At 43.3% G+C, this 144,179-nt stretch overlaps 2 protein-coding genes and 3 long non-coding RNA genes across 11 annotated transcripts; 1 reads left to right on the forward strand and 4 right to left on the reverse strand.

The window, feature by feature from the left end:
* Positions 1 to 541: 541 nt before the first annotated feature.
* LOC148388166 (uncharacterized) lies at positions 542 to 3,277 on the reverse strand. Its single transcript, XR_015862305.1, has 3 exons — positions 2,963 to 3,277; positions 1,837 to 1,941; positions 542 to 1,303 (listed from the first exon to the last, which is right to left on the reverse strand). It is a non-coding gene; the product is annotated as an uncharacterized LOC148388166 (long non-coding RNA).
* Positions 3,278 to 16,448: 13,171 nt separating this feature from the next.
* On the reverse strand, positions 16,449 to 37,056 carry LOC148388167 (BMP/retinoic acid-inducible neural-specific protein 3-like). The gene is made up of 8 exons (XM_088394689.1): positions 36,509 to 37,056; positions 35,801 to 36,111; positions 30,000 to 30,190; positions 28,290 to 28,474; positions 23,245 to 23,350; positions 22,690 to 22,926; positions 21,930 to 22,152; positions 16,449 to 18,249 (listed from the first exon to the last, which is right to left on the reverse strand). The coding sequence occupies exons 2-8, from the start codon at positions 36,055 to 36,057 to the stop codon at positions 17,133 to 17,135; spliced, it is 2,316 nt and encodes a 771-aa protein (XP_088250815.1). The 5' UTR covers positions 36,058 to 36,111; positions 36,509 to 37,056; the 3' UTR covers positions 16,449 to 17,132.
* Positions 37,057 to 60,514: 23,458 nt separating this feature from the next.
* Positions 60,515 to 66,811, reverse strand: LOC148388168 (uncharacterized). 3 transcript variants are annotated; one of them, XR_015862263.1, is made up of 3 exons: positions 66,668 to 66,811; positions 66,405 to 66,510; positions 60,515 to 60,898 (listed from the first exon to the last, which is right to left on the reverse strand). It is a non-coding gene; the product is annotated as an uncharacterized LOC148388168 (long non-coding RNA). The 3 variants fall into 3 exon arrangements; XR_015862264.1 differs by lacking the exon at positions 60,515 to 60,898 and adding an exon at positions 64,887 to 65,073; XR_015862265.1 differs by lacking the exon at positions 60,515 to 60,898 and adding an exon at positions 65,836 to 66,235.
* A 7,005-nt stretch (positions 66,812 to 73,816) lies between these two features.
* LOC148388169 (uncharacterized) lies at positions 73,817 to 75,781 on the reverse strand. The gene is made up of 3 exons (XR_015862225.1): positions 75,459 to 75,781; positions 74,706 to 74,764; positions 73,817 to 74,599 (listed from the first exon to the last, which is right to left on the reverse strand). It is a non-coding gene; the product is annotated as an uncharacterized LOC148388169 (long non-coding RNA).
* Positions 75,782 to 95,968: 20,187 nt separating this feature from the next.
* On the forward strand, positions 95,969 to 118,749 carry LOC148388170 (BMP/retinoic acid-inducible neural-specific protein 3-like). Of its 5 annotated transcripts, XM_088394288.1 has the most exons (10): positions 95,969 to 96,358; positions 96,631 to 97,585; positions 103,785 to 104,168; positions 108,408 to 108,598; positions 110,171 to 110,361; positions 112,817 to 112,922; positions 113,121 to 113,357; positions 115,630 to 115,852; positions 116,814 to 117,156; positions 117,527 to 118,749. In XM_088394288.1, exons 3-10 carry the CDS (start codon positions 103,954 to 103,956, stop codon positions 118,295 to 118,297), a joined length of 2,277 nt encoding a protein of 758 aa, XP_088250414.1. In that variant the 5' UTR covers positions 95,969 to 96,358; positions 96,631 to 97,585; positions 103,785 to 103,953; the 3' UTR covers positions 118,298 to 118,749. The 5 variants fall into 5 exon arrangements, with proteins under 5 accessions (XP_088250414.1, XP_088250418.1, XP_088250417.1 ...); XM_088394292.1 differs by lacking the exons at positions 95,969 to 96,358; positions 96,631 to 97,585 and adding an exon at positions 101,904 to 101,923; XM_088394291.1 differs by lacking the exons at positions 95,969 to 96,358; positions 96,631 to 97,585 and adding an exon at positions 102,215 to 102,404.
* Positions 118,750 to 144,179: the final 25,430 nt, after the last annotated feature.

The following is a 144,179-nucleotide window of genomic DNA, read 5'->3' on the forward strand; positions in this document are numbered from 1 at the left end:
AGATAAGAGTGAGAATGCAAATTCAATAAGACTGTTGTGAAAGCAGACTGCTGGAGGGACAAGTGTTCTTTCAAACAATGACAAATTGTAAATAAAAGAGATCTCTAAGTGAAAAGTTTTTTATTCAGAATAATTATGATAAATGCTGGTGACTTTTATCAAAGAGGCATCTTCCTAATAACAGATTACCCATTTATTGTTTTCTTTTCAGACTATGAGGCAGTCTAAAAATCTTTTATTTCGCTCGAAAGTATCATTAGTGTGCTTTATAATCAGGTGTGCCTCATGATGTTCAACTGAAGTTGAATAAATTTGGACTCATTTGCTATACTAGTTTGTGTCCCTTAATATGCAGTACAAAAACCTATAGATGGAAATTTCCAGTGTGCCTTTGTTGGCAGAGTAGCCATACAGCAGCAGCAGCAGGTACTTGCGTGAAACCCTTGCAATTGCACCAAACTGTTCTCAAACCATTCTGTTCATAACTTTTATGGACAGAATTTCTAGACGCAGACGAGGCGTCGAGGGTGTCCATTTTGGTGATCTCAGCACTGCATCTCTGCGTTTTGCAGAAGATGTGCTGCTGTTAGCTTCTTCAAGCCGTGATCTCCAGCTCTCACTGGAGCGGTTCGCAGCCAAGTGTGAAGCAGTCGGGGTCAGCACCTCCAAATCTGAGCTCATGGTCCTCAGTCAGAAAAGGGTGAAATGCCCTCTCCAGGTCGGGGATGAGATCCTGCCCCAAGTGGAGGAGTTCAAGTATCTTGAGGTGTTGTTCACGGGCGAGGGCAGGATGGAGCGTGAGATCGACAGGTGGATCGGTGCAGCGTCTGCTGTGACGTGGACTCTGTACCAACCCCTCGTGGTGAAGAGGGAGCTTCGCCTTCCGGCTCAGCTCTCGATTTACCGGTCGATCTACGCTCCTACCCTCGCCTATGGTCATGAGCTATCGGTCGCGACCGAAAGAACAAGATCCCAGTTCCAAGCAGCTGAAATGAGTTTCCTCCGCAGGGTTTCCGGGCTCTCCCTTAGAGATAGGGTTAGAAGCTCGGTCATCTGTGAGGGACTCGGAGTCTAGCCGCTGCTCCTCCATGTTGAGAGGAGCCAGATGAGGTGGCTCGGGGATCGCATTAGGATGCCTCCTGGATGCCTTCTCGGGGAGGTGTTCCGGGCACGTCCCACCGGCAGGAGACCCAGGACACGCTGGAGAGACTTTGTCTCTCAGCTGTCCTGGGAACACCTTGGGATCCCTGGGATGAGCTGGGGAGAAGCGTCCCTCTAAAGCTGCTGCCCCCATCACCCAACCCTGAATAAGCGGCAAAACATGGAGGGATGGAACGATGAAGAAAAACGATGTTTTTCTGATGCTGTTCAAATAAACTATTTATCATTTTAAAAGATAAATTTTGTGTTACTAAAATCTTAAATAATTTACATAAGTAGCTTCAGGTGGCCTTAATGGCACACATTGTCCCCAAAGTGGAATTTCACTAGGATTGCAAACTTGAGTTCTGGCAAACTTACAAATTATCTTGCTGAGTTTTTTTTATCTTAGAGAAGAAGAGTAAAAATGAATTTTCTCACCATGTGGCCCACTGACGTAACTCGTCTGCTATTTTCAACCTTTTCTTATGTAAAAATCCATGTTCATCCATATGCATACATAACAAATCCACAAACGCCAGCTTGTCTCTTGCCATCAACAGACGGTGCCATCATACGTCCAGCACAACAATCAATATGTTGCATACAAGTGTGCTACATTTTTGCTCAGCCTAATTTCCACTCCCAGGGTGACATTGCAGCACAAGACACAACAACCAATTCTTGTATTCACACCTTGTCATGATGTGCAATGTTGCTCTCCCTCCCTTTGGTTTCGGAGCAATTCAAGAATCCGCCTTGCTCTCCGCCCACTCAACTCTGGTGTAAAAGCTTCATTTTCTGATAAGGAAAGATACAAATTGCCAGTAGATAGTATTCACGTACAAATTCATACGAAACACATCGGGACCATCGCCACGTGTGTGTGTGTAGTGTGTGTGTGTGTGCGTGTGTGTGCGTGTGCGTGCGTGCGTGTGTACTTTTAACAGAATGTGTCAGCAGACCTTCATCTGCATAAAATTACGACTGATAAAGACCTCTCATTATGCACAAAGTAAGCCTTGATAGCACGGTGCAGTCACATGAAAGCATACATGTATGCGTCGAGGTGCCATCGTGGCATCGCACCTGCTCTCCCAGGGTGCGTCTTTTAACTACTGCCATTTGCACGGGTGAATATTAATACTGTGTTACATATAAGTCCATTAAATGTGGGTGAATATTAATACTGTATTACATATAAGTCCATTAAATGCTGGTATTAGTTCGCTATTAGGCATTCTCATGTAGAGCGTTGTCTAAGATGGAAGGACTCCATCGAACATTGTTCTCATTAGCTGAGCTGAAGCCTATCCAAGCTACTTTTACCTTTTAATTACCTATTTGGAAACATTTTATGTGAATAAAATAATTCTCATGTCATTAATAACCGCTGACAACTTTCCGTTAATAATATCCGCCCATAGGCTTACAAATAAATAAACAATAATCAAATAAATAAAGTAATTAATTATCTCTGCCCAAAATAATGCCTAAAAAAATCTGACTCACTGTTGTAAAGTTAAACCAAAATAATTTGAATGTGTGATGTCAATTTTGAGTTTTCAAAGTACCATCTGGGTTTCAACTCAGCAAAGCAGACCAGCAAAGAAACGTGACACAAACTCAAAATCTTCATACCCATGTTGCACCACATCAAGATGGCAATACCCTTTTTTGCTAAAATATATTTTTTTAACCATTGTCCACCACCGAGTCATTCTTTCACTTGCTATTTATAGTGTTGTTGTATATATGGCATGTGTCAATCAAAGCTCTTCCTGGCAGTGCAACAAATATGTGAAAAGAAAGATGAACACACCTTGTGTCGGTAGAAGCCGTGGTGGCCAGGGAACGGGCGAGTCGGTGGTAGCAAAGAGAGGAGGAAAGGTCAGCCAGTGTTCAAATTGCTCTTTCTTGCTCGACAGCAGAAGGTAATCAACATGCCGCCGCCGCTGCAATATTTCATTGAAGCCAAAGAACCCGTCGCGCCCGGGATTTTTTTTTTCAGGGGCTCAGGACTGATCTAGCATCGATGTCTTTAGTTAGGGAGCCTTTTGCGACGGAACGGAGCTGGATAGAGAGTGCGGCCCCGTGACACTGCATTCCCCGCCGAGAGAAAAGTTCAAATTGCAACTTAAAATACTGGACAAGTATAGAATTGAAAGGTTATATAACAAATGACCTACAGAGGCGCCAAGGGCCAATGCAGGACATTTAAGTTTCTTTTACAAAGACTGCAAATGGCACAGCAAAGTCTGTCTCGGTTGACTGCGTCATGATTCAAATGTAAACATGCAGTTTGAAGGCGGCAAGAAAGGCCACTGAAGCAGTGAAGAGTGTCAAAAGAGCTTTACATCGGGTGACGGAGCTGAAACTTGAAATTGAGGGTATTAGATTTAACGAAATTAGCGGTTCTGCCCCTCAAACGGGATGTGAGTAGGAGAGAGAGAGAGCGAGAGAGAGAGAGAGAGAGAGAGAGAGAGAGAGAGAGAGAGAGAGAGAGAGAGAGAGAGAGAGAGAGAGAGAGAGAGAGAGAGAGAGAGAGAGAGAGAGAGAGAGAGAGAGAGAGACAGAGAGAGACAGAGAGAGACAGAGAGAGACAGAGGGAGAGCGAGACGGTGGCGCATTGTCGAGGTGGTGTGGCTTTTAATCAATGACGGGAAGAGTCAGTCTAAAGTCTAAAATGGAACATTTATGAGATCGGCGGTATAAATCGATCGTTCCAAGCACTCAGTAGTTTGCAACGAGGCACGACTTCATAGATCAAACAGGAATCGGTTTCATGCTTGAAGACAAAATTGGAAACGCAAAACTTGACCTTATCATGCATTCTTTCACGTAGCTGACCTTATGACGACACTGCTCTTACCTCACACACACACGCACGCACGCAGGCACGCACGCAGGCACGCACGCACGCACGCACGCACGCACGCATGCACGCACGCACGCACGCACGCACACACACACACACACGCACGCACACGCACACACACACACACATGGATACACTCTAGATCTAGATTAGTCCAGGTCCCGAAGACAAACGAGACGCCAAAAAGTCTGTCGTATTCTTTCTAAGCATGGAAGAAGAAAACGTAGCAGTTGGAGCAGGAACAATTTTAACGTTTGAGACTCCCCACCTTAGTGACATTGATTTTTTTTAAGCTTTGGATTGCTACAGTTGGCCTGTTTTTAAAGCGTGACCATGTCAGTGGCAGTTTGCCTTTGTTGACGGAGCAGTTAAGGGACAAAATGAGAGTCGCTTCCAACATGGGCGGCCTCCGGCGGTCAGAGACAGATTTGAGCAGACAGTGTGTTGACACTGAAGTTGGTAATGGCTCGCAGGAGAGCACTGCCACCTAATTCACAGTCATGACCTGAGCAAACACGGAGCTTTGGGGACGTGCGACTGTCATAGCCGCCCAAGCGCACCGTATTTCCACGTAATGAGCACCGGTGGCTTGCTTGTCTGCTATAGACTGGACAAGATTTCTGGCTTGGCCCCAAAATGTAGTTAGAGTGGTGACAGAGCTTCGGGCCATTGAAGGAATGCCTGAGCAGCTGTCTTGACCCTGTATTTGACTGTTATTATTTTGTACAGGCAGAATATTAAGCATGTAAGATCTTATCACTCACCACTGAAAGGCATTTTAAAGGCCAAACCATTACAAAATTGACAAAACTTGCTGGGTGGGGTTGTTGCTGACAATGCTCCTAAACTCACATGACAAAATTGTTGATCAATAAAGACCTTTTTTTTGACTAAAGGCTATTGTGCATAAAGGGTATATAATGTGCAGAGCAAAGGAAGTGGGTGGTTGTGGAAAAATGCAGTTTATGAAGCGCTGTGAGCTTAATGTCATGAAACATTTATTGGTGCATTAATGTTTAATTTAGGATTCCTTCCTGTAATAAGCCATTAGGTGCTATGCTATTATTCAGAATTTGGTGCGATAGCGTCATTCAGATGTCCTTGAATTTCGCACAAACAATATGCCTGCCTGCCTGAGTGTGGATTAAAAAGGACAGTGCGTAAAATATTTTCATTATTTAATGTTCATTCATTACAAAAAAATAATATCAAGAATATGACAAAATATATATGTTCTGTCATACAAGGTACATCTTTTTTATACATAAATACTACCGACGTATGAGCAAAGCAAGGGAATGCAGACCAGGCTTGTGTGAAAAAATGTGTCTCATAAAATTGCCTAATTGTATGCAGCGTTATACCAGACAGATGAAATAAACAACCTCGCCACCAGATTCATTAGCTTGAAGAAATGTGTTTGTGCTTTTGAGGATTGGAGTCATCCAGTGATGAAAAGGAATGAAAAATATGCAAAGGTGTTGCAAATCCCAAAGCTTCCGTGGCTGGCCATCGAGGCGGTGTTTAACTGAGGCGGACAAGTCAATGCTAATGAGATAAATAACGCGCTTGCTTGGCTCATTGTACGCTGATGTATGATTCATTACGACCTCAAGTGACTCGGAACCTCGATCTTGTGTGACAGTTAAGAAGGCGGTTGCGGCATGACCCGAGGAAAGATGACCACACCGATGACTTCAATGCAGATTGGCAGCGCAGGCTCGCCAAGGTCGACGGCAGCAACAGCAAAGGTTATTTCTCCGCCGCCGCCACGCTGCTTCTCTCGTAAGCTCTGGGCTGCTTTCACCCAGCTCATCCCGTTAAATTCTTTTGCGTTCTTTTCGCAAACAGTCTGACACTCGGGGCTGTAATACAATTTCAGTTTTCATGACCACAGGTGTCTGATGCAGATTAGAAAGATCAGAAGGTGAGAAAAGCGAAAAGCCGAGCAAGGCCAAGGTGTTCGAACGCACTTCACATCAATTCAAACAGTTTTGCATTCACTTGGCAGGTCTTAAAACTTATTAAGCTCACAAAGCCATGATGACTCGGGCGCCAGACGGCAAAAACACCTCGCGAGGATAAATGCCAGTGTTCTATTATTGGTCAAAGCAGTCATGGAGATAGTGAGAATGAGATTCCCTGACCTTGTGAAGGCGTTTATAAGCCAAGAGGTGATAAAATTGTTGTGCTTGCCACTGTAATCGAATGATGAACTGACTCTGCAGTTTGCGCAACGCACACACCCGCCCCCACTAAATTTGCAGTTCTTATCCTTCAGGTGGGAGCACTGTCGTCACAGAGAAGGAGAACAGAACAAGATTAGAAGCTTTAAAAGTGCACATTGTACATGTATAATAAAATGGCAGACTTTTGCAACGTTAAACCTGACACCAATAAAATCTTTTCCGTCATGAATGTAACCGACAACACTCAGTCGGGGGAAGGGAGGGCGAGAGGGAGTCAGCACACAAGGTGCCTCCGATGAATCCCAAATAAAGTTCAGGCATTCTAGGAGGCTTTTGCTGCCATATTTGTAGTCACATCTTAACGATGGACACGTTTCAACGGGCTCATCCTATCTACATGATCTGCCTTCGGAGTTTCAATATGTCGTTGCGGTGCATCGTGGGAAGGCCTGGCCAAGGCCACTGATATAAGCCCTGCAAGTAACAGCTTTTGAATTTATTGCTTGTGATAAAGTGCAAAGACATATTTTATTGGCTTGAATCATGCGCCTGCCACTTTTTTATGCTCAAAAAAGAATGGCATGAAATATTGAGCCCCAACAACTGACTTGATGGTGGTTCATGGTAACAAGAAGACAGCAGTGCCTAACGGGCGGGTTGCAATGTTTGTGAACATGAGCGTGAGATGCTCCATCATCAGGAGCAGCGCAGAGTCGAGTCGCTACTCTGTCGCATTATGAGGACCAAGTTGAGCCGGCTCGGGCATCTGGTCAAAGCGCCTCCTGGTGAGAGCTGACGACTGCAAGGTGTGTTGTAAAGAACGTCTCCCTGACCACACTTGTATTTCATTTACTTATTTATCTCCATATAAAATAACCGCATTCATAAGCAGGCCTCCACTTTCAAATGGCTCTGCGAGCACGTCTGGTTCTGCTTGAGCTGCTGCCTGTTGTCTCGCTCACGGATCCGTGGGGGCGAGCCAATGTGTCATTTTCCTGCCCACTCCCGAGGTTGGTTTAAAGGTCACCTACTCAGGGTCACATTTACCGCCACCACTGAGGCTTATTGCTCCATGACTCTGCCCTCCTCTGTGTCAGCTGTCATTGCTTCAAGCTCCAAACAGGAGCTCCTCAAGCGTTTCCTTCGCTTCGCTTTCCACGAACATATCGACTTGTGAAGGTAGATCAATAGCGCTCGTATAAACATTTTTGAAATGCCGGAAACAAAAACATGTCTATTCAGCGATGCAATTGTGAAGCTTCTAATTTGTAAATGATTTCAAGTGGCAGACTTGGAGCAGGTCACAAGAAGGAGTCGTGCATTTTTCACAAAGACTTTTAATTCCACTTTATTTTGCACTTGCGGTGCCGTCATCGCTCCAAATGGCCAAACGCTCTTTGTATGAAGGCAGTCTCGAGCACTTTTACACGCGTGGCGACATTGGATGCAATCTGTTCATGTGAATACATGTGATTTGGGCTCTTAAACTAAAACAAGGCAAGCCACATTATGATAACGAACACTCACGCAGCAGCACTACAATTACTTGACTGCTCTGCTCTTTAATGTATTTTCTGAAAATAATAGTCGGTGGCAGTCTTATTTATTGCACTGCATGGCGGGGTTATTTCGGGAAGTCACCTGAAACACAAATGCACTTCAGAGAATCTTTGAGCAAGTATACATCAAGGCCATGTCGCATTGACGCATTGCAAAAAAATAAAAAATCCAGTGGGGTCTATTTATGTTGCTGTTCCGACGGCCATTGGTTGGAAATAAAATATTATATTCTGCGAGTTGAATGCAAAGCAAATCAAAAACTGCAATAACCCACAATAAGAAGAAGTTGTGCGAGCAACCGTATCGTAGCGCTTTGATGCATTGGGTGGCTTTGAAAATTAAAAACAAGCAAAGTTATGATGGGAGGCAAAAATCATCCCTCGGTAGTCCTTTTCCATTCAGGAAACATGTGAAAGGCTGATGTTTGAGTGAGAATGGGCCAAAACCAACATGGCCTGAGACAATTAGGGCCCTGATAAACGAGCAGCCAGTGGCAACGTGTCAACACGAGCCGGGATATGAGCTACGGGGGACGTATTGAGGATAGCGCGGCCACGGCCGTGTTTTGGAAGCAGACTAATGGGACGCCATTTAGGCTTTGCCCAAGATATAATTACAGTGCCCACCTCTCCCGCTCAATGAGGCCAGGGGCCTCACGGGAAAAGGCTATTTCAGTCAGGTAATGGAGAGCCCCTGCCTGGGAGTGTGGGATCAAATTGTCTGCGCCATTCCCCCCCCCCCTCCTGATTATCCCCAAAGACATAAAGAGCTGAGCCAAGTATTTTTACCTCTCTATTAGAGACGGTCCCCTTGGCAAAATAATGTATCGCTTGTGTAGCTTTGTGGAGCTACGCTTGTTTTGCAAGCTGTGAAAATGGTCGCCAAACATCATTATAATGTATGTGTTGTGGTGGAGCGGAATGCATGAATGCATGAAGACGCGCTTGAAAATGTGCCGAGCAAGATGACGAACACATACATATGCAACGCCATGTGGACAATGATAGATTTGGGGTAGAGAGGCATGTCAGAACCATCACATTTCAAAAAGTCAATTTGACCAATTTGTACATGGGAAAACATAGTCATGAACTATAAATGTGTAGACTGCTCAATGTCCCTCGCTTGGGGTGCGCTTTGAGCCGATGGCAGCCCAATGGGACTGAGTGATAGCTTACACCCATAACTGATGACAAGTCAATCACACGAGTGACGAACGACCATTCACACCTATGGGACTTTGACAGTCGTCAGTTCGCTCAACATCCACGCAGTTGGATTGCAGGGTCCCCAGAGGGTCTTGGCATCTGTCATCTCTTCCGTCCTGCTGGGTGTGGCTGCCGCCGTACTGCATGATTGCCGCCAACGTGTGCTGAAAGCCTGCTCATTTCGTTCTTTCAATTGGCAATGTGCGGCTGGCACATTTCAGCAACTTCACGGATGCTCACGTGCTCTGTCACTATTCTGCTCAAAATACACCCAGTGGAAAGCATTTGTTGATTTCCGTTTGAAATTGCAAATCGAAATTTACGTTCATTGCACATGTGGCAAGTACACAGCACCAAAATTCATTTAACAGTTCCCAGTTGTCTGTCACAGGCAAATAAATGACTGTCATCACCCGACCTCCCCTAGAAGGGCTTGTGTTACCATGGCAACCGGGGGCAACTCTGGAAGGGTAAACTCTGTTTTCAGCCCGGAGTCTGAGGACAACGGCGACGCAGGAGCAGAATAGAAGAAGACGGACATTTGCATGTGTGGAGGCAGCACGTCATCCCTTAACTGCCAAATTATTACACAATTCCTTTGTGGATCTGAATACATGACAGACAATGCAAATGCAAATAGGCGACTTTGATGCTACTGAGGTGCAAACTACTGAGCGCAAACATCAGACAGAAAGAGGGATCAGAATAATGGGGACTTTGTTTTTCTTCAGGGCAATTTTTTTGCTCTTCCGGGCAACATTTCAACCTCCACAACAGATAATCCAGAAACCGTGTAAACAATGTTTAATATTTTGCTTGCCCACATTGTAAGATTGATCGCACACAACTAAGATTTTGTAAGATGATTGCAATTGAGTATTTGGGCTGGGTCCGAACCACCCACAAACGTCAGACGGGGGGGGATTAGCGTAGCCTCGACATGTCGATGTTGTCAACTTGTTGTTTATGTTGTCGCTGAGTGTTTATCAATATGTGACAGCGTAATCTTCCTTCCTCCGCTACCCTCCATTCGCCGTTCCTTTCTCCTCCGTCTGGCCTCACACATTTGAGTGATTGATTCCTGGCACGGTGCGAGATTGTCTTCAATCCCCACGGAAATTAATCTCACGTTTGCTTCTTTCATTTGCTTTACTGGCCTTTTAATGACCCAATAAATGAAATGCAATCTCACATCAATTGTTAATGCCGTTACATGGGGTCATCCTTGCAATCTTTTATTTTGGCATTGTGCTGGTGGAAGTGGGCCATCTGAGACATGAAATAACGACTCATTTGAGCCACCATTGGAGAACAACGAGGAGGTGTTGGAGTTGTAACCGGCGTACTCGTAAAACCGCCGCTGGCAGTGTCGGACAAATGAATTCCGATGCACCAAAATAATATTTTATTTGCTATTAAGTCACAGGGACATGCGGCTACTGTTCATGATGGGCATCTCAGTTTGGGAAACGAGCTGCAGGTAGTGATGCAGTCAAAATGTCTTGGGAAACTCTCATATGGAGCTTTCGAACCCGAAGTAAAAATTTTGTCTGGTCTATTACCTCGCTGGCATATCCCAAGATGGTTTAAATATGCCGAGTGATGTAAATATAAGGACTCTAGCTTATGACCTCTATATATCCTTCCTATATATTTTAGTGGCTGCCATATTGGAAACGGAGTGCCCCACTAAAAGCATTTCATCATAATCATAAAGCCTGTCCCTCGGGAAAAGGCCTCACTTCTTCATTTGGCTCTGACACCCGAGGTTAGTGAGAGGTGAATGTCTCTTTATCTTCCATGTTGAGAAGAATAGAGCCTCTTGTTTCCTTTCTGGCCCTTAAGCGTTCTCCATTTCGGGCATCTATAGTGTGAAAATGCTCATCCTCTTTTATTCATCATCACCCTTATAATGTCTGCAAGAAATATGCTGCTCTCCGTGTCATCATTCACGGGTGTCACAGCAGGATTCGCACACCTTCTGTAGGCCCGGTGGGGGGCATGAAATTTTTTCCTCCATGTACAAACACATTCTGGTCACAAATGTCCAGGTATACAATTGACCTGCATGGCCCACTCCAAAAATGGTAGAAAGAGGAGTGCAATAACTGAAGACGTTAGATTTGACAAGAGCAACATTTCAGTTTTGCGTAGCATTTGGATCATTTGCCTTTGTTTACCAAGGTGATGGAATGGTCCAGTTTGGATCAAGAGAGGCTTCTCCTCGGACATGTTTGTTCACCTTACTCGAAATGATGGCAGTAGCAAAATGAGTCTACAGATATTTTGTTTTCCACGGAACTAATTATTCAGCGCGCGGTGCCAAACTGTCAAAACAACAAAGCATGTCATTGGGGTCCCTGAAATAGAAGGTTTCACACCACACAAAGCCTAAAAGAAACAAACCTCCCTGTTACTTTTGAATATTTAATACAAATTCTAGATTTTACAAAACATATGTCATAGTAAATGAAGAGTCCTTCCCAGTGGTTTGGAAAACAAAAATGTGCATTTCCGAACAGCGCGAGTGTTTTCTAACAGTCTCGGATTTACAGCCGCAACGAAGTGGATGACGTTGATCAAATATGAAGGATCAACAACAAAAATGAAGGACTTCATTTTCTACCAGGTCTTCGAGAGAAGCTCCAGACATGGCAAACGAGGAAACTATCACACGTTTCATTTTTCTATCATTTCTGAGCTCTGGCGAAACGTCAGCAATTAATGATTTGTTGGTCATTTTTATGAGGACTCTGCCAAATGCATATCACCGAGGGATTTGGAGATTGCTTCGTGTGTCTTGCCCTATTACCACTTATATGATACAATAAAAAGAAATATGACCGTGACAGCGAGGCTAAGATTATATGTCACATATAATTTACATTTTGCTTTCGGCTCAGCATATTATACTGCAGTAATATGAGGATCCACCCGCCCGGTGGGAAGAAGCTGCAAACACTTTCAAACACTACTACAATGCCGCCAGTAGTCGCTTTCATTCAAATGAACATCCGTTGTGTGTGGTCCTAATAAGATCAAGATGTGTGTATACGCATATGTTAGTATACGTATTCATACGTATGTATACGCATGTCAATGTGTATACTATGTATGTGTATATATATATATATATATATATATATATATATATATATATATATATATATATATATATATATATATATATATATATACATATTCTTCGGCATCACAGTCTCCAAAAACCATAGATTTCTTGTGTCTGGAGGTTAGGTCTTCTTCACACAGCGTCTCCTGTGGCTGGTGAGTATATGTATGCTAATGTACGTCTTTGTATGCGTATTTATATGTATACGTATGTTAATGTACATTATATATATATATATATATATATATATATATATATATATATATATATATATATATATATATATATATATATATATACATATATATATATATACATACACACACACGTATGTATATGTATGCGCTCACTTCATGTTGCAATTTTCTTCTGCTTAGAATTCACCATCAACCGTTTCTTTACCGCCACTGATGTCTTTGTTTCCACCTTATAGCGCACGTCGTCTTTGCCCTTTTGCTCTTTCTCAGCATTTCATCTCTTAGTTTCCAACCAAATTTACGTCCCGTGCATTGTGTGTATTTTTTCTCATCTCTATCATGTCCACTTGTGGATCCCTCCCATCTCTCACCAACTAAGCCCTGTTTTGTCCTCCATCTGTGCCTGACTAAACAGAGCCGCGACTTTAGTTCCCTGCCTCTATCAGGGCTAGCGAGACTGTCAGCCCCAAACTCTTTTTAATCACTCAGCCAAGCTGACAGTCCAGCAGCTGGCCGTCAAGTTCCTTAGCACAAAAAGCAAGCGCAATAGGCGAAGGGAGTAAAGAGAAACGAATCCAGCTCCATAAGGAAACGCGATATTCTGTGTCTTTTCAAGACATTAAATATCATCTTAATCATGGGCAATGTAATATTTTCTTAACAGGATCAAATGACTATTCTACAGCATATTAAATCACATGACATTCCCTTGACCAAAGGTGTTCATTTAGTACCTGCAGCATATATATTTGCTGTAGTGAAATAAACCAAGCCATCTGTTGGTCCTGAGGCTGTGGACTGTCTATGTTGACATGCTTGCAATTTGGCAGGTGCGCTGGCTGGCCGTCTCCGGTGTTTACAAGAGAGCATCATTAGCCCGGCCGTCTCGCAGCCTTGAAATTTCATAAATCCGCAGTAATGAAGTGAATCCCCAAACTTGCCTGCCTGCTGCAGCGCCTACATTAATCCAAACATTCCAACTCTGCGACCAGAGTCCCTCTACTCATTAGCCGTGGCACAAATCAAGATCGGAATAATGAAGCGCCCGCAAGTCAGGACAGAGATTCAAGTCCAAGGAACAGGAGAGATGGCAGGAGAGAGCCAGTTACCTGGAATCAGATTACTGCAATGTACATATATTTTTGGTTAGAGAAGGTGAAAGACACTTTTGCTCCTCGGAACATAAATCTTTGGATTTATGTTATGTGCTGCATAACTTTGGCGTGTCTAGAGGGGAAAAAAACACTTGTATGCAAAGAAGCTGCTTAAAAAGCTTTTCCCAGGTGTGACTTGTTTAGATTTTATTTCCAGGTAAATAATCTGCATCCGATTCACAGTTTTGCAGCTTTGCAGGAGTATTTGCAACCAACCGCGAGAAGTTTATTTATTTGAACACAAGGAATATTGTATCCTGCATTGTGAGAACTAACTTGATGAATATGATTTCTCACTTTGCATGACCCACCCCAGTAGAAGTTGGTAGTGTTGATTGAGGAACACATTTGCATTTAGCTGGCCAAATCACTATTTTTATAGCGCTTCCTTGCGAGTACACATTGCCCCACGTTAATGGAACTTGCAGATGAAATTAGTTCTTTATGTGCGCTGATGCTTGTAGGCCATTAATTTCCTTTTTATGGCTGCTGAATTAGATCCACTTGGGTTGAGGGACAATGTGTGCTTTTGTTGTCAAAATATTCTGCTTCAGTACGACGGGAAGGCCAAGGGTCACCCGCACCCTTCGCTGGCCAGATGTTGCTGCATTTGAATATTGGCCAGCGAACATTTCAGGATGTACCCAAAAGATAGCCAGGAGAGGCTCTAATACAGGGGTCACCAACCTTTCTTAAACTGAGAGCTACTTCCTGGGTACTGATTAAGGCAAATGGCTACCAGTTTTACACACACTTCTGAAATAGCCAATTTGCTCGAGTTAGCTTTCGCTATGTGTTATTGTCATTTCCAGTTCACATGTAAGTGTGACTTTAACAAGAATAGCAAAAATACAGTCAAACCTCGGTTTTCGACCACAATCCGTTCCAGAAGGCGGTTCGAGAAGCGAATCGGTCGAATTCCGAATCTATTTTTCCCATTATAAATAATGGATTTTTTTTAAAATCCGTTTCAAGACAAAAACCCCGCCTTTTTAAAGCATGTTTTCATCTGCGCATATTTTCTTATCTATTTTTCCCATCACAAATAATGTAAAAAAAATTAGTCCGTTCCAAGACTAAAAAGAAAAAACGCCTTTTGTTTTTTGTTTTTTATTAGCATTTTTTTTCATTTGCGCTTTATTGTCCGGTCGCTCAATTGCAGCGCACCGCCGAACGCGCAACCGTAGCGCGTCGCCCACCGCGCAACTGCACCGCGCTGGTCGCATTATTGTGACAGAGCCGTCGCTGAAATTTAGAAAATATTTTTAAAGTCCTGATGTACTTTCCAAAATTTAAGTGGACCTAAGTGCGTAGGGAGCTTAATTTTGTCCGATCGCGCAACTGCAGCGCACCGCCGAACGCGCAACAGTAGCGCGTCGCCGACCGCGCAACTGCACCGCACTGGTCGCATTATTGTGACAGAGCCGTCGCTGAAATTTAGAAAATATTTTTAAAGTTCTGATGTACTTTTCAAAATTTAAGTGGACCTCAGTGTGCAGGGAGCTTAATTTCGTCCGATCGCGCAACCGCAGCGCGCCGGGCGCTCACTGTCGCATTGCTTTAAGAGCGTCTTTGTGTTTTAGGATGGTTTTACTGCTCCCACTTGCTTTCTTAGGAGGCATGATTAGGGGGTTAATACAATCCTCAAAGTAACGAAAATACAATGACAACGGAGTCAGTCGGCATCCGGGCCGCGCGGTCGGGTTTTCTCGGGTCCTCCCGGCTCATCTCGCGAGGTTCGACCTCCGAATTTTGTTCGACAACCGAAGCAAAAAACTCTCGATTTTTTTGTTCGAATTCCGATTTGTTCGAGAACCGGGACGTTTGAAAACCGAGGTTTGACCGTAAAATAAATAGATGCAGCTCACTGACAAGTGCTGCTATTTGAGATAATTTTAGAACAGTCCTGCGGGTGACTCATGCGGTCGTCACGGGCGACCTGGTGCCCGCGGGCACCGTGTTGGTGACCCCTGCTCTAATACGTTGAGGCACAGGTGTCAAACTCAAGGCCTGGGGGCTAGATACGGCCCGCCACATGATTTTATGTGGCCCGCGAAGACAAATTGTGCATCAAATTCGTGTGTCATTACTAGAATTGCAAATTGTCTTCACTTTTAATAATATAGTATATTTTTTAAAATATTTGACCAGTTTTTACTCGTCTGATTTGAAAACGAGTTATTCTTCAGTTTGTTTTGTCGCTTTTACTGTATATAATATGAGGTGCTCATACATTTATTTGGGTTGACAGTCATAATGGCCCTCCGAAAGAAACTATGACTACAATGTGGCCCGCGAAAAAAATGAGTGTGACATCCCTGCTCTAATACATTAAGGGAATGATTTGATTTATATGAGTGTGATAGATGTGTGGGAATTTTGTTGCTTTGGCTACAGCACAAGTTGTCAAGATGCAACTGTGTCATTCTTTAAAATCATGTGCAAAATCTGTCCTTTCCCTGCAGGAAAAAAAGCATCTGGCAGACAAGACTCTAAAGCCAATCATCCCCCTCACGTATTTTCTGATGTTCAATGTTATCTTTTGATGATGTGACATGTATAGTATGTGGGAGACCGCCGCTTAAAAGTAATCGTCTCCCTGAAAGCAAAATGCCGCATTTGGCCACTTTCAATGCCGTGGAAGCGTCTTGTGATGTGAGACAATCATCGCCGTGCATGATTAATTGCATTTCATTTTGCCACACATTCAAGACCATGAATGCCAGCCTCAAACATAGTAAATATGTAGTCAAGCACATTTCACATGTATGCCACACCGTCAGTGGAACAAAAATGACTGCAATTACGAATTTTGGCATTCCTAGGTCTATTTTTGTAAATATGAAATGCAAATTCCAAAGGGTGAGCTAGACTTTACAGTCCCCACTCAGTTCATGAGGAAAACTGAATTTCTCAAAACTCAATGTGTCATACGATATTGGGGAAATGCACTTTGTGTCCCCCCACAAGACACGTATGCTAGCTACAGATCACACGTAAAAAGCTTTTTATTTGGTGTATTAACAAAATTTCTATAATACAATTTTATACTCAACATTTTTTTCCCACAAAGCACAATAATATAAAAATAAACACACATGTAACATATTGTGATCATGGTGTATTTTGAACAATTCTTGTGGAGTACATGTTATTTCTTGGATATAGTCGCTTCATACAAATACGTGTAAGACTTGATCTTTCAAAAACTGTTATCGTCACAGGAAACTCTGAAAACAGGAGCTGCCACTCAAGTCACGAGTTCAAATCAAAGGTCGGGATATATCAGCAAAAAATCGTGTTTGTCTTGACCGCAAAATACAGGCTGCCAACAAAAAGAGAAAATACGGCGGTGGAAAAATATATGCATCACATTGTCTGAACCGTAACAAAGGCTTTTCTTTGCTCTTGAAATTTGTGCCCTGGTGGTGTCAACTTAATAGCGATCGTAAAATTTGACTCTAGCGTACGTATTTCCGTTTTATATAAAAAAAAAAGGAAAAGTGAGCGAGCCTAATGTTGTACATTTACGTGGAGGCTGAAAGTGCCCTCTTGAGATTGATGACGACCTTGAGAGCGTCCCTCACACATCCTTTCCAGAAATGCTCTTAACCGTCATCGGGAGTATGCATGACGACAGTTTGGCCATCTGTGCGGCTGGCCGCCTGCCCACTTATTAGCTACATAATTTGGTTGTTTCATATTCCATCGAGTTGGGCTGCTTCGTGCTGAAGGTCTGCAGCGCAGCCTGGATCCGGGCCACGTCTGTGGTGGACAGTTTGAGCCGATGCCGCAGCAAGCACGAGAAGAGATCCAAAGGCTGAGGCCCGGGCGGAGAAAGACGATTAACCCGGTCCCGGATCTCTAGCAGTTGCAGCAGGGCCGAGTCTTGCGATCCCTGAGTGTACGGGTAGTCCAGCTGTAAAATCAAGTCTTGGATTGCGTCCGGGTCAAAGTGCATGCTGTACCCGTACACTTGGATGTGGTTTATTTTCATATAGCCAAAATTTTGCCCTGGTTCCAGGTACTCCAGCGGTTCGTAATAGACACTTGCGTTCCCGTTGCTCGACGGGCCCCGGATCCGACTCCGTAAGTAAAAGTGAACTGTCTCAAAAAAGGTTTTCCACTTGTTGCCTAAAGTCAGTGTCCAGTTATAGCAGTCATGGGAAAGCTCTAATTTGGTCCTCTCCCAGTCAGGGTAGTTGTTTTGCTCAGTGGGCATGATCCAACTCTCCGAATGACTCCCCCCAAAGGGATTGATGTAGACAGAAAGCATCGGATCCACCGTGATGTTCTTGCTAAGGCAAATCTGAAGAGAAATCCCCCAAAGCATGTGGACGTGGTTTGACTTGTATTTGTTGCTTTTTAGCGTCAGCAGCATTCGCTTGCGCCACGACGGGTCAAACCAATTATTGAGCCTGACATCGTTGCTGACAAAGATGCCGTGGATGCCGACGCGGTCGTCCCGTTTTTGCAGGAGGTAGCGCAACTCCAAGTCCTGCAGGTCCGTCTCGAAGCCGATGTAATGGTCAATGGAGTCGGGAACTTCTCTGCGACACGTGCCCTGACTGAGCATGTACCCCTGGTTGCACGTGGCGCAGCGGGAGCGGTTCTCGTAGGAGCAGGAGCCGCATGCGGTGCCTTCGCCCACGGCGCAGGGGATGGCGCTCTGGCAGGAGGGATGCTCATAGGGGCACGAGCAGCTGCGCATCTCCTCCAAGTACGAGCCGATCTGATTGTTTTCGCTGCAGTACATTATGGAGAGGATGTAGTTCAACCAGTAGCTCACGGATCTGAAACAGAGACACATGACAGGCGCCTCAGTTTTCAGACACGGACAAGACTTATTCACAAATTTTGATTCAATATTGACACGGTTACTCAGCTCATCAAGTCTGAGTCATTGTTGGCTTATCTGCACGATAACAAACCAACGGTGGAATGTTTCCAGAAACTAAATTACTGAACAATATGTATGGATGTTGTTAGCACTATTAGTGCTGCTGGTGTGTGCCATACTTAGAGGAAATCAGTTGGCTAATCAATTTCAGTTATCACATCCACACCAGTATGATGCAGTAATTAACTGTTTTCCATAACCCAGCTGTCACGAGGGGTATGCGAGGTTGAAGGGAACCAGGGAGACGGGGAAAGATTGCAAGAGATTTTAGTTTTTAGTTTAGTTCAGTTTATTTTGATCAGCAAAATATATACCGTAATTTCCAGACTATAAGCCGCAACTTTTTTCCAAAATTTTGGACCCTGCGGCTTATAGTCAGGTGCGGCTTATATAAGATTTTTTTCGCATGCGAAGCTTTTATACACAAACCATCATTATGGGGGACAAAAGAAATGCATATGATGCCGCTTTTAAGCTATACGTGTCGCTGCTAGTTTAATGTAATTTAGCGCTTCGTGCATGAATAAGATTAGAATGAACAGACCCTCATCACACTCGAAGAAATGCATAAAAGCGACGACGAAAGAGAGACTGAGAAAGTGTGAGGCGAAGGATATCTAACGCTATTCCAATCGGACACTAAGAAGGAAGACTTCGATGGTTTCAGTGCACAGGAGGAAGATGAAGACGGCTCTTTTTTTACTTTTACGGTATGTTTTTTTTAACCAGCCCTGTTAGTGCTGTGCTACCATGTTGCTGCTGTGTTGCTGCTGTGTTACCGCCGCGTCTCAGTGACTTTGCTGTGTTACTTCCGTGTTGCTGCGGTATTACTGCCGCGTCACAGGCAGTGTTTGGAAAGAAATGTTAAGGTATGTTATTAAAGCTTTAGAAAAACTTTCTGTGTCCAGTCTTTCTTTGCTAATAACTCGCGTGCACAGTTCCGCGTTGCTGCGGTACTACTACTGCGTCATAGGCAATGTTTAGAAAGACATGTTCAAGTATGTTATTAAAACGTTAAAAAGGCTTTCTATGAACTGTCTTTCTTTGTAAAAAAACTCGTGTGCACGTGCGGCTTATAGTCCGGTGCGGCTTATGTAAGAAAAAAAACTAAAATATCCATGAATTTTAGCTGGTGCGGCTTATAATCCGGTGCGCCTTATAGTCCGGCAATTACGGTACATCATATTCAATACGATAATATCCACAGAAAGCGAATAAAAAAACAATAACACACAAACAAAACAAAACAAAATGCTCAAAGTTCAGAAGGCTGACCGAAAGGGTTAAGGCTGAAGCTGAATAGCTTGTAAATGCCCTGACCTCTTTACCTTTAAGTATTACATGTAGGCATATGCAGTACACATGCATACATCTAAACACGCATGTAAATATTTACAACACCTAGTGCATATGTTCATACATATACATACATGCCCATATACACACCACCTACCACCTATACATTTAAATAAACGTACACAAATAATAGAAATGCAAAATGTCCCATAGGTCCTGATTTACCAACCATCATATTTGTATTTCTCTATAATAAAGTTTCTGTCAATTTCTTTTAATGTCAAAAGACCTAAGAAGGAAGTAAACAGCCACATGGAAAAAAAAAAAAGTCCATAGAAAATTGAATCGAAGTTACAAACATATGACTTGACTTGGCAACAGGACAACTGACAGCAAACACAAACAGACGCAATGATCCAACAAGACTGAACAGAAGCAGGGCACAAGCTACCCAATGAGGAACACCTGAACGACACAAGTGGCCGAGGGAGCCGATTGGTCGACACAAGGGCCACCTGACGAAAGCCGGTGGACATACAAGCTTGGCGAGGGACATGAGCCAAACCACAAAAAAAACCCAAGACATACCACAAAACCAAACCAAAAACAACCCGGCGAAAAACACAATTCATGACGACACTTTGACTTTTCGTGCTCAGGCCGCTTGAGTTGTGTTTTCAACAACAAATGACAAAATGCGATGTGTGCTGCTATCTCATCTCTCCCATCCCTGTTAGTCAGGGCTGACAATTTTTCTTTCATATGCTCAAATCTAATACACACTGTGTTGTGCCCAGCACGTTGTTCTGAGCGCAAGCGGCCAGGGTGTGACTTAGCCAGGAGAAGGTGTAACAGAGATGTCGTGATCAGACTGCGAATTTCCAAGCACAGGACACACTGTTCGTGCCTTGCGATGAGAGCAATTTTGTCTGTAGTGTTGACGTCGCCACGCAACTATCATCAAGGAGCGTACGCTTTGGGAAATTGAGATTGCTCTGAAAAGCACATGTGAATAAATTCACACTGAACATTTTTCAGATACATCCAATACATATAACTTGTCATGTATTAGAACACATGGTCGCAATTTGGGATAATTCTTCCCTGAGGCTTAATTTTCGGCCAGTGAGAGAGGATCCATAAATAAAATGTGCAATTGGATTCACTGCATCAGAATAATAGGAGGTGCAAACACACTGCATGGCAAGTAGGCTATGCATGTCACTTTCAAGAAACCATTTGTTGAATCCCATATATATATATATATATATATATATATATAAATATATATATATATATATATATATATATATATATATATATATATATATATATATATATATATATATATATATATATATATATGTCGAGAGAGAGAGAGAGAGAGAGAGAGAGAGAGAGAGAGAGAGAGAGAGAGAGAGAGAGAGAGAGGCCTGCCCCTCAAATGGGATGTGAAGAAGAGAAAGAGAGAAAGAGCAAGAGAGAGAGAGAGAGAGATTTGTTAAACTCGAGAACAACCTAACAATTTGTAATTCATCTCCTTATATCGTGAGTGTGTTCAAAGGTTTTCCGTTTCCTACGTTTGCCATCTGTTTGTCATGCACATCTCATTGCAGCCGAGGCTGCTCGCAGCAGGCGAGAGGAAGCTGTTGCGCCATCCGAATGCACACGGTGTCAGCGGGACATGTAAAGTGTCATGGAGACACAGTTTGAGCGACAGGCAAAGAACGAGCTGACTCCTCACGCTGCTCTCTTCTAACCGCTCTTCATATCCATCATCACAATCATTTAAATTTGTGGAAACCAATTATGAATAGAAACATGTTTTATTTTCAGTTATTCAGTTCCCCTAAAAATCACAGCGAATGATTATTTGGTTTCTCACGCAGTGTAGATTGAACATGGAGAAAAAACAGGATCCAAATTGTTGCTTTGTCTTATCTTCACCAAAAGCTTAAAAATCCAGCAGAACTTTGATTTTTCGAGTACAGTCAATTTCCTTACAGTAAGGCGGCTTGTGTATAAATGCAACCTGATAATCAGATGTGAAACTGAAGCCAACATCAGGAACCCTGAATCTCAAAGATCGTGTGGCGGATTAGCATAATGTTGAGTCGAGGCCACGCCGAAAAGTGCTGCGCCAAAGAAAAGAAATGAGCTGTGCCACTTTCCAATTGCTTGAAAGGACATGTGACGTGCGGCCGGAGGCGTGAGCACTTGCCAGCGTGTCCAAAGCAAGGTCAGCAGGAATGCTCGAACAATGGCAGACATGCTCACCTCTCCCTCAGCAGAAGGATTTTGGGCTTGCTGCGGCACCTCTTGCTCAGGCTGAAGAGCTTGTTGACGATGCGGCCGGCTTTGGCGAGAAGCTGCCGGCTGCTGAGCTCCAGCTGTTTGTAGCGCTGATGAATGGCCGGCTCCGTTTTCCACAAGTACTCGATGGCCGATGCGTTCAAAGCGTACAACGTGGGGAGCCTCCGAACAAAGTTCTGGAACTCGTCTGGAAGGCAGGCGGAACAATGTGAGCGCTCTCTTTTTTATTTTTTTTTCAATTTTCACACACAAGCCTTCTCCGCTTTGCTCCGAGTATATTTGGTTAATTTAATCAGACCAAATGAGAGAATCCCTTCACGCAGGCCACATGGGCAGCTCCCGGGCTAACTGGAAGTGAAATTGTTTGATGCATATGATAATGAAAAACGGCAGAGCTAAATAACAGCTTGGGGTATTGCTTTTTTTTTTTTTCTTTTATGAACTGCCAAAAGCTTTTCCAGAGCTTATTTCTTTTTGGAGAGAAAATAACTCTGACATGGAGCACAAGGGAAGGCAAGTCTCTGAGCAACTTTCAAACAAATATAAGCACAAGTTAAGATATGGTGCTCGTTTAGAATTTATTAATTCTGACTGATCTGAAAGTCAGACTGCTTTGGAGATTGGCCCCTAAAAAGCTCAGGTTTGCCTCATCATTGGATATTTGTCAGCTTTCGCTAGTGTCAGCAAAAGGTCACAGAATGTGAATGGGAACAAAAACACTGACCTGACTCCACAAAGTCCTGGTTGGCCATGTTCCAAGAATGTCGAATTTGCAGCAAACTGTCCTCCATGGACCTCAAGTCCGACTGTGGGCAATTACACTGCGGGAAATCGGCGGCGCACTGGCACCAGCAGTCATTGTTGCGGCACACGAAGCGGCCCTCCCCGTTACAGCCGATGTAGCTGAGCGCCGCCTGCACAAACGTATCCCGCAGATATTCCGGCAGGATGGCGTGAAGGCCTGAGTCGGTCGGGGAAGAGAACATGGAAGACAAATGTTTCTGCAATACGGCTCGCTCGGATTCTCTCGTGTTCTGACACATTTTACATCGCATGCAATATGCTGATTGAACGTTTCACAATTCTGCTGCTTTTGTTCTCAGTCATTACCGCCTGGTTGACACTTCAAAGTCCTCCAAATGCGGATTGTAAAAAAAAAAAAAAAAAAAAAAAAATGGGACTAAAGCCAGCTCGATTGCTCGCGACACAAGTTTGCCAGAAAAGAGCGAGTGTGACAATTCCATCCGAAATGGTGCGATTTCAATTATGAATGGCCAACCTTGCAAATGAATCTTGTTTTCGGGGCTCTGAACCAAAACAGAACTGACGGAGTCGAGGTTGTCATAGTTACTGCATCCGAGAGGGCCTGTCCTTGTTTCAGTCACCTAAACGGGGAGGGGAACAACACAGATGCATCACGATTAAATCCAATTGAAAAGGGACACAGCCAGAATATGATGTAGACTCCTATTTTTCAATTCAGTTCGAGGAAAAAAAAGCGCTATGTTTCTATTTTGCTCGGTATGCGAATGCAGGTTGAGATAAACAGGCTGGTAAGACAGCTAAAGAAAAAGATGAAGGTGATGTCACTCACTTGCTGGAGGCAACACGAGCACTAAAGATATTTCAATGTTTGGATGCTCGAAAACAAATGATTTGACAGTGGAGAAATAAGCCATTCCCCACTGCAATGATGAACCTGATTCATTTACGTTATCTCTTTTATTGGACTGTCGTGACTTGGATCAAATGATTTGTTTGTGAGGGATAAAACACTCAGCAGTACTCGTTTGCATACGCAGCTTGTTGCAGTTTGTTGTTGAAAAAGTCATCCAGCAGAGGACACGGAGGTAAGGACAAGGACGTTGTCAGCTAAATGAATGCTTGACATTTCTACTAAGCACGCTAAGGTAGATTCATGTGTGTGGTTCATTTCATACGCAAGGGCGATGATGATGAAGAGTACAACATTTAAAAGAGGCAAAAACAGAGAACTTAGCAAATAAATAAAAGTACTTTCTAAAAAGAAAAAAATGCTTTTGAGCAGGGGTGTCAAACTCATTTTTATTGCAGGCCGCATCGTAGTCATAGTTTCCTTCGGAGGGCCATTATGACCGTCAACAAACTGATGAATAAGTTTGAAACCGGAGACTAGTAAAAACTGTAAAACTGTTCTATTTTTAAAAGATCAAAGGTAACAAAAATTGCTAGCAATATCTGTATTTTTTTAAAAGTGAAGACAATTTGTAAGTTTAATATTGACAGATGAAGTTGATGCATAATATGTCTTCGAGGGCCACATAAAATGATTTGGCGGGCCGTATCTAGCCCCCGGGTCTTGACTTTGAAACCTATGCTTTAGAGCAGGGGTGTCAAACTCATTTTTGTTGCGGGCCGCATTGTAGTGACTTTCCTGCGGAGGGCCATTATGACTGTCAACCCAAATAAATGTATGAACGCCTCATATTATATACAATGTAAGCTACAAAACTGACAAGTAATGTTTTCAAACCAGACTTGTGAAAACTTATAGTTTTAAAAGAAGTTTTTAAAAGTGAAGACAATTTGCAATTTTAGTAACGACATGAATTTAATGGACAGGTTGTCTTCGCCGGCCACATAAAATAATTTGGCGGGCCGTATCTGGCCCCCGGGCCTTGACTTTGACACCTATGCTTTAGAGCATGAGACCTAGACTTACATAACTTGAACACTCAGAGTCCATTTCTTATTCCGTTTATGTGCAGCACAACCAGTAAATGTCGCTCCACCACGTTTGGTTGGAATTGTGGGCTCCACTATTTTGGTTTCACATGTACAGTCATGTGGGAAAGACCCATAAGTTGACCCTATTGAGGATAAGTGCTCAAATTGTCTGGCTACTTACGCGGGACGTTGCCGCTTGGTGTGTGCGCGCCCGCTTATGCTGATGAAAAGCCCTCCGCTGCCGCATCATATCCAATTACTGCTCACTCACCCTGCCGCCGCTCCGCTCTAACGGCATTCGGCTTCAGAGTGGCTCATGGACGACGTCAATTGTGACCACTGGCCTGCACCCATGCAGGAGTCGAGAGCCATTCAAATCTCCTGTGCAGATTTATTTGAGGTTTCGGTATCCATCCATCCGTTTGTCCGTTTAACTAGTATCTGTCCATCTATGTTACTAACAGCCACAGGCAAGGGTGAATGCACTGCTGGATCATTTTTGTTATTTTATAAATAATGAAGGAGCTAAGCCCTGAGAAAGGAGCGCAGTGTATAATGTAAAAGTCAAAGGTGTTTCTAGGACCAAGAAATGCAGAACAGATAAGAAAGTCATTTCATGACATCATATTGCAGCATACCTCTGAGTCATTGCTGCAAGTCGTTGACTTTGCCCCCGCAGTATTTAAACTGTTAACATGGTCCATTGAGACACATGGCTCTGAGGCACATCCATTATTTAAAAATGAAAGAATTAGCCGACATATTAGCAAGCCAGTTGCACGAGTGTATTTTACTGATGAACCTTTAACTGCACTCATGAATAATTCCACAAAAACAGCATAAAGTGTCACTTGCAGTGCTCGCGTTGTGAGATGACATGAAGCCCTCCGCTCCATTTTGCTTACTGGAAGAAAAAATGGAGAGGCTTTAATAGTTCATGAAAAGCGTGGCTTAGTTGGAAATTGCCTCATTTCAACACCTTGAAAAACTGTCATTTGCCTAATACGAGATGCGTAGATTTGCATTTGCATCTTGGATGCAATTGTGCCTGTTTATCGTTTAGAATTTGAGCTGCCTTACACGCCAATGTCAAGCAGGGAGGAATCAGCTTTTCAACCACGCACACAAATAAAATGGGCTGGGTAGCATCACAATGAGAATATTGTGCAGTCTCCAAAGGAAAAAAAAGATACTCAAAGTCTCAATGGGGCAAAGGCAGTCCGACTTTTATGGGAGGAGGCAAATATCAAAATTAAAAAATGCCAGGTACTGTAAAATAACCATAATCATAACAATAATGATAAAAATAACAATACAGTACAATAAAACTTCATTTATATTATGCTTTACACATAATAGGTGAAATATAAAATAACAAATAATTGGTCACATGTCACAATGGAGCGCCAGGAATGTTCGCCTTATATGGTGTATCAAGCATACATATCATGATACAAACATGTCTAGCTAATTCTTTCAAAATATGTACCTAGCGCAAAATATTTTGTGAACATAGAATGAACCGAGTTGTCAGAACAACTTTGACATGAAACAAACCTGTGGCCAAGTTGACTCGTTCTTATTTTGAGAAATATAAACCCAGCATTGAACAAAGAAATGATCAAATACTTTTTAGAATCTTCAATGGTTACAATGAAGCGAGAGGAAATGATGATATAGCCAGAGACAGACTTAGCCAAATATTTTTGGGATATGTTAAAAATTTCTTGCCAATGAGAAAAACTGAGTGTTGGCACTCGTCTGGCCAAAGACTTTGTGCCCATTTTCGACCTAGAACGAACCTGGCGAAAGCTCAACGTTGGCTACCTCGGCCAACCATCTTTCGGGCTTCAGAGTTTCAAGTCAACAAGAGTCATCGCCAGTAGCGGGGACCAAGGCAGAGTTGCGGTTGTCTTTCAAATTTTGCTGCGCCCATTCCTCAGCAGCCTTTTTTTGTTATGTGAAGCTCAGTCCGAGTGGCATTCCTTCCTGCTCTGACAAGTCAAGCGTGCTACCGCATGACTGACTGAATCTTCAAGGCAGGCGCAGCAAATTGGGTCAGACATTTCTTATCACTTCTCCACCCCATCGATGAAAGCCCCCCCCCCCCCCCCCCCTTTTTCGCACTTTAATGAATCTTCAATACAGCGCAGGCCGGGCTAGAAAAATCAAAAGGTTGCGCATCGATTGATGCTGCTTTTCCGCCATACCTAATGTCGTCCTTCCGTCGTGGGCTAAAGGCCTGCTAAATAGGACGCTCGTGTCCTCTTCAAGTCTGGCGTCAAATCGCTTTCGTTCGACACATCAACGCCAAATACAAATGAAAGAGTCCCTCAAAGGAAATGGCAGACGTTGAACTTTTGATTTATGCACGGCGGATGCTTCTTCTGAGGATGTGAGTTCAAATCTGGGTTTCAGTACCTCTGTGTGGAATTTGTGGGTTCTCCCTGTGCTTGCTTGCTTTTTCCTGTTGGTAGTCCGCCCGGATACCCAAAACTGACGTTTTTTGTTTTTTTTGACCAGCGTAGTGTGTGATGATGACAGGCTGTTTACAAGAAGAGCCTTAAAACGCATTAAAAAAACACAAACGTGAGAAACCAGCTAAGAATTCAGTGTGCAGTGCAAAGGGCAAACTCAGCCAATTTCATTCATGGATCATGATAAGAAGTGACAGAGTGATGAATGAACACACCCCAAAGGTATTAAGTGCTAAAAAATGCACAGTGATATTTACATGCACAAGCATATCTCGATATGCAAAGTTGGCTGTTTGCCTTCCGAGCCAGAGAACACACGCAAGAGAGAGAGACGAGCAAACGGGAGCCCTCGCTTCATCTCTTGCTGCTTTTGTGGATGTCAACTCAGATGGCACGTCACATCATTGACTCGTAGCTGAGCTGGGAAAATGTTTGCCGCACAAGACCAAAGCAGCATGATGCTTTTCAACAACTTTCTACAGCATATTATGAATTTCAAAAGCAAGATACGATCTCTGCTGGACTCTGCTGAGGTGGAAACACCTCGGCTGTCATTGAGACGGCATGGCAGCGTCCGCACGCCCTGAGGGCTGCTCAGGAAAGAATCTGCCAAAAGCTGCTTGTGACCCCAAAGAACATTTTGCACCGAGGCAGAACGACAGCGGATCCACAGAGCGCTCGAGACAGTGCACGGGATCGTTGCCTGCTCCCGGAAGAAGACTTTCACGTTCCGTCACCTCAGAAGGCTATCGCAGGTGACAACGAGCGTGCTGCCCGGCACCTCTTTTGACACGCTGCCATCTGAAAGTTGCCGGCGGTCCATCACGAGCGCAAAACACACAGACAGCTTCGACGATGTGTGTCTTAATGCCATTGCACTGACAATAAAAAGCATCCATGTATAGTACGCCTTTTTTTCACCCTCTGTACTTGTGTAAAATACTGATTTGCTGCTGGTTCTTGTTAACCCGAGTGACTCACATGAAAGCACATCAATGAGGTGTACATTTTTTTTACTCCATCTATCTTAAAAACAATGGGGGTTGGGATTTGGGTTAGGCCCCAGCCCTAACCCTTACCCTAACCGTTAGGGTCTTTGAAAGTATTTTTAAAATCTTATTTTCGGGATTTGGGCTTTTACCTTGATGACGGTGGAGGCGATCTGCATGTGATGCAGCCTGTGCAGGGTGCTCTCCCTGTCGATAAAGTAGGAGGCGGCCAGCTGGTGGAGCGCCTCCAGAGTCACAGCTGTGCCATTAGCGTCACTCAGCTCACTCGATCGACTCAACTTGCGCTTGTCCACAAAGATCATTAAGGACTCTTCTCCTATGAATTGACATTCAAATCTCATTAGAGGTGATTCAATGACAAGTCAAATAACAAAAACAACAACGAGAGACTCATTTACAAATTAAAGCATCACTAATCCAAATAATTCTTCATTAAAACTCAACATGTTTGCAGTAAGATCTTATAAAACTTTTCTATTTTGCAAGCCTGTGCAAATGCCCCAACCATTGAAGGACACTCCTGACATTTTCATTAAGGACACTCAATTAAAGAGAACCTAATAAAAAACAACAACAACAAATATATATATCTCATATATTTTGTGCAAGTGTGTGTGTGTGTTTCTCCACTATTGACTAGATGATTGTGTGGCTTCAGCTCATGTCACCTTTCCCATCATGCAAATGTCCCATTAGGGCTCTCAGATAGTTCTGGAGCAAATACAGAGCTGTCAGAGCATTGCCATGTCGTAGAAGTTAGCAATTGAAAAATCCTTCAGCCAAAATGAGCTCTAATGGCTGATGCGCTGCTCATTTCAACACTGCCTGCAGCTAACAAAGTGCGGTACAAAGAGCACGACACTTCCCATTTCAGGCTTTCATACACTAAAAAAAATCAAATTTTCATCATAGCTAATGTATTATTTCACAATTTTTGTCTTAATGTCTTAAGAAAAGATCTTTGCAATTGTTCAGTCCCATTTTTATCTCCTAGTTTGGTTGAAATGAGCCATGCAAATGAACTGCCGCTCAGTCTTTGTTGTGTTGTCAATACAAAGTGTGCCTTTCACAGGAGCAGTGCCTGAAGTACAGGTACAACACTTAATCGATTAATTAGCCACTAACTCAATTTTGATAACCGATTAATCGTGTAGCGACCTTGTCTAACATGACTGTCCAATGGGAAATGTACGCTGAAAAAACGAATAAAAAACATCAATTTTGGCCCCATCTAAGTGCATAAAATGCAAGGCCAGTCGAGAAGTACCACACGCAGCTGATTTCCGGTTTAATCGAGAGGCTGACTTTAAAACAAGCTCCTGGAGTGCGTGCATGTGTGACCTTTTGGATGATTAACAGATCACAACAAATAATCGCCTGCGATGTCTGGCAGATTGAGCATGTTGGAGATTTAATTAATCCAGTGTCTGTGCACTTTGGGAAATGCCTGCCACTATCTGCAGAATCCAAATTCCACTTCACCGCTTTGAATTTACATTTGAATTAAGGGTTGTTTTTATTTTTTGCTTCCCTTTTACATATATATATTTGTTTTTACTCGGCAATCAGTTACATTGTTTATGCTGTCCTATTGTATTTTGTGGATTTTTACTCCTCTTACATTGAATACAGTACATTTATGTTGCATTATTTATAGAACAGAAATGTTATTATTAATTGTTATTATTATTATTATTATTATTATTATTATTATTATTATTATTATTATTATTATTATTATTATTATTATTATAACAGACCCAAAGAAAAATATGAACGGAAACGATTCAAACATGGGCAGGCAAGGAAAAGACAATTCTATTTTCATTGCGTGGATTTACCTCCCAGCGTGGCAGAGAGGAGGAAGTGTGTTCCATATTTCCTAATGATGTTGTCAGTGATGGCGCTGAGACTGGGCCGCCTTCCAAGAAGCCGAACGGTCTGCAAGAACTCCGGGTCCAATGGAAAGGGCAAGCCGTTGTTCACGTGCCTTTCCAAGGCCAGGCTGTTCACCTTCCATCGTCCAAACTCTCTGAAATGTCACAAAGAGGAGGCTGACCATTCATTATGGGAAAAGAAACTAGTCAAGGTCATTTGACTAGTTAAAAAATGGTCACATGCAGGTGTGATCTTATTTTGTTCCTTCTGGCTTTGCAGCACAGTGGAAAAAACACAGCGTTTCTAACTTCAGGGGATTATTCATGAATGTATTGCCCAATCTTTTCTCATCTACACTTGCCATGTGCTATTTTTTTTTTGCCTTTTTTGGTTTCTTGGATAGACCCTTGCTGCTGTGAGCACCTCTTTTGGTGCAGGCTAAATCTGAAAGCATTTGATATCGAGCCTGGCCTTGGAGCATGCCAAGCCGTCTTTATCTGTCGAGTGCACAACCACACGCTTGATACTGAGATGAATACTACTTAAATATTGCATACAGGATATTCAGTGATTTACCCTATCAAAGGAAATGAGACACCTTCCAATCTCATAGCTACTCAACGTGTTGTCCGATGTATTTGAAAGGTAAATGCATTTTAGTTATTTTTTCGTTCCCCCTATATAAAGACAAATGGAGCCACAGATATGGCAGCAGCAAACAGCCAAACAAAGCTGGACTAGTTGAAACCAATTCTCGATTGCCCGGAATATCATTCAGTCCCTTCGGGTGCAGGGCTGCTGCCAATCAATTTCCCACCAATAAAAATGGTCCCATGGGAAATACACGGAACCGAAAACAACTCATTAAATCTGCTCTCATGTCTGCCCCTCCCTTGACGAAGTCACCATGAGAGATATTTATTCGTCATCCACGGGGATCTTTTTTTAAATGGTTGCATTTGAGCGAGTTATGCACTTCTAACTCCTTGACACTGGAACTCTATACACACACGCGCACACCATCGACAAAATCACATCTACAAAGTGATAGATGCTTCTGCAACACTGATTTGGTGCTGAGCTCTTCAGTACCTCTAATGGCCAATCACACACGAGAGCCTGGATGCACGTCTATACCTGTCAGCTCTTCTTTTCCTGAGATCGTATCCCAGCGGGAGTCAGCTACAGGGCTGTGATCAGACGAAGGGGTAGTAACCTGTTACCTGTCCGTCAGAAGGCCGCTGTCTCGGATCCGTCTCGGTGAGGCCGCTCGAGGGTGCAACCCTGTGCTGAACATAGCAAATTGGGCAAGCAAGCTGAGGAACGGCCGATGCGGTTAAAGTACACCAACCGTAACAATGCTGGAGACGAGCACTCAGCGCAGCCACTGACAAGTCATTTAACAAACAGGGGAAGAAAATGTGGCATCATCGTGTGCCTCACCGGCAGATAAGGTGGGCAGAAAATAATTGCTTTGAATTATTTATTCTATAATCTCTGATCAGAGTTCCGTCCTCTTCTACCAAATTGGCTATTTGGCTAATCGGGAAGAACCATAACAGCACAGGTAGCATGAACCTTCTGCCCACTCGGAGGGGCGTTTTGAAGGCTCAGCTGAGAGAAAAATGCGCAAAATCCAAGATGTCTGACAAGTTTACATAGGGAGCTATTGGGTGAGTGCTGTTTTCGCTTGGTCTGTTTAGACTTCTATGTTTGTGAACGAAGAGTCACAATAGGTTGAAACAACCTTGAATTGTTGAATGAAGGTTCTTTGCAATTCTTAAACCTCTTCTTCTCACTTACAATTAGGTATGAAAATATTAGGCATGTCTTTTTGTCAATTCAAGCAAAGCGGGAGAAAACATCACATCCTTCGATACTACTATTGATCAACCTCCAAACAGCTCGTGTTGTCATCTCAAGCTCCATTGTACTCCCGAATCCCACCCAACTTGCCAAGGACATCGGAGTGAGCCCACCTCTCGAGTGTCCAGTCAATGAGAGGGCTGAATGCTTCGAAAGGGAGGCGATAATTCACGTTCAGTCTCAAACTAACCAAGCATGCTTGTTTCCCGCCAGAGGATCCCAGCGGAGCCAAAGGGAAAACATTCAAATCCAAGGTTAACTAACGCAAGCGATTCAACGGGCAACTTCTCAATGTTTCTTCAACATGCTAATGTATGCTGACCTACACAGTGTACTCCCAATGCGGCTAATCACTCGACTATGAATAAATGTCACACAGAAGGAAAGCAAATATAATGGCGCAGTTCCATTTGTGCGTGCTGTACTGTAACCTTGCTTGGAAAGGAGAAAAGAAGTCCTGCTGAGCGGGGCAACACACTTAAGCGTAATGCTGCTCTGAGCATCAGTTTTGGTGAGATGCCTAAGCCAGGTTGAGGCTTTTCCTCGATTATTCGACTGAATGGGCATCAATTGAAATTGTGTCGATAATCAGCAACTGAGCCCACTGTGAGTTGGTGAGATTCCCACCGATGATTCTTAACGACTGAAAAGCATGCGTGTTACGTATGTGGTCTGCAGAACAATTACATAAAACAAATTAATACAATTAAGAGAAGCATGGTATCTTGTTTAATCCATTTGCGGATTTATCGTAATGAGCCAATCAAACCTCACGACACAGTTAAATCCTACAAGAAGCGTGACAATAGCGCACAAGTGCAGGAAGAGACTTTTTATGAAACAAGGAAATTGCCGTATTGATTTGTTGCTTCCATGAATGCCACTGCACTCCTGACAATAGTAAACAACCCGAGTCAGCGAGGGAGCCTGATTTGCACAACGCTATGCTGACAGCCAACCTCCTGATCCCTTTTGTATAGCAATTTGTCATTGCGCGTTTGACAACCGATGTGCGTTCACGCGCAAACAAGAAAGCCACTCAATTGTTTGATACATAATGAAGCATGAGCGTGCATTTCCACCTAAGGTGCAAACATCCACAAAACACAAACAGACGGCAGTATCCAGAACAGTGCTCTTTACGATACGCCGACTCTCTGGAGGCTAGCTACACCGCATCGATTTCAAGATAAAACTCAAATATAAATTATAATAAAAGTATTGCCGTGTAGCCGCACACAAACACACATGAAAATAAGCATCTCGGCTGTTTGATCTTGTGTCAGCATAGTGCGTAAAAGTATGAAAACAACCACCAGTGTTGCTTCATATTTTCAACGTCACATTTTACGGCGGGTGGGGATCTTCCCTCCTTCTCACACTTGTCACAAGTCATAAGCTCCGCGCCGGCTGACGGCCTCGTCATTGCGGTTGCGGCTGATAAGGAGAAGGACTTTGCGCTATTTCTTCAAGACACGGTCAACTTATGACTGCGGGACAAAACACTGACCTCGTTCTCAACTGCCGCAGCGGACATACGGTCATTCATGTGTACGTACGGTTTTGAAAAAAAAAAAAAAAAAAAGACTTGTCTCACGACACAATCACACACAAAAGTACATTACTTAGTACAGTACCCTGATGGACCAACAGTGCCAAGACAATCTCAAAATCGCTTCGGGGGAGGTTTTGCTAAAATGCAGCTAAAGTACAAAATTACTTTTGGTGAAATTTTACTCAAAACATCACACATTTATTCATGATTTGTCTTAGGGTACATGTTTTCATGATAAGGCTTTTTGTCATTTTCATCGCAATTGCCAGATGTAATGGCGATATCAAATAATGGTACTCGGTGCTGGCGAGGACTCCAAGATAAGTAGTCGTACTTAGTCTGGAAAAAGCGGCAGCGTGCATCCCTAATAATTGTGGAACAATTACAAGGGCTATTTACATCCAGCAAAGCTTTAAGACACTGCGAGGAAACAAGAGAAATGAGCAGATAAAACATGGCAGATGAGGCGTGATATCAAAGTTATGGTCCATGAAGAGGAGAAAGGAGGAGCTGACATTTTGATGAATATGCTGATGCCCAGACTATGCCAGCCTCTCATCTCCCGTTCTCAAAACCGCATAGCAAGATTTTGCTCATTTTACCACCAATTTCCACCTCTGTTACGGAGAAAAAAAAAAAAAAACATCTGAAACTCCGTCTGTCAGTGTGAGAAGGAAAATTGTCAGTGAGGACTGACATTAATTGCCTGACATTTTCTGCATGCATTGCAGTCAAATTGCTTCCCGCAAGTGCTTTCAGACCTGCGTTTCATCGTTTCCTCTTTAATGAGTCCATTAATACGTCGAGACAGCAAATTACCAAACCTACGTTATTTCACATCACTGTCTTGCGTTCTTTAAATTTGCACCTTACTCATATGCAAGAGTCTGTGCTTGCCGACCGACAGATATCATGTTTTACATTTTATGCTATTTCAGAAATATTCCGTTCAGTCGGGTTCCTGCAAATTGGTAACCACCCACCAGCAGGGGGTGATAACCAATGTGTCGGTTCCCTGCGAGTTCAGGCCGACTCCCTTCGGCCTTTCATCTCTGGCTTTCGTGCCCCAGTGACGGCGGGGGCCGCCTGAACTCTGTCGAGTATTTATGAGCCAGAAAAGGAAATTATTTGACAGGGGGGGCTGTAGGAAAGCCAACTAAAGGCTTCAATGGGGAAAAAATAGGTGAGAATGAGAAACCCAGCTTGTTAGAAATGTTGTTTAACAAATGTATTGATTGGGAAATACATGCATCCAGCCACCACAATGTCTTAACATGTCTAGTTCACAATAGCCTGAGGATGAAGAAAGGAAATACAAGAACACAGTTGCGGGACCAAGGGCAAGGACGGAGCTGTTTTTAATTGAGTGCGGTTAGCAACTGAGCCTTCATCCAGAAAATGTAATCATCAACTGTAATTTCACTCCTGGCTGCAGCACTTCAACGACCAGTCATGAAATTGCACTTTCATGTGATGGTACAAAATTGGGACTGTGAACAATTTCAATGTTGTGGATGGCTAGCTTTTTCTCAAATAGATAGTGCAAAACATGGCTGTGGGCACTCCACCTTTTGTATGCAAGCAATTAAATGGTCAGCCTCCTTTAAAACTACAAAAGACAATCACCAAGAGAGCTTCACACTGATTTTGGTTATTTGTACATTCAAGAGAGGTCGGATCCCTGCCTGCCGTTGTCACCTGGATATTACTAACTACGATTGTTGCGTCATGCGACCGCCCATTTTCAAGGTGAAATGATGAGAATATGTTTTTCATAAACAGACTCACAGTGTGTAGTACAATTCATGTGTATCGTTGTGTGCAAGGTTGATTTTGAGCCCCAATTTGGGGGTCTCTGCATCCTAAAGAAATCTCAGAGCATAGCTTTCCAACAATAGCCCGAGGCTTCGACATGCGCTCACCCACTGTGCTTTGTAACACGCCCTCCTCTGAAGCCATTCGCTAAAGTCTGCCACGCATCAGCTGGCTCGGTCAGATATCACATTTGCTCAGACGAGTCCGTGCTATGTTCACATTTGACTGATGTGCAGCCCCAATGTTTGCCATATCACTCTTCCCATAGCATTCTGCAATTAAGGGGCACATCTAAAAAGGGCTTAAAAATGCACATGCTTGGTTTGCAGAAAATATTCAACCCAATATTTATCCTTAAGATCGTCTGCCGTCAATGGGAGTTTTTACAGTGACATTACAAAGTAATAAATAATCAACACTTTCCTTCCTGGCATGTGCTGCAAAATCAAACATGAATTCATTTCTTTCTTAGATTTTCTTGGTGATCGTAAACAACCAAGTTATTTGCATGTAATTGCAAATTTTTACCTGTAAATTTTATATTTTGTGGTGAATCCTTGCTGGTAGCGCTCTGTGAAATCAAGAAACTCCTGCGAGTGGTGGAAAGGGCCCTTGGCTGTCAGGAGCCAGCCCAGGGGCCCCGTGGAGCCGGTGAAGCCAGCCGATGCAGGCTCAGCGGCGGCCCGGGCCCCTGCCAACATGCAGCTCACGAGCAGGCTTAGCGTGATCCACTTGCATGGAAACATGAAGGCCGTCAGGCTAACACTGATGCAGGGGCCACTCATGCTGCTTCCACCGTCCCCGCTGACTCCTCATTCTTCTTGCACTTCCAAAGAGTCCTCAAGGAAATCAAGAGGGGAGGATGAGTTGAAACAGAAATGAAAAAACAAATAAAAACAAAATAACTCCGTTTTTAAATATATATTATTACTAACTTATTACTAAATATATAGACATGATAATATCTGAATTTATTGAATTTTGCATGTATGGGTAGTGCGAATGGATATGGTATCAGTTTGGACTTCAGAGTGGGTGGCACCTTTGAGACCCACCATAAACATTGGGTGATTAAATATTAAATGAGATTCCACAGTCAATAAAAAAAAATAAAGAAAAAGTAGTAAAGTCATTCTTGTTCTATAAAACGAATGCAAATACCTGAAATATAATTCATATGAAAATCAGATCCGATGAAACATTTACCATTGCGTGATTTGAATTAATGTCAGATACCTTATTAGGAAGCGCTTCGTTCCGTAACTTGAAATTGCTCAACATAAAATCCGAAGTTGGGGAGGCTTTGACGCACAGACAATTAGGCAGCATTAAAAAAGTACTTTTTTTTTTCTTTTAGCACTGCTGTATTATCAGCATTTCAACAAACGCGCCTTTGAAAGTGCTCAAGAGAAGACTGCCCGACCCCGTTGTTGCATTCCTGGTCTTTTCTCCTCCTCTCGTTGTTGTATCTTCTATTTTTTAATCCACTTGAAATGATGTGGTGACGAGCATCAATCCCACACACCGAGCCGCAGATGATCCAACGTTCGTGCACAAAGCTCATCCATCCATCCTTCCATTCCACGTCGATATTTGTACTGCAACTAAAATGTCAAGAGAAAGTTTCACGAAGCTCTCCAGCAGCTCGACTGCAAACACCTCGAGGCGCAAAAGCAACGCTGACCTGACTGTGCGCAAGCACGCGTGTGGATTACGCGAAAGGCGCGGCGCGGCGCCCCAGCTCTCTCTCGACTCGCGCTCTGCCTCATTTTCTAATTTATTCTAGCAGCGAGAGCACTGCCGGTTGGTTGGAACGTGAAAGTGGGAGGTGTGCGCAGGCAGGCGGTGGTCAGAGGATGCAGGATCGTGGGTCTAATTTTCTAGGACTACCTCTGATCTCCCCTTAACGACATCGATTGCCACTGATTTCTATCCAACCCCTGTTTACACCTCCAAATTTAGTTTGTGTTCATCACATCTGCATTTCCCGAACAATTACTAAAGTGGACACAATCCATGCTCAAAGAACAGCCTTAGTTGATAGTAATGATGACATTCATTTATGTGACGTTTGCTCAATTAGAACCAATATGCAAGACTTTATTTTAGAAATCAGTGTTTACATTTTCAAAGAATCACTTAATACCATTGCTGGCCACATTATAGAACCAAATAGCCCCCTCCACTATGCACGTAGATGACAACATTTTGGTCTGCTTGCTAACTAACAAACTCACAGCAATGAAAAGCACTTTGAAATGATTTAATCTGGTCAATATATCCGAAAGACGTTTGATTGCTATTTGGTCTTAATGCCACTTGTTCTGATCCTGATGAAAATCATGACGAGGGACCCGTAGAAAACCTTGAAGTGGTTCCAGTTCTCATCTGGCAACTCATTCTTCCAGCACAATAATCATCACTCTCAGCATACGTAAAGTTAATTAGATCTGCTTCATCCCAGCTTTACTCGCGTCGGACACTCAGAGCAGCCGAGAGAAGCAAGTGAGGGAGATGTGCTGTCTTTCAGCCTTTCTGTAGATGTTCAAAGGAAGGTTTTATACCCAGATTGGATTATAGAAATGAACACCAGTGAGCCGAGAGATTCACTGACTCCCAAACTCAAAAGGAAGCTGCAATCCCGTGGCACAGCGACTTGCAGAAAGAAGGAGAGAAAGGGCTGATTTGTCACGCTTTCATCATCACCTGCTTTGCTTTTGGCACTTCTACATCCATGATGACTTGTGAAGGACAACTACCTCCTCGGACCAGCACAATATCAACTTGTATATACGTATATTTGTATGTATACATGTGTATATATACGTATATATATTAACTTGCACATTCAGATTGTTCCAATTTATCAAACTGTCTGACCTTGAGAGCAGCACAAATACAAAATATTTGCCATCCTAACAGTCTAGCTGCAAATGAAGAAGATGACAACACAGAAACACAGCAGTCCTCATCCTGTTTGCGCCTCTGAGGCCCCGCGCTACCGAGTAATCATTACACACGGCAAAATAATAACAAGCGTGGACGAACAGCTGGTCCGCGGATCCAGCGCCGAGGTGAGAGATGCATCGAGTGGCAGAGAGCACTTTGCCAGCCAGCCAGCCGCGTTTACTCAGCACTGAAGCAGTTCGTCATTAGGGAAGTCAACATTCACTTAAGCCTGCGCCTGCCCATTGATGCCACTCAGGGAGGTGAGTGAAGCCGAGTCTTTTAATTAGCTTAAAAAGCCGTCAGCCGTTTTCTGCTCGCTCTATGACACGCCCGTGTTTGTTGGTGGCACCTCTTGGTGATCCGTCGAGATGTGTTTATCTATGTGATGACCTTTACTTTCTCCACATGAGAAGCACTTGGGCGGATTCACGCAACTTAACAGCCTCTGTGTCTCCAAAATGAAAAATGCTCCCAATTAGTTGGGCAACACACACACACATACACACGCACCCACCCACCCACGCACACACACACACACACACACACACACACACACACACACACACACACACACACACACACACACACACACACACACACACACACACACACAAACACAACACTTACAAACACACACTTACACACACACGGACACACACACATGCACACGCACGCGCGCACACAGACATACAGACACACAGACACATACACACACACACGGCTGACACATGGCGTTTGAGGCACACAAAGTGGTGATTAAAAATCTCGGAGACAAAGTTTTACATTTGAGAGCGTGAGCACTCAATGACAAAAGTGCAGGCTGAGTACCTTGCTGCTTATCTGCTTGATCCTGGTCCGATACATTAATGAGCGCTGTATGGAAAATGGAAGGATGGATAGCAAGTCGGTCAAGTATTTTATTATTTTTTTCCAAGATATGACCCGTCGGAGAAAGGAAAATACAGCGCCAATGACGACGGCGGTCTAAGTAAAGTGAAGACGATGATGAGATAAATATTTGCCTACTAATGCTCTTGCGATGAATTATATGCTGAGTGTTTGCCTGTGTTGGATCCCAAATTGCTTTGTAATGAGTCGCCAGCGCATGCACTGCTCACGTGTTAATGACATGCAAATTCCATCCATGCAGGGAGGTTGAATTTGATTTTGGGCTAAGCCACTTCAAGGAACGCTCAATGCTATGAAATTAGCCTCTGGCCTTTTCTCTTCTGAGCATGAAGATGCTGCTATTTGTGGAGGCTTAAGTGGCAAATGTGTTGATGATGATTAGGAAACTTTGGCTTGATGGATTATGAGACATAATGGAGGCCAAATCATCAGCACTAAGTTCCCATTGATGAATAATAAGTGATGCGTCTTTTTAGGAAAAATATTTAACCTCGGTTTCAAGATCTTGCACACCACTCTTGAAGTATCCGAAATGCAAGTGTGTTGCACTCGGCCAAGAGTTGGCAGCATCTCGCGTTGGGGGCTCTCTTTTGTTAGACAAGATGAAGGGAATGGTTTGTTAGCAAAACCTTGAGACTTCTGCTTGGAAAAATTGACTGGAAGATCAATCCGAGGTTCATCAGAGGCTCTTGAAATGGTGGCAGGTGTGTACTGTTTGGTCATGGATGGTTCATTTTGAACATCACAGTAATGTTCAAAATGGTTGGCACACGAAGATTGATCGATTTTTGTATCCATTGCACCGACCTATTTGTCTCCCGTTTAGACAGCTTGTTCAGTCCAACTGCACTAATTTTATTGAAAGCCACACAATCCTGTTGAGTGTTTGAAATTTGACATGTTATTTTGCTTATCTTTGATCTTATAATGTTATCGAAGCTATATGCTAAAGAAATAGACGTAAGTATGAAGAAGGTGGATTAGGCTCAGCGAAAACCGGGAGAGTGGCAATAAGAGCAGCCTTATTGCTTCTGCATCTCACCAGGCAAAATCATTATCATCTCTGATCCCATAACAACGCAGATTTGATTTGGATCAGCATTCCATTATTTGGCAGAACGTTATGAATTCATGCATTCTGCCGACCTTGACATTGAAAAAGATACGGGTTGCTCGCTGAAGGATTGTTCAGTAAATGAACAAAATCCGCCACTGCATAAGTGTCAGGTCTTGATTTCCCTAATTACACTTTAATTCAATCGGACACGATATTGACACTCTTCAGTAGCTCGCTCTCACACTCGTAGCTGTCCGCCACTATCACTCTCTTCTCTCTCAGCCCTGAGGTCTTCTCCTCTTGGTCGAGTTGTGGTCGTAAAGTAATGCTTCTGGCTCCATTAGCCACCATTTTTGCCAGTTTTCATCTGAGTTGAACTGACGCAACATAAAAAAGTGCGCTGTGGTTTGTGTCACGGATAAAGAAAGGTGACGTAATAGGATCGCAGGCAGGCATTAAATACAAAAGTGTCAATTTGAAACCAATTGAATGGATTAGCAAATCACTCTATTCTGTTTTTATGTAACGTACATTTGGTATAAAATTCCATCTTCATTAGAATTGCGCTAATTAGAGACTGGTCAAAAAATCAACAGCACATGGTCTCCACATTCATCATGGAGGAGACTGCAGCACTTGTCCATCCAAGAGAGCTTTCAGTGTGAGTGGACTACTAAGTCAACAGGCTGGGTCACTTGGCAGCAGACAGCAATCTTTTCAGCAACACACACACAGACACACACACACACACACACGCACGCACGCACGCATGCACGCACGCACGCACGCACGCACGCACGCACGCACGCACGCACGCACGCACACACACACACACACACATCATAGGAACAGCTTCGCCATGGGTGACTTTAACAAAAATATGTACTGTGCTAGAACGTAACAGAAGATGCAATAAAACCTGAAACAAGAGCAGTTAATAGAATAGCCCCTAAGATAATTGGGAATGATTGATTGTGGAATTCCATTGCTCTTTGTTTTATGAGAGAGTAGCATCAATTCCGTCCATTCATTTGTCGTCATTAGAATGAAATGTTATTTCTGCTGGTTACGTTTATAGCATTGGCAAGTAGTCCAGGATTAACAGGAACACTGAACATGCCAGTTTGTATGTTTGAAAATGTGACTTCATTTCAATGGAATCAGCGTCTACCTTGGCTCATAATTTATTCTTAATCCAGCTTTGCTCGCACAGAGACATATTTTACATCCAACTTTAATGTCATTATCTCAAGTGTTATTTGACTAAAACCCACGGGGGAGAGAAGAAACGGCCGTCTGTGAGTTTCCAGGCAGGGGAGAGCAAATCCCTCCTTGACATCTACTCGTGAGCAGGATGTGCTCATCTGATGACAAAATGCCACACATCAAATGGCCACAAAACGGACGTCCAGTAGAGCACGGCAGGCTAACGGCCACAAGCTCGCTTGCGATCAGCATTCCGATCGAGCGGCTTAAGAGCCGTGAGCCAACTTGTGTGTCTTTGAAGGCTCTTAAAGTGCAGGAAGGAGAATGCACGGATGCGGTTTAAGCCTCTGCATCATGTAAGAGTCACAATGTGGTGAAGAAAATTACGGCCCGGGTGCACGACGGAACGCTGCCTAATATGCGTTTAGTGACTCAATGCTTTTTTAATGAGACTATTCCATTCATTCCGTGTCAATTTAAAGAAAAACACACACAATGAAACTGGCAGTGTTAATGAATAAGCATACAAACATGCACGAGGGCCTCAGGCGTGCTGGATCCAATCCCAGGCCCAGTCCAATCCGGGCCAGAGGCTGGGCACGCACGGCAGACCGCTCGACAACCAATCAAAGGGCAAATAGATGAATGAATAAATATCAAATTCTGCCATCTTGAGATGAGATCTCAGCAGACAGTAGCTTTTGAATTTCCTCATGGTGCATTTGAGGCAGAACATTTGAAAGAATGATCTTCACCAGCTCAAGTTTCACGTCTCGTAGAATGTTTTTTTCTTTTTGAAAATGCTTTTGGCTTTCGGTGCCGCTTCCGCAGGCATTCAAAAGCACTTCGCGATCCCCGGAGGCCAACGAGCTGTGTTTGTTTTCTAAATGGAACTTGGGTATACTCTCACAATGAAAATTCGCTCATTATTCATAGTTATTTATTTTTTCCAGGCTGTTATTGCCATATGAGTGCATGGTGGTAAATAATGAGAGTTAACTCGAGGAAAACAACCAACGAAGAAGCAATAACACCACACTGCAACTTGTATTATTCACAGATTCAAATTTTCAATTACTACCGCAAGTAAGACGTGGATGGGCTCCTAATGAGGACGAGTGCAAATGATGGATGAATGTCATTATCTTTCCGTTCATTCGCTGCATTTTGCTTTACATTTGTGAGTTTTGCTTCTTTTGTTGTGTCTGCAAAAGGAGAGAGACGTCATTACGCGGAGGTACCGTGACTGATGATGTTTGCTTTTTCCGTCCACAACTCAAAATCGCGTTCACCTGTGAAATGACTGGAAATTCCCAGGAACAGATCTAGCGCCATGTTTTAGAACAACACAGATAGCGCTCTACCGTATTGTATCGTACTAAAAGATACAATAGCTACATAATCAAAGAGAATGTAAATAACGAGACCTTTTTAATTAATTCAATGGCCTTGAGCTGCTTCTTCTGGCGTGTGCGTGTAGGGAATTGCGCAAAACATTCCGACACACCTATGATGCACGTTGCTTTAAAGATGAAACACAAAGACCTTCTGACTGAAGCTGGATATTTTTGCTATTTTTTGATTCAGTATGTTTTTCTTTTAAATTTTCTTCAGATGTTCTAAAAACTGAATTAATATAGATGCATTAGAAATGCCTGAAACATAGAATGCTACATTTCTATTTTGCAATTTATTAATTTCTACTAACATAACAAACATGTTTTACCTCTCAAGCTTCCACCCCACAGACAAGAACGTATCAGATCCTGCCCCAACAGCAGACTTCAAAAATGAAGAGTTGCACAAACGTGCTCCTCTAACTTTTGCACGAGACTTCAATTTAACTGACTACATCAACCATTTAATATTGTGCACATCTTATTCCCTACATTTCACGAGTCCTTGAATGTTTTATGAAAGTTCTTCTTCAATGCTTCAATGAAATGATAGCAATAAATAGAGCATCATTTTGTTGCGGCGCGCCACGCTCAGGCAATATGAGTATTCGTCTCTCTGAACATCTCAGTTTTGCTGGTGCACAAAACTCGCTACTTTTATCTTATTTTCCAATGTCCTCAGTACTTGATTGAACACATAAACACATTACATAATAGCAAATGTCATTTTTAGTCTGGATATGTTGTGAGGCACTCGAAACAAGCCACAAAGTTTGGACAGTGTTTCATCGTTGCCATATCCAGCTAATTCCTTTTCATCGTCTCAGCAAGCTCACTTAGGGACACATACGAGAGATTTTGATGGCCCAAAGTGATGCCCTACACTCGCGTGATAGACAAAAGCTTGAAGGGCCGCCCGTGGCAGCCTCCTGGCCGATCCTTAATCTTGCCCGGCTCTGCCACTGCAGATTACCTCCATGGAAACCAGCGGCGTTTGGCTCGCATCTGCGAGCTCCCGGCAGCTTTGGCAGCGGCGGCGTATGTAATAACGCAGTCTTCCTCACACTGACGGGGCGAAGATAAACATTTACTTTTTTCCGGCAACTTGGTAAGATGTTTGCTGGCTGCTTAGCGACTGACTGTTAGAGTCACAATCAAAGATATGTGTTTGAAGACTTCATTCCACTGTGGACTAAATCTGCACGACCAAAGAGAAAAGGATTAGCGGCGATGAAAGCCTTCTGAACAAGCGATTTAAAATAGGAAGCAAGTAAGGCTGTGCTGAAAAAAACACTGAAGAAAACATGTCCATTGCACTACTGCATGTGGCTATTCGATGCTATTACTCAACATTTTTTTTGTCAAACCCTCATTTTTTATTTTTATTTCTTCCAGCTGTAGCACCAACATGTTATTCATCGGTTGCATCGTTGAAGCCACAAGTGAAACGATCTGAATCAAATGTTGACCACATTAACGATGCTTTCTGTATTCCCTCTTTTCGTGTCACTGAGACACGACCAAAGCTGCCTTCACGTCCTCTGGTAAATAAGTAAATACCAAAAACCGACGTCAAAAATGCACATGAACACCCACTAACGTTGTAATTCCCACTGGAAAGCTGGAAAAAAAAATTGACATGAGCTGCCGAGATGAGATAAACTTTCAAAATGGCGGAGAGCAGCGAAATTGTCGTGAATTATGAAAATATTGTATTGTTAAACTTTCTCTACAGTTGGTTAATTTGTGGCCTCCATGGTGCTGTAGCATACACAATTGGGATAACATCGCCATTTATATTCGTTGCCGTGTTTAAAAACACCGTTATTATTAAAGCTGACGCGAGCAGTCATTCGAGGATAACGTTGTTGCCCACCGTAGGAAAGTACACGGTGTGGTCTGCGTTCTTATGCAATTTTCTCTTCTTCCTGCAGTAGCAAATGAATTAAGAGGTCCAATTCTGTTTTACCTAAGTAGCAGGTGAGGGTAAACTCTGGATCTGCCCTGTTTCCCTTAACTACGACAACAAAAGCACTTGAACACAATGCACTCGTAATTTCCACAAGTGGATAAGATCATCTTTCCCTTACCACGTGAAGGCAGCGTAAAAGGTGGAAACACGATTGCCTTGTAAGCGAGACTTGCTCCCACGTGAGGTGAAGGACTCGAAAATGAGCTGGTTTTCTTTACCTTTGGGCAAAACTCCACTTCCAAACCACACTTATTATGTCTACACTGGCCTGGGGGTTAAAGAGCTCATTAAGATACCACAAAGTGAAGTCCAAAAGGTTGCCACTGTCTGCTTTAGAGTGTTTTGGAACCATTTAGCTGCAAAAGAAGTCACCAAATTTAGCTTTAGTCGGAAATTGCTTATTGCAGAAGAGAAGCTACAGAGGAAAACTTGTTAAGAGGGGCGCAGATGGGCTAATACTCTTCCTTTTCTCCCTGCGTACTGCTTTCATTACCCCTAATTGTGCAAATCTGTACTCTCTCTCCCAAACAATTCAATTCTTTCGTACTTTGCAGATATTAAAACCCTGAACTGGCCACCGCTTCTGCCGTCACAGCCAACCTTTGAGTAATTATCTGTCTGTCGCTGAATGTTATCAACAACAAAGAAAGGCTGCAGCTATCGCGTTCTTTCCCCGTTTGTCTCCTTCGGGAAAAAAAAAAAAAATCGAGCGGATTTTCTAGTGGATAATGCTGAATTCCAAAGGGAGTAAATGACCTTTTAGAGCACACGACGCGAAGAATGGTGACACTGGCTTGCAGCAACAAACATATTCACGTGACACGGTGGCACAAACGGAGCAGTAGTGCTCACTCTTGTGCCGACATTGGGGCTGTCTGAATTCGGTCGTCAAGGGCAGCAGTCCAGATCCAACACACGTGATTCAAATGATCGGGATTGTTCTCAGTCTTCTTCGAAGCTTGCTGACGAGCTGATCCATTCGAATCAGCTGTGTTGAACAAGGGAGACATCCGGGAAAACAGACAGGACAGCGGCACTTGATGACCGGATCCGGACATGCCCGGCCTGCAACGTAATTTGTATTTTCGATGGTTCAGAGGAGAACTAGAACAAAGAAAATGAAATCTGAAATTGGGACATCTCTGTCCTGGCCGCTCATCGCTCATAATAAAAATGATTGAGACGTTAAATTGTCCTTCATTGTCTTGTCTGTTAAATAAAATGAAACAAAAAAACAAACAAACAAACAAACAAACAAACAAACAAAAATAAATAAATAAATAAATAAATAAATAAATAAATAAATAAATAAATAAATAAATAAATAAATAAATAAATATTAGGACAAATTTAATGAACACAAACAGAAGTGTTGATAATAACATTCACGTTTTGCAAGTATAATAAATAAATAAATAAATAAATACATAAATAAACAAATAAATAAATAAATATTAGGACAAATATAATGAACTCATTTGTCACAAACAAAAGTGTTAATAATAAAAGACTACACGTTTTGCAAGTATAATGAATAAATAAATAAAACAAATAAATAAATATAATGAAAACGTTTCACTTGCTTTACATTTGAACAAAAATGTCACAAACAGAAGCGCTAATAATAAAAGACTACATACACGTTTTGCAAGTATTGCCCTGTGAGTCAGGGAGAAAATAAATACCACCTATCAGTCATGTGCACAATGCATCAATCAAATGCTGCTAAATTTAGCAATTGAATGCAGCTCATTAAAAAATATTTACATGTGAGTTGGATCTTCAGAAAACACACCTGTTTGATGGTGCACAGAGCTGCATGAACTCATGCATAAATCCTCTTTGAACACAGGAAAAGAAATGGAAGGTCTGCTTTGTAGTCAGCGTGTATGCATTCCACAACATGCAAATTTTGTTGTCATTCAAAGCCACATTTATTTTATGGCCTTGGAAAACATTCCAGCTGTTAGAAGGAGGAATCATGCTTTCTTTTTAAACGGCTCATCATTGTTCTTTTCTTCAAAACAAGTGTCTTAACAAGATGGCCACCGCAGTGTGGTTTTCATCTGATAACCTTGAGAACAGAACGGAGCTTAGAACAAGGCAGACACCTGAAACCATGGCTAGTGTGCAAGCAAATCACAATTCCATTTGCCATCACATGGCCTCTTTACTGTGTGACCATGTTTCAGTCCCGCCTGGTTGCGGCAGCCCATCCAAAGTTACTGCAGAATTATTTGCTCTTCTCTATCTCACCCCTTGTATGATTCCTGCCGAGTTACATCATACACACAAAAAAAATCTCAGATTCTTGGTCTGCTTCTTTATAATGCAGTATGGCCGTCCGTGTAGGCTACAAAGTCATAAATTACACGAGTGAGATGGGAATTATGCCCAAGTCGGTACGAGTCAGCACAGGGGAAACAAACTGCAGATAGTTTAGTGTGTTGAACAGGACAGGGAGAGGTGGCTTGGTCACAATGTTGAGATTAATATGCGTTGACAGAATAGCCATACCGCAGCAGCAGGTACTTGAGTGAAACACTTGCAATTGCACCAAACATGGAGGATAAAAGGCATGCACAGCCACTTAATTAACAGGTGTCTTCGGTTAACGCAGGTTTCTTCACTTAGACGAGGAATCAACAATTTCTGTCATACCAAGAAATCATAAATAAAACATAAGATAGAAACATATCATTGACAGCATGACACAATCTACCTGCTTTCTAAACGATTTTAAGTACAAACACGGCGTATTCAAAGCAAGCGGTGCATGCATTGTATTTGTCTTTAGAATTATTCCATCTTATGATTTAAGTAAGACAGGGCAGAGTGGAACACTTTGACACTCTGTTGGTAGCGATGCTAGATGTTTCAGAAGGACATGCGCTGGTGAAAAGTGGCTGCTGGGTCCAAACAGCACACACGAATAATAAGTGGCGTTGGAAACAAGTTGGGTGAATCCGAATGAATAAACAAAACACCATTGCAAGATGTATAATCATTCACTTGCCGAAGGACGCGGAATAATTTATACGATGAATTTTAAACTTGTATCACCTCTTTCGAGCCGAGTTTGCAGTTTTGTAAGAAGTCAACTAAACTCCAGATAAATGTAGCTGCTTACTTTTATTTTTACAAATTGTACATAGGGAATGTGCTGCAAAACACTGACAAATGATCACCTGTTTTACACCTTAGGCCTCCTGCACATTACATTGCAGCTCAGCAAGATTAACCGCTTGGCCACGCCCACATGTGAAGTGCTACAGTGCAGATGACCTTCTCGCCATTTTATCAGTATTTCAGGGAGATTGTCCAAATCAACCTCATCCGCAGAGGAGCAAAGGGATCGCAGATAGTGGCTGTACAATATGAGGATTGCAGTCCATTTCACCTGAGCCACAAAAATACTAATTGACTTTGACTTAGCCTGCAGAATAACTGATGACTTTGAGAACAGCTGTTGAAGGACTGCATACATCTAACAGATGGATTTCGTTAATAACTTCAGTAGACATCTTTGGACAGAACACATTTGCAAAGCTTCATTTCCAGAACAGCTTGATAAGACACAATAGATCAAACAGTATAGAACACCCGTGCATGTGTAAACACTCTTTCAGGAATGGGATGGACCTCAGATAACGCAGTGAGCTCATCCAAGCACATGTTTCAGTATTTAATTTTGCTTTGTTTTATTTTGAAAGAAAAGTCTGTGTGTTTTTGCCTCCATCACCCCAACTGTGCCCATTTTGCGAATACGAAATCTGCTTTAAGCTCTTCAAGTCAAGCTGAGGTCTGTTTGCTTTGCTCAAAAGATCACTTGCCTTCTTGTGACACACTAACATTCCATCTAGTTGGGCTGCCAACCCATTTTTTTGTTGATTTCTTAATAATCATGCTGGGCTGCTCCCATGGAGAGCTTTTGGAAAACAGGTTCTTAACTGCAAGAATATCCGATACAGGTACTTTAGTTTCAGGACAAGACAAAAGCAATGCATAGCAAATTTTGTGGCTCATGTAGCTAATAGAATACAAATGTAAAATAAATTGTCTATCTGGCAAGCTAATTCACCATAAGACACCTTTCCCGCAAATAATAATATGAAACAAATATTCTATTTGTTATACAATAAAAAACAATATTAGTTGAGGGCTGGTGTCCCACATGTTTTCAATGCCAGCTGATTCAAACAAACTGGATGGTTATCAGCTTGCACAGAACTTGCCTATGATCTGCTCACTCAAATTAGGTGTGTTGCAGCAGAGACACAAATACACAAACATGCACGACTGGAGGAGCGAGCTTGATAGAAGCCAATGTCATTCCTGACTATATGCACATAGTACTTCCCTGCATATTTCAGCCATGAAAATGTATCGACTTAAAGCCTCCAGTGGCTGAAATACATCCCACAGAGTCGTCGCCGGGTTTCCACACCCCAACGAGAGGCGCTAATAGGCTCCCGGAGGATCCTCGGCAAACGGACTTTAAGCTCATCCACCGCGTCACCTCCTCGCTTACGTGTAGGTCCACATAGTCGGGAAAGTCAACCACACATGTCCTGCTAGATATGCAGTATACGTATCATTGCAGTAACCCAGCAGCAGCATTAAGGAAAAACGAAGCTTCCAATCGGCGGGCCTCTGCCTAATCCACTCAAGTAAATACGACACCCAATTTGCAGCAAGGCCACATCGGCCTGCCACGCTTGTCAGCACAATGGGTTAACTCCATTTGCTGAAGGACAGCAAGGTTATGAGGTGGCCGTGGCCTCCTCATCTTCACTCTCAGAGCCCGGAACTGTTCGGAGTGCACTGCCGATCTGAGATAAAAGCTGCAAATTGTGCTGGGATGCGAAAATGACACTGGATGGATACCGTTTTTAAATCTGATTCCCGACATAGCTTCTTAAAGGAACCATTTCATCTGCTCTTTGTGGCAGAACCTTCCACCGCTGTAGCTGGGTAGTTAAAAATATAAATTCATGCTTTTGTCCTTTTTTGCCGTTGTGCGGTTGTCTCTAATTGCTTGTCAAAGTGCGAGGCACCAAAACTGCTTCGATTGCTCGTTTGCCGCGCAACGATCACAACTCCTCCGCTTCAAAGTACAATCCCCATACATCCAGAGAGCAAATGACAAGAAATCTAAAGGAATAGAGAATGTCTTGAGTGGAAGCTCATAGTGTGATATAAAACTCTTCTCAGTCACCCACTGTGCTGCTTCTCAAGAGACTTTTAAATCCAACATCCAAATAAAGAGCGGCGTAGCCACAAGCCGAGCGGGAGAGAGCGAGCCGAATAAAGTCGGGCTCGACGCAGCCTCCTTTTCACACTTGCTGCATTTATCCTTTAATTCCCGATTATGTCGTGAGCCGCAAGGTGTGCTCAATTTATAACAGAATTGCGGACACCCGAGCTGCAACGGTTCATTGCATTTTTTCTGATCTGTTCAGTAAGGTCCAACTTGCTTGCGATTATTCGAGTATTTTTGTAGATAAGTTCAAAGTACTTCCGAACACATTTGCCAGTCTAACATTGTCAGCTCCAGATCTCCATAATTTTTCAATGCTGGGTGTACATCAGTGTTGCTTTGCCCCACCCAACAGCAACTTCCAAAACATCAGTAGCAGTAAAGAAAATTATGTTGACGACGATCACCAATTGAGAACGCGTTAATGACATCAGAGTAGATTTACAAGCTTTATCGGGCCACCGTTCTCAGATAATGGCAAACACGAGCTTGTGTAAACGGATCTTTAGAAGCGGCAATGCTTAGTGTGTTGTAAACACATTTCTTATCTTGCAAGCTCCCGCGGTGCAGGAATCCAATTATGTTCCCAATATTAACCCCTTTATAGAATTAACCCACCAGACCTCCACTCTGAATAAATAAATGTGGGGACCCACTGCTGATGTTAAATAGGGAGAGAACGAAATGATGCCGGCTTTGCCCATCTCCCTCTGTGCCCCGGTGATCCAAGCCACCCGGGGGGCCTCTAAATAAGATCCCGTACTGGTTGAACAAAGCACAGTAGTTCATTGATCTCTACCCGGTGCTAAAGCCTCTTCCTGCAGGTGGGTCTCTGAAGGTTGATGAGAAAGGGCATCAAGGATAAAAAAAGTACCAAAGAGAAATATTCCCATCCACAACGATGATGGAGAACTGTGTGCCTTGCAGGAGGGGTCGAGCACAGCAGCAGCTCATGTATGAAATTGTGCACGTCAGACTGGTGGAATACGCCCAAGAAAATCAAATGTGACATCTTCTGAAGTGCTGTCACATCTAGTGACTTAATCGGTTCTTGTATTTGTCGGTTTGCTATGTAGCAGATGGTGCTGCGGATTGTCTCCACGGACAAGCAAATGCTGTTTTTAGAAGCACCAGAAGAGGTAGCCTCCAAAAATCACATCAAGGAGGGCTATCACGTGGCAACAGTAACCATTTCAATTTCCAAATCCAGTGGTAGCTCAAAACGGACAGATCACGCAAAAATCGGTTCCAAAACAGATTTTTGGAAGACAAGTATGCATCCTGTCTTTACCGAGAATCTCGATCCCCACCAGCCCGAGCTCTCTGATGCGGGTGAAACATAACGGGATGATTCAAGATTCAAGAATTTTTATTCGCCATGTTTGGGCGTGCCAAACAAGGAATTTGACTTCGGTACGTCACAGGGAGTGGATGATGGATTGCTCATGATGAATGGATAGATGGCTGGATAATACACAGCAGGGATCACAAAAACAGCGGTGGAGGGCATTTGAAAGCCGGAGCACTTCACGAGAAGATAAAGAGACCATGGCCATGCTGAGTGCTGTCGACGTGCTCACGGGTGCTCGTGCACTTTGTAGAAACACAAAACGAGGTTGGATATGCTCATCCACGTGTTCAAAAAAGACAGCTTTGAATCTGGGATCTCTGACGCATGTGGTGAGACCTGTGAACAGCTTGGCGTGCGTGCAGATCGCTTGACGACTGGAAGACGTCATGCTGCTGCTACCGCAGCAAGAAAATTACACGAGATGGATCTTACTGTTATTACTTGTAAGCACAAAAGAAAAAAAACAAAACAACCAACCTAATGACTATAGTATCTACAAACAAACAACAAAAACGTGGCTGGTTCCATCCTCCGACTAATTCTGTTCTTTGAATGGTACTGTAATGTGGTTCTGCTATTTAATGAGGAGGGCTGACATTAAAATGCCAATTGTGGGCAAATTTCAACTGAGGTGGCACAACTTCCATTTGCCAATTTGGCAGCTTGTATTTTGAATGGATATATACATGCCAAGATAGGCCGATGAGTTACCATTACGTAATCATTGACAATTATCTAGTATTCGACATTTTGTTGAACATTTTAAATCCCTGCAGACATATGGCGTAGCATACGCATATATTCATTTCTTATTCCGGTTCTGTTTACCAAGTAGACTTCCCAATTCGACTTTCAGATTCTTGAGTTTGAGCTGCTGTCGTCTTAGAAAATACACAAGAATTAACAAGCGTCTGCCTACAATTATCCAAAGTATTCATACTGTTGACATGAAATTCAAAACGGACAAACTGTACATTGAACACTGGACAGAAAAACTCGCCTACCTCTTTGGGGTATATGCGGCTGCATATGTGATGCCATATGCCCGACTTCTCTCACACTGTCTCAAGGCAATACTTGATAGGAAAAGTTCATGTGGGAGAACAAAATGGTGTGAAAAGCTTACTGGCAGTGACGGTGGTGCCAGATGGCAGAGGATGGAGCTGCCCAGGAGAGGCGCCAGGAAGTGGAGACGCCAACCCAACTGTGTGAAACAGGAGCTCCAGCTTTTTCATCCAAACCAAAACCAAAAACCTCTGCCAGATGCTTTCAATTTCTTTGTCACCCAAATACCAATTGGAGCCATCCTACCAATTTTGTTGAAATAACATTTGTTTGGTCTTGAGATTGTGAGGTTGGCATTCTGTTCCATACGGCTTGAACTTAAAGTTCCAGCTTCACGGCCCAACAAACAATTCGTTTGAGTGGAAAATACCTGCAGTAAATTCAGAGGTCAGATTTTCATCAGTTTGACATGCCACATTGGGTTTTGCGCTTATATTCTGGTTTGCGAGTCGGTCCCGTTGACAGGAAGGACACACGTCTTGTCAGCAAAGTCATCTTTCCGCACAACATCTGTGCTTATTTTGTGCTTCACTGTAAGCAGGTCATTAATCTCAACCTAGAGAATTCCTTATCATGTCGAGTGACAGTCACCCTCACAGTGTGCAGAGAATGAAAAATATATCTTTGGATTTTACGCCTCCACTGGGTTTGTCTTGTCTTATCAACCACCATCTTTGCTGCCCCGCGGCCGACTCTCTTTAGCAATGCAAGAAGGAAATAGCACTTCCAAAAATAGAAGCTTGCCACTTAAACCCCTTTTTGGGAGTGCTTCAGCCTCAGCGTTGGCAGGAGGCGTGGCGATGCTAACGCCGTGACATTCGATTGTATAAGACAACACAATGACATTCCCATGAGCGGGAATCGATAATGCTGGCATGGGACAAAAGTAGCCGCTCCCCACTTGCACTATCATTGCAGTCGTCTACCCCACCAGCAGCGCAATGCTGCTGTGATTGGAATAGCAAGAAAACACTTTGACCTTCAATTCAGGATGCTTATCCGACTCGCGCAGACCTTGCTGATTATCTTGATTATACTGTACCGAAAGAAGAATTGTAATTTTACCAACCAGTGGAGTTAGAAATAGCTCTCGGGACAGGATACCGTTGTCTGTAGCCTACACCGAATGGAACATGTGTCGGTCTTCCGGTTCAACTCAAGTGCCTCGCTTCAAACATGCACAGTTTGCGTCCTTCATCACCGACAGTCACAGATCAATCTCACATTCAGTCACGTCCAAGTTGCTTTGGTGTCCGAGCGAGTCCCGACAAACAAAAGGCAGTTTGTGACACTGCAGGTGGGGAATGCCTTGTCCATCATCTCCAGTGTGGCAGATGTGCATTGCAGAAGCCAAACCTTCAACTGTGACAGGTCCTTGGCGGTAATAGGAGCCACCTGGGTCTGGCAGAAGAGCTGATGTGGACTTGCCAGCCGCTGCTGTGCTGCCTAGGTCAACACCTGTTTGGATTCAGGCCATTCAGCTCCTTGATAGAGGAGTTGTGTAAAAAGTACTGAAACCACTGACAATCTGAGAACATTCACCCGAATCCCAACCGTAACCTCCCAAAACTAATTAAAGCACGGGTGTCCAAGTCTACCAAGTCTGTTTTCAATGCATCTGAACTGAAAAGCACATGATTCAAATCATCAGGATCGTTGACAGGCTTCTGCAAATGTTGCTGATGAGCTAAATGAATTGAATTTGCTCATTTGTAGAAGGGATATACCTAAAACTGGCTGCATAGAGGCTCTTGAGGATCAGACTTGATTTTGTTTATTTTTGCTTTATGTTGTATATGAAGAAGTGACAATTGGTGTTCAGCACATATAATATAATCACCCGAGAACTGGATTTGACCATCTGGGATGGGAAACATAAAAAGACATTGCTCCTAGCAAACGCCATGACAGCCGTGCTGCTCCTTTGCACCACGTCACAGCAAACATCTGCCCGTTATCCAGAATGGCAAAATGATGAGCGAATTATAGCCCCATCTCAGAGATAAAGTGTGCCTTAAAAGATTCACTATGGTGACGAATCGACATCATGCTCTGCTTTCATTTTCTGCTTCCGACTCAGCCGTGTTGACGAAATGAGCTTCTATGCATGATGATGCATCCATCCGTTCTGTGAAGCGTTCATCCTCACTGGGGTCACATCTGTGCTGGATGGGTCAAATATTCAGTGCTAGCTGAAATCGCAGGACTTGTGCAAAATGCATTGCGTATGGGATCTTCATTGAGATGTGTCAAGAATCATTTTGTGTCCACCAGGCGCACAGTATAAAGTCTATTGCCGTTGCACACATCAAACAGACGGTCTAAATAAGGTAAGCTTTGTAGAGAGTCATCTATAGTGCTCAATCCTGCAAGTGTGATGAGTTTGGCATGAGGGAGAAAATTGTGTGCTATGCTGCCAACTTCCTTCTGTTTCTCAGTTTCATGAAATTTGGATGTCATCCATCACTCTACTTTGAAAAGGGGGAACCTCACCGCCTGCTGGGCTTCTTTTTGATGAAATATTGCATCACATTACATCTGTGATATTTTAAAAATTACGACACATTTTAACACACTGAAGTGTGTAGTTGTAGTTTAAGATGGATCGTTTACTATTAAGTACAAGCAAAAATGTTAATCTGTGTGGGAAAGTCCACGACTCTTCTGCCACTGTTTACGTCACAATTATTGTGATCTTGCCTGGATGAATGTTGCCGAGTTAAAATAACAATGGTTCTTGAGCCAGCCATTCTTTGGTGTTCAACACCAGCATTGCCTTCCCGAAAAGATTCAGTTTATTCTCGACAATGCAATTGGTGGTGACAAGCGCTGTGACGCAAGTGCTTGATAGCAGGTGCTTTGGGCTCCATGCCCACTCTCTGAACTGGCCGCAAAGGAATACCTGTCATGGCCGGTTAGCGCGGTTGCTATTTAGTTACGGCACCTTCCGTTTTTTTTAGGTACCCGGCAGAACAGAGGCATGTGATTCTGGCTAATTATCTCTTGCATGCACTGTAGATGGGAGGGATCCAAGTGTCGGGGAGTAAAACACAAGAGAGAATAACAAGCATTCAGTGGGGGGGCGGATTTAAAACCTCTACTGGGTAGATTTGCAATAGGGTAGAAATTAGGAGATCATGTGTCTGTCCTTGAAACGAAACATGTGAAAGCACCCGCAAACTATGACGTCAGTGTGGTTCAACAAGCAAATCTCTTGTTTGGGAGATTTGTGTCTTCATCTCAGCTTTGACTTTTTTCACTACCCCAGATAGCGATTTATGCCCATTTTTTTCCTTCTGTGTACATTCTTTTTTTTTTTTCCAATATTTTTTCTTTTTCTGAGAAGGCTGCATTGTTGTTGAGAGCCGATTGAGTGCAATAATGGCAGGTTGGCTTATTGTTAAACTGCGGCAACCGAGCTTGTTCCCAGATGGAAATACGGCGGCATGGGGCTTTTCAATACCGAGTGATGAGCTGTGCGTGAATCATCCTACATTGGATCAGACATATTGATTTCTGAATGTCGGCACTTAAATCCTTTGAGCTCTGCGCTTCTGTGGCACAGTGATTACTTTTTCATCATCTCATTGATATTTCATCATTATTTTTACCCCTTTCTTCCTTCCGTCCTACTTGCTGACGACTACCAGCTAGCTTTTGGAAAAGCAATTATGATATGGATGCCTGTCATTCCCCGCTTCTAAAACTGTCCATGTGCTAGGACACTGTTAGATAACAGATGTTATTTTAATATTGCAGTTGAATATTTTCACATTATTTGCTGGAGCCGTTTCTTTGTATTGTTTATTTTGAAGCTTTGTTCCATTCATTAAACATTTGTTGACACTCATTTGTTTGAGTGCTAGCTTCTATGCCTGCCAATGTGTTTGCAGCTGCAAATGTCAGTCACACAGAATAATAATGTTTGTTTCACACCTTCCCCACTGACATAAATATGAGGAATAATTATTTTAAAAGAATTGCTAACTCCTACAGTGCGTTGACGAAACCAATATTTAAAAGGGGAAACGGTTCAAGAAAAGTACAATTGGGAAGTCCAACCAGTGTGCAGTCCTCTGTGTGATCCAACATGATCATATTCCTTTTTGGAGGTGTGTTACTTTGACAGTAAGGGGGGCGGCAGCGCTCTCTTGGGAATTCCATCACATGATGACTTCCGAAAATGACTGTGGGTGGATTTACTGCAATGGCTGCTGCCAAGCAAAGAAAATGTTTGCCACCCCAGCTGCTACCCTACTTTTTTTTACAGCCAATAAAAAAAGAAATAAAAGGGGCTTAAAAAAAGCCTGGTGAGTAATTGCTTTTACCCATCCTCCAATAAGATGATTACAGACCTATTTTATCCGATTGCCACTTTTCATCTTTATATCAGGTGGTCTCACCATCTCTCACTAATCTTTCTCGTAATTTCTGTCCGACATTGACAATTAAAGCACAATTTTAAACTATTATGACTATGATGCTCGTTTGCTGTATGCTAATGATTGAGGAATACTATTTGCTGTAAAATGATGATCTCGCAACCGCAACTCGCTGTCAAACTGAACGAGCACAGGACTCCAAGTAAAGTGAGCTGAGTGTCCATGATGCCAAATGGGTATAGAAAAAGTGATACATTAATGGACTGAACGGCAACATCAATCGACCAGTAACATCTTCGTTACCATCAAGGAAAAGCCTGCGTTGACAAAAAGGACAAAAATAGCTTTGTAAAATAGGTACTTCAGCCGTCGATATTTGCAGACAAAGGCATTTATGACTGAAAATGTAAAAGTGGCCCCAATTAGAAACGCATCTATTTTGTAGATGCGGGTTTGGGCCAAGTCACGTTGGGATCAGCCTGTGATGTCTCCTCTTTAAAAATTCAAGTTCTGAAATGTTGCAGTGTGTTCTTGCGGGGTACTGCAAAAGTAATTAAATATTACATGAATTCAAAATGTGATTCATTACTTGGAAGTGGAGCTCATGATTAATGACACGCATTAAGGAAAAGCATGTCTCACCTGTTACAAAATGCAAATGAGAACTTATTTAGCCGTACAGAGCTTGCATGTACTGTACAGTATGATGTATACATTTATGCTTCCGTGCAAAGCCATGAATACAAATATGTTGTTATAAATGATACACGTATGAAATTGTATAACATTTTGTGAAAAGAAGACAGCACAACCAAACAGAATGACAGCCACATTATGGAGTGCTACAGTGCAACAGCAAGGCCAATTAAATCTGTCCAATAGAATAGGAAAGTATGGAAGGCGTTCATACTTGATGTCTATCAGTGAATTTTCAGAAAAGCTTGCTGAGAGTTGCTGAGGCTTATGTTCTTTCAGTTACCCAATTGTCCATTTACATTATATATATATATATATATATATATATATATATATATACACACATATATATGTACATATATACATAAATATATGTATTCCATAGCCCAAAAAAACCCAAAGATAACTCCTTAATATATATTACACATAGTAATAAAACAAATGCATTGTATCAGAGAGATGTAAAAAGAAATAAATTACAAAGAAATAATCAATAAAAAGCGGATTTTATTGTCACTGTACCTTAGAGACACATCAAGATACATACGTTCTATAACTTACTGTAATTTACAGTATGTGAACTTCAAACTAACTTAGTTTATTATTTATTTTTTTATTTGATATATGTTTATTTATTTTTCTGTTTTTTATCTAACTAACATTTTGTTAACTTAAAACTAACTTTGCTCATTTATTTTTATGTTCTTTTTTACGTTTTCTTTTTAACTTTCATCTTCACCCTCGTCACTTCCACTCAATTCAGGCTTTCTTTTCTTTGCTTCACTTTTCCCCTCACCATCACTAGACTGCTTTGCAGATTTTTTAAAGAAAAAAAGGGTAGGGCTGCGACATTTCGAGATGATGATGATCCCCTTGGATGGCTTGACCGCTTTGAGGGCTCCCTTTTGACTGATCGTCGTCTTTTGATTGTCAAAATCGTTGACACGTTCCAGCCATATGGTTTCGAAAGCTCACTTACGCGCACTCCACACTCATGTTTTCTTATAATTTCTTGTTTTAATTGTAACGGTAGTTTCAATTACACTCTTAAATTGGATGTTTGAATTTTTTGTTGACCTACTTTAGTTCTTATATTTAAAAGTATTTGTAACCAAAGGCTGCTCTCATCGGAATTGCAGATCAGTTGTGGTTAGTTTCCTTGGCGGGTGACATCAATGTTGACACCACAGATGGCTTTAACTTTGTTGTACTTAAATGACTACGTGGTGAAATATTAATATGGCACATTTGAAAAATGTCCTTTGCAAACTGGCGATTCTAAGATGATCATGTTCACGTGAAGCCCTGTTTTCAAAAGTCAACATGATTTGTTTTCCAAGTGCTGCCGAAACGAGGCTGCAGTGCATTGCTGCACAGCCAGACATTTTGCTTTGTTCAGTGAGCACAAACAATCATCAATTCCACTACGTGGGCTCACATAAACACAGCCAATACTTATTCGTTCATCTTCTATAAGCTGTTCTACAGCCCTCATGGACTGACTTCAAGAGTGAGTCAGTATTTACCGTGCACCGATCGCCAGGACACTTCTGTCTAACAATGAGTATCACATACAACAGCGTGAAGCCTCCATTCATGAGCAGGCGGATTGCTGCGTTGAAGACTCAAATGAGAGCAATCAAAAAGACGACTCCCTCGTTAATAAATCTCAGTGATCCCACGTATCTTTTCACAGCTATGATAAATGGACACGGGCCAGTCTAATTATGCCGAATTATGAAATGAATTCCATTCATCATCATGGTATGCTTTGAAATTCACAGTCGCCGCCATATTCCTTATCTGGGCTGTGCTGTTGCGTAATCATTAAGACGGTCTTCTGTCAGTAAATTAGTGCAAAACAATGCTGAGCTGGAAATATGCATGGCCAAAAGATAAAGTAGTTAGCGGGCTTCCAGGCATTTTTAAATTGTAATGATTCTTTTATCATCATGTCCGCGTTTCAGTTGCTTCATTTAAACGCCGCTTGTTTTTTTTTTTTTTTTCTACGCCCATCTTCATCTTCATTATTTTTTCTTGTTTCGTAACATATTCACCAGTGATTAAAAAGGGCCGGACTGGGGAGGGTTGAAATAATGGATTGCTTCCAAATGGACTATTTGATTGTAATTGTTCAGCGCGGCTGTACATGAATAAATTAACGGCCGCTGCGAGCTTTGACTCATGTTTACTGTATGTGTGTGAGGAATAACTGTCAAGCGGCCTTTTGAATAATGTATAAATCTCCATTTAGTGCACTGGTATTGTATAATCCAGTGTGATGCAGATGAGAAGCACCACGCAGGATTAAACAGCTCATGACAAGCAACATCAGTTCAATTCCGTAATTACTCAGGCTTTCGCCAAAGCAAAAGGAGAAAAATATTTTGCCTCTGGTTCATAGCTCTGGTGCCTGTCTGATTTTTGGCTCTTTTGGCTCTAATGCAGTTTCTTAACCAGCGTGGTATGCTTGCTCAACCTCAGTGTCCCGCCGATGCTATAGTATCTGCTCAAGCACACGCCTGACCTTCTCTTCCTTTTCGGTCCAGGTTGATTGATCTCTTTTCCATACTGTGGACGCTGTGCTCCCGAGTTTTGTTTACTCACATTATGAGGTTTACGACTTGGAAAAAGACCCCGACTTGTGGTCAGAGTTAATCTGCTTGGATTTTGTTGGATGCTCGAACAGCCTGGATTTTAAGATAAGAACGAGCAGGGGTAAAAACTGACTCTCGCAGTTTGCGTTTAGAGGATTTGGACTTTGATCCACTGTGATTCAGGAAAGACTTTCACACAGAACAGCGGGTGGAAATAATTCTCGGGAATCAAGGCTACATCTATTTCCGCAGAATACAAATACAGAAACTGACATTCAGTTGGACACGTGTAAGAAAAAAAAAGTCAATGTGTGTTCTCAAAGCTTTCATTCTGCTATAATTGCACATTCGGATTTCAACTTGTGTCTTTTACAGAGAGAAGTCGTGTTAAGGCGTTATCAGAAAATTAGAAGCCCAAAACTGTGTGGGAGTCGTAGATAAATCCACAAAGCGTGCTCCGTTCTTTTTCCGCGCATAATGTCAGAGGCAGATGAATATAAAACCACCCTGCATCAATAGATTAGGCTTAGCAAAGTTAATAGGAGGGTTTCCACTACACACAGCTCAGAAGCAAAAGGAGCAAAACATGGGTTCAATTGGTTTGCTTTTGGGGATGTAAATTAAGGAAGATGACCACCTAATAAATGCTCACATTGAATAGGAGAAACTTGATCTGCGCATTCATGCGAGATGAGAGTTGCTAATTACTTGTCAAAATGTGGAAAGATAATCTGTTGAGAAGAGATTCCAATCATGTCATCGGTTTGATGACAGGCACTGGTACACTGCAAAAAACAAAAAGATCCAAGATACCAAAAGGTCAGATTTTATTTTCATTCCAAACATAAAATTCTCTTATACAAAAATACTTTTTTCTTTTATTTTCCAACATTTAGAGCTCTACCGCAGCAGCTATCGCTCTGGAGTCTTCCCACCGTGAAGTGTTGTCGACCTTCAATAATGCAGAGCCACGATTTGCCCAAACTACAACTGCACCGACTAATAAACGGCACACAGAAACACAAAAGAAAAGAGTGCACATAAGTGCGTCTGGAAAGACCCAAACAAACACACTTGTTAAAATAGACGAATCCGATACATGGGCTCGGATGTACTATTTATTAGTTTCATTCTTTTATCAAACAAGCTGCTTCGATGGTTGACATGCGTGAGAGTAACATGGAGCCTGCAGGCTTACATTCACTTGCCGTGTCTTCCGGGCATTCCAATTGCAAGATGTAGCAATTCAGCAATCTTCAAAACAAAACGTAAATAAACATCTTAAAATGTATGTTTTTTCACAGATGTACATGGCCATGAGTCATTTTATTGGATTATTTCTTTCCATCTGTGTGCATGAAGTCTGCTCTCAATTTTGGTTCTTCTGGCTAAGATAATGTCAAGTCGATCCGGAGGAGAAAACAGGTGCTGGTGTGCTCATTTCCAGGTGACAAAGAAACCCTTCACTCGCAAAAAGGCAAAAGTACTACTCTCCATCTCGTTTTCAATTCCCTGTGTAAACGGAAAAAAAAATTGCAACTGGAAATGGAGGTTTTCTGTATAACCAGAGTGAAAGGAGGCCAGCATGAATGAGGTGAAATGGGTTCGTGCGTACACGCATAAGACGCGCGCACACACACACGTAATGTCGCTTTAAAAAATCCCTGCATGTAAAAGGCAAGTCGCCAGAGATGTAAGGAGAAATTGGCAGACCCATTATTGGGACTCTAAATGCATCGTGAAATATATATTTTTTTAAATTGGAATTTCCCAGACTTTGATATTTTCCAGCCCAATGACATTGGATGACGTTGACTTTACATGTGAATTGCTCACTTTCACGAAACTGCTATTTATTCCTTTTTCATTCACGTATACAATATTCATGACTGAAGTAATGATATATTTGTAGGTCTTTGTAGGACTGCAGAGGCACATTCTTTTTAGCCAACGTTTGTGTGGTGGCCTTTTTGCAGACGCCATTCCAAAAACATGTCTAAGAATTGCAAAGCTCGTCTACTTGCAGTGGCTGCGCTCACGTTGCTTTTCTCCCTCCGGGTAAGAGAAATCCGCATTGATTCCGACAGATAGGGCGCTTGATAAAACGGGAGAAAGACATAACTCAATTTGTCTTGGTAGAGCCCATCCCATGTGAGGGGTTAGCGTCGCTGCTGTCAGCTCCACTCGACACCTGTTTGGCCGAGATAAAATCGTGTCGCTGACAGCTGCCCTTTAATCACTCTTAGTCTCAGACAGAGCCGTGTGCACGTAGACCAGATGACATGTATTGACACTCCTGCATAACTTTGCTGACAGCATCGCAGACATTCTTAGTTCAAGTGTGCCGAAGTATAAGCGAGAAGAATCCCAAAGCAGACTCAACGCCAAATAACCAGAACAAAATTTAAAAATACGCCAAATGTCCTTATTCTTCAAAGAGTTGCAGTTCGTCTGTTCCATTGTCTTAATTACATTTCTGTGAAATAAGTATGATGACTGTTGCTTGATATCAAAACTGAGCAATGATATTTTCACAGCCTCGCCTCACTGCTGTAAACTTCAGCCTCGCCTCACTGCTGTAAACCTCAACCTTCCCTTGTCCTGTTGTTTCATCTTTCTTTTGGAAAGGAGGGGGAAAAAACACGTTGCGTCCTAAGTGCTCACAAATCTTTCAAAGACAGAAATAAATCCTTGCTAATGGGCAATGGTTGAAAATACACCTTGGATCCATTCTTCCTTCATTAGATGAGCATGAGTGTTCCCAATGCAGCGGCATATAATCAATAATGGAGCCCTTGGAGTCACTCTGCCACTTGTTCTTTACGGGATGAGATTTAGCCGTGTTAGCTTTCAGCTGTCTTAGCTGTGATGGTGTCACATGCACTGTCTTTTATTGTGCACAAACTGTGAAAGAGGAAAGACAAAAGTGCAGCATTGCGCAATGACTCGGACGGCTTAGGGTACTCGTTTTTGGAAAGTCTTGTTTGTACAATTTACAGTCACTTAAGCTTTCTGAAATTCAGAGTCCAGTTGAGTCGAGTTTAATGGGTAATATAAATTGACGTTGGGGAACACTCAAAAGTGCGACTTATAATGTTTTTCCGTGCACGTCCTCCTCTTGACAGACGTTTCTTCTAATTTGCGCAGAGTAGTCTGAGGCAGCAAAGTTCTTCACCTGAGGCATTACACTAAAAGCAAAAGCATGTTTTTAGGGTGATTCGACGAAGGCCAGCATATAAATGAAATAATTTGCCCGCCAGGTTGATGTGCTCGCAGGCACTCATGCATGCCAGATGACCCCAGGCAGCAAGAACTGCAACCAGGCCTTCAAAGTGACCTCTGCCAATTGTCAGTAAGCGTGATCATAGCATGCACAGTGCTTTTATTTTCATTTTCATCCTGTCCTCGGGAATGTAGGTGACAAACGGGATATATTTCATCATGGGGAAGGAAAATGCCAACTGTTCAGGGACAATGACAATTGTTGCTTGGATGAATTTGCTAAACAGGGCTTCTTTCATTCTAACATTACAAATTTTATGTCTCATAAGCATAAGCGTACTGAGGAAATGATACTGTACATTGCTTCTGTTGATTCCAATGAAAATGGTGTGTTTAAAAGGATTTGTAAAAATGGTCAGACAATGAGGTACGATACAAAGGAACAGGCTACATCATGTTCAAAATGGGACACTATCAGAGCCATCGATATAACGGCACGTCCGTCAAATCCTCTGCCGAGCGGTTTGACAGGAGCATTGCAGAATGTCTTTTATCACCTTGCCAGCGATGTGCAAGGTGACTCGCATTGATCTGCACCTTTCCTTCACACCAGTCTTTGTTGTTGGTGTCTTTCAGCTTTTCATCTTCATCCCGTCTCTCCTGATGGTGCGAGGATGTCATCCGACTATATGGAGACATTTTGCATAGCAGATCTTACGTTCAAATGGGGAAGGAGTATCAAGCTAATTGCCCGTATCGGGTGTGTTGCATCAGAGAGACAGAGAGTATGCGGGACACCGGATCCCGAGGACCGGATTTGGTACTTTTGTCCAACCTGGCTTTTGTGTGTGTCTTTATCGCAATCTGTGGAGGCGTTGAGTTCAGGGTTCAATACATAGCATTTGAAAATCATATTTCGCTTCGAAAGTGAGCTGAGGTGGTCAGCGTTTTCTATGTCTTCATTCATACACTTTGTGTGGGTCATGAATGAGGACTGGCTTCGAAGGACGACTGTGTTTAGCTTTATATTAGAAAGAATTCCACCACCGGGAGCTCATGAATGATACAATGATGAGGTTGACAGCTTTCCATTGGCGGCCTGGACCTTCATTAGCACAGCTTGATTATACCCAGAGTATTGACACTTATTCCAAGAAAAGACAAATCAGAGTCAGGCATATATTTGCACCCAACATGTTTGTTGTTTGTAGCTGTTGATTCACTGAACATCTGTTATGTGCTTGTGGCCGTCATCGACAACCCATCAAATAGTCGATGAATAAATTGATAGAAGTGCGAGTTCGCTGAATACTCTATGCAGTCAGATACAAATAGATCCATAACATCTTTCTAATTTGTTTGTCTGTGAGGCTTAGACGCTGCTAAATAAGTGAGCAGACCGTCATTGATCGTGGTGATCATAATCCTGTCCATCGTGCAGCAGGGTGAGAGAAAATATTAGCAAATATGTCTGCTGGCAGTCGATGTAAATATGCGTAACAATTTGTCTTAAACTGATTTCTTTGGATAGAGGATGGATTGATTGTGCATGCTGAAAGAGTTTTTACATTTTGAATTTATTGCGGTTTCAGGCATAATTTGCTACCAAGGAAGCAATAATCACAAATTCACATTTAGTGTTTGTTGTCCAGAAACAACCATTGTTCTGCTGTGCTGCTGGAAATCTTCAATTCAGGGAATTCAGGATTTGATGTCTCTCAATTCCAGTCCCTTGTTTCTGCACAGACACAAAATACACTCGAGCTCCTTTTTTAAGGGGCTGTGCTGCTAAAAACACTGGCAAGGCTATTCCCATCGGGAGGAAACTTGCAGAGATTACGGTGTAATAAGCCCAAAAGCGAGCGCGGCTGAATTGAGAGTGAGCAATCACCCTTCTCGCCAGGTCACCGTACTCATTCCCCCAGGAACGGCCATTTGTCTACCAATTCCTGGTCAGATGTATTAATGGCCGAGTGGAAAGGAACAGTCGAGTCAAGGTCATTCAAGGGCCAATTGTTTGTGTCCTACAGCCGCTCATCATATTTCAACCCAATGCTACAGAACTCAAGATAATTTAGAGTTCATTTTAACTTCACATTAAATCGCGGCTATGCATTTTGCCTTTAAAAGGAAAAAAATGAAGAGCCATTTAGGCTCTCTGTTCATCACTGATTCTCCCCAGTCAGGCAAGACGATCCAGTCATTAGGGTCACTTGGATGGAAGGCGCTAACCGCTCAATGTCCCTCAGCATTCGAGCCAACTGCTGTTTCATTTTGCTGTGAAAATGATCGTGCTTTCTCTCTCTCCGTATTGCGGCCTGGTTAGTTGGTGTGTATGGTCCCTTAGTCAGTGCAGACGGACTTTCTCAGTCCATCACAGACTGTTTGACTGACTACTGGTGCCAGTTGTCTCGCGTTTGTTTGCGGGGCTGAATATACGTAATATACAGACACAAGATGTGCGTCAAGCTAACTGCTTTGATGAAGTAAAAAGTACAAACCGTATGTGACCTTCTACATCTTCCCTTGCCTTTTCAACAGAACATGTTCAGGTAATGGAAGGTCTTAATAAAGCAGACAAGTTCATTTGTATACGTCATTTAAGGCACATCGGACTCCCGTGCCTAATGATTTATTACAGGAAAGAATTTAGCATTCAAGCATTCCCAGACCTTTTCTGGCCTCACACTACAAAGATGTCACAGAACATCGGAAATTAGTGTCAGAGCAAGTTACTGTTTTGGACCTGCAAATTAATCAAAAAGGAGGCAGTGAGCGGCGGGGAGTGGGAGCTCCTGTCACAGCTCGCACGCAATGTCGCCACCTTTCTGGAGCATACATCAAAGGGGGAAAAGGGACAGGTAGGGCAGGCGGGAATGGCAGATCTGCCGGCTCAAAGGCTGATTAGCAAAGAAAGACGACAAAGACAAAGCAGAGTTTCAGTCATGGCGGCTGCCCTGACTGAAAGCTTTGTAATGTCACTTTTCAAACGTATGCTGAAATTTGCCCGTTTCCCTAAAGAGCCAATCTGTGATTAAAAGACAAAAATTGGATAGAAGCGACACTCACAAACAAGAAGAGAGCTTCCTTTTGTCCCCTGGCTCTTCATGTGTCATGCTGGCAGATGGACGGCGCAGCTTTTATTGTCACACTTGCAATATTCATCGAGTTGAGTCTGTCAAGTCAAAGTTAGCTTGGTCATTTTACTTCCACAAAGTCAAAAAAGCCATATAATTAATTGGCTGGTTGTATAACTGCAGTTTTATGCTGCGGCTTTATTAGAAATTACAATTCAGGGCTATAGTTCTGAATAGTATGTAAAAAAATAATACTTTCATTCGTCGTCTTGTAAAAATCATCATGCCGAAGCAGAATGAAGGACAAATATATTCTTGAATATACCCTTTATCTAAACTTACAGCCAATGCAATATATTTTTTAACAGACTTATGATAGCTGCTATTGAGAATATTTGCTTTGCCTCAGCGGTGAGCAGCTCAATTGATAAAGCAACACTGCCACCCTTTGCGGAAACGGCAACACTGCACAAGCATTAACTCTCTCGCTCTCATTGTCTACACTGTAGACACTGTAGAAGTGTCTCTCACTCTCTCTTGCTCACATAAATTCATACATGGGAATACTTTAAATTCATGCATACACTCACACCATGAAAATAAATAAAATATTGCGGCTGACCTTCGAATATTTTGAAATGCCAAGAAAGATGACAGCCGTCCATCCACTCTACTGCTTATCCTGATTTGCAGCAAGGCCACAGTAGAGAGTCAAACCTCTGACTGATGAAGGAATGTGCCGCCGATGAAAAAAGGAGGTTCCGGGTGCAATTAATGATTTAGGGATGAATTGATGGCATTGAAAAACAAATGCCAATTTTGTTTTCCTGAGCAAAACAACAATTTCAGATCAAATGTGTGATGTCTTTTGGTGCTTTGGATTGAATAATATGATTGTTGCTCTGACTGATTTAGTTTTTCCCCTCCACAGTAATTAGAAAGAGTTCAGTCGTCAAAACTGACTGACTGCCTTTGGTGCACTCAAGCTTCTTTTCCAAGTCACTAGCAGAAATCCCTGGAGCATTTGGCAGATGTCCCTCTGCCCTCACTGTCACACGGGACATTTTTGCCTGTGATGGATCCCGGGCTGACTTGTGACAGCTAAGCTTGGAATGTGCCTCACTGCATTCGGACACCATTATCTGTCAGCACTTGTCTGCAGCTTTCTGTTTTTCCCCTTTTAGTCTTGGGCTTATGTTTCCTTTGGTAATCGCCTCTCAATTATGCACAGTATTCATTTATTGATGTAAAAATTCCAAACATATGATTGTGAGTAATAGCGTATCAGGAACATCTGCTATGACATGACCCCAAACACCTTTGCCACGGCTGCCTATTCACAAAACAATCTGAAACATCTCCATTCTGTGGTTTGCCGGGATTAACCTGAAATCAGCCTTTAATTACAAGAAGGCGCTTTTATACCCCTGTGCTTTTATGCTCTTGCGCTTTTACGCTCCTTTCCATAGGAGGCCACTCTTGACTCAATGATGACTTTATCTGGTAAGCTCAAAGATATTGCTATAGATATAGCTATAGAATCAATAGCTTCTATTTGTGTTGTTTAAGTGTGTGTTTTGATCAGTAATGAAGCAGCTTGCACATCATCATCTATTCTCAATTTTAGCCTTTCAAATTCTGGAGCTAAAGCAAGTTGGCATGCATGCTCCTGCTAATTACGCTCTCCATCAAGGATAAGAATAAACACAAAAGAGGCTCGTTGACCTGTTCAAGGGCAGCCCAGTTTGAAGATGGATGGTGATCTTCAAAGAGCTCCTTTTTGACTTCACTGTTTGTTTTGCAAACTGCATTGCTATGCTAATCAGAAGAGATGACGAATGGAGGCAAATTGAGTCAGGAGTGAACATACATTTAATGTCAGACTTGGTCCTTCATTTCTTTAATCGCAGACATTTCCATAAGTGGCGCTGGGTGGCTCTCCCCATTGAATTCAATTGTGGTAATATCATGAGCCTGTTTGTAAAATCAAGAGCGAGTTTATTGCGAGCCGGCTAATTACAAGACACAGTGTGAGGTCTGTGCCATTTTTGTCTGCTATGTGACGAATGGAAGCAGAAATGGCAATGCCTTCACCGTGACACCGGCACGTTAAAATCGACTTTTCTCTAGACTTGATTGATGATGCCAATGTGGATTTCATTTGTCCCCACGTGGACGAGCCGTGGCGTGCATAGCTCTCGGAGAGTAGCTGGAGGTGGGACAAAATGTGAGGGACTGTATATCCTGTCAACAAGGACCTGTTTGTTGTCTGTTAATTAATTGTTGAACACAATTTCAATTTGTCACCTCCTTTAGTGCGAGGGGGAATTTGTTTGCTTGCCTGTTGATGTTCGCAGGCACGCCCCTTCATCTCAGTCCAGATTAATTACAGGCGTAGATGTGGCCGGATGTTGACATACCGTTCATAATTCAGTCTATACTTGCTACATTTAATAAATGACGTTCATTGAAAAACATTGACTTGCATACTAAAAGGACACAGGAATGTCAAGCAATTCTTCAAACTCTCTCTCGTGGTTTCCCTCCATTGTGTATTGCGTGAGGATCTGATGCACGACGAAGCCAAGAATAATAAATTGTGGTGTCGTCCACTACACAAACATTGCACTCACACTTGCTCACTGTGCGGTTCTCATTAGCGGGGCTACCTGCCGGGTGTGATGGCTGCGTGGACAATGCAGGCTCACCTCTGTGAGTCCATTTATGAGTTCATTAACAGGCGATTGGCTCCATCCGTCAGAGCCGGTTAGTCGCATCTGCGGAGGTGTCATCCTTTAATGACACGGCCCTCGGCCTTCACCCTGGATTCTATTCTGTACCTTCTCGTCTTTACAAAGATGTTTAGCAAATAGAAAGCCAAGGAAAATTCAGGTTTGCCTGAGCTCTCACGTGGCTTAAAGCTTCCATCTGGTGGTGGTGTCGTCGCAACGTCAAACTTACAGTAAGCACTTCATCAACAGTGTATTGTTTAATACATACAACCCGCAAACAATATGCCACTAAGCCACATTGGCAACACCACTCAGTGAATGTAATCCTTGATTACGGGTGCTTTCGTCTCGCAATTATACATACATTTAGAAACATACGTGGGTTAATGGGGTGAGATGGAACGAGCTTGCACGGATTAGTTGTTGCACAGGAAGGTGAGGAGCAAAAAGGTTCAAAATGTTAATTACAAATGGGCTCCCTTCAGAGACAAGAAAGAGCGCAATTAATCTGAGGTTGCATACATGTATAACTTTAAAGTATGAGGAGCCGTTAGAGACATCATTCATAATTAGCATTCACACACACACACACACACACACACACACACACACACACGCACACACACACACACACACACACACACACACACACACACACACACACACACACACACACACACACACACATGAAACAAAACACAGTCAAACATCATAGTAAAAACCTCAGATTTAAGTGAAATGCTTTTATCCACACAAGTGAAATGTGTTCTCACACACACACACACACAACTGAAATGCTTTCACGCATAAAAGTAAAATGCTTTCACACTCAAATTAGCGTCAAACTTGCTTTTGACTGAACCAGCGACTTGGTTATGTTTACCATCTTTGTGGCTTTGCGATTTCATGCAATCGCTGAACCTGAAGTCAAAAGGCAGAAAAATAAGATGATCAGATTTGGATGTTGTTGTGATGTTCACTTTGTGCGAGGTATATTTTCATAGCGGATGACATCACACAAAAACAATTTGTGGCTTTGGTCAAAAGAGACTCGTTTTAAAACAATATTCAATGTTTATGACTTCATATGCGCCGGTGGACCAAAGAGCAAAGCTAAAAAAAACAACCAGTTAGCAAAGGCAAAGTCTCCACAATAACAAGAACCAGCTGAATTAAATCAGCTGAATGTTAGCAAGCAGGCTTGGGACAGAGCATTTGTATTCATTTAGCGTCTTGACAAGCGTGCTGGTGCTCTTCTGCACAGAGACACTTTTGGCTATTGCTGCAGATATCTCATCCTGCCTTGCAGCAACCTCACCAAAATGCCACCAAAGTCCCACCAAAAATTCTGCTGTCCCGATATTACCTGGTGAGGCCCAGTAAACTAATTCAATTACAGCCAAGGAAATATAATTCAACTAAGAAAAAAAACAATACATGTGTGAGACAATACCAGACTAAAAATAATACAAGCTGCCATCCATGTCTACCGACATGTCAGCCTACAAGACATTCGACTTGAAAATAATACAAGAGGCCGTCCGCGTTTGCAAATGGAAAGCTCTGCTCAATAAAAGCAGCAGCTCATCCACAGCATGTGAATGCATATTGCCCCTTCGCCGACGTGAGCCGATCGCTTCGAAGGTTGTGTATGGTCCAGAGGAAACAATCTTTGCCGTGCACTGCACTGAAGATAAAATTGTAGGGTGGCAGAACTCACATAGTTTCGGATTATGAAAACATGTTGGCATTGCTGATAAATGTGAAGTAATCCACCTGTTCGGGAGATTCAAAATGAGATAATTTTTCATTTTTGTCCATTCGTATTTTCATGTGCCGAGAAAATAAATGAGAATTGGCTCAGCAATTTGCTCTCAATATTTAGATAATTATTTGGGGGATTCATTTTGACTTATTTTTGTAAAGTACTCTTGGTGCAGCTAGCTCCGTGCTTGATGCCGGTTGCCTGTTCCTCGAGGCATTTGGTGTAAAAAAGACATTAGGCAAATGTAATGTGCAGCTGGTGCAACCGCAGGGGGCTTGTCTTCACCTTTAGTGCAACACACTCGCCGCCCGCTACAAACGAGGCAGGACGGATCACCTTCCTTCCGTGCGCTAAACCAATAACCTGCATACATTAGAGCAAGCTGCCACGGAGGTTTTATTCCCCAGCAATGTTCGTCACTATAAGGTGGACTGCGGGAAAGATTTTGAAGTGCAATCAAGGTGAGAGCCTTTTCTGAAAATGAGGATGTCACCATCATGAAATAATCGGAATCTGAAGAAATGCACCAGTGACTTGGATGAACAAATATTGCTGACTCGGTCAAACAAATATTCATCGGGCATTCTCAAGGCAGATCAGGAAGCAGGGTGAGATGTAACAATTACATTTTTTTGAATTCCAACTGCGTATGGATGCCGATGAAAGAAAGGGAGCCCTTGTAAGATGGAGTGCACTTGGTGTGTGGCAGCAAGCAGGCGCTACTTGCGCTCAGGTGCAGCTGCTGGCTGGCCCGTCAAATTGTAGAGCACCTTCTTGAATTGTGCAAATTCACTCGCATGTCCGCTTTCAAAGGGCTCGAGGAGGAAAAGGAGAAACCTATTAACACCTCTGACCTGTGCTCTTGTGATGTTCATGCATAATATGGTGACAGATCTCAAATGGAAACAGATACAGAAAAGGCTTCAGGATCTTGATTTTTTTTTTCTTCAAACCATGAAAAAAGTGAGTCGTCACCCTGGACTTTTTTTTTTTTTCCTTTCCGCATATAAGAAGTTGTTTCTTTCTCTGGCAGTGAGCGTAACCTGAAGAAAACCCTACTGATTACTTTCAACACTAAATAGTTGATGGATGGGTTGCGTACAATCCACTAAACATGATGCTGAGCATTTAACTTTGTTCTTTGGCTTCGATTTGATTTCCATTCAAGACATGCACCAAACAAAAGGCATCCATGCTTTTAATATAATGAAATACAAAATGTACGATCACAATTCTTTCTGTTTTTTATGACATTGATGGTGGGAGCCCTGAATTCATTAGAGTTCTATTTTGCATAACTGCCACAGCCTCGAGTCACTCCATCTGTGAAACTTGTACAGAACAAAAGAAGCAAAGAGCCACAGCTGAGAAGGAGGCAAATCATTTGAAATAAATCGGGAGAGTGGCAAAACGGAGATGTGAAGACCAAGGGCAGATCTCGCCCTTCACCTCGGACGCAAAAAGGATAGTTTAGGGCTGCTAGTTGTTTACCAAACAGCATTCAAGTGGAAGAATCATTTCAGCCATCCTCCGTTGTAGGTAACTGCAGCCCATGCCTGGCTGCTCATATGTAATTGAATTCGCTGTTGAAAGTCTCCTAACAAATCGTCGGTGACAGCGCGCCGCCGAAACTTGAGAGTGACCTCGTTAGATTAGCGCCATGACTCACGAGCGAGCATATCGACTGCAATGGCGGCAGCGGCGGCGTGCTAATGCCAAGGTGGTTTGTGCCTTTAATCGACTTTTAATGAGAGCGCTGGTGATATGTGCGGGGTGGATAGCCGCAGATTGAAGACATAGAAACATGGCAGATTGGCGCAATAGCTCTTCATTAATAAAATATCACTAGTTCCTATAATTAAGCGGGCCTGTATTATTTACTTGAAACATCTTTCCTAATTATTGTCCCTCTGGGTGATTTTAACTTTCTTGATGATACCTTTGGGCGAGCAGACCTACTATCAAAAGAGCTGGGTGGGAGCCATTTGCCCAGTTGTAGCATTCTTGCCCCACTAATGATTGCGAGGCGCAACCTGCCCCAAAGAAAATAGGATGAATATGAAAGCACGCATTTAAGGTCACGGGAAGACGTGTCTCTTTGTGTTACTCTTCGTAATGGCAGGCATTATTATTTAACACCTTTTTGTTATTCTCTAGCGACTTTGGACAAAATTATATTCTTACGCTTTCAAAGATGATGTGGTCTTTTTGCCGTTGCGACGCTCACCACGTGCTCTGCTATGATGTGCAACCGAGAACGGCGGCTCTGCACAGCAAGCACATCAGCGTGGACATCAATCATGCGCCAGCCAAGTCAACGAGAGGACGCCGCTTCTGTATTGTCCTTTTTAATGGCAAAACGGTTCCGTTTGAATTTACCTCATAAATCACTAATCACGTGGCTTTCCATGAGAATGACTCGCTGTTTTTTCTTTTCAAGTGATTCAGCATCTTTTCGGTGTGCTTATCGCTGATGAAGGCAGAGCCTTATGTAGTGCATTATTTTGCCAGAAATTTGCTTCCACCATATTTTGCCCTGAGCACATTTGCATTTTCTAAACAAGTACTTTATTACTGAGTACACAAAACTTCAATGTAATGTTGGATGCACTTATTTAAAGTTTGTATCTGCATGTGTCTCACCATTCTTCACCTTTACAAAGACAATAAGATGATATTTTTTTTTTCTCAGTATTTTTTTCACCTTGCTTAGATTAAGCCTGACTTTATTGTCACTCTCCTTCAAGTAGATGCATAAAATGTTGCAAAGAGCACCTTGTTAGAGATTTGCTCACTCCAACTTATTTTGCAAGAACCACACGGGAGACAAGTAAGTCCTTTTGGACACCTGCAGGTGGAGAGTTCACTCGTTCAAGGAATGAAGTCTGAACCCTTGTTCCTGCGAGGGGATATTTATTAAGAGAAACAGAGTGGGGGTTGAGAGTGGGGGTCAGAGTAGACAAATGGCCGAAGCCCCTGACTGATCAAAGCACAGCAGGGGGTCCTTCACGATGTTGTGTAAACAAAACACTTTGATTGCTTCCTCTGCAGCTAGTCAATCAGTTCAAAAGATCTTAGCACTTTGTTCTACTACTTTTGTTAAGACAGGACAAGCGAGTTTAATTATTACAGGTTACATTCCAACATAATCATAGGATCAAACTAACCTGAAAACCCTAACACACCTGATATTGTGGGAATCATTTCAAGATTGTTGAAATTTTCACAGAACACTAAAAGCAGACCAAGTGGACCCACAAGTCCAGTTAGGTGGTACCAAATGGCACCTGAAAAGGCATCCAGATTCGGTTACGTATTCGAGAAAAGATGTGCAGCTGGAGAAAATAAAAACATAAAAAACAGAAATCGGGACTATCAGATTGAAATTATGAATTAATTATTGACTGAAGTGATTAGCTCATCTGAGCGATGTCAATCACAGAAAGCTGAAACAGCGATTGTGACAACCTCTGAAGAAACCACGTGAATTTTTATCGGTTGGCAGCTTTGTTCATCATCATCATCATCGGTTTAAAGTCCGTTTTCCAGGCGCTGCTGGGTTGGACTGGGCTCTTGATATGGCTTTCTTCCATCGGGAATGGTCCATGGCCATCTCGTGGTTGATGCCGAGTGCCTTCATGTCGGCTGAAACGGTCGTCTGCCAGGTCTTTTTAGGTTGTTCTGTTTGTTCTGCAACACAATGTTTGTTGTCAGTGTGAAAACTGTTGCTGGTGGTGTCGGCGCAGCTAGTTACTGTCGCTAATTGCACACCATAAACAGGCTTAGTAAGACTTACCGCATAACTCAATATTCTGCCAGACAACCAAGTTTCTACATAATGGGGATGCCGAATGCCTACATGCAAAAATAAAGGAGAAGGTCTCATACTAAAGGTTTATTCAAATTTCAAAGCAGCTTGGTTCCCTGCACACCACACTGTGTTCTCACCACGGTAAACTGTGAAAATGATTCCCATATTTTTCTGGCGTGCCAAGAATGGCAGTTCCCTTGACCTTTCGGCGGCTATATTTTGAGCCCGCTATGAAAATGGGCTTAATTTTGCTGACACTCCAAATCCCACCTGCTTGGGTCGGCCGTTATATTCTATATAGGGATCATAACGTGTCCTCCGAAAGCTACTAAATTCTGCCAGCGTGCGCAGCAAGTACATAAAAGCTGAATATTTTCCAGACAAAAAAAAACAAAAAGGCATTGTTACACCAATATTAAGGCATCCATTATTAAGAGAAATGCCAACTGCAGCTCTGCAAAAGTTGGGGCACTTTTCTCAAATGAGACTAGATGATGTAAGGTAAGAAGCATTGCTCACTATTTGGCCACTGAATTAAGTAAGTAATCCACCCCGTCTAGCCACTGTTTCAAAAAGTGGTTCATTGCTTGAGCTGCAATCATGCATGAGCGTGAGTCACCCAAAAGTTGTTAAAGCTTTAACAACTTTTGGATGAACGTAGCCAACTCGAAACTTCATTCAAGGCCTCGAACAATCACTTGAAATGTCAGCTGAAAATTAGATTCCAAAAATATTTACTGGAGTGAGTTTTTATCAGCAAATCAAGATGTTTGACATTGGTGAAGCAGCTGCAATCTCTTTGGAACCTGAACCCAAAAATAAAATCACAGTCATCCATAGAAGCAAACAACAAGTTGCTAGTGGCAGAAAACAAGCACAGGAGGAGCTCAAAGCTGGAGTTGTGAGGGCAAGCAAGAAACAATGACTTGGCACCATCCTTGCAGCCGCTTGGCTTAAATAGCCTGCAATTACCAGCAGGTGTTACACAGGAGGCTCCGCCCAAAGATGCTCGCCATGGAAACTGCAATAGAAAAAAAAATAAAACCAGGAACAGCAAAACAGGAATGCTGTGTTTTTGAACAAAAAAAACTAAATTCATGATAACTGCAAGATGTAATGGCAGAATCCTTTTTTTTTTACATTTGAAAATAATGACTACAGATCTTGTACTGGAACAGCGGATGTGTTAGCGGTGGTGTCCTTGGGGTATATGTATTTTGCCAAACTGAGCAATATTATTTTTCTAACATCAGAATCCCGGAATTCTTTCCAAATGGCCCAAGTGGTAACTAATAATTAGCAAGAACAAAAGACTATCTGCATGTTTCTAAATTTCTCCTAAACTAATAGTTTCCTCACCAAAACATGAGAAAGTAGCCCCAAGTCCAGAATATTTGATCCTCTGCACTTCCACCCACACAGATGAAACCAAGCAGAACGAGAATTTCAGTGTATTTTACCCGTGCCTCTGGCAGCACAAAACAATCCGACTAATCATGAGCCAGCCGGTTCTTCATATTGTTACTTATGCAGTGTTGGACCGAAGAGGGAAGGAGCTATAATATTAAAAGCACAAGACCATATTTTTAAAAACACATGGATGTTGAGGTGAATTGCTACATCGTGGACTGAAGGCCTCTAGCAACATACCTCAGGGATGGTTTAGGACCAACTATAGAAAAAGTCTGGAGAGCGTGCTTAAATATAGAGATACTGCTTTCCTCCTGGGTGGAAAGTGAGAGATGATTCACAGGAAGAGATTTGAATGGGGGATGTACTGCAACCTTTACATCCTCAGTTTAGGCAGATATAGGAGCAGTTGCGCAAGATGATCCTCGCCCAGCAAGGTTTCATTAATTTTGTTAAATCAAACGAGGATAGACTTAATTTGTCCCCAAAGGACCAACCTCTCTGTTCATTAAAAGTAACATTGGAGAGAGCAATTAATCAGCGTTCATGTAATCAAACAGGTGCTGTCAAAGTTTTCAGCCATGTTGATTTTAACTTTGCAAGCAGAAGCAGATGGATTATTAAAACCGCACCGACGCCTCCAAGGCGCTCAACCTCCAAAAGTCAAATGTCCTAAAAGGAATTCAAGCAAGTTTTTCCTGCCCCACCTGCTTTAGTGTTTTACATGTTTGGATGAGAGCCTCACCTCCTTCATCAATAAATAATGAGTGAACAAAATGATTTTCAATTTGAGTCCTCGCCTGTGTGCTTCATATTGAATTTATTTTCGCATCCTCAAGCAGAAGCCAATAAAGCGGAACAGTCAAACGAAACTGAACTGTTCGTCCATTGACGGTTGTTTTCCGATTTTAACTCGAGTGAGGCGTTTTTGAAAGTGATAAAAGATATTTTTTAAGGATGATAATCAGAGTAATTGCCATATTTATGAAAGAAATATGCTGACATCCAGCACATACATCGGCAGACCTCTCTGCCTGTGTCTCAAAATGGCATTCCGCCACCTGCGCCGCAACTCAGACCTGTTTTAGTTGGTCGAAATTGAAGTGGACTTTGTGCACGTTCGCCTCATCATTATCATCATTATCAGTTTAAAGTCTGTTTTCCAGGCGCCGCTGGGTTGGACTGGGTTCTTGATATGGCTTTCTTCCACCGGGAACAGTCCATGGCCATCTCGTGGTTGATGCCGAGTGCCTTCATGTTGGCTGTCACGGTTGCCTTCCAGGTCTTTTTAGGTCGGCCACTGGGTCTTGTTCCCTCTACGTTATACGACATAACTTTCTTCACCCAGTCGTTCTCGTCCTTCCTCACTATATGTCCGTACCATCGCAGTCTGCCTCTCCTCACCACATCCACTATGGCCTCCACTCCCATCTTCTTTCTCAGCTCTGCACTGGTCTTTTCCTCCCTCATTGACACACCACACATCCATCTGATCATCCTCATTTCTGCTCTGTTTAGTTTGTCTTCGTGTTCTGTTTTCAGGGCCCATGTCTCACTTCCGTACATCATACTACCTCTGACGCAGGCTGAGTACACTTGGCCTCTCATCTTCAGGGATGGGGCCTTAGATGTTAAGAAGGGCATGAGTTCCCTGAATTTCTTCCACCCGCTTCTCACCCTTGTGGTCTCTGCTAGGTCCACCCCCCTATCAGTGTTAAGCATGTCTCCAAGGTAGCAGAAGCTGTCCACCACCTTGTACATCTCCCCATCTACTATGAGCCCCTCTTGGTCAGCTGGGTCTGCTTGGGCGACTTCACCCCTGCACCGCTTGCATTTGAAGGTCTCACTTGCAGCTAGTAGGCTGCCTTTTACTCCGCTGCATCTCCGGTGTACCCATCTCTGACAACCCTTGCACCGGATAGAGTTAGCTTGCACTCCCTTCCCGCAAACTCCACATGGCCATGCTCCTGACTGCGGTACCACTCCCAGGCCAGCACCACCGACCATGACCTTTGACTTTGCCGCATTCACCTTCATTCCTTTCACTTCTAGGCAGGTCTTCCAGGCTGCTAGCTTCCTAGCTAGGTCTTCTCGACTGTGAGCCATCAATACCAGGTCATCCGCGTAGAGCAGCTCCCACAGTAGTCCACCCCTCACTTCCCTCGATACCACATCTATCACGATAGCAAACAATAATGGGCTGAGCACTGATCCCTGGTGCACCCCTACCCTTACTTCAAACCCATTACTGTCGCCAACTCCTGTTCTAACAGCTGTGCATGCTCTGCAGTAGAGAGCCATCACACCCTTAACCAGTCCCTCTTCCACACCCGACTTCCTTAGGGCCCACCTCACCACCTCCCTTGGCAACCTGTCGAATGCTTTTTCCAGGTCAACAAAAGCGAAGTACAACCTCTTCCTCTTCTCCTGGTGTTCCTCTTGCATCTGTTGGATGACAAAAATTGCATCTGTTGTACGTGATGCATGAAGCCATACTGCATCTTGTCCACCTCTACCCGTGACCTCACCCTCCTTTCCAACACCCTCTCTAACAACTTCATTCCATGCTCCAGCAGCTTTATGGCCCTGTATGACCCGCATGCGAGTGGGTCCCCCTTCCCTTTGAATAGCTGCACGAGGACGCTTCTTGTCCAGTCCTCCGGAATGTGCCCCTCAGCGATGACACTGTTACACAGGTCAGTCATCCACTGCACACCGACATCTCCCGCTGCCTTTAGCATCTCTGCCACCACTCCAGATGGTCCAGCTGCCTTTCCATCCTTCATGGCCTTCAAGGCTTTCCCCACTTCTGTTCGCATGATCGGACCACATTCACCCTCCACTTCGTCGCATCCCACCTCTCCATCCCAGTCATTCTCCACATTCAGCAGCTTCTCCATGTACCTTCGCCATACTTCCTTCACTCCGCTGTTGTCTGTCACGACGTTGCCATTCTCATCCTTTACACAGTTTGCACCGGTCACATCACGCCTCTCCTTAACCATTTGCTTTGCTATCTTGAAGAAGCTCTTTCGTCCTCTCTCTCTCCAATTCACTTGCAAATTCTTTCCTCTTGGTCTCTTGGGCCTCCCACACTGCTGTCCGTGACGCCCTCTTTGCCTCTACATACCGCGCTCGGTCTGCCTCCCTTTTAGATTTCTTCCATACTTTATGGCACTTCCTCTTCTCATTCACCGCTATTTCGACACCGTCATTCCACCACCATGTCTCTCTTTGTCTTGCTTTACCCTTTGACCATCCGGACACCTCCCCTGTAGCTTCAAGCAGAGCCTTCTTCATTGCCTGCCACTTGCCATCCACACCACCCGACTCCATCATCTCCTCCACTTCTTCTGATATATGCTCAATCTTCTCCCTAAACTCGTTTTTACTCCCTGTGGTATGTAGCTTCCACACCTTCAAGTTGGGAGGATGCTTCTTAGCCCCCACCTTCTTGATTCGCAGAGTTAGGTCTCCCATGACTAGGCGATGCTGAGACACACACTCTTCTCCGGGGATTGCCTTGGCATCCCTGACCAGGACGCGGTCCTCCTTTCTGACCATGATGTAATCTATTGTGCTCTTGCAGCCACCCGAACTGTATGTTACTAATTTGGCTTCGTCCTTCTTGAAAAGCGTGTTGCACAGCACCAGCTCCAGTGCGTCGCCGAACTCTAGGATCCTCTCTCCCTCTGCGTTCCGCATGCCGTACCCCTGTCCCCCATGTACCCCCTCAAAGGCATTTGACTCCCTCCCCACGTGTCCATTCAGATCACCTCCCAGAATTATGACCTCATTCTGGGGGATCCCTGACAACACCATGATGGCCTTGTCCCAGAACGCATCCTTCTCGTCCTGACTTCTGCCAACTTGAGGGGCATAGATTAAAATTACGTTTGTCAGGCGCTTCCCAACGATCAACTTCACAAAGATGATCCGCTCATTTACCCTGCTAATGCTTAGCACTTGATCTATCCACTTTTCAGCGATAAGTACTCCAACACCACCAGTCCCTTCATTGCAGCCTTGCCAGAAGAACTTGTACCTTCTGCCGATTGCACCCAGCATCCTTGCACTTCCACCCTTCCATCTCGACTCCTGGACACAGCAGACATCCACCCTTCTCCTGTGTAGAGCCTCAACCACCTCCCCGGATCGGTGCGATATGCTGCCGATGTTCCATGTAGCCACCCTAACACGTGACTCCTGCCCCTCTCTATTCCGGTTCAGGCCTCCCCACAGTCCATCGGGCTGAGGGCCGTCATATCCACCTGCGGTTTGGCCTCCTTTTCCATCATTCTTTTTGTCGTAGGCTGATGAAAATGCCCACGTGGTACTTAAGGCTGTACCCCGCCTCTTCTGTGTTTGTCTAGCCATACTGAGAATCTTTTTGGAGCAAAGATTTTTACAGTCGGATGCCCTTCCTGACACCAACCCAAGGGGAAATTGATTTTCTGTAGGGGTTGACTCCCTTAGCCCATTCCTCTCCCCTGAGGAGCCCACTGGGCAGTGGTACTATTTAACCCATAGTTGGGGGCTGGTTCGTGGGCACCAGGGCGTGTCCACACACCGGTGGGCCTGCGTGCCGCACGTCTAGGGGCCAGGCCTCCTCCGAGTCCCTTGTAGTTTCGCCTGGGTCCGTGTTGTACCCAGTTACCATGTGTCGCCGCGTGGAGGCACTACATAGGGCTTGCTGTTAGAGAGGCTATGTACTGGCAGGGAGAGACTTACGCACTTGGCTCTCCCGTTCGCATACTGCTAGCTAGCCGTGAGGGTTGATAGTGAGAAGTGACATGCACTGGGCACTCCACCAACACACTAGACGCATCACAACAACCCGACTTGCTCTTATGAAGTCAGACACACCTTTGTGCACGTTCGCCTGCCCACGCAAATCAATCCATTTTCTGAACTGCCATGAATCACGCTGGCCAAAGTATCATTTCATGGAAATTAAATGCTAATGTGCCCCGAGATGCAATTCATAATATTTATTTTTCAGGTGACCCCCCCCCCCCCCCCCCCCCCCCCCCCAATAGGCAATTACCTGGCGTTCTTGTATCTTTCAGACTCCAGAGAGTAAGAGATTAAACACATTCATGAGACACTCCTGATCAGGGGTGACTACTTCACATTTTCCTTAATGAGGCACCGGCAGCTAATTATGTAAAACTCTTGACATAAAAAGAGGACGGAAAAAAAATTGCTCCCCTTTTTGTGATGTTGTGCTGAGGTTTTAATAAGCGAGCGGTGTGTTTAACACAAGATTTCCACTTCATTTAAATCCCTAGAAAGCAGCCATGTACCATACGGATGTCATATTTGTCTCATTTGCATTCCATACCATTTTGTAAAGTAAGGTTGGAATTTATTGATGCACTCCAGAATTGCGTGGCATTAATCATCAGAGAATATGAAGCGTAGGAGCATGGATCAATAGGCTGCACAAGTTGGGAAATTAAAAGTTTTAGTTTCAAACATGTCGTCATATCCAAGAAGGAGGGACGAACCAACTTTTATTTTATTTATTTTTTTAGATAAAACCAAAATGTCACTGGTTGACAAATGCAAACCAAGCTTTCCAAAGTGAAGGCTGATGTTGTTGTTTTTCTTGAATTTCAGAATCCCCCTGACCATTCAGGTGCTTAAAGGTAAGGACGAGCTTTTCCTTTGGGTAATTGGCTTTTAAATCACCTCCTCACAAGCATGTAATTTTCCCAAGCGGCAACGATCTGGATAAAGAAGAGTTAGTGTTAATTGCAGAATGCTTTCTAGCGCTATCGAGTTCTGGTGTGTTCTCAACAGGACGACTTGGGCTCAAATTTCACTGACCATCACTAATCTAAACGTGGTTGCGTTTGGTCAAACAAGTCCAAGCATCATTTTTCTTCATCAAAGAGGTCCCAATTTACAATTTGAATGTTCATTCAAGTACATTCAAACGTATTTGCTAGTAAACTTTGTCTGCTCCGAACTGTAAATTTCATGCTTGCGTACTTTGGAAAAAAATTTGCCTCATGTCTGCAACTCTTTTGCTGCTGAAACAGGCACTAAGCAATGAAATGAACTTGTTGAAGTCAGCTTATCCAACAAATGACGTTCCCTTTGCGGGTTTCTGTCAACAAGGTGCACCACAGAACGCTTTTTTCCCTCATTTGCAAACAGCGCATGGAGGACATGAAGGGAGGTCCGCCCTTCTTGCATTGCCACGGACAATTCCGATTAACCTCAAGCACCCCTTGGCTGATAATACGGCCCTTTTTTTTCCTTTTCTCTCTTCCCCTGTGCGACTAAATAATGAAGGGAAAAGCCATGGACTCATCACTTGCCTGGTGAGTTGTGTGAAACTGGCAAGAATTGTGGTGGTGCAACGGTGGGACGCCTCTGCCATTATGTGGCAGCACTATTGCGGCAATTTCAATCCAATCTCTCTTGACCTATCTCTTCTCAGCTGGAAGGACACGTTTTCATTTGAAAACATTGACCGCAGCGTTTGCTCACGCTGAAGCAATTTTCAATTGGTTGCAAAACAAAAACTTTATTCACACACACAGTCTGCATCCATCTTTAGCCCATATTACAAAGTCATGCTATTAACTAGAAAATTATCAGAAAAAGGTAAGTTTTTTTTTTTTAATGACTGTCACTGGTTAATTTTCAGTCAGCTTTGAGTTATGTCACTGCCCAATGTGCTTTCTCTAAGCTTACCTGTTTGATCGATGACAAAAACACCAACCCCGAGCGGCTTCGGGACTAAATTTGACTCATTCCTCGACGTGTCGCTCGCTACTTGCTGACAGCAATCACGATCGACCAAAGTCATTTGTGACCTTTGTCAAAAGGGATCCTTCTGTTCTCTGGCTGCTCTAACGAGAGCCATGCTCCAAATGCATCGACTCGAAAAAGTTGAAGGTATAAAGCATCTGTTGGATGGTTATTTGCAAGTCATGCAGGTTTATTTCTTCAGTCCATTCTGAGCAATTTTGAGAAGATATGAAAGGCACAAAAAGCATTAATGAGATGGTTAACTCTTGTCTGTAATATTTAGAAGATGTGTTTTGCAAACCATCCATCCATCCATCCATCCATTCATTTTCTTCCGCTTATCCGGGGTCGGGTCGCGGGGGCAGCAGCTTTAGGAGGGACTCCCAGACTTCCCTCTCCCCAGCATCTTCATCTAGCTCATCCCGGGGGATCCCAAGGCGTTCCCAGGCCAGCTGAGAGACATAGTCTCTCCAGCGCGTCCTGGGTCGTCCCCGGGGTCTCCGACCGGTGGGACATGCCCGGAACACCTCCCCAGGTAGGCGCCCAGGAGGCATCCTGATAAGATGCCCGAGCCACCTCGTCTGGCTCCTCTCAACGTGGAAGAGTAGCGACTGTACTCCCAGTCTCTCCCGGATGACCGAGCTTCTCACTCTATCTCTAAGGGAGAGCCCGGACATCCTGCGGAGAAAACTCATTTTGGCCGCTTGTATCCGGGATCTCGTTCTTTCGGTCACAACCCATAGCTCGTGACCATAGGTGAGGGTAGGAGCGTAAATCAACCGGTAAATTGAGAGCTTTGCCTTTTGGCTCAGCTCTCTCTTCACCACAACGGACCGGTACAGGGTCCGCATTACTGCTGACGCTGCACCGATCCGCCTGTCGATCTCGCGCTCCATCCTCCCCTCACTCGTGAACAAGACTCCAAGATACTTGAACTCCTCCACTTGGGGCAGGATCTCATCCCCGATCCGGAGAGGGCATTCCACCCTTTTCCGATCGAGGACCATGGACTCGGATTTGGAAGTGCTGACCCTCATCCTGACCGCTTCACACTCGGCTGTGAACCGTTCCAGTGAGAGCTGGAGATCACGGCCTGAAGAACCCAACAGCACCACGTCATCTGCAAAAAGCAGAGACGCGATGCTGAGGTCCCCAAACCGGACCCCCTCAACACCTCGGCTGCGCCTAAAAATTCTGTCCATAAAAATTCTGTCCATAAAAATTATGAACAGAATTGGTGACGAAGAGCAGCCTTGGTGGGGTCCAACCCTCACTGGGAACGGATCCGACTTACTGCCGGATATGCGGACCAGACTCTGGCATCGGTGATACAGGGACCGAACCGCCTTTATCAGTTGGCTCGGCACCCCGTACTCCCGAAGCACCCTCCACAGAACCTCCCGAGGGACACGGTCGAACGCCTTCTTCAAGTCCACAAAACACATGTGGACTGGTTGGTCTAACTCCCATGCACCCTCGAGGATCCTGCCGAGGGTGTAGAGCTGGTCCACTGTTTCACGGCCAGGACGAAAGCCACACTGCTCCTCCTGAATCCGAGGTTCGACCTCCCGACGGATCCTCCTCTCCAGCACCCCTGAATAGACCTTACCGGGGAGGCTGAGGAGTGTGATTCCCCTGTAATTGGAACACACCCTCCGGTCCCCCTTCTTAAAGAGGGGAACCACCACCCCAGTCTGCCAATCCAGAGGCACTGTCCCCGATGTCCACGCAATGTTGTAGAGGCGTATCAGCCATGACAGCCCCACAACATCCAGAGCCTTTAAGAACTCCAGGCGGATCTCATCCATCCCCGGGGCCTTGCCACTGAGGAGTTTTTTAACTACCTCAGTGACTTCGACCCCAGAGATTGGCGAATCCGCCTCAGAGTCTCCAGGCCCTGCTTCCTCAATGGAAGGCGTCTAGGTGGAATTGACGAGGTCTTCGAAGTATTCTCCCCACCGACTCACGACGTCCCAAGTCGAGGTCAGCAGCACGCCATCCCCACTGTAAACAGTGTTGACGTTGCACTGCTTCCCCCTCCTGAGACGCCGGATGGTGGACCAGAATTTCCTCGAAGCCGTCCGGAAGTCATTCTCCATGGCCTCACCAAACTCCTCCCACGCCCCGGTTTTTGCCTCAGCAACCGCCGAAGCCGTGTTCCGCTTGGCCATCCGGTACTTGTCAGCTGCCTCCGGAGTCCCGCAGGCCAAAACGGCCCGATAGGACTCCTTCTTCAGCTTGACGGCATCCCTTACCGCCGGTGTCCACCAGCGGGTTTGGGGATTGCCGCCATGACAGGCACCAACGACCTTACGGCCACAGCTTCAGTCGGCCGCCTCAACAATGGAGGCGCGGAACATGGTCCACTCAGACTCAATGTCCCCCGCCCCCCCGACGTGGGAAAAACTCTGCCGGAGGTGGGAGTTTAAGCTCTTCCTGACAGGAGATTCTGCCAGACGTTCCCAGCAGACCCTCACAGAGCGTTTGGGTCTGCCAGGTCGGACCGGCATCTTCCCCCACCATCGGAGCCAACCCACCACCAGGTGGTGATCAGTTGACAGCTCCGCCCCTCTCTTCACCCGAGTGTCCAAAACATGCGGCCGCAAATCCGATGACACGACTGCAAAGTCGATCATCGAAATGCGGCCTAGGGTATCCTGGTGCCAAGTGCACACATGGACACCCTTATGTTTGAACATGCTGTTCATTATTAAAAATCCGTGTCGAGCACAGAAGTCCAATAATAGAACACTGCTTGGGTTCAGATCGGGGGGGCCGTTCCTCCCAATCACGCCCTTCCAGGTCTCACTGTCATTGCCCACGTGAGCATTGAAGTCACCCAGTAGAACAATGGAGTCCCCAGAAGTAGCGCTCTCCAGCACTTCCTCCAGGGACTCCAAGAAGGGTAGGTACTCTGAGCTGCCGTTTGGTGCATAGACACACACAACAGTCAGGACCCGTCCCCCCACCCGAAGGCGGAGGGAGGCTACCCTTTCGTTCACCGGGGTGAACCCCAATATGCAGGCGCCCAGCCGGGGGGCAATAAGTATACCCACACCTGCTCGACGCCTCTCACCGTGGGCAACTCCAGAGTGGAAGAGAGTCCAGCCCATCTCGAGAGGGCTTGTGTCGGAACCCAAACTGTGCGTGGAGGCTAGTCCGACTATATCTAGTCGGAATTTTTCTGCCTCGCACACCAGCTCGGGCTCCTTTCCAGCCAGAGAGGTGACATTCCATGTCCCAAGAGCCAGCTTCTGAAGCCGGGGATCAGACCGCCAAAGTCCCTGCCTTTGGCCGCCGCCCAGCTCACACTGCACCCGACCCCTTCGGCCACTCCCACAGGTGGTGAGCCCATGGGAAGTGTTTTGCAAACTGTGGAGCAAATGTTGCGAGCCAAGGCAAATATGCGCAGCCAGTTGGACGTCCCTCTTCCTCTGTGCTTCACCAACAGCCATCAGCTGCAAAGCACAAAAATGACTTGCAGCACCAGCTATAGCCATTTCTCTAAAAATATATATCATTTTTCTTTATTACTTCAAAAATGCAAGTAATGTACACATTGATCATCATTGCCCTTGTGGGAATTTCTGTACAAACGTCATCTCACCGTTTTTTTCCATCCAACCTGATATGACTGTGATTTGCAACCGATTTTTTTTTTTTGAGTAGTTTCATTTCTTTTGGAGTAAAGCTTGCATTGCGTCTGTTTGTTGTCGCATTCGCAATTGTGGAAATGTAGTTTTATTGTCATGAAATGCTGAGAGGATTCCTGTGGCCCCAGAGAATTGTTCCCAAAAGAATCAAGTGGCTTCCTCCTCAGTCTGTTAAATCCCATTAAAAAAAGAACAGATGGCCCCAGCGGACGTCCACGTTGACCCCCGGGACCATTGGATGATGTGTAAATATCTGCTACTGAGGTACCAGATGTGTCCGCAGTTGGGAGCTTCTTTGTGATGCTATAGATAAGCGGTCACCAACCACGAAGGTCCAAGGAGCCCATAGAAAATAGCTCACCAGTGAGATGCTTTGAAAAGTTTTTAACATGCTTATATTATTTCATAAGTTTAATTGGCTCGTGTGGTTTTGATCAACCTGCCAAGAAATCTCAAATCGAGGCAATTTATAAATAAGTGAAATTTATTTGTTTTTCAATTTGCTTTTAGTCTGAAGAAGATAAAAATTGATCAGGACATGGCATATGACGGAAATATCTGCCATATTGAGGAAATGAATAGGACCACTTTAGGTGAGACTTTTTATTGACATCTTGGAAAAGTAATTTAGTTTAATGAAACATGGCTGGCAATCTTTTATGACTTACATTTTGTGATATTTCTTAACTTTGAGACTTTCTTCCTATTTTTCTATTATTTTTTTGCTGGTGAGTCTGGTCTTCACAGATGCACGAGCTGGCAAAGGGCTCAGGCTAAGGTGATTAATCAAAGCTGACGTGTGGATGGAAATGAGCAAAGTTGGAGGGCATCATCTCAGTATTAACAACTAGCTGGCGGAGAGCTGCTAGTCACTGTCACACTTGCATCAAGTATTGCGTCAGGCAAGGGTAAAGTTTAGAAGGCAAATGAAAAAAAAAAGTGTTAATACTTAATGAGCATGTTGTACTACGTACATCTTGTTTTTCCTTTTTAATCACTTCACTGGTTTCTTTTATATCAAACAAATTATTTTAGGTCCATGTTTCGGCGGTTTCTTCCGCCTTCATCAGAGTGTCACCAATGACAAAGTGTCACCAATGACACTCTGATGAAGGCGGAAGAAACCACCAAAACATGTTAGGTAATGCACCTAAAATAATTTGTTTGATATAAAAGAAACCAGTGAGGTACTAAATGAGCATGGCTAATGAACTGAAATGTTTTTTTTTTCCCTTAAAATCTGGACCAGTGAGTTGGCATTTCATTGAACTTTTAACACGAGCCACAACAGACATGGTTCTTTGTCCTGGGCACAAAGTTGTCTGCGGTTTCGTCCAACAGCGAGTCTCGAGTGAGCAAGCAGTCAAATGAGATTCTAAAACTAAAGCCAAATAGCAATTAGAATGCCTGAAATACATTGAGCACCTGAGAGCCATGCTAAATAGACAGCAAAATAGACTTTGGAGAGTTTGGGATTATTCTCCAGGGCCAAGGTGAAGGATATACAAACGAGCTCTTCCATGCACCAAACAAACACACAAACGCAGCTCTCCAAAGAACCGCACAACAAATGGAGGCCCAAATGACCTTAGAATATCCAATGCGCAATACAACAGTACTGCAAAATACAGAAACAAGTTCAACAGAAGAAGAAGCCACATCATTGCAAAGAGCCTCACAGACCGACCACCATACATATTTTATGACGATGGGAACAGTTATTTATTCATTTAGAAATTCATTTTTCACCCATCCTTGTTCAAGCGTTATTGTTGCATTTTTATGCTGGACAAATTTTCTAATGCGCTGGCTATTTATTCAAAATGTGTATGAGCTTCAAGAGGGGACAGACCGCAAAATCAAGTAAAGACCCATGACAATAACGTGACAATCGACTGTACATCGGCGGAGTTGAGAAGGCAGTGTGAGGAAGGGACACACCCAGATGCAAATAGTACAAGTCAGGACAGGACAGGACAAGGGTAATGACGACCGGCTGTCTTGTGGGAGAGGCGATGTGATGTCAAAGCCCCTTGAAAAAAATTCACTGCAAATGAGAGAAAGTGAACGGAACGTCACCCGTTTTTATTCCGTTGTTTAAGGACGAGTGGAGGCCCTGGCAAGGGAAGCTTCCTCCACCTGATGGCCTCATTAAAGAACCCATAAAGCTGTTTGACACTCACAGAATGCCAATCTATCATGGCGAGGCTAGCAAACCTCTCGGGGAGACAAGCTGCAATGGCTCGCTGGGGGCGGCGGTGGGTGCACCGGTGCACCAGTGCGGTGGGAATCCATGTCATACTGAGCTGTCGTCTGCTGTAGCAAGATGCCAACACTCCTGGGGCGGCAGAGTTAGATCCCGAGCCAGCAGCCAACTCAAATGTTCCACAGACTCATGAGCGAGGCAATTAGCAGGAGCCCCTGTGGATCCACTGCTCCTCTCGCAATGCGCACCTTCACTCCTCTTTTTGTTTGCAGCCTACTCTGATGTCCAGGGACAACTTCAGCGTTTCAGGTTTCGAAAATCGGTGCCACAAAAACCTTTGAGTCAACATGACTGAATGAACCGCTTGCTTAAGTCATTCGTCCTCGGTTCAATTTAGCTCGGTCGTGCGCATCCACAAATCTTGACAACCTTAACTGATACCATATAAATTCAAGTGAGAACTTTCCAGAACATGGCCGCGCTTGGCCCTCTCCCTTAAAAACAAACACAAAAAATACAAAGGCCTACATGATGGGTAGTGCATGACTAAACAATCAAATGAAAGGCTTCTGCAACCTCGTTTGAACTGAAGTTGTTGATATTTTCCAGTATTCCGTGTCTTCAAATATTTTGAGAGGAGCTCGACAGATCTGTATTCTTCTCAGTGCAAAGGTGGCAGGGCAGCATTTTTTTTTTATCAAGTAGGCTTACTTTTTACTTTTCCAACTTGCCATCTTCCAGCCTTCACACGTGCAACAATATCAGGCGTCAAATCTTGAGAAAGATCCAATTTCACAAAGTCATTTGGGCGGTTGTCAGTTTGCTCTCCGGAGGGAAAAAAAAGCACCAGCAGCAAAAGTTTTCTTGATTGAAAAAAACAACATGGCCGAGAAGCCGTATTGTAACGTGTGTTAACATCGTGTGATGGGATGTATTTTGGCTTTACTAACGATGAAAGACAATTTGTCATTTTAGATTCATTTCAGGATTCAGTTTGTGACAAAGGAGGGACAACGCATGACAAACTGACATGCGAAGAGTCCCAATGGAAAGGGAAGACTGTCCGTCTGTCTCCCGCAAGATCTTTGGACTCCTGCTGACTGTTCTTGATGGCGCTGTCACTACGTGGTACATTTGCTAATATTCTTTCTTTGGAAAGACGTAATAGGGGGATCCTCGCGGCTCTTAGCGGGAGACCATGTTAATGACTACGACAGAACAAGCCTTCGAATCTCACATGTGGTTTAAATTTCCCCAATTATGAATTGAAGGGCTGTTTCCTTTGAGTTTCTTGTACGGCTGATGTATTAAATGATTTCATACTTGACAGTGTCAATGCAAACGTTTTTTTTTATTACCTTTGTAAAAGTGGCATCCTTGCTCAAGCTCTTGAACTGAATTGCGGAACTGATAAGAAGATCGTGGTTGCTTGGTGCTAAAGCAAACACAAGCAAATGTGCGTTTCACCTGTTTCTTGTTGTTTTCAAGGTTATTATGCTGTCTCACATTTGAACACTTATTTTTCCAAGCAAAAATTGTATTATGATTAAAAAGCTTGTAAATGTCAGTAAGTGCTGCAATACAAGGTCTGTGCAACTGGAGCCTATTACTTTACATGCCCTGTAACAAAAAAGCCTTATGAATATTAGATGTCAGTCCCAAGGGAAAGCTTTGACATCAGCAAAGTAATCAGACAATGGCCTCTTGTTTACTCAACAGCGCCACTCGTACGAAGACAAGATCTTCGACCTCAACGTCAACATCATCTTTCAATATTTCTTTTTCAATGCGGCCGGTCAGCCGCTTTGTGCAGTGTTCGTCAGCGACATTTGCTCGTGCTTGTGGTCAAAGTCTACTCACAAATCAATCTTTGTGTTTGAATCTGTTTGCAGGACGTGATGGTGGGGATTTACTGCACCGGCACAATTAAGGCGGCGGTGTCAGCGATGTCCGGAGGCTGTCAGTCATCCAGATATGCAATAAATTGATTTTCAAAAGCATCTCCTTGCTGTCAAGAATGAGCTGCCAGATTTAAAAATTGAAGGGCACCAATCTGAGCAGTACTGCCAATAAATAAAAGCTAATTGGTTGGCTGGCATCGTTTGTAATCATCGCTCTATATCTGAGCCGTGAAAGTGCTTAGTAGGCAAAAGCAAAACCTGATCCAAAAAAAAAATAATAATAATAAGGTCTACAAGTACTGGATAAGTCCAAATTCCAATCAAACAGTTACACCACTGTGGTGGGGCTCATCTCAAAGGGGGATGAGTCTGCCTATAGCGACGAGGTGGTGCAGCTGTAGGAGTGGTGCGGAGAGAACAATCTGCTCCTAAACACAGCTAAAACCCAAGAACTGGTCGTTGACTTTAGGAGGAAAAAAATGGACATTCCACTTCTTATCATCAACGGGGTCTGTGTGGAGAGGGTGTCCTCCTTCTGCTTCCTGGGAGTCCACATCGAGGAGGACTTCACCAGGAGCGTGAACACCTCTGAGCTGCTAAAAAAGGCCCAGCAGAGACTCTACTTCCTTAGGGTGCTCAGGAGGTACAGCATCACACAAAGACTGCTGGTGTCCTTCTATCGGTGCTCCATAGAGAGCATTCTAACATACTGTATATGTGTTTGGTACACCAGCTGCACCGCAGCTCAGAGGAAAAAGCTCCAAAGGGTCATCAACACAGCACAGATCGTCGGCTGCCCTCTCCCCACACCGGAAGACCTACACACAACCCGCTGTCTCAAAACAAAAACACAGAACATTCTAAAGGACACTTCCCACCCTGGCCACTCCCTTTTCGAACTATTGCCATCAGGCAGACGCAAAAGATTAATTAAATCAAGGACCAGCAGATTCACCAACAGCTTCTACCCTACAGCAGTCGTCACACTAAATGCTATGAAAAAAATGATCATCTACTTTAACAAGCTGAATCTACATGTTTACATTTACATGTCTATATGTTAACTGTGCATTATGAGGGTGTGCAATTGCATGTCTTTTTCAACAACAATATGGGGGTGTGCAATTACATGTCACTTGTTTAGATGTACAGTTACATGAAGTACGGTGTATGTTCTGTTTTGTGTTGTTTTTAGTTTGTATAGACTTTTAGCTTGGTTCTTGTTTTTTTAGTTTAGCAGATGCACTGATCGGTTGGCACTTTTAAATTCGTTGTACATGTGTCAATGACAATAAAGATCTATCTATCTGTCTATCTACACCGGAAGACCTACACACAACCCGCTGTCTCAAAACAAAAACACAGAACATTCTAAAGGACACTTCCCACCCTGGCCACTCCCTTTTCGAACTATTGCCATCAAGCAGACGCAAAAGATTAATTAAATCAAGGACCAGGAGATTCACCAACAGCTTCTACCCTACAGCAGTCGTCACACTAAATGCTACGAAAAAAATGATCATCTACTTTAACAAGCTGAATCTACATGTTTACATTTACATGTCTATATGTTAACTGTGCATTATGGGGGTGTGCAATTGCATGTCTTTTTCAACAACAATATGGGGGTGTGCAATTACATGTCACTTGTTTAGATGTACAGTTACATGAAGTACGGTGTATGTTCTGTTTTGTGTTGTTTTTAGTTTGTATAGACTTTTAGCTTGGTTCTTGTTTTTTTAGTTTAGCAGATGCACTGATCGGTTGGCACTTTTAAATTCGTTGTACATGTGTCAATGACAATAAAGATCTATCTATCTATCTATCTATCTATCTATCTATCTATCTATCTATCTATCTATCTATCTATCTATCTATCTATCTATCTATCTATCTATCTATCTATCTATCTATCTATCTATCTATCTATCTATCTATCTATCTATCTATCTATCTATCTATCTATCTATCTATCTATCTATCTATCTATCTATCTATCTATCTATCTATCTATCTATCTATCTATCTATCTATCTATCCATCCATCCATCCATCCATCCATCCATCCATCCATCCATCCATCCATCCATCCATCCATCCATCTATCTATCTACAACATAAAAATAAAACAGATAAAAAAGGCAACCAGAGGCAAAGCTGGCGATATATATTCACAGAAGCCAGAGGGCAAGATCCAGGTTTGCGGCACAAAGTGCAATCTGGCATTTGAGCCGTGTTGCAGTGGCACATCGATGGCTCGGAGAAAGAGAACCCCAGAAAGAACGCTTGGCAGGGGCTGAGAGGAGAATAAACAATGGCATTTGTGCAACAGGAAAAGGTGATTGAGGAAAATGAAGCAGACGACAAGATGTTCTGGGATGCTCTTCCATTCCGGAGTGAAAACACACACACGCACGGGATAACGAGATAGAGTAAAACAAAGTGTGAGGATAAAGAGCCAATAGATTTTTGTCCCTTCCTGTTGTCTAGCTCTTGAATGATGGCCGCTGGTACTTTGTGTGACAGGGACGTTATCGCCACGATTGATGTCACCTCAAAGGAATCAATAACACGCGCGCTTAGAACTTGCCGACATATTTCAAGTTGTTTAACTGAGCGCGGGAAGCGTACCCGGGGTGCTGTTCAATTCAAACCGTCTCTTCTTATCAGGAGGAAGACTAAACATGAAAAATTAAACGGCTGCATAATAGCAGCGGCCATAATTGCGGCTTGTGCTGAAAGCGTGTGGCCAGAAACACAACAGCGGGTTTCTTATTGTCTTTTGGCTAAAAGGACATTGTTCATAGCATGGGCTAAATCTCTATCTTTTCAAAATGAAAAGGCAGAAAGGGACGAAGGTGCAAAGTCACTGGGCCTTTAATTAGAAGCCCACGCAACAAACACGATAAGATGTTTTCACTGCATGTAAATGTTATCTCTCGTTTCAATTACTGAGCGGGGAGGGAGAGAGGCGCTCTCTTTGACCTTGAAAAGTGTTCGGAAGAGAACGAGACAAGACAGCTGTCTTTCTCAGTAAACATCCTAAAAAATATATATATATTTATATATAAAAGCTGCATCCCGTCAAGGTTGCAATGGCGGAGGTGAATCGTCGCTGGAATGGAAGGGAAGGGGCCGACTCCATTTTGCACTCACTTCAGCTCCAATCGCTTTATGATGTATGCTGAGTTTAATAACTTAACTGCACGTTACTTTGGACTCATGGATGTCATATTTCTGCCACCCTCCGCTATTTGGAATTGTAAAAGCAGTCCAACCAAAACCAACCTTGACTGCCTTCTGCAACACTTTGAAACTCTTTCCAAGAGCGGTGAAAGACTTGTGATTTTTATCGAAAAATGAAGATTAAAACGAGGATTAGGGAGCCAGCGCGACAGCCGACTCATGCCAATAAATTAGGCGCGGACAGGACATTGCCAAAGCCATCAATGTGTAGACAGCAGAAAGTAGCGCCGGCCATAATAAATGATTCAGTAGTCCCGAGATGTCCGCTGTCAATTTGTAATGTCCTCCAAATACAGAAGCACCCAGATTTGTCTGAAACGGCCGTAAATCTCTTTTTAATGGTGCCGCACATTTTGCTGAGTCATGCACTTTTCCCCTTTGCCCACGTTCCACACTGTTGTCACAAAACGGTCTTTCATTACGGCTGTCGGTGGAGGGGGCGAGGATCCAGGATCTGGCCGAGCTGGCAAATACAGATTGTGACAGCGCTAATGTGGAGCGGGTCACTTCACATGCCTCCTCCTGCCCCTTTGTAAAAAGCGCAGCATCCTTTGCAAAGCAACGCTCCGGAATTTATCTCTGCTCCTTTACACACGTTTAACTCAGGTGAAAACTGCCACGTATGTATCTTTGATATGTTCTTGTTTGGTTTAAAAAAAAAATTCCAGGGGGGGAAAAAGCAAATTGTATGAACTATTTTTTGTGTCTCTAAATGCCTGAAATAATCGTGCCTTCCCTGCCAAAGTTATTGTGTGCAAAGAGCTCATTAGTGAGGAAGTGAAAAGTGTTCACTCTCCCCAATTGGCTTCACCCACATACTGTAAACAGGTGCGCGCTGGATCTTCTTCTACCACAATCGATTATCATCTCCCAGGACAGGCCATGTCTATCAAAGAAGACACAAGCCAGTCCAGATGAGCATCTCCCGTGACGCCGTTCAGGCCAGCTGTCTTTCGGGCATCGATCCCACCTGACAGAGCTCTGCCGATGTCACTGACAGCGATGTGGTCTGCCCAAACCAAGCGCAGAACCGAGGAAAGGCACACACCCACAAAACCTTTGCACTTGTGTTGGCGGTCAGAAGGAAGGGAAACCCAAACTCTAGAAAAAGGAAAGGGGTACAAATGGATTTGTAGGCGTCCGTCACAGATGAAGATGACAAATAATTTTCAGATGTTTCAGAGGTGTTTGGAAGACTTTGAAATGTTATTCATGTGTTTTTGGACATTTGGAGTTGAAGTGTTTAAGAAATTCTAATCATGAGTCCATCTGAAGAAAGTTAAACTGTTCAGCACCATGGACAGCGCATGCGCCACAACCACAACTGTAAGTGCTCAATCATTATTTACAACCACATGACCAATTGAACAAATAGATGGAAACATATGGAATATATTTGATGCTAAAAGTACCAAAATACATTTTGGATTTCATATATACGTGTAAATCACAGGTGTCAAACTCAAGGCCCGGGAGCCAGATACGGCCCGCCACGTCATTTTATGTGGCCCACGAAGACAAATTGTGCATCAAATTGGTGTCATTACTAGAATTGCAACTTATCTTCACTTTTAATAATAGCTTTTTTTTAAATATTTGACCAGTTTTTACTTGTCTGATTTGAAAACGAGTTACTTGTCAGTTTGTTTTGTAGCTTTTACTGTATATAATATGAGGTGCTCATACATTTATTTGGGTTGACAGTCAAAATGGCCCTCCGAAAGAAGCTATGACTACAATGCGCCCCGCGAAAAAAATGAGTTTGACACCCCTGGTGTAAATATACATATTTTGTATGTTCTGAGTTCAATTGTGCTATCAATTGTGCCTTCATTCCGGAGTAGGAGCTGAGTCTTTTTCTCCCCTGCAAAGTCAGTGTTGTTTTTTTGTCATCAAACCTCCACCTGACCCCCTCGTTCAGTCTGACCCTTAAGTAGCCGTCATTTGAATAAAGATAACGCGCCCTTTGAGGTGACGTGACTGTCACATCAATGCTGTTTTTGCTTCTCGCGCTGGTTCATGTTGTGAGTCTGTTGGTTTCACTGAAATCAAGTAAATTAAGACATTGCATTTTGCAGCAGCCTCTTAATAAGAATGGACATTTAACCCAAAAAAAAGTCCTTTTCACATAAATCTGACTCAACACCCAAGTAGGATGCAACTTCATTTGGTAGCCACAGACAGCCACGGCAGCGTAGCGCATACTAAACGGCCGGCCGCGGTTGATGCGGGACGGGATTAATTAGCAAGCCATCGAGGCGGATGTGCTCGTAGACTTCACAAATGTGATTGCATTTTTTTTTTGGTACATATTAAAGTATTCAGTATTCATTCTGGAGAAATTCGGGTAATCTTTGTCAAATGCGAGAATTACACAGAATGAGCCACAGGCAACTGTGCTAGCTTGCCTTAATGAAAGACCATTCCTCCAACTGGAATGTGCGTTCACCATCAACGGTAAGGACAGAAATCGGGCTTTCCTCAGATTGTAGAAGTGAGTACATTGTGTGTTACTGCAGTCAAAGTGTAATTCATAGAAAATGGAGGGGGGGGGGGGGGTTCCTCTCTAGTTCAAATGTACCTCATGTTTTGATGAATGCATTTAGAAATAAAACAAGACAGTGCACAGTTTTTGATGTTTAACTGTGATGCCTTCATTTTGCCTGTTGTAGTCATTATAAAAATGTCAGCGTCTATTCATTCACTTTCTGGTTTATGGCCATTTGAAGGGATCCTGCTCACCCTCCGCCCACCCCTCATCCTTCAGTGCAAACCAAAGAGGACCGGACCCAAACATACAGAGCTGTGAAGGACTTTAATGCAGCCAACCTTTTGGCCGCTATTGAACGAGCCGCGCAATGATGAATAAGTGCGAAATTTTCGGGGCATCAATTTTATGACAAGGGTGTCATTTCAGTTTTTTGCGCGCCAGTGCGTCTTGTGGAAAGGAAGGCGCGCGAGACCATTGACAAACTGCCTACTCTCATTCTCGCCACGTCGCCCACGTTCAGTTACACCCCCCCACCCCCCTCCCGGCAGCTCTTACAGAAGGCTACTTGTGTGTGGAACATGTGACCAAGTGAGCGAGAGGGGCATGCGGGAGAAGCGGAGTCATCCGCGCTTCGCTGTCATCTGCAGCCGTCTTTGTGCACACATTCTCCGGCTGCTGCGCTTCCATCCCTCCTTGCGGAGCAATTCAAGTGGAATTTTGCCCTTCTCATTCGGAGAGCGTCCGCCTAGTCGGATTCCACCACATCTGTGCCTGGCTTTCCCGCGGAAGCGCATCTCCGTCATCTTTGCGCTCGATCGGGTCTGTCCCCCTCCCTCCTCCGCTTTTCTCTGCTCTTGACTATGTCGCCTGGCGGATGATATCATTTTGTAAAGTCATTATAGAAAGGTCAACGCTCGTGCTTCGAGGAACTGTGAAGAAGGCGACTTTCTCCGGGCGGTCGGCGGTTTTCTCAAAGTTTCTCGCTGGTGTATAACCGCGCGACGGATTAGTCGGAGACACCAGCGTGCGTGATCGTCATTACCCCGTCGGATCTCTAAGTGCGTGCCAGTCATATTTTGGAGTTTTTTTCGCACCACTGAACCAAGGTCGAGTGAAATGAGTTGAGAGGCGCCGACATCCATCTGCATAATATCATGGGAAGAATAAAGTTTACCTGATTACTCCAACCTGCGGTGAGTGTTCCTTTCAGAACTCGTTTAAATGTTGTCTAGTATGAACGCTGGATGCTTAAAATGATTAGATTCCGCATGCATTTAAAATGCCAACTTGTTGTTTTAACGGATAACATTCACAGCAAATATTTGTCCAACCGTGGTGGGCAGAATTTCCCACAGACCCCCCCCCCGCCCCCCCCCCCCCAACACACACACACACACACACACACACACACACACACAAGCCAATGAGTGAGCTGCTAGCTGCACTCACCTCCAACACATTTCACAGCATGTCAAGACATCGCAATGTTGCGTTACATGATCCACTCTTTCATCTTTTTAATTTATATATATAAGTCCCACTCATCTCAAAATTTTGAGGCTCCGGCATAAGGTGTGGAAACATTGAGGTGTCAATCTGCTAATGAGCCAAAGGTCCTAAAAGTAAGCAATAATATTTCAATTTTACTTGCTCGGCTGGACGAGCTGCAATATGTGGAATTGGAACTTTTGGTGAAAGCAACATATTTAGGTTGGTTCTGGAGTATAATTTTCCCATGGAAGACACTCTATCACAGGTGTAATTTTCACGGCCATTGCCAATTTTAGGCCGAGGTGGCCAAGCGTCGTCAGACTGTTTATTGGGCCACCGTTTAGCTGCGTCCTCATCCATCCCGGCAGACTGGTGAACCTGACCGTGTCCGAGCCTGAAAGGCACACTGTCTCATCTCATGAAGTGATGAATATGTCTCGCCCGCAAGCGGCTTGCCGCCCCACACGAGGCGCTCAGGTTGCCACCGAGATGAACACGTTTTGCATGCAGTGATGTACCGATGGCCCAGCGCATGAACTGAGCTGAGAGCAGAGATCACTTTTGACTCACAATGCTGAGGCCTTGTCGCTCTCACAGTTTACCGTGATATGTCTGGCTGATGGCTAAAGACAGACTAACAAAGGGGAAGGGAACAAACAAATCACCTTCCAGCCACAACTGCTTTGGAAAAGGCACAATGAAAATGAAGCGAGAGCATCTTTTGACATGATGCTCTTTTTTTTCCAAAGCACTGTTGTGCAGATGGCTCATCATCATCATCAATTCTAGTCGTGCTAGCACCAAGGCCAGCAGCCTTACTTGATTGAGTTTGTTATAGATCCAACAGTTCCAGCTCACGTCTCATCGCATACAGAGGATTTAGCAGACCTCTGCCAGATCCCTGTGGTGTCACCAAACCAAAAGCTTATTCCCACATATGCGGAGCAAAGATCTGTAAACAAACTTTGATGTGGAAAAACCTAAACACATGCTGTGAGAGATACCAGTGCGCAATGCCGTAAAGTCATTTACTGGCACGTGGGAGTCGTAATAAGCCTGCCATAGGAAGATAAAGAAACACAAATACAAAGATGAAAAGAGGGAAAGAAATACCAGTAGATTGGTAGTATTTCACTGCTGCGCTCTTTATCTGCAGCCCATTATATTATGATAATGAGCAAATTAAAAAGTTTGTCTTCCGTCTTGAAAAGATTTGGAAGCGGGGCAATGAAAAGCCAGAAACGATTTGGGCTTAAGAAGAACCAAAACATTTGCAAACTCAAATAAGTCATTTGGGGATTTGGGATTGACTTGGGTGTTGAAATGGCGTCACTCGAGCGAGTGCACGGGGAATTAAAGGAAAATCTCTCTCTTGCGTGACTGCTAATTGAATGCTGGGTCGGAATTGACTCTGTACAAGCTGAAAAAGATGGCGTCACTCAATAAAATGTATTCCACAAATTCATTTTCACGCCTCTGAAAAGACAAGACGAAAATATGCGCGAACACGAAGAGGCAGCCGTTTGAGTAACTCGTACCAACTTCTCCAAGATTGGCCGGGAAGTCAACATTTGAATTTTTTAATTCTAATTTTTACAAGGCTAACCCTCAGGACTTCAGGGTTGATTCCCTGCAGCTAGCAGCAATCTATCAACACCCGCAATACTTCATCAACACGGATATCCATGCTGCTGGTTAGCAAGATGGGAGAATCCGGGACAGGACCACAAGATAGCGCAAGCAAAGACATCTGGGCCCCCCATAACTGTGCCAAACAAATCATCCGAGGGACTGAAAAATAAAATCGTCACCTTAACATTGTCCGATAATCAGACCAATATTTTTCTGCCACAGTGCTCAAACGGCGGTCAAGAGAAAGAAAGCAATGTGGTTATTTTGCCTTCCCTCGTTTGTTTATTCAAGGCTGCGGCAGCATCGCTAGGATTTTACTTTGATGATTGACACTTGGATGTTATCTTGGCACCAGTTGTAGGCGTTCGTCTTCACATATCCAGATTTCATAGCTTATACTTTTTGAAGATTGAAAATCATAAAGTGATACTCCCGAACACATGAGAGCTTGCTTGAAGCTCACAAAATAATTCAGAAAGATTTGTTGCCTGAGTGGCAATTCAAACGCACACACCTGTACTAAGTTGCTTTGAGAGTTTATTTTTCTAAAGATGAAGGTAATATTTTAGGACTGGTGGAGATGAGGTGTTTTGTTCTCATTGATTTTGTAACTTGAAAATCAAATGCAAAGTCAAATGTGAGAATATACTTTCAAACAATTTTATTTCAATCGAAATTTTTCAAAGGCACACGCAAAAACAAAATAATGCAGATGGCCTAGAACAAAATGAAATTTCATTTCACCACATTTAGCCGGTACGACCCTAGAGATTGAAAGTTAACTTCTGCCAATACAATTTTACCATCACACCGACAAGACTTGCCGTTTTTATACTTCTCATTTTGTTGCAACTGCACCACACAATCCCACCCAACACATTCAATCAATCTTAACGTTGTCCCACTTTTTTTAAGAGCTCTGTATTGAACGATATGAAGCCGTTATACGGAAGACTACCAGTACTGTGAAATTGCAAATGGTTCATTAAATCGAGTAAGGATCGTTTGATCGATTTGCTGATACTTGGAAAACTGGAGCAATTCACCTCATGGGTGACGACTTTAGGTAATTGCATCAGCTAGAGAGTCAACTTTGGAGCATTTGGTGCCGTCGTCGGATGTGCATCCCTGGCGACCGCATGTTAGCGTGCCTCCTTTGTGCCGCGTCCATCGGGGCACTTATTAGCAGTGTCTCCGCATTGGGCCTGGGAAAGTCCCGCCACATACAAATTGCCGTCCACGTCTTTTTCATCCTGCTCGTAGATATCAGATCTTCCCATGTTTATTCATGAAGCTTCATGCGCCGCCTCCACACAGTGACAATTTTATCTTTGATGTCTTTCTCCCGAGACACGGCGGGAGCTCTTTCTTTGTATTTGTTTATGAGACAGCCGGATGAATGCGACTGGCAGCCATATTACAAAGCAACAAACGCGGTTTTACCCTGGGCACTGCCATGTGAGCTATTGTCGACGGTTGTTGCCGGAAAGATAACTGGGTTAATTAGGACCAAAAAAAAAAACTCATTAGTCAGCACACAAGGGAAGATGTAAAGTTTTATCAGTTCCTGTTCTGTTTTTTTTTTTTTACAACGGTTTTGGGCTTTGCTCGCAGTCAATTTACAAAGTGGATCCTGTTGGAAGAATTCTAATGAAATGTTTTAATCATGTCTGCAATCTCCCAAAGGACTGCACAACTTCTGTCACTGTCTACGCATAGATTTGTGCCGGCGGTGAATGATCTATAATCGCCAGCAAAGCGTCATTTACTCTTTTGTGACGGGGACACACTTGTAACACACACACACCATCTGACCTATGACGCTGAGACTAATACTGAATTTGGTTTTCACAATAGCCACCTCAGGGCAGAGATGAGTGTTTGCTCATATTTGATACTGGCTGCTAAGCGACCATACAGGAAGTAGCCTGGTGCCTTGACCCGGTTCTGGATTTCAAGTAGGCCACCATGTGCAAGTCCACCCTTTGCCACATGGCAGCACATCCACGCTGAATGGTTTGATCATTGCCGCTCAACAAAAAGCTTGTTATCTTAAAACGTACTTGCTCGAAGATTTGTTTTGGCCTGAGGTCTGATATCTCTCAATCATTGTGATGTCCCACATGCACACACATTGCAATCAGGCAGGTGCCAGCTTGGCATCCAACAATATATGGAGCAGATGTTGAATGTTTTGGTTTGTCGGCATCTCCAATGAAATGGCTGCTGCAATTCTCAAGAAAGATGAGGCCTGGGAATTCCCGTTTCTCATCAACGCGCCGTGTCTTCGAAAATGTGAGATTCAAGCTCCAACGAGGCAGTTGGCAACCAAATCGCTGGAGGAAACCTGACATTTGGGGAGTAACATGAAAAAAAAGAGGAACGGCTGCAAGAAGTTCATTTTGCAGGTATTCGTTTCAAGTCAACCAATGTAATCGGTGCAAACAGTTGCAATCGATTGCAGTGAGTTACTCTTAGTCCCCTTCCTTCTATTTGACTTTTTTTTGCGATTTAAAAATCTTCATTACATTTTGTAAATAGGCCAACAAAAAGTGAAAAGTGGTGCCCGCTTCTCTGACTGCCTGAATTGAAAATGTCAAGCGTTGAATTGCCCAATATTGACGTGAATGTTTTGAAATTGTGTGAATGCGGCACACGTGGGAACACTTTCGATATTGTATGCTGAAAATCATTTTGCATGCAATTTAAACAGTGACATTGTGCCCTTGCAAAGCGTCACGCTCGTGTATCTGATATCATTCGAGCATCTGACAACAAAGGCTGAGCGCACGGCTTTGTCGGGAGATAATGTGATTATGACGCTGGCACGGACCTGTCTGACGATGATGAATGTTTGCCGACTGGACCGCCACAAAAAAAATGCAGGATGTGAGTCGGCGGCAGGGGGATTTAGAGATATTCCAGAAGGCAGAGGAGGACACAAGTGGGTGGCTTGACGAGGGATGAAGAGAACAAATGACGACGAAGGTGTTTGGGGGATGGAAAAGACGGTGAAGACTGTTCTCCATCCACGATCGCCTTCATCCCCTTACTAGACCGTCACCGGCAAGATTATAGGATTAGAGAGTCCTTTCCTACGACCGCCATGTTGTGCTGCAAAGTTAACACGCCGCACTACTCTTGACACGGCATGATCCGCACCTCACCTGCAACCTTGACGTGGGATTTAGTCAGAATGGACGCTGCCACTTTTAGAACGTAGCAACGATCCAGCTGATGGCCCAAAAATGAATTCATTGCTAATAGCAAGGGGTGTTGTGTTTTGCAAAGTGATGCCCCACTTGCTGAGCAGAAGGAATGTGTAAAGCTTGAGCTTAAATGTCTCCTGAGATGCACATTTCACTTTTGGAGATAAACTATTGAACGCTGACAAAATGAGCACGGCTTTTGCTAAAGGATGTGTGCGCAAACAAATGAGTCAAAAGAGAATGGCAAAGCTGGTCGCTATTTTTGGTCTTTGATTTCAAGGCTGCTAATGTTGCATAGGCGATTTCTATCCAATGCAATGCCGTTGCTTTTATTTTCCTTCCACTGTGAAGAGCTTGGGGGTTGAAGCTTCACTTGTCTCTGTTTTGATAAGATCATCCAAAAATCATCAGTTGCCTTCTTTCCTTCCCACTTTTGCAAGTAGTGGCTTCATTTAATATACATAAATTATGACTCAAAACTATCTTTGGCATCTTTGACCCCCCCCCCTCCCCAAAAAAAAAGATGGGGGGAAAAATGCTTCTCTACACTTTCTTATAGAATCACGATAAGTACCTATGAGGGATGTGAATGCATGAAAATGCATGTGCGGCAATCTCAAAATTCCCTATTCAGTTTTTTGACTGCAAAGATACGGCACACCGTCCGTTTCTGCTCTTCTATCTATCGCAAACTTGATGCTGTCCCTCCACATTGCCTGTTTTTTTTTTTTTGAGTGTAATGACTTTTGGCAGTCACATGCCTGAGTTCACTTGATAGATTGTTAGCTGAATACTGGAAAATAACGGGCCTTAACGCCTCACTGCAACACGCACGTTGCCGTGCAATGTGCCAGTCAAGGAGAAAAGGTGTGAAAGGTTGCTTAAGCTGCTGGATAAAAGAGAAGACACGAACGAGCCACCAGTGGGTGGTTGGACATTCCTCCACTTTCATTTTAATTCTCATCATTTTTCTTTGACAAGCTATGTATTTATTGGAAACTCATCAGCTCAATAGTGTTGATATCTGATCTTGTTCTTGATCTGAATCCCTTCCATTTAGGTGCTTCGGGGTCTTGAGGTGATGCGGGACTTTTTGCGAGAGCAGTGGAGGAGCCAGCTTGCAAAAAGAGAGCGTGGCCATTAATGACCCCCCGCCGACCGCCGTCTCCTCCTCCGCAGCCAGCAGCAGCAGCCGCCGCCTCGTCCCTCCGCAGCTCCTTTCATCTCTGATGGCTCGATGGCCTATCTTCAGCCTCGGCCTCCTCTGCTGGCTTTGTTTAGGCTCCGCGCGAGCGGCGGCAACAGCTCCGCTGCCAAACGACAAGCCCGGCGGCCCCTTAGACTGGCTGCTGTCTGACAAGGGGCCCTTCCACCACTCCCCGGAGTACATCGACTTTGTGGAGAAGAACAGGCAAGGCTTCTCCACCAGATACAAGATATACAGGTGAGTTGCAAGTGCTTGCAGTCTAACCAGGATTTCCCCAATCATCACATTAATTTGCCTTTCTTGCAAATGAGGCAGTGATCAATGGAGCTTCCAACTTTGAAGACACCGCCAGCAGTAAATTTGCTTTGATGAGCATTGAGAGTGGAAACAGGAAGTTTCCCCAAGTCAGTTTGTTTCTTAGCAGTCAGACTTTTAGATTTGCACTAAAAATATTTCAGCCCGTTCAAACTTCGAAGTCAAGAAATGTACATTTACGGAAGAAAATGAACCATACTATTGTTAAAATTCATGATGCTGAGTTAAAAATATTGTGAAACATTATCCAACTCTCAAGGTATTTGGCAGACATTTTATGGCAACAACAGATTCCATTAGCGCCATGAGTCCTCCCAGCTGCTCATCTTTTTTCTTGTATTCCTTCAGTGTTGTGCATGTGCTTATTGTGTTTGACAATCAGATGACGTACAGACCAAACAGCCAGACGACAATATGTCTTTGATTACGATGACGTGCTCGATTATTATTTGCCTCTTGTTATACAGAAAAGCTTTATCACAGCCACCACTCACAAGATGCCAATCTCGCAAAAATGACTTGTAGATGAAAAAAGTGGGTATCACTTTTTCATGGAGTCGTCCCGTCAAATGCTCAAATTAATTATTTGCATTTGCACGGCAGTCTTGACAGCATGGTGGCGGCACCGTGTTCAAAAGAGTGAAGATGATGTCATGAATCGCTTGGAATGATGTAGCCCGAGATCATGGAAACCGAGAGCCACGTAACTAACTGTCTGGAGCTGACAGATGTTTTACGTTGTGGTTGATTGGGGCTTGCGTCGAAGCGGTTTTATGTTTCCCTCCCTGGCAAAAGGTAGTTGAGCAGTGTGGGCGGCAAGATTAATAGTCTTATCATGTGGGCAAGTGATTAGAGATCTCTTAGTACTTATTACTCCACATGATCAGCGAGTCCCCTGAGAGGATTCTGTCAGCTGCAAGGTTGTGTTTGAAGCCCTCCAGATTAGCACAACGTGGCAGTGATTAATAGTTATGATATTACAAGGAAAAGTCAGCCTAAAAAGTAAATAGATTGTGAATTGGTCCAAATTAAATTCATTCAATGCAATCTGTCTCGCTTGATATCGGGCGCGAGTCGGATCAAGACAAGAGGATGGAGCTTGGCTGGCTGGCGGACGGGGGCCGCTCTGCCGTGTACTCAAACAAACACGACTAGTCTTCACTGTGGCCAGTGATTGGCATCATATTTAGTGACTTTGGAGCAACTATTTCAAATAAATAAATAAATAAATAAATAAATAAATATGCAAATAAGTAAATAAATAAATAAATAAATAAATAAATAAATAAATACATATTTTAGGAGCAATCTTCATACCAGAGCTGCAGCACAATTGTCAGCTTATTAAAACGCTAGCCCTTACTGCTGAATAAAACCACTTTTCATATTTTTATATTCAACACAATTGAGAGTAGCATGCTGGTGTGGGTCCTTCAACCATTTCAACATTTTAAAATTTCTATTTCAAAACTGAATTCTATTGATGTAAACACACGATTACCATTAAAACAATTCAGGGTCGTTTTCTAAATATTAGTCTTAGTTTGATTTTGCAAGCAAAGCCCGCGGCACCTTCCTGTAATTAAGTGATGACTAAATAAATTGGAGTCTCTTTGCTTGATGTAATGTCTGTGAAGTACAATGAGCATCAGCACATTAGGCAAACCACAGGGGAGTGCGCAGGTGCTCTGAAGAGGTTTTAGCAAACGTTTTAGAGCCGATTCCTCAGGTGCTGCTTCTCAAGACTATGAATATTTTTCTTGATGTTCACTGTCATTTCTTCCCTCTGAATATTTCCTTGGGGTTTTCAGCAACTCTAAGTATCTCCACATACTGAATAGCCTGCTGACAGAAATTTAATTAGTTTTTCACAAGTTTCAAAAATAGCATATGCTAGAAAGTGATGGCATTCTTTGAACATCTATTTTGAAATAGGAATAACATATAACATCAAATTGGATTGCGGCCAGCTTCTTTTGTTAGAGACAATCGGAAAGAGAAGAGTGAAAACATTCCTTCCATCCAAAAAAAGCCTCCTGTGAGCGGCCATTGTTTGGAAACCTCATTTGTTGCTGCCACTTTCTTCTGCCCGTTTTGGAACACTCAATCGTCGTCTTCCAGAGTGCTGGACAAAATGCCAAAGTATAGAACAAATGAGTTTTTTTTCTTGTTTTTTTTAAAGTTGCATACATATGAATTCAGGTCGCATAAAGTGTACTTACCAAATATTTACCGTATTTTCCGCACTATTAGGCGCACTTAAAAACTTAAAATTTACTCAAAAAACCACAGTGCGCCTTATAATGCATTATGGATCAATTGATGAATTTGTTGATCCATACTGGATCAATTGATGAATTTGTTGATCCATACTGGTTGTACACAGCGCTCTGCCAAAATGTTTCAGTACGTTTTAGTAGTAAATTACAAGGTTGCATCGCTTCCCAGCATTACGGCAACTGTGGTCGGGGGCGCCACTGAATAGCTGTTGTACCCGCGAGGCCATTTCATTTCAAAGTAGGCTGTTCCATTAATGTTTTTGAGTACGTTTACCAATCAATATCCAACAGAATCATAAATAAGCAGCACCAATGTGTTAAATCAGTCTTTAGTAGGTTACAATCACTTTTATGGGAGAAAGTTTGAGAAACGTGATTTTTTACAGGGGACCGCCATGAAACTTTGCTGAGGGTCATGGGAGTCTGCAAGCTGAGGCTCATGGGAGTTTGCGGGTGGCTAATGCTATAATGATAGCTACTATACGCACGAGGCTATTTCATTTCAAAATAGGCAACTCCGTTAATGTTTCGAGTAAATTTACGGATCGATATGGAAGGGAAACATAAGTAAGCAGTACCAGTGTGTTAGATCAAACTTTTATAGGAGATAGTTTGAGAAACGCAATTGTTTACTGAGGGCTCATTGGTTATTGGCTAGTGGATGCATACCGCAACCCTAGTCAACCCCAGTTTGTTGCAGTATAGTTTCTATTTGGCCATGGACCACCCCCGGTGGAAGAAAGCTATATTGAGAATCCAGTCCAACCCAGCGGCAGCCTGGAAAGCGGACTTTAAACCGATGATGATGATGATGATGAGGCGCCTTTTAATCCGGTGCGCCCTATATATGAAACAATTTCTAAAATAAAAAATTCAATGAGGGTGCACCTTATAATCCAGTGCGCCTTATGGTCCGAAAAATACGGTGACTCAATATATTTAAACTCTCATAAATGTTTCTAGTTTATGTAGTATTGTATGTAAGGTTTGCAGGTTGCTTCACAAATCTGAGAATACAAATTGAATCTTGAACTTTGAAGAAATGTAATCACTTATAAACAAGTAAGTCGTGATGCCGCCAAAGAGTCCAAGGGTGATGCCGCAACTGCTCACGATAACAATTTACAGTTACATTGCAAATCAGTTTTTTTTTATTTTTTTTGGTCCGGTTCTACTTGCGGGACAAACCATTTGGCCTCTCGCCGCTTTCAGATAAGCCCGCTTGCTTATCGCAGTCAATGATAACTTAAAGCAAACCAACAGCAGAGGGGATTGGAGGATTTGTGGATTCTCTTCTTTACCTGTCTTCGGCCCCTGCCAGCTTTTCTGTCTCGTTGCGTGAGACGTGCTGCAGCTTTGAATGGCACTTTCATTCTGCAGCGCGCAACTCGAAAGAAACACACTGTTCGTTTTGAAGAGGTTATTTGAACTTGTACGCCACCAAACCTACCAAAGATTGTGTGCCTTGATGGCGCTCTTAACAAAAAAACGTCACCTTCGTAACAGTCCGACATTTTTTGGTCATGCACCATTTAAAAAATTCTGAATTAATGTCCTTCATGTTTGTCATTTTTGCCTGCGTCAGTGCACTTTCTCTTCGGTTGAGACATAAGTGGCATGCTTGAGAGGCGTCCTTTCCTTGGAAATGCACTTCATGGTCAATGCGGCGTCGCAAGACATTTTACGGCGCTCCGTTTGTCACACGGCACTCTCCATTAATGCAGTCGGACATTCGTATGTGCTTCAACGTTTGCAAGTCATCGCTTCAATGCACCTAATCGCACATTTCCAGCAAAACCATTAAATCGAAATCTTTGTCAAGTTCTTCAGTTAAGTCACAGAACTTCGTACTTTAGTTTTTTTTTTTTTTTTTTTAATGCAGGGAGTTTGGGAGATGGAAGGTGAACAATTTGGCATCGGAAAGAAGAGATGTCTCACAGTCTCCGTTACCTTTGACATCTGAGTTCATCAGGAATATTCGACTCCTCGGCCGCAGGCCCAGTGTACAGACCATCACAGATAACCTGATAAGGAAATACGGGACCCACTTCCTGCTGTCCGCCACACTTGGAGGTAAACCGATTGGGAACGGATGTAAACTGAACTTATATCATATTGGATTGTGTATTTTCAAAAACAATGTTTGGCACAATAAATTTGAAAAAATAAATTTGAAAAAATTAAATTAGTGACCGCAACAGATGGTAACAATCGGAAACTATTGGACATTGCCATGAGCAATGCGTTAGTACTGGTTACATAAAGGTTTTCGTTTCAAAAGAAGCAAACAGCAAACAAGGTACGTAAAATCAAACAACACATAATTGAATCCAAAAATGAAATAAAGTAACAAACCACATCTGGAAATAAACCAAAAGGAAACAAGACATGAATTGGGAACCGAGAGCAAACAAAGACTGCAAAAAAAAAAGTTTGAAATAGGATTTCTTGGCAGTGCAGATGATGACTCAAGGTACAAGATGTTCATTTAAGATTCTGTGGGGTGCCCAAAAAAATTTGCCAAGGTTTGCAGAGGAACACTTGACTTGAGACGTGACTCTCGGCTTGAACACGGTTACGATTGTTAGTCGACATCCACACAATGCAGCCGTCTAAGCTGCCTGGATCTCGGCCAGTACTTGGCCGTATGAAATGAAGGAGTTTGCATTGGATGCTTGCCAGATAGATGTCTGCCTGCCTGCCTCCAACAAAAGGACAGATGGACTAATGAAATTAATAACTCGATTGTCAAATTACGAGCCTGCCCTTCAGGGATTCAGTCCAAAATGCGTCGTGGAAAGAAACATGGTCTCGAAGTAACTAGGCTAACTAGCCATAACCACTGCAGTCTGTGATTAATACAGGTGGCCCAGATTGCCAGTATGCACATATAACCAACTCGTTGAATAACCCCGACACGCATTGACCAAATCTCTTCCAACCATTTGCATTGCCCTCAAGAACAAAGTGACAGCAAGAGACGGTGGAGCGAGGAAAACAAAATTCCGATTGCTTGTAGTAAATCAAGAAACAAATCGTGCGGTAACAGACCTTGAACGAGTCCATGTAAAAAAAAAAAAAAAAAAAAAAAAGCAGCAGTCGCGTCGTGAGCGCTGTCAAGGAAATCCATAAACAAAGCTTAATGACATTAGCGGCAACCTCCAGAGGCCCTGCCATAGTGTTTAGTTTGAGGAGGAGCACGGGAGCAAAACACTCATTAGCCAGAAGAATAGGACGGCCATGCTGTCTTTTAACATACCGCCCTACAAACTTTGTCAGCATCTTTTATGCACACCGGAGACAAAGATTAGGATAAAAACAAGGAGGGAAAAATGCAAATACATACAAGCGCTTCTGTGATAATGTCGCGGCTTAAGCTAGCATAGCTTCTCACTAATGCATGGAGATTTCCGCAGACATTCTACACCACAAGAGACACTTTGGCCATTTTGACGTTTGCAAACGGGGGAGACTCAGATAAGTTGTCAACCCTATCACTAATCTTCATGATGTGAAATCTGCCTACAGGATTATATAAATAAATTCTATAATTACAGCTTTAGATGAGTTTGTGTGTTGATGTCACCGTGAGTGAAAGAGTGAAGGGCATGAAAGTCACAACAACTTGTCGCTACGTTTGCACAGGAGAAGAAGCCTTAACAATATTTGTCGACAAGCGAAAACTCAGCAAGAAGGCCGAAGTGAGCGATTACTCGAGTAATTCGTCCAGCGTGACTCTGGAAGCGCTGCACCAGCTGGCCGCCTCCTACTTCATCGACAGGGAAAGCACTCTGCGCAAACTGCACCACATCCAGATCGCCTCTACCGCCATCAAGGTGAGCAGACACGTGCAAACATCGCCTTCCAAAACTTTGTGCTCCAAAGTAAAAGCCCAAAACTTTTACATGGGCCAACATGAAAGATTCCTTCTGGAATCCGGTTCCTCCTTTGTTGGCCGCCGTAAAAAGAAAGACAGCACGGAGATGGCGCTTCTTATCGGTGTGCTCATGATGAGATTTAATCTCCAGCAGCACATTGAGTCAGCAGGAAACCGTGACGAGCGAGCGCATATGGCGAGGGGAAGATAAATGAATCTTGTGAAACGCTGCCAGTGACAGGTTGCTGCCACCGGTTGTCACCTTCAGCGAGCGTCGAGCAATTACGCCGACAGAGGAGAGACTGACCCTCATTCCTGTCTTCTTCATTCCTCCACACGTAGCTACCATACTCGGGAACCCAAATTAGCCTTTCTGTAGAACGTCAGAGCTCTCCGGGCGATGTCTCCCCACGTGCTCGGCGGCCAGAAGCGGAGCTGTGTTCCCTTTTGTAGCGACAGACAGGAAGCGGCGGAGAAAGTGTTTTTTTTTCATGCTCCAAAAGCCACTCGGCTGCCGGAACTGACAGGCGAGAAGAGCACAGAGATTCACCTGTTTCCATTTTTAAAAGCAGTCAAAGGGGAATAATTCCCCCCACTCTGTGTATCATTTCCACGGGGCACTGACCCACACGCTAGCAGAACGGATCCCTCTAAGCTAAACAAGTTGAGCAAGGGGGCTGGGAGGAAAAGCACCACCCCACCCCTGCCTCGCTCTGCCGTCTGCATGCAAAGGTGAAATTGAAGCTCATTCTGCCATGAAAGAGCATCGCTGAAAAATGCATGTCAAATCATTGGTAACTGAAAAAATGGGTTCACAATCCATCAGAAATAATTCAGTTAAAAATGAATAAAAAACAACAATGAAATGAGCATTGATACTAATATGGGTATGTATTGAACCAATCACTAAATCAAATAGACCAAATCCGTCTTCTTCCTTCCGTGTAGGATGCCAAAGCAATTTGGTTGGTCAAAATGAAATAATTTGATGGCTTGAACTAATATCATGGAATCCAACTTTGCTAGTTTTTACGTCGTCACCAGTTTGTGTACATTTGCTCTCTCAAGTTGGGATGTTTGCGCATGATAAGAGAAGGCTCCGCCCCAGCAAAGCCGCTTTAAAATCTATCGGCGATGTTGGCTGGCTCGTTAATGCTCAGTCGATGGTGTGACCTTTTCTCCGCTAAACATAAGCGAGGTGCCCCGGCCGGATCCATACGGCTCTAGCACTCTTGGAGTGATGACAAGCAAACTTCACATCCATCGCACTCACAAAGCGTCAACATGCAACTTGATTCCCGATTTTACATTAGAAGTTCTTTTTTCAAATTGTTACCTCTTCCTTCTCACATTTTTTCTCATGGTTTCTACCCTTCAGTTTTTCTTTCAGTGTTTGTGCCGGCGACTTTGATATGAATGCGGCACAACCAGAGATGATCCCCTACAGTGCATTTCCATACATTGAGCCAATAATGTTCTATCTGCTCTTCTCTCATATAATAGCAGCTGCGACGCAGGCCGGAAATTGAAAGCTCTGCTCATCACTCCATTTTTTTCTACCATGCACTGTATCGTGTGGCATATCAAATAATACCTTATATGCTTTCAATATTCATTGACCCGAATGCCGGTGCTGTATCTCATTTCCTCACATTTATGTCAGCAATAAAATGCATCATGCAGTGCATTTATCATGTGATAGAAATATTATTGGAGAAGAATTGCAGTCAAATTATGCTCCCCACTGCCCCCGCTCTTTTTTTTTTTGTTTCCTTTGCGCTGCTGTTGTGCAACCTGTTGTGACTCATTTGAGGTCTTGTGCAATTTGGGATAGCTGCTGAGCGGCTGACTCACTTTGTTTGACCTCATCCATCAGTCAAATTAGACCAAGTGGCAAATGACAAGCGCGATTAGGACAAGTGGCTGAACAAAGTGGGGTGTCTCGGGCCACAAAGAAAGAAAAATGAGAATGGCTGAGGCTCAAAAGCTTGGGAAGCTGCCTTGTGCCAAAGGTCAAGTGAAACATCCTCAATCAGACATCAAGGCAAATTAAGGCAGAGCAACATTGTGTTTGTTTATCATCCGTCACCTTTAGCCAATTTTTACAGCGTCTTATAATAGATGGCCATGTTTATTTTTTTCGCTGGGAAAATTGATGCATTATACTTGATTCAAACAGGCCATACGGGGTAAAACGTATGTTGGCGATCTAACATTGTTTGGTTAAAATAGCCCACGTATCCACATTTGACATCCATTGAGTTTCTGGAAAAGAGAAAATGGAACATATTCAGATTTGTGATGATAAAATATTTTACCGAGCCAAGCACTAATATCACCCAAATGAATGGCATTTTTATTTTGACTTGCTTGGTGCGATTTTTTTTTTCCCTCATTTTTTTCTTGTTGCCCAGGTGACGGAAACTCGCACTGGTCCCCTTGGATGCAGTAACTATGACAACCTTGACTCTGTTAGCTCAGTGCTGGTTCAGAGCCCTGAAAACAAGGTCCAGCTGCAAGGTTAGTGTTCTTTCTCCACATATATGATGATTTTCTTTTTATTCTCAATGATACTAATTTCCCGAGTCCTTCTGAATATCGGGTATGTTTGCGTTACAAAACACCAACCAACACAGTCTCATATCACGGTCGATCTCGAAAGAGCTCCAAAACCCGGCGTGACTTTCTAGCTATACTCAAGCGAGCTCGGCTCAGCAGGTTTGCAGACGGTTCTACCTGACTACTTGAGGGAAGATTTTGTGCAAGCTGCTCTCAGCTACATCGCCTGCAACGGGGAAGGCCGCTTTGTCTGCAAGGACAACGACTGCTGGTGTAGCTGTGATGCCAAGTTCCCACAATGCAACTGTCCCTACACCGACATCCAAGCCATGGAAGAGAGTATGGAGAGAATCACCCAGACGTGGGCGCAGCTTTACAAAGATTTTGAAGAATCAGGTGAGAACGTCCTCTCGGGGATAATCAATTCTTCATATTCATGCCCTGTCATGCAGCAAAATCAAACTTTCCAGTTATGCATTATTCATACGAATTGCTAAGCGTTGCACTTTCAGTGTCATCTTTACCATCTTTTGTTAGTCCTTGTTCTGCAACTTAAAGGTGAAATTTAAGTGGCTGGGTTTTTTTCTCTTCCCCCAAGGTGCAAAGTCTGTATAGGACACATTCAAAATATTTCATAACCAAGCAGGGAAAAAAAAAGCAACAAATTTTGCCTCAAGTAGTTCACAACATGTCAGGAGGAGATTAATCAGCAATAAAAGGCCATTTTATTCCACTTTCCAATTGCTGTGGAGAAATGCTGGAACGGAAGCTGTTAGCATAATGTTTGCTTATTACTGCCGCTTCGGTGATTATTCCTCAAAATCAAATGTTGACGGAAACTTTTTTTTTTCACCTCTCATCTGAAATATGCCCAAGTGCAATTACTTTCAAAGTTTAGGCTTTAACGTCCAGGTGGAAAAGAAGGTCGAGCGCCTGCCCGGAATCCAAACATCCAAGGTGTCATTACCGTATTTGCCGGTGTATTGGTCGACCTTTTTCGATCCAAAATCGACCGAAAAAAATCGACCTCGACTTATACACCGAGTCATAAAATTTAACTTCGTATTCATCGCTTCAAATGTGATGGTAACCAAGGCCGTTTCTCATGCATCTCATTGTGCGTTGCACTTAGAAAATTTGAACCGGGCGGCGTGCGCGAGTGCGCGGCCCGCTGGAAGTCGAATGAGGCGCCGCCACCACCTCCGCGGTGCTTATAAACAGCCGATCCGCTCGGCGGGGGCTATTTTCGGCCACTTGGCTCGTGCGCACGGCCTCCCGGATGTGCCGGGCGGGTGCGCGAGCTCGCCGGCCGCTGGAAGTCGAATGAGACGCCGCGACCACCTCCGCGGTGCTTATAAACAGCCGATCCGCTCGGCGGGGGCTATTTTCGGCCACTTGGCTCGTGCGCACGGCCTCCCGGATGTGCCGGGCGGGCGCGCGAGCTCGCCGGCCACTGGAAGTCGAATGAGGCGCCGCCACCACCTCCGCGGTGCTTATAAACAGCCGATCCGCTCGGCGGGGGCTATTTTCGGCCACTTGGCTCGTGCGCACGGCCTCCCGGATGTGCCGGGCGGGTGCGCGAGCTCGCCGGCCGCTGGAAGTCGAATGAGGCGCCGCCACCACCTCCGCGGTGCTTATAAACAGCCGATCCGCTCGGCGGGGGCTATTTTCGGCCACTTGGCTCGTGCGCACGGCCTCCCGGATGTGCCGGGCGGGTGCGCGAGCTCGCCGGCCGCTGGAAGTCGAATGAGACGCCGCGACCACCTCCGCGGTGCTTATAAACAGCCGATCCGCTCGGCGGGGGCTATTTTCGGCCACTTGGCTCGTGCGCACGGCCTCCCGGATGTGCCGGGCGGGTGCGCGAGCTCGCCGGCCGCTGGAAGTCCAATGAGGCGCCGCGATCTCCTCCGCGGTGCTTATAAAGTGCCGATCCGCTCGGCTTGGAGCTATTTCCGGCCTCCCGTTGGTGCCGGGTGGCGTGCGCGAGCTCGCCGGCCGCGATCTCCTCCGCGGTGCTTATAAACAGCCGCATGCGCACGGCCTCCCGGAATTTGAACACATTTCGTCAATAAATTTCGCATATTGAATTTTGAAGTTTAATATAATGCAACAATTGAGCTCGACTTATACAAAGGATATATCATAAAATCGTAAATTTCCGTCGAATTTTAGGGGGTCGACTTATACACCGAGTCGACCTGTACACCGGCAAATACGGTATGTCCTTCAGCAAAAGATATCAGTTATTTCCATAGTGACACCTTATCAGCACACATCGTGCTCGAGCCACCAAATAATATGGAGAATAAAAAGCAGCAGCACAATATTTGGTCAAATGCTTAACAGCTATTTTCAGCTGACCCACTCTTTCATAACCTTATATATATTCGGATATGGAATATGAAATGCTGCAGCCTTGATGTTTCTGATGTCAGGGATGGGTGTGAGCCACTCGACTTTTTCTCAAGTCATCCGAGCATGCTTCCACCTTGCATTGTCACACTGAGACCGAAAAGGGCCTCCGCCACAAAAACGCTATCATTGAGTGTGACAATTGAAGCGGAACTAAGTGGTCTTGACACAAGCCTTGATGGATTTAATTGAATTAACCCAGGGGAGGGATTTCCGGAACCTTTATCAATGCTGTGTGTGCTTTCTGCTGTTGCAGATGAATTCAAAGGCTTCCACGCAAGGCTGCCTCAAAAGCATTTCCTGAACATCTCCTCCATCCAACGCTTGTGGTCACTCGACACCGTGTTCCACGGCCGATATGAGCTGTTGGAGAACAGCATGCGCGTCATTGCCAAGCGTGCAGAGAGAGTCATCTTTAAGCTCTTCAGTTTGAGTAAAAGATGTCACCGACAGCCGCAAGTTCGACTGCCAAGAGAGAGGTCAGCAAAACTATATATATATTAATAGCTGTTATATATGTATATGTATATATAGACACACACACACACACACACACACACACACACACACACATTGATACTTTAATATACATTCGTTGTGAGTGCCACCCAAGACTGGTTTAAAATGGAGCAAACGTTTAAGGATTAGCATACATTTGATTCCACAATAAAGTAGCATCACATCTTCAGAGTGAAACAAGTCTGAAGCAAAAAGATTAAAAAAACACAAAGCAGCAGCTGCCGTGCATTTCCCTCTGTAGTAAGCGACGAGTTGATCAGGCATAAAAGAATCAGTCAAGAAAGAGAAAGAGAGAGAAAGAGAAAGAGAAAGAGAGCGAGCGAGCGAGAGAGAGAGAGAGAGAGAGAGAGAGAGAGAGAGAGAGAGAGAGAGAGAGAGAGAGAGAGAGAGAGAGAGAGAGAGCACGGCTGGAGCTTTGTTGTGTCACAAATCAAAGACGTGTTTTTTCATTTACCTTTTACAATTGCCTTCCAATTTTGTGTGTTAATTATGAAACGCGTAGGCCATCAGTATCATTCACAAATAGCTGCTAGAATTTCCGATGAAGAGAAATCTTATTTGATTGTGTTTCGTCCTCATGTTTAATCACCGGCCGTGAGCTCCCAAGCAGCATTCTTTTTCCCAACATAATCAATTGCATTAGAAACACTAATGGGCCTTGATGATGAATCATATCATGATGATCCCTCTGCAGCAATCCAGGCCAAGAACTGCAAATTCAAGTCACTTAAGAACGCAATTATTTGTTGGTCGGAGGCAAGCTTTGAGAAAAGGGACATTTTAAAGTAGATATAATCCAATCCATCCGGTTCGGTTTGTGCTCTCGCTCTAAGCTTGTGAATATGTAAATTTGTCTGGCATGTCACTGCTGAAACAGTGGAAGGATAAAGTGTGTTCTTTGTCTCTTTCCCCCTGCTGCAGGTCTCAGGCCTACTGGCTGAGTCATTTCCAGTCTCTCTTGTATTGTTCCGAGAACAACCAGCTCGGCGCCTTCTCCGAGGAGCTCCACAGCTGCAGCTGTCGATATGAACACGTCCCCTGTCAGCTCCCCCCGCCCTGTGCCGTCGGCGAAGGCGCCGCTTGTGCCGAGTGCGCGCCAGACAACCACACCCGCTGCGGGGGCTGCAACCAAGGCTTTGCCCTCCTACAGGGGCTTTGTAAGCCCATGGTGGCGGATTCCACAGAAAACTACTTGGGCTTCGAGACGGACCTCCAAGATTTGGAACTGGGCTACCTTCTGCAGAGATCAGATCGCAGGCTCGAGGTAGTTTCAAAAACTGTTGACTCATTTGTACGAAAGCCAAAACATGGAATGATACTAATCACGATTAAAAATTCGAAATCAACCAGCACACAATTTTTATTTTTTGATTGATTTATTCATTTGAATAGGGTCAATGCACATTAATGTAAATATACCGGATTATAGCTACAAAACTATTTTCATCCGTAGTCCCCAAGGCAGGTCAATAGATAAGAAAGAAAATATAATATATATAAATATAGACATACATACATACATACATATGAATACATAAAGAAATTATAACATGCTAAGCATTATGAAACAAAGAGAGAGGCTCTTTTATGTTGCAAGTTCAGATCCATATTGTGCCCTTCATTTTCTTCTTCAGGTTCACGCAATTTTCATCAGCAACGACATGCGTCTCAATAGCTGGTTTGACCCGTCCTGGAGAAAGCGTATGCTGCTGACTCTGAAAAGTAACAAGTATAAATCCAACATGGTGCACATGCTGCTGGGAATCTCCCTTCAGGTTTGCCTTACCAAGAACAGCACACTGGAGCCCGCGCTCACACTCTACATTAACCCCTTTGGAGGGAGCCATTCCGAGAGCTGGTACATTCCCGTCAACGAGAACGGTTTTCCTGACTGGCAGGCCACAAAGTTGGACCTGCCCTTTGACTGTTACAATTGGACTCTGACCCTCGGGAACAAGTGGAAGACGTTCTTCGAAACCATCCACGTGTACCTGCGGAGCCGGATAACCGCACCAAACGGAGCCAATGACAGCGTCTACTATGAACCGTTGGAGGTGACGGATCCTGGACGCAATCTGGGCTACATGAAAATCAACAGCATCCAGGTCTTTGGTTACAGTATGCACTTTGACCCGGAGGCTATCCGTGACTTGATTCTGCAACTGGACTATCCATACACGCAAGGCTCCCAGGACACGGCCATGCTACAGCTCTTGGAAATACGTGACCGGGTCAACCGGTTGTCACCACAGGGTCAACCCAGATTGGACCTGTTTGCCTGTCTCCTCCGACACCGACTGAAACTGACTCCCGGCGAGGTAGCTCGCATTCACGCCTCCTTGCAAGACTTTGGCTCCCGTCTGCCCAATTCCGTGGAGTACGAAAGCATCAAGCTTTGCAGTTAACGGCTACTGGAAGCACGCTCTGAACGCTCACGTGAATATGAAAGTGACTTTCTCGGACACACCTTTGTGGTGTCTTTGTTTACTTGTGTTCCGTCTTTGAACAATGGTGTGTGTTTCATCATGAATGGACCAACGGAGGGCAGCTGCAGAATGGACTCTGTAAACCACACTTGGAGACTCTCAAATGATGGTGGAAGTACAAGTACGGCATACTGCGCTAGAAATTCTGATTACAGAAATCCTCGGCAAACCGAAACATTGTAGAGAAGACTGGTCAAAGCACCAAACCTATTGAATGAGCAAAATGGATTGATGGTAAAATGTTAGTCTGTTGGTTTGTAATTTTTTTGATACGTCCCTTTGCTTCAGTAACAGTGCGCTTGCCATCAACCTCAGAATGCAGAGGTGTCAATATTTTGTAGATAAATTGATATTAAAACACACGTAACAGACGCTGGACTGATTTTCCCATTTATTTATTTCCGAAGCTCCATTTTGAAATGTCGCTCAAGATTTTTTTTTTTCTGGATTGGTTGCATGTGTAGGCAACAGATATGCAGCTTTGTCGTCAGCTCATCATAAATATGTAGAGAAATGTTGAGAAAAATTGTCATCCTCCGCAATGTTACTAAAGAATTTTGCTAGGAAAATACTGGAATGCATTGAATCCATCCCAACACAAATTCTGTTGCAAATATTCAGTGCGACGTCCTCCCCAATTGATGATTTATGGCATAAGAGGTGGTATTTTCAGTTTTAAATGCCATATATTGGCAGACATTTAAAGGTCAGAACGACTGTCATCAAACGGAGCTTTTTGCCTTCCACTTAGCGAGCATAATGGATGCTGTGCAGAGTGGCATCCAACATGCAACTATGGAAAGGCTCCAAAAGCAATGAATCATGGCGAGCTGCACCCGCACCAAGCAGATGACGCTCAACTCAAATGACTTTAGGTAAACATTTGATACATTTTGCTTTCATTATGGGGCAAATATCTTTCCCCTTAGCAGTTTTATTTCTTTTCATTACATGGTAAAAACAGTTTGACCATGTATATCAATCCGGTACTTGATATGCCATAGTGGAACACTTGCACAACAATATTCTGGAAAACTTTTATTTTTTCTCCACCCTTTCAGAGGCAGGCAAATGGATATGTTGACTTCTGACACTCGCAAATTGTCTTCAAGTGAAGTGTTTCCATGTGACACTGTAGCACATGAGTGGCGGCCTCCTCGTCTGAACCCAAACAAAACCGTGTTTGACCTGCAGAACCGAGCTCTCAAAACAGTCATTCAGTGACTGAAAAGCCACAATTCACTCAATATTCAGCAACACATCTCATTTTGACTGTTAAAACCCAGCGAAATTTTTCTCTTCGGCTTATCCCAGGGGCGTCAAACTCATTTTTGTCGCAAGCCACCTCATAGTCAAAGTTCCCTTCGGAGGGCCATTATGACTGTCACTGCCTTATACATATATGTGTATATACAGTATACAGTATATACCAAATTCATGAATAACTAGTTTTGAAACCAGGGACTAGTAAAAACTGTTCAAATATTTTAAAAAGATGAATGGTAATAAAAATTGCTAGCAATATCTTTATTTTTTTTAAAGTAAAGGCAATTTTTAATTTTAGTATTGACACAAGTTGATGCACAATTTGTCTTTGCGGGCCGCATAAAATGATGTGGCAGGCCGCATCTGGCCCCCGGACCTTGGGTTTGACAACTATATAATCCCCAATGAAATATTATGAAGGGTGATGTGTGAACTTGATGTCGTGGCTCCGACTAAAGTGTTGCCAATTATGTAATCTACTTCTGACAAATGTGAAAAGTAGGAGCGAGGATGGCATGAAAGATTCATGAAGGTTGAAAATGGAACCCTCAGCAATACTCAAAGTCACGGCGAGCGGGCCAGGCGCGAGCGATTTCACCACCGAGACTAATTGAGAGATCTGTTGAGAAATGTCACTGACCCAACCGGTTAATGACTGGCTACCCATGCTTACCATTGCTTACCATTCCTTACCCGTGGCATCCCAAATACACGGGCAAGTTTTGTCCTGAAAATGTGTCTGAAACAAGTCGTTCTTCATCTGTTAGAACACATCAACCAATTTACATCACACCGCCCTCAAAGCATGTCTACTTGTCATTTTGTGCTTTTAGCAGTCTTTCAATGTGCGCAACGACCGAGAGTCGCTTTTTCACTTCCTTCTGTCATTATGCTCTGTTTATATGGCAATTGTGATTGCTCAGCCCCTATTACGATCACTCAAGATGAAATGCGGCTTTTACATTAGAGATATAAGAAAATCCACATTATTCGAATCCACAAAAAGAAGGCACTCAGTGCAGAGGAAAAAGAAATTGAAGAGAAATGCACTCGACCCAATCGATGCATCTTCGGAAAGCTAGGCTATTAATGACACGTAGTATTGTGTGGTTGTACATTAAGCAGCGGTACGGTTGAAGGCTCACAAAAAGGCCAACTTTTTTCTTGTTCTCGTGGGTCCACATAGTGGAACAAAACAGACCAGAGTAGGCGAGGCCAAAGGTACGTGTCGCCCACCGATAAATCAATAGCCTTCTTTATTACTTGAGAGAACAAAAGGAGCTCCGTGAAGATCAATACCAGCACTGCTCATTCTCCTATTTCAAGAAGAAAAGAAAACAGATAATTCTCCCGACATCGGACCGTCCGGTTCCCCATGATCATCGCAGATTCAAATTTTGGCCCGTTGAATATACAAGGACAAATCATTTGTGATTAGCCGGATGATGTCGCGATGAGTTCCATTCATCGGGTGTAAATTGAAAGATGGATTCAAGTGTTGTTTGTGTGCCAGCCTAACGGTCACGTCTTTTTGTTTTCACATTAATACCAACGTCTTTGCAACTTATCTCCGGTATCACACTTTGCTTTATTTGTACTAGCGGCACTTCAACAAACCTTCAACACTTAGCCATCAGAAACAGTGCGTTGCTTTTATTTTTTTTATTAAAAAAAAAACAACTTATGTTTCATTGATTATTTTTCAAATCAGAATTTTATTTGAACTCTACAAGCCGCCGCTGCTGCTGCTCCCTCGAGCTTCAATGTGATTGGTACAATCTGGACACAGACGAATAAATGAGGCTTGGCATTCTTTTGCAATGACTTTATTTCAGTTTCCCCCTCAAAATGACTTTTGTTTTTTCCATCACGAATTGACTCGCACATGTTCGAGCAGCAGTCTCCAAACATTTTTCTGCCACCGACCACTTTCAGACGTCTAGTAAACAACCGACCGTGCTTATTGGTAATTATAACCGTGTCCATTTATCAAACAATGCAGCGATGGCACGCCAGTGCACTAAACTGCTTGACGAGTTAATCGGTCACATGCATGAACATTTACCCAAGTTCCCATGGGAGAAAACAGGGGAGATGAACAGAAAGAAATGTAATTACTTCTCCATATTCATATCACTTTAATTATAGATAGCACTCAATATTTAACAAGAGCAGGCGGGCGGGCGGTCGAACTTCTTTGTGTTTGATTTCACACAGTCCATAAATGCCAGTGACTGTCAATCATCGCAATTTGAAGTTAAGTGAGTTGAACGTCAAGTAAGTTGGAGCTGGGATGAGTCTGGAGAGTTGAGAAACGTACAGCGGGACACAGCAACATTCAATCAGGCTTAATTGAATGTGAAAGTGTCATTCCGCCCATTGAGTGACTGCCTGCCTGCCTGCCTGCCTGCCTGCCTGCCTGATGGAGGTGCCTTTACAGTGGGGAAAGGAGAAAAAAAAAAAATACAAAAAAGCTAATCAGCCTGGTCCCGGAGACTCATTTTAGGCAGCAGCAGCAGCAATTACCAAAGAATTGCTTTAGGGCTTTCCTGTGTATCTCTTATTAGACAATATTTCGCTGTGACGTGTTCTCAGCACTGGAATGAGGCACGGGGGGAGCGGGGCATTACTCGGGAAGTATTTGGTCATCAAATCACGAATCACATTTTCCAAATTCATTTTATTAAAGGCAGCCTTGGATTGTGCTTCTTTGCATAAATTTCAGGCCTCCAAACTTGCACCTGCTAATGAATCCAGAAAATGGATTAGCCGTTGATATGCTAAACAACAATAATTACAATTGAATCATTGTGGTGTCGTGCACGTTTTGCAAACACCTTTTTTCATGTTTTGCTTATTCCATGTTTTTTTTTTTTTTTTTTTCTACCGCTGCTGAGTGCAAATGACAATACCAAAGGCACTCCAACGCAATTGCCGATGAAGTTAGAATAAGATGAATCCTGTGAATGGAAAGTTTAAAAAGTTCCTCAAAAAACTTTGGATCTCGACTGAAGCAGGCTGCTATGATCTAAATTTTATGGAAGACCTGCGGGAAGACCGGAGTATCGACCTCCAAGGACGCTTCTTTGAGTAATGAACGCTGTCCATGTCGTCGCCATATCAGATGTGGAGAAGCGGAGCCCCGTTCTTTTGCTGCTTCACAATCTAACAAGCACTTCTTAGTCAAAACAAATCTGCCAGAAGATTCTATTTGGCTTTCATAACATCATTTTGTTAATCATTTTGTTATCAATCTGGCTGATGTCGGGGATAATACAATGAAGTCCAGTGCATAATATCCTAACAACAAAATTGTCTGGAAGTAAGTACTCGGATTGATGTACTCTGCTAATTCTTACGTGATGTGCCAAAGATAAAAGGCAGAGATGTCAGACAAAAGGGTTTTTCCACTCATCCCGACCCAGTGATTGCCTTAATTAGTGATCAAACTGATATAAATGACAGAATATTCAAGCATTAAGCATATTCGTTGGACCATTAGGTGCAGTTTATTAGAAGCGCGGTCTCAATGAACAGGCCGATTTTGAAAAATTTCTATATATAGGCGCACATGAAGGGAAACAACCTATTTAGCAAACAAATCAAACATTATTCCTCTTCAATTCGTATATAAACAGGAATAAATTCCAATCTAAGGCTGCTTTCTTTGGCGCTCTGTCGATTTAAGGGGAAATGTAAGCATTTTGAAAAGTGTGCCTTCTTGTTTGAAAACTGCAGTCAGCAAAATACATTAAATGTAAACGTACTACTTATTCAGGAAAGCCCCATGTCACGACCACATTTGAAGGATCATAGGTGTCAAACCCAAGGCCCGGGGGCCGGAACCAGACCCACATGTCATTCTATATGACCCGCGAGATCAACTCATGTCAACTCCTATGATTCTTGATAAAACCTGTACCATACTTTTTAATTTGCTTGTGTGATAAATAATAATGTTGAGATTTTCTAAGAATTGTTTTACCCTTTTTACAGCAATTTGAACAATAACTGAAGAAAACATTAGTTCTGATTTCAAAACTAGTAATCCTTCTATTTGTTGTGTATATGTATTCATATGAGACGATTAAACATTTATTTGGTATCACTGTCATAACGGCCCTCTGAGGGAAGCCGTAACTACAAAGTGGCCCGTTATAAAAATGAGTTTGACACCCTTGTGCTAATGCGAAGGAGATGAGATATTTCTGATCTTTTTCTTGAATGGAAGCGGACAACCATGCAACCGTCTCACCGTAGCATCTGTTTTGCATGCGAGTCCCATTCTGCTCGTTGACAGAAAATGATCAATTATTGCGCTGGCTGTCGCTGAGTGCCTGCAAAGGCAGGTCCCACCAATCTTTGTCGGCGTGCTTTTCGCTTACATCTGTCCTGACGTTCATTTTGCTTTCCTGTTAGTGTTATCATTATGGATGCTCACATGTTTTTGACAACTCTTCAGATAATCTCCCCCAAGGTGGGAATTGGAAATGATGGGCTTCTCATACATTTGAAGGGTTAGAAAATCAACGAGCATATTTCAGCACTTTCATTGCTACAAGGAACCGGAACTGTACATCGTTCATAAAATGCACATAGTCATATTTCTTTTATTTTGCTTGAAGTTGTGCATAAGCCCTGTATTGACTCAAAGTTAGAACATTGTGAAAATGATTCAATGAAATATTCTCTGGGTCCAGTTAAAGCCTGCATTGCTTGGATTATTCTTTGTTGTGAGCAAGCGAGTTGTTGCGGACTAATGCTTTTCTTGGAGGCTTACTGCCGCGTTCCAATGAAAGAGCACAGGCATGTATGCGTGGATATTGCTACCTGCACTCTGACACTGAGTGGTCAGGACAAATGTCCCTTTTGGGGACAAGAAAGTCTATAAAATAAAATGAAATGAAATGGAATGAAATGCAGAGAGGTCTTATGACAAGAACAATAAAGGCAAACAGAGTTTAAATGGTATTACCTTGTTCAAATACTTTAATTTTGTCTTTTTACAGGCTTTTTTTTTTTTTTAGGGGGGCGGCATTTTGTTTCACTTACTGATCATAAATTGGTATTATGGTTATGGTTTCCCCAACAAGATGAAGGCAAAATAAAAACAAGGTCAATTGCTCTTCAGAACTTCAAACTAAACACAATGTCTGGTATGTGGACATTTATTTGCAACGAACGTTTCATCTGAAGAAAACAACAGGATTGTGTTTAAGCCTTGACATTCTTGAGCTTGATAATTAAAACTTCCTCTTGATGGTAAAAAGAGCTCATCTCAAGGATGCAAGCACCCAAATCAAAAGTACGCAGCGCCGGCAAGATTATCATGCGAGCAAAGCGTCGGGGACACTCGAGACGCCGCCGTGCAACTTGTCATGTACGGCACGCGGCTGCTTGCAAGCTCATGTTGACGCAATCAAAGGGCCCAATATGCATAGCAAAGAGCTTGCTTAATGAACTTGCTCTGACAAACAAACAAACGGAAGGCAGCCAATCAGACACCATTGTATGCCTTTCAAGTCTCTGATTGGCGCTAAGAATCAATAACATGACGGCTTCTCAGAGTGCCAACAATAGCCACAAATGATGCTCATGCTACACTCAATCATCATTTTCATCTTCTTTTTCTTCAGCTTTGGCTTTGAAGGAATGATAGCCGCCCATGGTAACGCCTTAGTATTGGAATGTGATTGGTAAACAAGAGCTGGAGCACTGTAGACAGGCTATTGACGGTGGGCGGAGATTAGAAACAAATGATCCATCCGTATGTCTCGGATTAAATAATCAATTTCAGTTCAAATCAATTTCACAGTGAAGCTGCTGCAAGAGCTCCTTCGATATGCTTTTGTGCTTTTCAAGTGAGCACTCTAGAGCATGCAGGGCCTGGATGCTCCTTCCCTGCACACTTCATATTTTTTCTCACTCAAGTCGGAAAGTAAATAACAGCACACATCCGGAAGTCTCATTTTAACAAGTGCTTTTTTTGGGCTTGGATTTAATTGCAAAGGCATCCCTCTCAAGTCATATGTGTGACGTGTCAGCGGTTGTGCAGGCAGCCATGCACATGCAGACAGGAAACAATTTCCCACAAGACCCACAAATGACATTTGGAATCCAAGACGAACATCTCATGGAAATAGCGAGGCTATTTTTGTGAGCGCAATTATACACACACGATGAAGAATGCTTCGAGCGACTGAACCCAAGACAAATCATTTCCATGTATTGTCATTCATAGTTTTGGCAAATGGATCAAAAAAGAACCTCGAGTGTATCTCATTAAATTGCTCCTGGAACAGAGTCAATAAATTTGACAGAACAATGACATTCTTGGTATCCAGCACAAAAAAAATAATAATAATAACAATCTCTGAGACATTCATCAGAGACAGCTGTTTCTCTTGCGGAACTGAAAAAAAAAAAAAAAAAGCACAACCAAATTGAAAAATGCTCTAGTCTGTTGGGATTGAAATTGAATATTTCAAGCGGGAATCATACAGGCCACAATGTGTCCGGAAGTAGTGCATCTTCCTCCCAAAACGTTCAGGTCAACATTTCCTGCAAGTGTTCCATGTTGAACTTTTAAAGTGCACAAAAAAGCAATATTTGACACATGAGCCCGATGACTACAAATTGCCTGACGGGTTCCCCGTCGGCTGCTCTCAGGGAAGGCAGCCAGGAGCCTTTCATGTAAAATCCCTATGACAAAACAAACGGGGCAATGGCATATACGAGCAAATTTCAAAGCGGCTGTTAACATCGCCCCTTCGATTGGCTTTGTATTAACGAGCCTCGTCGGTGGCTCGTCCGTAAGCATCAAATGAGCGGCCATCGCTCAATCCGGTGTGTGGACCGCTTTTGATGAGCTAAAATAGGCACGAGTGCTTGTTTCCTTTCACACTCTCTTCAAATCACAAGCAGAGGCCATATTTTGCTGCAACTATTTGTTTATCTGCAACTAGACTCAAAGCACAGCAACACTTTTTTCCCCACCATTTTAGTCCAACTCCAGACCTTTTTGTAGGAAGCAGCTTCAGCGTTAAAGGTCAAGGTCATAGATAGCATCTACTCAGCTGTTTTTTTTTATTCATTTATTTCCTAAATAGCAATTCATCATGACCTTTTTGGGAGCTCTTGGTCCAGAAAACAAATTTGCTAAACTCTTTGGTGGTTTTCTGTACATTCCTTTGTATTTGTGCGACGAATTGCAGATTTTCATCAGTGCTTCTGTTCCTCCAACTTAAGGGCAGCGCTCTCGTCCAGGGTGTTGTGTGAACTACATGTAACCTTGAGCTGTCCCACATGCATTGAGATAGAATCACGAGGCGAGCTCCCGGGAGTCTCCTCTCTTGATGACCCTCAGCTCTGAATGGCTTGACTTTACCTGGAAGGAGTGTTCGTACCCCCCCACCCCCAACCGACCGACTCCCTCGCCTCCACAGTCAGAATCATTTTGCCTTTGAAATTGATTCAGCCAATTGTCGGGCAACGGAAGACAAACTTTAGCCCTTACTGACCTTCCTCCACAACCAAGGGAGTTGGGTTACGTGATCACACATTTACAGGAGGTTTTGACTTCTACCTTTAAAAAAAAAAAAAAAATGCAGTGCTATTCATTAAAAGCACACCATTTTTTTTTTTTGCTTGATGCTGGAAAGTAAGGCACGCCTCCGTTGAAAAAAGCAGGAACATTAATTGTGAACATCATCAAAGAGGCACACCTGCAAAAAGAAAAAAACGTAAGCAGGTAGTAGCTGACCTCAGAGCGTGTGGAGCTGCAATTAATGGCTGCAGGAACATTTTTCAAAACATACTAATTGCCAATTTGACGAGGCTTTTATTCAAGCACCGCACCTGCTTATGAAAGCAGACCTGATGTTATGGCATCAGTGCTCATGTGTAAAAGGCCCATCTGGCGACATTTTCTGATCTTTCGCAACAGGGTTGGGAGGGCAACTTGAAAAAATACATTCTCATACTGTTACGTATTCAAAAAGGAATGGCTTTGAAATGCTAGAGCAAGCAAGAGTTCCCAAAATGCAAAACCAAAACTTGAGAACTGAAAGGCAAACATGGGAAGTTGCTAACCACTTATTTATGAATTTAACTTCATCACATGTGCAGAGATTGCCAACAGGTGGTCCACAGCCCTCTCGTGGTCTGTGGCGCCATTGCAGATGGTCCGCGAAATTGGAAATGGAAAATAATTGTAGCATTTTTAAAAATAAAATTGATTTATTACATACTTGATTTATGTTCCAGCTAGTTTTGTGAACAATCAATTGACTTTTTCTGTCTTCCTGGGAGTGTTTTCACCAAGTGTAGCAAATTTGAACAGGCGCCCCCCTCCCCAAGCAAAGTTACAGGGACTACTAATTCTAACAGCAGCCCTATTACACTAAATCAACCCGTGAGAATAAGTCCCCCCTCTCATTTTCAGATTCTTAGCCATCAACATTTTCTTGCCAACGGCAATTCCTGACTTTTTCACGTGGGTCAGTCGTTGAGTGGTTGTCTCCAAACTTGTAGATGCTGGGTTCAATCCTCAAGCCCGGTGATCATGTCAAAGTGTCCTTGAGCAAGGCATTTTATATTTATATATTTTGCTCCCAGTAGGGCCTGGCAGAATCCATTCATGGCAGCATCAATTTACTTTTTTTGTCTTCTTGGGTTGTTTTCACCGTGTAGCATATTTGAACAGGTTCCGCCCTCCCCAAGCAAAGTTACAAGGGGTGTGGCTCTGTTATAGAGTGAAAATCTTCAACGTTCCAGGTGGTGGGTTCAATCCTCAAGTCAATTTAGACTTGATTTATTTTCCAGCTAATTTTGTGAATCATTTATCCATCCAAATTATGTCAAATGTAGCTGAGATTCCCAAAATAGACATACAGATGCAAATAAATATCCTGTATTGGTCTATCCTCCTTCAGTGCAAAATAATATTCTACCAAAGCAGTGGTCTCCGAGTTGCTTCTTGGTTATAATGGTGGTCCCTTGGACAAAAGCAGTTGAAAACCCCTGCTATGAAGAATAGATTTGATCCTGACAAATTTTCCACATGAGCAGTGTTGTGCACAATGGAAAATTGGCAAGTTAAACTTTTTGATGCAATTTTGGCAATGATCTTTAAACGGCCACTACAAAATTTAAAATCAAAATGGTGTTTTCAAAAAGGAGATGAAAGAGAGCTACTGGCGAAAACCAAGAAGTTGAGGTTGCAACATTGTAGCAGACTGGCTAGCAACAACTGTCTTTTTCTGGTTTCTGTTTAAGTAGCCTGCTAATGACAATTGCCATCAGGTATGACACAGGAGACCCACCCACCGCCACTCTCTATGGAAACTGCAACAGAAAGGGGAAAAAAAAAACAGCATTGTGACATCTGTGGGTGATTAGTGGAATATTCACATTGGGTTGGCTCGCCAGCTCACTTCCCGATAAATAATTTGCAGGTGAACAATTTTGACAGCTCTCACTATCAACAAAGTAGGACTATATACTACATAGTATAAGACTATGTACTCTTATACTTTGAACTTTGAGTCATATTTTAGCTCAAATCTTAGGTGCATATATACATAAATATGTAATGGAAATACATAGTTGCATAACCGCATGCACTGCATGACAGACAGCTCAGACGCACAGCGGCCCCTTATTCATGGGTGAGTTACATTCTTTGTTCTGAGATATTACGTTGACCTCTACAGCATGCATTCAAAGATTACCTTGACATCTGCTGGCCGGGTTTCAGAAAGCTAATTAATCTCTGATGACCTGACGTTTGTCGGTGTGTTCTAAAAGCATCTCTAGTCTGGGGCTAAGAAGTCACAATAGGTCAGCTCCCAATGGCCGTTATTTTATTTCTTGGAGTTGGCCATGAACTGATTCTTGGAAATCTTTCCAGAAAGTAAAAAAAAAAAAATTGCTGAAATATTGGAGTGGGCGCTGTTGGTTATTCTTGGCCAGATGACATTTGATGCCTGAATGTGTTTTCTAAAAGTTTCACATGTAATGAGCCTCTTCTCTCTGAGCGATCCACAGCAACCGGAGCTCACCTCCCACTACATCACATTTACGGCGATGGTTTATTTATTTCTCGCTCCTTTCCTTGCAACATCACCCTTGAGAAATAATCAAATTCTGGAGAGAGAATGCACAATTAATTAAGAAACGACCAAAGCATTTTGCAATATCACCTCTGACGCGCTGTCTCATATTTGAGTGGGATTTCTCTTCCTTGACATTTGGAATTTGTATAAGCCATAAAAAACAAAACATTACACAGCCCCAATGTTCAGTAGGTTTAGAAACTGCCTCTTCAGAGCAATGGACATTCTTGAAGCCATTTGCAAAAGTATTGCTTTGAAGAGTGCCTCGGGCAAAATTATTCGTACAAAGTTGCCAAGAATCAGGGTGAGACCAAGAATCTTTTTCAACCATCAGGGCGCAGTTTCCTGGGGACCTTCGCAATCGCATCGGAACCTCAACGCCAATCGACTTCAGCAGTTGAGCCATATGAAATCCGTGTTAGCTGTGTTTTTGTTTCCCAGACAACGGCAGAAGTCTTGTGAATCGCACTCGCACAAAGCTGCGACGACTGCTCGCTCGGCCAACAGTTGTTTTATCTTAGTGTGCAGGCTCACAAAGAAGCACATTGAGTCTCTGCTCACTCGGCGAGCTTTTCCTTTCTCTTGCCTTTTAACAAGAACGGTCTCTATGTTATCAGAAAATTATTCCGTCCAGAATGTAAGACCATAATATCTCCATATGTTGAAAGGCACTTTTCTTCCCGAGTCTGGACAAATTTGATTGATTCCTCTTGGCCAATTAGCCATCCTTAAGCCTTTGTACACGTTGGACAAAAAGAAAAGATGAATGTTAAATGGAGTGATTAGTTGGCTGTAATTATGGTGTGGTTTGGATTTTTTTTGCCCCTCAGCACATCACTCCTTATTTAACTCAAGTGGAGCGCTAAGAAAATGATAATTTTAGTCATGGCCACCTCCGTGGTGACCTGCTACCGTTATAACGTTCAAATAATACTTTGTTCTCCAACTTTGAGCCTCAAGGGTTAGCCTGTTTACAATGTTATAGATTGAGGGTAGAGAAGCCCGGTTCTACAAGAGCCACGTCGTTTCCCTGAATGTCTCAAAATAGATGATTCAAAAGGTGGGCACAGTGCGCTCTGCACAAGCATGGTAACAATCCTGATCATTCCAATCAGGTGTGTTGGAGGAGAAAGTATTTTACTGAAGATTTTAGGCCACCATTTTAATAAAATCTTACTTGAAACTATATCACAGAGTGGCACCAAATTGCCACTGTTGTTTTCAGTCGAAGCATAACACCAGAAAGTGTGAAGCCACACATCCTCAATGTCACTTTTGATGAGAGTGGATGGAGGCTAATGTGTGCAGAGGGGACCATCTGGCCGAGCTGACTCGGGCTGTCAGCTCAGGCCAAGTGACCTTGCCAGGGACCGGACCTGGAATCGCCTTGATGCTACTAATCTTGGACCTTGGAGATTGCCAAAATGAGCAGAGCTTTGAAAAATGTTGAAACTGGAGACAGTCTTGTAACATCGCAGAGTATAAAAACAGTACTGTATCAGGAATTTCAATCGAATTTGCTTTCTTTTCTTTATTTATTTATTTTGGCAGAGATCAGTGGTGGAGCCCAGAAGTGTCCAACAACAAAAAGTTACATAGGACAGCTCATACAATATGTTCTATAAAGTCAAGGTTCTAAATCCATTTCTACATTTAATGCGGCGGGGAAGCTCAACGCTAAAGATGCCGTTTCTTTCATCCATCAACTGATGTCCAATCTTGGCAAGGTCATCTTCTGATACCTGTCAGAATATGAAACAAAAAAGTCATTACTGCCCAACAGAGAGCGATTGAGGGGATCAGGGTTTTTTTTGCCGTGGCCTCTGACAGCAATCGCATGCTGGCCGCATCTCAGCCGGGGATGCCTCTGACGGCGAGGCTAATGGCTTCGGCAGAGCTCTCACAGCACTCAAGTTGGAGCTTTGTTAGATGTTTTTTTTTTTTGCAATCTTTGTATTTCCCCAATACTGTCCGACTTGCATCGGCTCCCTGCCCACCTACTCTGAAAATATTACATGGCTTGACACCTTCCTCTTCTATCGTGGGCGCTGTGACGGACTTTTCACATGGTCATTGAGAGCGCCAAAAAGAAATGTCTATTAGGGCTCCAGTACTCTGGAATGTTCTACTTTTGGAAGTCGATGGAATGTTGGGGAAGAACCAATCCTCCAAGCAGAACACCAGCGCTCCATTTTACGACATCAAAATAAAACTCGACAGAGAGCATTATCTGAAGTGAGCAAGCTGCAGACCCCGGGCAAGCGATGGAAGATATGCGCTTCGAAATTGCAACGGCAAGTGTTATCTGCACGAACAAGAGGCAATTCCTGGCAAAGTGCATCAGCACGACACAAGTTGGATGGAAGTTCTGGCAGTGCGCTAAAAGTGCATTCCGAGAGAAACCGTTGTCTCTAAAAGGCCCCAAATACACGTTGGTATGAAAGTCCAAGTGATTAATGCAGGGACGGGCCCACAGATGCCTCTGCTGACCTTTAACATATTACAAAGTAGAAACGGGATGAAATGCTCTGAAGCAGATGAACAGAAAATTAACAAACAATCAAAAAAGGCGAGACGATATTTATTGGATGTTGCCTGAAGGCAAAACAGATTACTTTTGTTCACGCATCCTTTTTGCCATGTCTGCAACTGGATTGATTTGATTTTTTTGTTTTGTGTCATTTGGAGTTGGCCATCCATCCAAACAAACAAACATACCACAAGAATGGCAGTTGCGCCACTTGCAGTCAAGATCAGGATGACCCAGTTTTCTGGTGGCCAATGCTGCCGCACAGGTATAAATCTCTGTGACTCAAATGCTTTCTTGATTGATAGCGTCATCAACTGGCAAGTTTGCCTATGGAACCTCTGGCCCAGTTGCCAAGAAGAAGCCCAAGTTTTTCCCGCTTGGTACTCAAGTTGAGAAATGGACTGAAGTTATACGTCATGACTTGGAATGCCTTTATTGAGATTTCTTTCACTGGAGAAATGCGTTCCTAATATTATTTGCACTTCAACATGCTGGATGATTTATTATCGACCAAGAATTATTCAAAGGCAATGGCCTTTAAGCACCTCTTGATGTTCTTTATTTTGATTCTTAAATGTGATTCTCAATTCAGTATATTTGCAACAATGTTTATCTTTTATTAAGTTTGTCAACAGAATGAGCGGCACGGCATTTGAGTGGGTGGCGTGTGCGCTTCGGCGGCGGTGACATTCATTTTCCTGGAAAATAATAAGCTCGTTAAATAGTCGGAATGTTTTTAAACGCTATTATCTGCCCCATTTCACTTTAATTGCTTAACTGGCTCCTTGGCAGATTGCACAGCTTCTACAACATTGACTCATTTGGTCAGCTGACAGCAGAATGTTGAGGCAAACGCATCATGATAATGCCCAGTGGGGAGGGGCTATTTGTTATCCTGCAACGATCGTCTGTCTTCTTAACGACTTGAAATGGCATCTCTGGAAAACTTTCACCAAACTTACCACGAATGGAAGGAAAATGAATGAATCATTTTATGTTGCAATACAAACCACGTCTAAATAGGGACAAGGTATTTCGTGGAAATCCAATATTTGTGTGCGTGCACGTGGCTAAATGTAGCTTAATAGGACAACAACAACACCTGCCGTCATTGTCGCGAGGAGAGCAAAGAATCCTCAGCGCATTCATGAGGAGCCGACACATCTGTAAAAACGTCCATCCAGGGGAGTCGCCAGCGTTCATGGATGAGGGCAGCAGCCCCCAAGACGTCCAACACGCATGCGTACATCGGCTCATTAAATGCGATCCCGTCGTCTACCTCAACGAAACTGAACCATTTGCTTGAAGTCGCACCCGGGAAAGGCCAAAGCCGCCTGCATGTGGAACACCAGCTCGAGCCAAATCTTTTGTTCCTATGAGCAACGTGCACCGCTGTGCTGTTCCAATTCAGTCGTGCGCACCCCAAAATACAACGAGGCGCTTTAGTTCACAGTTTGTGGCGTGTAGCCAAGGGAGGCTGACCCATTTGCAGGAAAACATCACAAGATGAAGAATTGATACAAATTAACAGGACAGGCAAAACAAATCCAGTCAGACGAACGGTGGAGACTTGCTAATGGATGCCATTATACTTTTTAATAAGACTTCAAAGAAAACCGAAGCTGGTTAAAAAATTCAATTAAAACTGGAGGCCACGCATTCGGCAGTAGAATCTTTCTACGGGTGGGTGTTTTACCTTGGTGATATAAAGATCAAGAGCGGTTGGTTCCCTCATGCCAAGCGGGACACTCGCATTGGCCCCGTCAGACTTCAATACTATGTGACAGGTCGGCGGATCAAAGAACGAGCCGGCTCCCAGTTCTACCACTCGGCGAGACAGAATTCTGACACATGCTTGATGGAGACTTGGCAAAATGGAGTCTAATCAGCTTGCTGCTTCCAGGTTGTGATTCCCTAATAGGAACGGCCATGACATTGACACAAAGTGCGGCCTCCAGAAGATTTTTTTTTTTTTTTCGAGGCGAGCTTTACAAGCATCCTGAATTGCTCAGCGGCTCGGGATTAATTTGCTTTTGCCAATTCCAGGCACTGCATGTGTCAGTGAGTTTTTGATTTGGAACTGGGTATGGTGCTGCTCGTTTCTGTCTTGAAATATTTGCGCATTAATACCTTGCACTTCAAACCATTAACAATGGAAAATAAAAATGAACACTTTGCCCATAAGTATCAGTCCCTCGATGCCCGTCCATAATGAGCTTCCCTTTTTCCCCCATTTTTTTCGCTCCTTTTGTAGCCAGCTGCCACAATTTATTCAGCCTAGTATCTGGTGCTTATGAGAAATGATGAATATAGATTCCAGCATTTATCATGTGTGCTTTGCAGTCACGGCCCAAGAAATAGGTCCCTGTTAGATGTATCGACTGCAAAGTACGTGTAACGTTGCAATCCCCGAGGTCCAGCTGTGTACTCTGCGGCTGATTAATTGACAGGTCAGCGTCTGTGCTGAGCCCGTTGCCCGATTTATTGCATGTCAGATATTTCCGTGGAAGTGGAAGAGGCGGGAGAAGCTGTTGGGTTTGACCCCGTTGAGAATGATATTTTTCTCCTGTCGTGCGGCTAACCGGCAAAATAATCAGCAAGTCAAATACGGTAAAACTTATTTCATGTCTGTCATTATCTTCAAAAGCTATTTTTGGCTTTATAAAAAAACAAAACATAATATTAGCCGATTATATTGAAACAGTATGCGCTACCACCCTTGTTCACAAAATACTCACAGATGATGTCATGAGCTTGGGTCACACTTCCTGAGTTGTTTTGTACAAGACAAGTTAAAGTTGGGTCAAAGTGATAAATGTTATTGGTTGGTGCCACCAGTTTCTCCCATTTTCTTTTACTGCTCAACCAAACTTGTTTTTTTTTTCCTTCTCATTGTTGGCGTTCCGATGAGGTACAAAACATTTCGATGCACAAATGGAGATGCCAATTCGCTTATTTGAAGCTTTGATCGATACCGTTTTCAGTAGGAGCCACTGAGAGAAACCGTAACGATGATGTGACACACAATAAAAACAAGTTTGACACTTCCACGGCAGATTTGTTTGACTAATATGTATGAAAAAAAGTATGTTTATTTTCTACAGCCAACACAATGCACTCAAAACAAAGATGTCGATTGTTTATGGAGCTTTCTGGGAGAAAAACGGCAAGCTACGATGCCCTTGGGTGGCCGTTTCATTCCAAGTTTCTCCTCACATCTGTAATGACCTTGGGAGGCAATTCAATCTGCAATTCATTCTCTCCGCCTATTTTGAGTCTCAATTAGACTTCAGACACAAAGGGACAAAGTAAAAGTGACTTGCTAAGGAGAAGTAAAAAAAAAGAAGAAGAATCTCATTTAAAGTGGCTTGCTTTCCCCCAGCACATTTGACAGCTTTCATTTTCTTTTTTTCATCAGTTCAACATTACACAGTATTGAGCCGATCAATCGTGAATCGTATCGATTAGCAGATAATAACCTTTCCAACGCTGGAAGCCACAATAAAATGGCTTGACTAACATTGGTTGTTTTCTGACATGTTTCAAGTAAACACACAAAAGAATATATTTTTTATCAAATGCCATCACCGTATTCGGCAACTAGAAGCTAACCCAGCTGACTTTTGGCGACAGGCGGCGCTCCCCAACACCCTACAACGATCTTCTGCATATAAGCAAAGTATATCCAGAACTTCCCCATGGGGACAAGTAAAGGAGTATCGCAACTATTTGAATTGGTACAGCAGATGTATCCGGCATCGATGATGAAGATTAAGCAGCCGGCCGGGGCTTCTAAGGACGCTTCAGCTTCCTCCTAGGATTCTGATTTTTAACAGCGATTATCAAATTGAAAATCTGCGATCTGGGCGTTTGAAACAATTTTTGACAGCTGGCCCAAGATGAGCGGGAAATGAAGCTCATCTCTCACTTTGATTAATCTCTACAAAGTGTAATTACACACTGTCGTTAATTCCCCCTGTCTCTTCTCCTTGCTATTCATTTTTAATTATTTCCACCTGTTGGCTTTTTCTAATTGAATATCTCCATAAAATTAGGTTAGATACATAGTATGAAAATTCATCACATAATACAGATGTTTAGCTGGTATTGAGAGGTTGTGGGGAAAAAACTGTACTTCTTCCCAATATGATATTTAACATCTTATGTAATGAATGTATAATAATGTAGTGAAGGACTGATTCGTATGTTGCACATGTGTGATGGCGTGCTGGACATCAGGGGTTCTCACGCCTGCTTTTTATAGACAGTAAGTCGGATTTTGTCTCCAGCGAGATTTAGACTCACGTGATCTTATGGACTGACCACACTCTCACTGACCTTAGAGGAAATAACAGGCTGAGAAAATCAATGGTCTTGCATTTGAAGTGTTTCACTTCAAAAAAAAGAAAAATATGGAGCCCTAGAGAAATCCTTCATTACACTTGAAACATCGACTCGGACACACCATGGCTCATTAAAGTTGCTTACTATCTGCAGGCAGAAGTTGAGATCAATCAATGCCTGCTATGCCGAGTACCGCACTTTCCATTGACTTCACTTCAGCCCTGTTTTTTTTTTTTTTTGAATAATAAATAACAGCATTTTGAATAGCGTCAAATGTCTGTAAATACATAATTAAATGGCAGTAATATTTGCAATCAGTGATAAATAAGACAGGTCCACAGAGGTTGTTTCATTTTAAATTAAATAATAAAACAAAACGGGACTTGAAGCAGTTCTGACTAAAGCTGAAGTGTTTTTTTCTTTATTCATAAAGGAGAAGATAATTATCCCCAATAGCTCCAGTTTAAACACACTACATTGTAAGCCCAGCAGGATAAAATCTAACTTGATAAAAGAAGGAAGTACAGTCGCAGAGCAGAGTTCATTTTTCCACTATTTCGGGTCAGTAAACGGAGGGAATGAGACTTTTGCTTGTCATGATTTTTGGAAAAGTAAAAGCCTTGTTAAAGCAACCCCAATTACCAGAAATCGTTACCTGCTCTGCCTTGTATTTTCCCATACAAAATGCCTCCAGAAGCCATTTAGGTCAGACGAGTCTCTCATGACCAATGAGAAGAATGCTGACTGGAGAAGCTGCAAACTTTTCTATATTTTGCTGTGACACACTTGTGACGGTGGCTCGCTCCAAATATATGACATTGAAAAAAAAAAACCCACGTTTTTCTATCTCTGACCCCCAAAAGCATTGTTGTATGCAGACATTTTGACCTTCAGTGAGAAAAATGAAAGTGCACTTTCTTTTCTATTACTAAAACACAAACTGTCGCCTTCAGTAGCTCCAAAAATGACCCAGTTAGTGTAGCTCCACAAATCACGTACGTTTTGGAGCTCAACTTTACTTACAGAGTTGAGAATGCTTCAAACTTGTGCTTATTCATCACTTTGTAGTCTGGTTATGGCGTTCCCTCCACATTTATGCACTTGCTGTGTTTGAATCAAGGTTGCAGAATCATTCACAGTGACTAGTTCTGTACGGTGTGGCGAGAATATTACCGCGCAAGGTGAGACAACCCCTCCCCCTCGCCACTCAGAGCGAGAGCCTCTTTTAATTGTAAAGCCATCGCTGTCCTTATTTTATCATCCGTGGCCTCCTCAGAATGCTCCAAAGAAGAAAATAGCCCACACGTCCTCATTTTAGCTGCATTCCTTTTATACTCAAACGCCTTCCTGCTACATTGAAACGCCTTCCTGTTCAACTGAAGTCTCAGTTGTATTTATGAGAGGCTTTCAATTGGGCGCGTGAGAGCATTTTAGTTGTGAGTGTGTGCAAGAACATGGCATTTCAATTGTGTGTATAAAAGCTTTTGACTTGCGTGTGAGGTTTTTACGATAGTGTGTGAATGTGTTTTGTTTCATATATGTGTTAATGGTAATTCTGAATGATGTTTATATATCGATTCTTGTTCCTTTTGACCCAACTCGTTTTAGAGGAATTGAATGTTTTGCTTTTCAACTCTCAATATCAACCAGAGGTTTTACTTTAATTAGTCAACCAAATGTTGCCTGGGAAAATGTCGTACAAATGATCCTCAGCCAAATATTTATTCATTTTTCTCCCCTAATCAAATTCTCGAGCACCCTCAGGATGAATGATTTCCCTGTTCAATAGAACACTTGGTGACCAGATGAAATGACTTTCATACTCAGCGAACACAAATGTGAAATATGGGGGACGGCGCAATTATCTTTAGTAACAGAAATGTTAATTAATCAATTTCAAAGTGGAATAAATCAGGTCCCAGGCGAGAGTAAGATCCATCACGCTCGGTGGAAATTGGCTACTTAATTCTGTAATGTCGCTGTAAGATTTGCCACGTCAGCCCGCACGTGCGCCCGCTCCAGACAAATAGTCCGCTTCCGCCCGAGCGCCTCTGATCAAACAGATCAATTCTGAAAATATCACGGCGGCTCCCGCATCTTCAAAATTGAGCGCAAGTTGTGACAAATCTAAGAGAGGCAAGCAATCTCACAAACGCAGGCACCTGACGTTGACTAAATAAAGAAATGGAATCAACGGGCCAACCTCAGGGGGGAAGGGCCTCTGTGGTGTGTGTTGGATATCAAATAACAATCTCCTTTACAAGACTCACGAGAGAACCATGTAGTCTCAAACGGCTCCTGCCGGCTTGTTTTGTGGTCAGTTTGCAGAACTAATGCTGTTTGCAGTTCAATACTCCAGAAGATGAAATGTCATCGTCTGATGTTTGTCCTTTCTCTTAGTCTCTCTTGTATTGCACATCCTGCACCAGTGTTTTAGTCGGGGAATGACTTTGGATCCAAATGAATCGGAACCACATCGGATCAAATCCGCGTCAAACCGATGAAGAAGAAAAAAAAAGTGCAGCTTGGACTGTTACGGGGCAACGTAGCCAGTGAGTAACAGCAGATCATTAAGTTAATAAATAAACAAATAAATAAATAAATAAATAAATAAATAAATGAATAAACCACCGAGCTCAAAATATCCGATATTTACCTTTGTATTTAATGAACAAAATTTTAAGTGCAATATGAATTTTAAACAGACCGTGAATGCAAAAGACCTCAAATTGCAATTAAGGCACATCCTCCTCTTGCTTCAAATATGGAGAGTGGACGAAAAGAAAAACTTAGCACTTTCTTGGCGAGTTATTAGCGAGAGTAGCTTGTTAGCAAGTGAATGTGATTTTGGGGTAGTGTTGTCTTGATGTTGGCAGCAAGAATGTAAGGTGAAATCTCAAAGAGAAAAAAGTCAAGCCAACGAAAACTGCAGGGGCAGTTTCAAATTTTACTTCATCTTCACCTCTGTGAATGACAATACCTCCTCACCTTCCTCGGAACCTGGACACTGAGAACCAGTGGTTGGTATCACAAAATAATAGCTACTGGAATCCTTTTATTACCTTTTTTTTTTTCCCCTAACCGCTCATTTTGACATCACCAAGCCAAGCAGTTTGCCCCCGAAATGAGAATCATTCTTCCTAAAATGTATTCTTGCAACAAGCTGACAGGTTGGCTGCAATTTATGGCAGATAAGTTCTCGCGCGCACACACACACACACACGCGCACACACACACGCACACACACACACTTGACAACCTGTCACGAGCTGGATAGAAATGAGGAAACAATACATGCAAAGCAAATAAGATGAAGAGGAACAAAAGCAGCCTCGTCCATCGACGTTATTAACGGCAAGAACAGACGACTCGTTTAAATTTCACATCATGCAGCGGCCTCTCTTTCTGAGCGTACTTTTAGTGCAATTGTCCTCAGGAAATGAAAAACAAAAAAATGCACACCACATGCTGCATATTGAATTTACTTAACATTCTGGGGCAAGTCCTATTTGGGCAGAGTTGATTCTGGACTATAAACAGCTACTATTTGCACAGGCTTTGACCCTTGCGGTTTATAGTCCAGTGTGGCTTATATAAGGATTTTTCATGATTTTGATGACATTGAATAATTTGCACATATTCTCGTTTATATGGAAATTAAGCATTAAAACACCTGCATCTTATAGTCCAAGTACGGCTTATATGAACAAAACAGGATTTTCCCAGAATTTTAGCTGGTGCGGTTTATATTCGTCAAAGCCCCGTGGTGAGTTGTAGTGGAAAAACGTTTCTTCGGCTTGTGCTGAAAATGCATCTGGTTGATTTTGTGTTTTCATGGCAAAAGAAATAAGACCTGGCCAAGGCCTAGCGCCATAGCGGTTTGTGTCCACTGAAGCGTCATGTTAGCAAGAGTGAGCATTAAATAGCTACACGACTGGCTTACTGCTGCTGCTGCCGCCGCCTCTGCTGCTGCTGGTCAGCTCAAACAAAACACATTCAAAGGGCCGAGCAAGGTCGCCCTCTCACATTGGGACTCATTTTGTGTCTTTTCACTTGCCAACTCGTTGCCACTAATTGAAATCATTGTCAATAATAGCTGGGCTTGTTTTTCTGTGAGGTTGTTTCAACGGCAACTCAAGGCAAATATTTTCCTCCACCTCCCAATCCATCTAATGATGATGTAACATTTAATCCTCAAAATCGATGTGAAATGTTGCTGCTTGGGGACTTACTCGCATCCAATTTGGGCAGTCAATTCTCCTGTGGGTTGTTAGACATGTTCATGTCAACATGACGGGAATGTACATTTTCCCCAAGTCCACACTAAGCCCGTCAAGCAACATGTCATTATGGCTTTTGTTTTTCATACAGATTAGCCTCTGATCACCGAGGAATGTCTTAAGAGTGTTCTTATTGTTCGTTATCATAAATAACGTGATGAATTTGTTTTTCACAATGGTTTACAATTACACAACACAAGCCTGTGTCCTAATCACTTGAAATCTTAATTGGATTTTGTTTTTATCTGAAATTGCACTCTACGGAAGAACCAAACAAAAGGGATTCAAACAAGCTGCTAAGTAACTTTTGTAAGATGACTATTATTGGCCTTACTCAGTTAGATTGAAGCTTTTCTTGATGTCTATGTGTTTACTTGGCTCCCCGCTGAAGAAGTAGCCTCGTTTTTTGCCGCTTCAACTTTGAAGTGAAGGCCGACTCCATTTCCTCACCACGCTGCATCCCAACAGCCCGATCAACTTGAATGAGAAAAAATGTGCTTTACCTTGGCAAAACATTAGCAGCGCCAACGGCGCCAACACCAGCATGGAGCTTGCAACACAATCTCTGCTTTTTCCTTCTTGGTTTTGTTTTAGCGCCTGAGAAAACTCACTTGTAAAAGGAAACTTGGCAAAGCTGGCTCTTACTTTTTCTTTTTTCTTTAGGTGACAAGCCACATGAAATTTTGCAACTTGTCAACACAAGCTGTCACGAGTTGAGAAATTGAACGTCAGGTAAGTGGCTGCACAATAATCGGTGAAGCTTGCACTGAGTCATATTGTTTAATAGTTTTTACCTGGGAGGCCCTCGAAAAATTTGGTGTCGAGTCTCACATGGTCTGTTGGACTCGTATAAAGTCAAACTGCAGTAAATAGCGTGTATAAACAGCACAGTTGTTTACTCTGGCGGCAAGTGTGGGCTTGCCATTTGGCTTGGATGCAGAATCTCCCCTTTTGCCCCCTCTCGCCACCAAGCCACCTTTTTTTTTGTCAACCAAGATGAGTGGGAACAGAAATCAGTCAAACGAAACTGATGTGGACATCAGGTGGAGGATCCACTTACAGCCGGTCTCGCCCGAGCTCCTCTTGACTGCCGGTGCACTCTGACACGCGCGCCTGCCTCGGCGAGACAGCTCTATATCCCGGCTGCCCTCGAGGTGCTCGGGAGTGACTAAACACTCCCAAATGACCTTATCAATTGTTTGATTATTTCAACATGGGAGGCCATGTTGCTTGACAAGATGGTAGACACATTTTCCGCTCCCGGATTAAGTGTGAATCTCGCATGCTGCCCCCCAAAGCGGGAGGAGGAGGAGTGGGGGCTGTATAATTATATGCCAAAGTCATTCGGTCATTTTCCTGGCTCCTAAATCGGCGAACTAGGGGATGCTTTGATCACGAAGGTTACCTTGATTTGTTCTTTGAAAGGTCATCCTTTTATCCGTCTTTCTCTTTGTTCTTTCATCATTTGCTGTATGGAAGCATCTTCTGGTTGGAATGAATGAATGAATAATCATAGTTCAACAGGGATAAAAGAAATCTACACAAATGCATTTCATATGAGAGATGAAGCTGGGCAACATTTTCTTCTTGGTGGAGAAAAAAAATATTTCTCTGCATGGAGTGGGCGGTGGATCAGACGAGACTTTACACAACAGCTTGGTTGGCGAGTGGCTGCATAATGTAAAGATGAGAAAACAATTTTCTTCTATCTCCATGTGCAGAAAGAATGCTAGGCTCAATTTGTTGTTGTTGGCAGAGTAGCCATACAGCAGCAGAGTAGCCATACAGCAGCAGGTACTTGTTTGAAACACTTGCAATTGCACCAAACTTGCTGGTTAACAATAAAGTAAAGAAAGAAGCGGACGACTATCAGCTCTGTTGACACACAACTCACTGCAACTACTACTGCGGCATGCAGGAGGGCTCTTTAGTAAACACGCCAACATAGGTGTCTTCACTTATACCAGTGGTTCTCAAATGGGGGTACGCGTACCCCTGGGGGTACGTGGAGGTACTCCAGGGGGTACGTGAGATTTTACAAAAATATATACCAGTATTAAGAAAACTAACAAACAAACAGTAAGCCTGATTGTCTACAGAATTAGTTATAAAAAGTTTGATGAAATAGAAATGTATGTTTTATATTCAGTATTCAATTTTAATCTTTAATAAACGGACTCTCCACAAACCAATAGCAGTCACCTGCGGTTGCCTTGATAACGCACTGTAACATGGAGATGTGGCTAAAGCGTAGCAGCGATGCTGCTGTTGAAAACACGGAGAAACAAGTAAAAATGAAGCCAAAACCAGAGCCGACTTAGTACCGACAGTACATGGAAGACTATTGTTCGATGGGATTTACGTCCACAAGTTGTAACCCACCCAAAGCGCTGTGCTTTTTTTGCGGGGAGAAATTACCCAACGCTAGCATGAAGCCGGCACATCTCCAGCGGCATCTCACCACAAAACACAGATGCCATGTTGGTAAGCCACCGGAGTTCTTCAGGAGGAAACTTTCTCACTTCAAGTCACCCCAAGACACAATGCGAAAAGCCTCCACTATATCAGCCAAAGCCCTGAAGGCTTCTTATGCTGTTTCTTTGCTCGTAGCTAAAGCCAAAAAACCGTTCACCATAGCTCCATGTTTCTCACTAAAATGTGGAATGAGTGCTAAAGACTCATTCAAGCTTCAACACTGTTCAATGCTTGTTCAATGCTTGTCAAATCAAAATCAAATGTTCAATGCAACAGTTCAATTTTAAGAGGAAAAAAAGTTTCTTTTTTTATCCCAAAAGAGGTAAAGTTGATTATTTTTTATGAGCAAATCTTTATTTATTATTAAGTTATCAATTTATTTTGTAAACAAGATATTATTTATTTATAATTAAGTTTATTTTTGTGAACACATTTTTAGTTATGTATATTTTTATTTCCTTGCAAGAGATTATTACAAGAAAGATAAATATAAATTAGCAGCATTCTGCATACAGTATTTGAGTTTTGAAAGGGTTTATGCCTTCTTGGTGGTCACTCTTTACTGTTTATCGTTTTTGTTTCTATATGCAATGTTTGAAACATAAATGTGTCTGTCAGGTACATTGCTACAAATTGTTTAACTTTAATAAATCAAACACTGATGGGACAATCCTGTACCTCTTTCTTTTTGACCAGAGGGGTACATCAGTAAAAAAAGTTTGAGAACCACTGACTTAGACGATCAATCAACGTTTTCTGTCATAACAAGAAATCAATCAATGAAAAATAAA

This window comes from Syngnathus floridae, chromosome 13, assembly GCF_059516105.1.
Source record: "Syngnathus floridae isolate MCC-2025c chromosome 13, RoL_Sflo_1.0, whole genome shotgun sequence".
Classification (NCBI taxonomy): Eukaryota; Metazoa; Chordata; class Actinopteri; order Syngnathiformes; family Syngnathidae; genus Syngnathus; species Syngnathus floridae.

Coding starts and splice junctions, on each gene's coding strand:
- LOC148388167 (XM_088394689.1), bottom strand. CDS start 36,057: ATGAGTGGCCCCTGCATCAGTGTTAGCCTGACGGCCTTCATGTTTCCA. Junction 23,351..28,289: donor TCGCCTCCACCGTCATCAAG/GTAAAAGCCCAA, acceptor CTCCCCGTTTAG/GTGACTGAAACAAGGACAGG. Junction 22,153..22,689: donor CCAGGACTTTGTGGAGTCAG/GTCAGTGTTTTT, acceptor CCTGCCTTCCAG/ACGAGTTCCAGAACTTTGTT.
- LOC148388170 (XM_088394288.1), top strand. CDS start 103,954: ATGGCTCGATGGCCTATCTTCAGCCTCGGCCTCCTCTGCTGGCTTTGT. Junction 104,169..108,407: donor ACCAGATACAAGATATACAG/GTGAGTTGCAAG, acceptor TTTTTAATGCAG/GGAGTTTGGGAGATGGAAGG. Junction 112,923..113,120: donor AAACAAGGTCCAGCTGCAAG/GTTAGTGTTCTT, acceptor TCGGCTCAGCAG/GTTTGCAGACGGTTCTACCT.